A 144,179-nucleotide genomic window follows, 5' to 3' on the forward strand; every position below is an offset into this window, starting at 1 on the left:
TGCATTACCATTTGTCTAACTGATGGGTGACATACCATCTTTAAAACATGAAAGCATGAGTGAGAAGAGAGAGAAAACAACAACAGCAAAAAAAACAAAAACAAAGAGAGAGAACAATTTATATGCATGTGTATATTACTTAAATCAACAATAGCCATCAATAGGAAAAGAGAAAAAAAAACATTTTTCAAACATTTTAAAACATTGTCAGATCATCAGGCTGTCATATCTACATGTCTAATGGTTTCCTTGCGCAGTCCCTCCCCCCAGCACCATACTCCACTTTCTGTATCTGGCCAGGATACATTGATGCGGATAGGTCATGCTGGGGTTTGGTAGACTTCAGCAAAGACCAAGTATATATGCAATGTTTGAATCCTACCAATATTCGTCAGAGATGGGGAGAGAGAAAAAGAAACATTTCACAGATACATTTACAACGTTTCACCTGGTCATTCCTGTGTCTTCAGGGAATGACCTCCCAATTTATTAACCGTTACCTCAGGCTTACCATCAGTTCTAATGATCACCTTTCCTGACCACATATCATGGGTGTGGCCCAAAATTCTTCCTATATGGTCCCTGTTTATAATTGTGTGTGTTTTAATTTTGCTCATTTCTGGGTCATGGGGGTCTGACTTTATGTGGGTTATTACAGCTGCTGGCATAATGCCCTTCTCCTTTACAAAGATAACAAACCCGGGGCTTCTTCCAAGTGTCAGTGACCTGAGGTTTTGGTTGATTTGATGCCTCCTCAAACGCTCGGATGCTCATCACCATCAACCGCTTTCCCTGTGCTTCCCTGCTTCCTTGGATATCATGGTTATGTTGTTGTCTAGGGGATTGATATGACTTTTGTATTCCTCTTGATCTACAATCTCTCGCAAAGTGTCCTTTTTTTTTATGACAATTGTAACAGACTTCCACATTTAAATTTCTCGCAGGGGTTTGGGGCTTATGCTGGAGTGGTCTTGTGGTTAGGGCCTGTATACTTGCGGCCATTAATTTATCACTTTGTGACTCTCTGTATCTGGTGATATTTTGATCAATATCAATAGCGGCCTCTCTTAATGCGGCCACCGAGATATTTCTCCAGTTTGGGTTGGTGGTCTGTACCCTTGTACTCAATACCTCCTTTAAACCATTCATTAATACCTTAACCGCTATTTCTCTATGCTGTGCGCATGTTTTGATGTCTGTGATCCCAGTGTTCCTAGCCATTACTTGCAGTGCTCGATTGAAATAACTGGAGATACTTTCCCTTTCGTTTTGTCTTATGGAGAAGATTTAATTCCACTTGACAACGGCAGGGAAATATACTTCCAACTGTTGGTTTATCTGCTTAATACATTCCTGATTGTGTTCCTCCGTTTGAGGTACTTCTGTGTCTAATTGACAATCAGTAATAAATGTCGCAGAGTCAACACCGGAGGGCAAACATGCCCTCAGCACTGTCCGCCAATCTTTGTTGGTGGGTTCTGTTGAGTTTCCTAGTTCTTTAATGAACCTTTGACATGCGACTAGATTTTTCCGTGGATCGGGAAATTCGGACATAATTGATCTCAATTCGGTCCGGGACCAGGGACAGCGCATTGCACTGTCCTGGACGGGAATGGTTCCCTGATCGTCAGTCTTCCCATTGGGGACTGTGATCACCCTGACAGGACTAAACTCAATTACATCACCTTGTTTTGGTCTTACAATATGGGGTACATTTGTTTGTGCGTGATATAAAACATTGTACGTACTTGTGGACACGACCTCACCTGACCCTCCGTTAGGGGGTTTGATTATTGCCTTTACCAATTTGGTCGCGTCCACCTGGATGTCTTGTAGGATGGCTGCTGGAAGTGGTGCCGACATCGTGTTGAGTTCACTTTCTTGCTCGTATTCCTGAGGGAAGTTTGACATGGGGTGCAACTTGCACGGGTTAATAGTTGTACATTTAACAGCATTACAATTATCATTGTTATGTTTATTACACTTATTCTTATCATCTATACTACAGTTGCTAAGTGCGTTTTTATTGTTCAACATTGTGCCTTTTCTCTGCAACCATAATCCTCTCCATTGCCATGTCTCTCCTCTCAAGATGAAAGTTAGGTATGTAAGTTACATTTCTTTGCATTTCACTTTCCTGTTGCCATAACTGCAAACAATCATAATGCTTGATTCGTCTCTTTGCTGATTTAATGAGACATATCCTTCTCCTTAAATTCGTTAACACTTCTGTGCTGAAGCTACCTACTCTTGGGAATTTCTCCCCGTCATGTACTGTCATTCTCTCCCATTCATCACATAAAGCTTCTGTGTGACTTCCGTATTTCTCACACATTACATACCTTGCCGACCCGACTGGTCGGTTCACTGAATCAACCCGAACCGAGGTTGATCGCCCCCTACCTGAACAAGTGGCCCCCATAGTTCGAAGGTGTTGCTTTATTCAGCCAACCCTTACGCAAACCAAAATGTTCAAAATAGGCTGACGGTGGCGGTTTACCGAGTACCCCACTCACTCGCCCACGCCGACCAATACGACCTGATCACACCAATATGGTGCTGGCGTACTCGACCCAGGGCCCCTGCGACCTGAACCTCTATTTACTGGAACCTGTGAGGGTGATCCGAAGAACACTTACTCTTTCCAGTAACTATTGGTTGTTGGATAGTTCCTGAGTGAGCAGCGAACCTCCCTTAAAATAAAAAAAATTACACAAATCACGTTAGAATGTACAAATAGCGTTTATGACCTTCGTACACAAATAGTACCGGTCAGGTTTACTAATGTACACAATTACGTGCGGTCCAATCGTTCAGCACATAAGCAACTAATCTTATGTACGGAGCGACCAGTGGAATCGAAAATTACGGCTGCGAATTCCTTCAGCCAGAGCTTGTATGGCCTATATGGGTGTTGCACCAACCCTTTCTTGGTGTTGTGCCTGTGGACTGTATAGCGGACTTCCTTGTCTGCTGTACCTAAACCTGCTGGTCTGCTATGACCTCCTGGTCTGTTACAGTATGACCTCCTGGTCTGCTACACTCTAATGCTCAAATTGTATGTTTTAACCAGGGATGCCTCCCTAGCCACCATGTACGTCACTTACACGCATGTACCTCACGAGAACTCGACTTTTCTTGTGGTTCAACCTCAAAAATTGTAAAAACAAACACTCACTCACCACATATACACTTTTGTTTCTATTTCTATTTCTGCGCAGAAATTTCTCTTTAGAACAGATGTGTTACCAATTAGGAGAAGGATCTGTTAATTTAAATTTCGAATGTTAGAATAGATTTGCGCGATTTATCGCCTTGCGTTATTTACCGCGTTGCGCTATTTATCGCGTTGAAAAAAATTAACACTTGTGATTTGAGTTACGTGGGCGTACCCGTACGCTCCGTTGCGTAATATACGCTGCGTGCGTCGGCCTTTGTGTTGCGTTCGCGAGTCTCAGTCTTTTGTTAGAGACACGTGTACGCTGGCCACAAAAATACAATTAGCACGTTTATCAATGTAGATGATCTTTAACTGTAATCATCTACCAAGCACCACACAGGTCTTTCCTTGTATCTCAGGTAAAGCTGTGCGTGTGTCTTACAATTTACCCCTTAATGTATTACTTTTACACTTGAACTATTTAAATAGCGACAAATCTCTCTTAGCACGTTTATCAATTCAAATGGCAAACAGGAAGGTGAGATATGTGAAAGTACACAGATGAAAATGCAATTCTAAATTTAATCTAATAACATACATTGATGTAAGCACACGCATATAGATTTTACATATAAGTACCAATCACTATTACTTATGATTGACTATGATATAGATTAAATAAATGCATTAAAAAACTCATTAAATGATGATTTCTTTTTGACAATGGATGGCTGATTATTTCCTGAGTCAACTGAAAATCAGCCGTTCAAAAAAAAATAAAAAATTTGACCTTCCCAAAATGGCCGCTGCTCCTCCCCCTTCCACCTCCATGAGGGTCACACAAAATGGTGGACAGACCATGCGGCCTCTCCTGCCATAAAGAAAATCACCATGCTAGCTCCCAAAGTAACTTTTAAATGTACTTTTAAACCTACTTAAACAGATAAACAATCTAATCTTAATCAAACACGATATGATCCATTTGAACCTGGTTTTGCGACAATAAAAATACATTTTAGCATCTTAAATATTATGAGAAACGCCTTGTCCCTTAAAATTTCCTATCAGCGTCTTACTGATACCACAATACATTAACGTGGATGTTTTTTTTTTTTTTTTTTCAGCATTTTGCGAGATGTCCATCATTAGCCGGTCAATTACAGCCGCGTTTGTAATGTACAGTGCATCATTAAGATCGTGATATCCCGGACCAGAGCCCCCATCTAACAAAGCTAAATATTTATCTTATTAAAAACACGTTAAAGGTTAAAGAACACAGTACGCAATTGGCGCAAAAAGTACCGCAAGGGTACTCCCTTAACTATACCTTAAGGAATGTACTTATACTGTAAACCTCTGTGTAGTGGTAGAGTGTAAATGCAACACAGAATAACCTTATTACCTTTAAAGCTGTTCGAGCGTCACCGACGCTCTGAGAATACTTAACACTATAAGGAATACACAGATACCGTGCTCAGGGTCCAACGCCTAATATATATATTATGAATGATATACTTGCAAAAGAATTAATACAAATACAAATCATACACTACAATGTAACATAGACTACCTAACCAGATAACTACACAGGAAATACAATACAATACAATACTATTTAAGGGAAAATAAGAGAGAAAGAGGGGAAGAGAGAGAGAGAGAGAAATGGCTCATAATAACAAGAAGATCAATATGATTTCAGAGAAGCTTACACATGTGAGGAACAATCGCTGCGCAGTTATTCAATGCTGAGAATCTTTGTGGAGAAAATACTTGACCTTACCCATACTGGCTGTCCCTATATACAACACAACCCTACAATACCGCATGGGACAGAAGCTAGACTCCATTTTATTAAAGCTCCCATGATTCCAAAGACTGCACCACATGGTTGAAAGGGGGAGGGGAAAATACCCGGCAGCAGCCATTTTAGATTTGCAGGTCCAAACACATGGCACTCTCTGCTACCCCACAATCACATAGCAGAAGACACAAGACTCCATTTTATTCCAAACTGTCCAAGCCTCAGAACAATGCATATGTTCTGATTTTACAATTCCAAACCATCTAAATCACCTGTCACAATTTCAATCCAACTTCCTAGAACCATCTTATTCACTTTCACATTCCAAACAACTTCAGTATCTCAATAACCAGAGCATATTCATCACAAGACCAGATCACAATGTAACCACACATCTCAGCCTGCCATTGCTACCAGCACATGTTCAAACGTAACTGCATGGTGGTATTTATGATTAACAAGATATATTATAACTAACCAGCACAATCTATTTTAAATCACCATAGGCAAACAAATACCACAAATGCTATGCTACAGGTTGTCTAATGTCCCAGCTACCATCACAGATTCCCAGATCTATCACACAAACACCCAACAATCACACAACCAAGTTACAATATCCTATTTAAACCAGAAAGCAATCTGTCTATATTTCCTTATCTAGCCATGTGAATTCAATACTTAGCCTTTGGTGCCTGGTGATGATCCAGCCATGCTTCTGGGAGCTTTGTTCTGAGTGTAGCTTCATTACATCTGTTCTCTGAGGCCACCTGCAAAAACTGACCCCCAACCCCCCCAGACAGGAACTATCCTCCTGTGTGTCTGTTCCTAGGGGAGGGGTCTCTCTCTCTCCTTTGTATATGTTAATCAGGTTCAGCCCTGAAAATCTTAGTAAAAGGTTGGCTTGATCATCCATTGTTCTCAACAAAGTGATCTCAGCTTTTATACATATAATCATATCTATCCGCTGCAATGTCCCACAACTTCACAACCAGCATCAAACTAACCCACACATCATTCTGCTTGCTTCAATACCAAACATGATGGGCGCATCTGGTTCTGTTCAGATAATACATATTCATGACATCAATTCATCAGCCAATTCTAAATCTCCATGATGTCTGGTGCTTGACATTATTATAACCATGTACTGTATGAAACAAGCGCCGAATCCATCTCCGTGCCATGTCCGAGCAAATGCGTGTGTTTCCATATATTGCTGTGCTCGCTGCGCATATTTGCAAGTATATCGACTTAAATGTGTGTGTGGTTTGTATGTTCTCTCTATGTAATATTTTTGACTTTGACACACCTCTTTTTCTTCTTTGCATCATGTGCTGTTTGGGGACTAGTTTTTTTAAGTGCCATCCTGTCTGTAACTGCAGTGCCACTCCTAGATGGGCCAGGTGTTTGTGCCGCACACTTGTGTCGCTTAGCTTAGTCATACAGCTGCCTCGGTGCAACTTTTAGGCCTAAAAACAATATTGTGAGCTGTGAGGTGTTCAGAATAGACAGGAAATGAGTGGAAATGATTGTTATTGAGGTTAATAATACAGTAGGAGCAAAATTACCCCCAAATTCTGTGATTTTAGCTGTTTTTATGTTTTTTTCCCCAAAAATCATTCCGATCCAAAACCAAAACACGAAAATAGAATTAGAACCAAAACCAAAACACAAAACACGAAGAGTGCCCGCCGCACATCTCTAATTTAATGTTATCCAAAATAATTTTAGTAAACATCGGATCATTGGTCGGGAACATCGAGACCATTGGAAACATCTGGACGTGTGTGTGTGTGGGGGGGAATCCTGCCGTGCTGACCGATCAGCAGTGATTGACAGCACGGCAATCACTGGGGGAGGATGCAGGAAGACAGAGGGACCTTCCAGTCCCTCTGAGAGCAGCAGCGGAGGGAAGTTTATCTTCCCTGACGCTGCTAACACTCTCTATCTGACTGGTTGCCGTCTAGCCCTGCCGGAAGTGCACACAAATGCTCCCATTCTAGTGAATGGTGCGCGGCGCCCCAGAGGCGCCGATAGGCGCGGCCGGGTGGGTGCGCCCAGGCACAGACAAAGCCACGATTAGCATGGCTCCATTTGTAATGTAAGGGGTAATAAATCAGAACACAAATATAGTGCTATGAATTGTTTGAGGTAGAGGAGCCCCAAATTGGTATTTCGTCCAGAGCCCCATGAGGTCTAAATCCGCCTGATTCTTGGACATTTGAAAAATCTACATGCACAGCCTATTGGACATAGACTAATTCCGATGTCTGACAGGGAGCAGCTAAACAAGGGATAAGTGAAAGAACTCAACGGGATGGTAAGCTCTTTCAGTACAATTTGGAATGTAACTAAAACATTAGGATTTGTGCAATTCATATAATTGAGTGGCTTCATTTGGGCTAATCATGTTTCCCCTATGGTATGTCCTTTATTTATAATATTTGAAATAAGCAATTTGCAGCAATCACTAATGTAATAAAGATGTATTAAATACTAAATACTCAAAGTATTTCCTTATTTCAAATTTTAAACCTAACGATTAGCTATGCAGAACTGGCTGTAAGTCAAGGAACAAAGGGGGTCATTCCGAGTTGTTCGCTCGGTAAATTTATTCGCATCGCAGCGATTTTCCGCTTAGTGCGCATGCGCAATGTTCGCACTGTGACTGCGCCAAGTAAATTTGCTATGAAGTTAGGAATTTTACTCACGGCTTTTTCATCGTTCAGGCGATCGTAATGTGATTGACAGGAAGTGGGTGCTTCTGGGCGGAAACTGGCCGTTTCATGGGTGTGTGTGAAAAAACGCTCCGTTTCTGGGAAAAACGCGGGAGTGGCTGGAGAAACGGAGGAGTGTCTGAGCGAACGCTGGGTGTGTTTGTGACGTCAAACCAGGAACGACAAGCACTGAACTGATCGCAGATGCCGAGTAAGTTTGAAGCTACTCAGAAACTGCTAAGAGGTGTGTAATCGCAATTTTGAGAATCTTTCGTTCGCAATTTTAAGATGCTAAGATTCACTCCCAGTAGGCAGCGGCTTAGCGTGTGTAAAGCTGCTAAAAACAGCTTGCGAGCGAACAACTCGGAATGACTCCCAAAGTAATACACACATGCGCACACACATTAATGGCCCTCATTCCGAGTTGTTCGCTCGCAAGCTGCTTTTAGCAGCTTTACACACGCTAAGCCGCCGCCTACTGGGAGTGAATCTTAGCTTCTTAAAATTGCGAACGAAAGATTCGCAATATAGCGAAAATACATCTCTGTGCAGTTTCTGAGTAGCTCGAGACTTACTCGGCATCTGCGATCAGTTCAGTGCTTGTCGTTCTTGGTTTGACGTCATAAACACACCCAGCGTTCGCCCAGACACTCCTCCGTTTCTCCAGCCACTCCCGCGTTTTTCACAGAAACGGTAGCGTTTTTTCGCACACACCGATAAAACGGCCAGTTTCCGCCCAGAAACACCCACTTCCTGTCAATCACATTACGATCACCAGAACGACGAAAAAACCGTGAATAAAAAACCTAACTACATAGCAAATTTACTTGGCGCAGTCGCACTGCGGACATTGCGCATGCGCACTAAGCGGAAAATCGCTGCGATGCGAAAAAATTTACCGAGCGAACAACTCGGAATGACCCCCAATGTCTGAGCATGAATAATAAATCTGAATATTATATACATTAGTTCAAGCCAAGAAACTATCTTCACAGTCACCACATTTTTATTTTACTTTAATACACTGGTTATTTGTATGCACAGCACTGATGAGTAGACACAAGAATTACTGGGAAACCTAAAGGGAACATAAAAGCAGACTAATGGCCTATTTCTTGTTTGTGCATAATTACCGATGTTCACACAAGTGAGCGATTAGCTGCAGACCGTGCATTTGCATCGATCGCATTGCGCATGTGTCAAGGTGCTTTTACACTTGCGCTCGCACTGAGATTTTTATCATAGAGTGATTGATAGGAAGGGACTGTTTGGGATTGGTAATGGGGAGTGGCAGCAACAACATAGTTGTGTCATGGCCGTTTTCTTGGTGTGTATCTGCCATCAAATGTGATCATAAGAAACATGGCACCAGTGTCGCTACTTCCGTGGCCAGTCTGCATGACCATTAGGCAACCCTAGCAGTTGATCTTCTGTGTTCTTGCATATAGTCTGCATATGTGTACGCAGTTGCGAATGAGTTTGCGATGGCTCTGGTGGGCATCTATCCTCTTTTCTGGTTGGCAGCTTTACTTGCTAAGATTAGCAGTTCTGAAGCCTAATAACTCGCAATTGCAGATACAGTTGCATACAAACGTGTTAGACCAGGGGTGGGGAACCTTTGGCCTTCCAGCTGTTGTTGAACTACACATTCCAGCATGCCTTGCTACATTTTTGCTATTTGGCCATGCTAAAACTGTTGCAGGGCATGCTGGGATGTGTAGTTCAACCACAGCTGGAGAGCCGGAGGTTCCCTATCCCTGTGTTAGAACCTAAATACAATGTATTTCACAAAATAAATGTGGACCCCGGTTTTGCTTAATAATAGTGACACTGGATGTAAGATCACTAGCACATATTGGTGCTTTTGAAAAAGTAATGGTATTGTCATTTTTTAAATTAAGTAAAATGTACAACCCAAGACTGATGAAAAAATAAGTAATGCAGTAAGACTAGTAGATCAATACCGCAAAATCAAATTGCATATAATTTGACCCCAGGACAAGTCTCATACATTTGGATACGCCAATATGAATTAAGCCTGCAGCATATTCAGGAGTAATGGCCAACATGTCATACTGAATTAAGGCTCTATTGATTTAAATGATGTTAAACATCTTTTGCTTTATTTTAGAGATTTTTGGCTAAACAGGAATATGAGCTAATGCAAGTTGCCTAATAATAATTGCATACATTTTGCTGAACATTGATCCTGAACACTTTATTGCAGGTAACCAGGTAACACATGATATCTACATATCCTGGCTGGTTAAGGGGTATACTTATCTAGCATCACTGACTCAGCTGAGCATTTTTTTAGCTGCCCAGACAATATAATTTGTAGTAATGAGATTTTTTTCCATCACCTGTAGAAATTGTTATACTCCTCATCACCAAGAAAGGGGTGCTGTGCGATGCCTGCTGCCCTGCAGGTGTAGACTGGCTTCTTACCTCGCGTTACACCCTCGCACCTTTAAGCTGCAAAATGAACCAATGGTTCTGGTACTCCGAATGAACCCAGACACAATGTTCAAGGAGGAAGGAGATGATGAGAGTGCTGTTCTTCCTGACTACAGACCGAAAATCCTACCGAACCAAGCTATCTTCCGAATCAGGAGTGTCAGGCTTAGGTGAAGGTTATCCTCTGAACTCTTGGCCTCAGAGTCCAAATTTCACCTATTAGTGTACCAGAGTTCAAGGTCCAATGTCCATCCAGAAGGAAGACGGATAGATCGTGACAACCTCACACCAATGGACACACACAGATAATTCTCACCGTGGCCAATCTTGCATTTTGCCTGTTTCTCTACTTACAGGTCCCTGCAAGGAGACAAAAACACCACCACCGTGCAGGGCCTAAGCCTAGCCTGGTGTAACACCACTACACTAACTGCAACAACAGAGCCCTCAAACTCTGTGTGCTGCAACAAGCTCTAAACACAAACTGTTCTAAGTAACCTTGCCCTGCACGGAAACAACAACAACACAGTACAGTACAAGAATGAAATATGGCTCTGTCCCTTTAAATCCCTGCCTTCAGCTGTTTCATAGACCCCTACCTATCCAGAGTTGGCCAGCCTTTCCCTATCCCTGGCTGCTATTGTTAAGTGTGTGGAGCTGCACCGCTCCTCCACACAGGGAAAATTAATGACTGGGGAGTGGGTGCAGCAACGCCTGCCAACCTCCCCACAGTGTTCAGTTGGGCCTACTGCCCAAAGCAATGCAGGAGCTCAGACCTAAATGAGGGGCACACTATTGATCTGGTCCTAATGCCCAGATCACCTTACTGAATACACGGCTCAGGCCCTTTTGGCCTGCCTAGCTGAGGGTTCACCTGTAATCTGGGTCTATTACCCAGATCATGTTTTTACTGGTGGGCACAGGCGCACTGCCCGCCTATAATGGGGCAGGTTGGGTTGATCTGGGCCTAATTCCCAGACCAGCCTTGTTGTTATTGGGCTCAGGCTTAAAGCCTGCCTACTAGGGCTACTTATTAGTGACCTGGGCCTAGAAGGCACACTTAAACTAACAGGGCCTAGTGCCCTCTAATGTGCCCACAGGACTAATGCCTGAAATTATCCCACGGGCCTTGTATCCGACTACAGCGCCACAGGCCTTAGTCTGATTGTGCCCATGGGCCTAGGACCTGACTGCCCTGATCGTCTAGGGAGGAAGGGGTGACAGGAAGGCCTCACAGAGGGCCTACCTGTACTGTTGGGAGAGGCACCAGGGGGGAGCTTCGTTAGCATTTTCACTTTTCTCTAACGTCCTAGTGGATGCTGGGAACTCCGAAAGGACCATGGGGAATAGCGGCTCCGCAGGAGTCTGGGCACAACTAAAAGAAAGCTTTTAGACTACCTGGTGTGCACTGGCTCCTCCCACTATGACCCTCCTCCAAGCCTCAGTTAGATTTTTGTGCCCGGCCGAGCTGGATGCACACTAGGGGCTCTCCTGAGCTCTTAGAAGAAAGTATATTTTAGGTTTTTTATTTTACAGTGAGACCTGCTGGCAACAGGCTCACTGCAACGAGGGACTAAGGGGAGAAGAAGCGAACCTACCTGCTTGCAGCTAGCTTGGGCTTCTTAGGCTACTGGACACCATTAGCTCCAGAGGGACCGACCGCATGGAACTGGCCTTGGTGTTCGGTCCCGGAGCCACGCCGCCGTCCCCCTTACAGAGCCAGAAGCAAGAAGAAGTCCGGAAAATCGGCGGCATGAAGACTTCTGTCTTCTCCAAGGTAGCGCACAGCACTGCAGCTGTGCGCCATTGCTTCTCATACACACTTCACACTCCGGTCACTGAGGGTGCAGGGCGCTGGGAAGGGGCGCCCTGAGCAGCAATAAAAACACCTTGGCTGGCAAAACAATCACAATATATAGCCCCAGAGGCTATATATGTGATAATTACCCCTGCCAGAATCCTTAAAAAAGCGGGAGAAAAGTCCGCGAAAAAGGGGCGGAGCTATCCCCCTCAGCACACTGGCGCCATTTTTCCCTCACAGTTCCGCTGGAAGGAAGCTCCCTGGCTCTCCCCTGCAGTCTACACTACAGAAAAAGGGTAAAAAAGAGAGGGGGGGCACTAAATTTAGGCGCAGTAAATATTAGAGCAGCTATAGGGGACATAATTCAGTTAGTCCCTGCAGTATATAGCGCTCTGGTGTGTGCTGGCATACTCTCTCTCTGTCTCCCCAAAGGGCTTCTGTGGGGTCCTGTCCTCTGTTTAGAGCATTCCCGGTGTGTGTGCGGTATGTCGGTACGGCTATGTCGACATGTTTGAGGAGGAAATTTATGTGGAGGCGGAGCAGATGCCTGTAGAAGTGATGTCACCCCCTGCGGGGCAGACACCTGAGTGGATGGTTTAATGGAAGGAATTACGTGCAAGTGTCGACTCCTTACACAAAAAATTTGACGACATGCCAAATGCGGGACAGCCGGCTTCTCAGCTTGTGCCTGCCCAGGTGTCTCAAAGGCCATCAGGGGCTCTAAAACGCCCGCTACCTCAGATGGCAGACCCAGATGTCGACACGGATACTGATACCAGTGTCGACGACGATGAGTCTAATCTAATGTCCACTAAGGCCATTCGCTGCATGATTGAGGCAATGAAAGAGGTGTTACACATTTCAGATTTAAACCCAGGTACCACAAAAAAGGGTATTATGTTTGGGGAGAAAAAACTACCCGTAGTTTTTCCCCCATCTGAAGAATTAAAAGAAGTGTGTGAAGAAGCGTGGGCTTTCCTTGATAAAAGATTGATAATCTCAAAAAAATTACTAATGGCGTTCCCTTTCCCGCCAGAGGATAGGGCACGTTGGGAAACACCTCCTAGGGTGGATAAAGCGCTCACACGTTTGTCTAAAAAGGTGGCACTTCCGTCTCCGGATACGGCCGCCCTGAAGGAGCCTGCGGATAGAAAACAGGAGGCGATCCTGAAGTCTATATATACACACACAGGCATTATACTTAGGCCAGCTATTGCGTCAGCATGGATGTGCAGTGCTGCCGCTGCGTGGTCAGATTCCCTGTCAGAAAATATTGACACCCTTGACAGGGACACTATTCTGCTAACCATAGAGCAAATAAAAGACTCAGTCTTATACATGAGAGATGCACAGAGGGAGATCTGCCGGCTGGCATCTAAAATAAGTCCATTGTCCATTTCTGCTAGGAGAGGCTTATGGACCCGGCAGTGGACAGGGGATGCAGATTCCAAAAGGCACATGGAAGTTTTGCCTTATAAGGGTGAGGAGTTATTCGGGGATGGTCTCTCGGACCTCGTTTCCACAGCGACAGCTGGGAAGTCAGCATTTTTACCCCATGTTCCCTCACAGCCTAAAAAAGCGCCGTTTTATCAGGTACAGTCCTTTCGGACCCAGAAAAACAGGCGAGGAAAAGGCGGGTCCTTTCTGTCCAGAGGCAGAGGTAGGGGAAAAAGGCTGCAACAAACAGCTAGTTCCCAGGAGCAAAAGTCCTCCCCCGCTTCTTCCAAGTCCGCCGCATGACGGTGGGGCTCCACAGGCGGAGCCAGGTACGGTGGGGGGCCGCCTCCAAAATTTCAGCGATCAGTGGGCTCGCTCACAGGTGGATCCCGGGATCTTTCAAGTAGTATCTCAGGGGTACAAGCTGGAATTCGAGGCGTCTCCCCCCCGCCGTTTCCTCAAATCAGCCTTGCCAGCAACTCCCTCGGACAGGGAGTCTGTGCTAGAGGCAATTCACAAGCTGTATTCCCAGCGCGTGATAGTCAAGGTGCCCCTACTTCAACAAGGACGGGGTTACTATTCCACACTGTTTGTGGTACCGAAACCGGACGGTTCGGTGAGACCCATTTTAAATTTGAAATCCTTGAACACATACATAAAAAATTCAAGTTCAAGATGGAATCGCTCAGGGCGGTTATTGCAAGTCTAGACGAGGGGGATTATATGGTATCCCTGGACATCAAGGATGCTTACCTGCATGTCCCCATTTACCATCCTCACCAGGAGTACCTCAGATTAGCGGTACAGAATTGCCATTACCAATTCCAGACGCTGCCGTTTGGACTGTCCACGGCACCGAGGGTGTTTACCAAGGTAATGGCGGAAATGATGATACTCCTTCGAAAAAAGGGAGTTTTAATTATCCCATACTTGGACGATCTCCTAATAAAGGCGAGATCCAAGGAGCAGTTGTTGGTAGGAGTAGCACTATCTCAGGAGGTGCTACACCAGCACGGTTAGATTCTAAATATTCCAAAGTCACAGCTGGTTCCGACGACACGTCTACTGTTCCTGGGAATGATTCTGGACACAGTCCAGAAAAAAGTGTTTCTCCCAGAGGAAAAAGCCATGGAGCTGTCGTCTCTAGTCAGAAACCTCCTGAAACCAAAACAGGTGTCGGTGCATCACTGCACGGGAGTCCTGGGAAAGATGGTGGCTTCTTACGAAGCAATTCCTTTCGGCAGGTTCCATGCCAGAATCTTTCAGTGGGACCTGTTGGACCAATGGTCCGGATCGCATCTTCAGATGCATCGGCTAATAACCCTGTCTCCAAGAACCAGGGTGTCTCTGCTGTGGTGGCTGCAGAGTGCTCATCTTCTAGAGGACCGCAGATTCGGCATACAGGACTGGGTCCTGGTGACCACGGATGCCAGCCTTCGAGGCTGGGGGGCAGTCACACAGGGAAGAAACTTCCAAGGATTATGGTCGAGTCAGGAGACTTCCCTACACATAAATATTCTAGAACTGAGGGCCATTTACAATGCCCTAAGTCAGGCAAAACCCCTGCTTCTACACCAGCCGGTACTGATCCAGTCAGACAACATCACGGCGGTCGCCCATGTAAACCGACAGGGCGGCACAAGAAGCAGGACGGCAATGGCAGAAGCCACAAGGATTCTCCGATGGGCGGAAAATCATGTGCTAGCACTGTCAGCAGTGTTCATTCCGGGAGTGGACAACTGGGAAGCAGACTTCCTCAGCAGGCACGACCTCCACCTGGGAGAGTGGGGACTTCATCCAGAAGTCTTTCAAATGATTGTAAACCAGTGGGAAAAACCACAGGTGGACATGATGGCGTCCCGCCTAAAGAAAAAACTAGAGAGATATTGCGCCAGGTCAAGGGACCCTCAGGCGATAGCGGTGGACGCTCTAGTGACACCGTGGGTGTACCAGTCGGTTTATGTGTTCCCTCCTCTGCCTCTCATACCAAAGGTACTGAGAATAATAAGAAAATGAGGAGTAAGGACAATACTCGTGGTTCCGGATTGGCCAAGAAGAGCGTGGTACCCGGAACTTCAAGAGATGATCTCAGAGGACCCATGGCCTCTGCCGCTCAGACAGGACCTGCTGCAGCAGGGGCCCTGTCTGTTCCAAGACTTACCGCGGCTGCGTTTGACAGCATGGCGGTTGAACACCGGATCCTAAAGGAAAAGGGCATTCCAGAGGATGTCATTCCTACGCTGATTAAAGCCAGGAAAGATGTAACTGTAAAGCATTATCACCGCATATGGCGGAAATATGTTGCTTGGTGTGAGGCCAATAAGGCCCCAACAGAGGAATTTCAGCTGGGTCGATTTCTGCACTTCCTACAGGCAGGAGTGACTATGGGCCTAAAATTAGGCTCCATTAAGGTGCAGATATCGGCTCTGTCGATTTTCTTCCAAAAAGAACTAGCTTCACTACCTGAAGTTCAGACATTTGTAAAAGGAGTGCTGCATATTCAGCCCCCTTTTGTGCCTCCAGTGGCACCCTGGGATCTCAACGTGGTGTTGAATTTCCTAAAATCACATTGGGTTGAGCCACTAAAAACCGTGGATCTAAAATATCTCAAGTGGAAAGTGGTCATGTTATTGGCCTTGGCTTCGGCCAGGCGTGTATCAGAATTGGCGGCTTTGTCATTTAAAAGCCCTTATCTGATTTTCCATATGGATAGGGCAGAATTGAGGACTCGTCCCCAGTTTCTCCCTAAGGTGGTATCAGCTTTTCACTTGAACCAACCTATTGTAGTGCCTGCGGCTACTAGCGACTTGGAGGATTCCAAGTTGCTGGACGTAGTCAGGGCCTTGAAAATTTATGTTTCCAGGACGGCTGGAGTCAGGAAAACTGACTCGCTATTTATCCTGTATGCACCCAACAAACTGGGTGCTCCTGCTTCTAAGCAGACTATTGCTCGCTGGATTTGTAGCACAATTCAGCTGGCGCATTATGCGGCTGGACTGCCGCATCCTAAATCAGTTAAAGCCCATTCTACAAGGAAGGTGGGCTCATCTTGGACGGCTGCCCGAGGGGTCTCGGCTTTACAACTTTGCCGAGCTGCTACTTGGTCAAGGGCAAACACGTTTGCAAAATTCTACAAATTTGATACCCTGGCTGAGGAGGACCTTGAGTTCTCTCATTCGGTGCTGCAGAGTCATCCGCACTCTCCCGCCCGTTTGGGAGCTTTGGTATAATCCCCATGGTCCTTTCGGAGTTCCCAGCATCCACTAGGACGTTAGAGAAAATAAGATTTTACTCACCGGTAAATCTATTTCTCGTAGTCCGTAGTGGATGCTGGGCGCCCGTCCCAAGTGCGGATTGTCTGCAATAATTGTACATAGTTATTGTTCACTAACGGGTTATTGTTATGAGCCATCTGTTGAGAGGCTCAGTTATGTTTCATACTGTTAACTGGATATGGTATCACGTGTTATACGGTGTGATTGGTGTGGCTGGTATGAGTCTTACCCGGGATTCAAAATCCTTCCTTATTGTGTCAGCTCTCCGGGCACAGTATCCTAACTGAGGCTTGGGGGAGGGTCATAGTGGGAGGAGCCAGTGCACACCAGGTAGTCTAAAAGCTTTCTTTTAGTTGTGCCAGGCTCCTGCGGAGCCGCTATTCCCCATGGTCCTTTCGGAGTTCCCAGCATCCACTACGGACTACGAGAAATAGATTTACCGGTGAGTAAAATCTTATTTTCGCCCCTGGTAGCCTCTCCGGTCCTCAGCTGTGCTCTTCTGCCACTGACCCGTCCTGGCCAGCAGCGCCTCCTCCTCTTCTCCACATCCAGCTGCCGACGCCTGTCTTCTTTGTTGGTCCCTGCATCTTCTGGCCTCTTCCGTGGCCACTGGAGCTCTTTGTCCGACATCTTCTGTCTTCTGGCGATGCCCAATGACTTCTTTGTATCAGATGACGGGGACAGGATCAGCTACGGCAAAATCTCACCAATTCCCGCAACTGTGAGTCCGGTGCAGGGAGCCCATACCGGATCCCAGCACCTGACACCCGCCGCTGCTGCAGTACTAACAGCGCTGGGGACAGACAAACTGCCACAGCGCTGTCTGCCACTGTTTTCCCCTGGGGACACAGATCCCCTGCATTCTGCTGCTTGCCCGACACTTGGAGTGCCGGAGCAAGCCAGAGCACATTTCCACAATTAAAACACTAACTTAAAGTGAAAAAAAATGCTACGCAATACCAAAAATGAAGTTTTCTATATGGTCAAAGAGTTAACAAAACCCAAACATGTACTTACCTACAAGCTGGGATGGTATCATTGAATTTCCCTGTCTACTGCTCCAGGTCAAGCACAATACCACAGCTCCCTTTTCACTTGGTGACATGTACTGGTCTCCTCAACATTATTACTACTAGTATTAACATTTATTTATAAGGAGCAACAAAGCTCAGCAGTGCAATACAGAACCATGACACAAACAGTGTAGACATTGGAGGTAATTCAGACCTGATCGCTAGGCTGCTTTTTCTCACAACAGACAGATAGGAAGGGGGGGGGGGGGTTGCAACTGCCATTGTTTGTCTGCTTGTATGTGAAAGGCATTGAATGGGAGCAGTATTTGGAAGTCATGCTGTTCCTTGTAGTGCCAATGGGAGATCCTGGGGGTGGCTCCTGGGTAAGTTAGCTCTCTGTCTGGATGTGTTTTAGTAATAGCCTTTATCATGAGGCCTACTGTGACAAATTACATGGCCCTATGTGGGCACTGCTATTATGTAGTGTTAGGACTGCTGATATCAGAGAAGCCGTGAAGTGGCTCAGCAGCTTAAACATGCATTTGCAAACATGTGTGACTAATTCTCTGAAATTCTATTACCAGTTAGGTTCAGGTATGGTTACAGGTAATTTTTAATGTGCTGGGGGAAATTTAGGGGTGGGGATTTGCAACCCCCCCCCTTTCTGTCTGTTGTTTGTGACCCCTCCCCCTTTCTAGCACCTGATATATAATTATCTCCAGGAATGACCGAGCAACTGCCATTGTTTGTCTGCTTTTTCTCACAGTCTGCAATCAGGTCCGAACTGTGCATGCGTATGCACGGCAATGCACAGGAGCATTACACGGGTACAAAGCAGATTGCCGCTCAGCAATGGGCTTGTGCGACTGGTGATCGCAAGGAGATTGACAGGAAGAAGGCATTTCTGGGTGGCAACGTTTTCAGGGAGGGGTTGGAAAAACGCAGGCATGTCCATGCATTTGCAGGGAGGGTGTCTGACGTCAATGCCGGTCCCGGATGAAGTAATCGCAGCAGCTAAGTCTTGGGCTGCGCAGAGACTGCACAAAATCAGTTTGTGCAGATCTGCTGCACATGCGTTCGCACACTTGCACAGCTAAAATACATCCCCCTGTAGGCGGCGACTATCTGATCGCAGCAGTGCAAAAATCGCTTGCTAGTGGTCAGGTCTGAACTAGCCCCATAGTTACGATATTACATATACATTATAACAAGCGTATACATGTTGGCTGAGTTGTGTGAGCTTAAAGGGTGGAAGGATGAAACAAAGAGGCAGGGCCCTGCTTATGAGAGCTTAAATACTAAAGAGCACAGACCTGCTATCTTGATACTACCAACTACTGTATAAGATGCATTGTATAGACCATATCTAGTAGTAAACAGCCAGTAGCAACAATTATGTCAGGTCTGTCCAAATAACACCAAGAATGAGGCTAGAGTTTACGCACACTTAGAGCTTGATATGCTTATTGGTACTTGGTTGCCCCAGGATTTCTGCAGAAGTTCAAGTCTTCTACTAATAATTACGATAACATGAGTGGCAATCCCAGTTGCAATGCACAATTACATATGCTGGCACTATTTAAATAAATGTTAATGATAGAGTACAGTATGTTCATGAGTTAAAAGTAAGGCCTAAAATCACTATCTAAAGTCCTATGTTAGAGATCAGTTATAATAGGCAGACGGTGAACTACAAAATCAGCATTTAAAGAGGTAATAATACTCAAAATCCAAGGGTCAAACCAAAAGAAAAGAGATGTTAACTAGCAGGCTCCAAGCACAGAAATTCAGCATTAGAAACCGTATCCAGATATCCCAAACCCGGACAAGATATTATGGACAAGATTAATCAGCAGGTCTGGTCTTATATTAGTGCATTGTTTCTCATGTAGCATACCATTTAAACATATTGTGCACCAATTCTGTGTGATCTATTACAGGTTAATGTTGTCCAAATAAAGTTCTTCAATAAATATGTAAAAATGGAACTTAAATATCGCACTTTTAGAAATAGGACTAGTACTCAAAAATCATAGAGTTTAGCTACAGATACGTTGATACATATATAGGTCGTCAGTGACCTGTCCCAACTTAAGCCACAATTGTGGTATTGCTCTATGACTCTAAAAGTATTTTCACTAAATAGATTATTCCCTACATCTCTATGATGAGGTGAGTGCTGGAAAAGCCACGGTAAAATATCATCTATCAAACACATCAGTAACACAAGTGTAAATCCCAAGTGGAAACCAAACACCATCCTCATGCTAAAGTGATAATAATTGATTAAATTGCACCTTCAAAAGTATAGAATTTCAAACATACCTTTTGCTATTCTAGAACTTCTGCCCTAGCTAATGCTGCCTGCCATCTAATTGCCAGCCTTTTAAGTTTAACGTTAACGTTTATGTTATTTTACCACTGTTTACACAGTGAGTTAATGTAATGAGTGCATGTAATTTAAAATGGCACAAGGTATGGTTAGAATTATTCTAAATCAAAGCCCAGGGAATGACAACTAAAATGGAAAAAAAAAATGCAATAGAGAAAATGACATATAAAAGTGCCACAGAGGCAAATGAGAACAAATTAGAGTAAATTTATATGAAATTGACAAGAAGAGCACAGAACACAAAGAAATTTGTGTGACAGTAATATACTGTAAAATAATTTGACAGATATCAGTGAAAGAATTCTATTTGTAAACTTTCGGTGTAGTTAAAAAAATTGTATATGCTTCAAATGTTTATTTAGATATTTTGTATACCTACACTATTAACCTTGTTAAAATAAAGTAGGACATTTGTTTCCTCCAAAACATACACAATAAGAAAGACACACTCAGTTTAGTAAAACTCGATTGTAAATGTGAATTTTCTGTAATCCCTGGTTTAATGTCTGTGTACTCTTGCTGCATTATTTTATATATTTATGTATTTGAGCGCTGATAGTGGGCTAGCTGTTATAGAAAAATTGCATGCAATATTGTATTAGGGTAGCATAGAAGATTGCTTGTTTAGCATACAGAGCAATTAGAAAGGATATGGAGAGAATTATTTGAAAGCCAAAGGAATGGACAGTAGGTAAGGCATGTGGCCTGTAAAATAGCACTTTCAGGTATGTTGAGAATTATGACATTTTGCAGTGGCCCTCGGCACAAAGTTCTGTAGGACCCCGGCAGTGATGGATCAGGGGCTTCCTGAAGATCATAATGGGCCTATTATGACAGTTAGACTGGTTTAACGTAATTCATGTACACTATAACTTTATGTATTATTTATTTACAGTGTCTTATATAGCGCACCATATTCCGTTGCACTTTGCAATTGGAAAAAACAGTGATAAGACAAACTGGATAATTACCGACAGATGTAGAGGTAGGAGGGCCCTGCTCACAAGTTTACAATCTATAGGGAAAGGGGAAAGATACACAAGGCTAGGTGTTATGTATATGGCATTGTAATCTCACCAGATTGCAAAACCAGCCCTGATGGGATATAATTAGATATGAATGCTTCTGAAGCTTATGTGGGCGGTTTCGGCATTTGATAGGCTGCCTGAAGAGGTGAGTTTTCAGGGAATGCTTGACAGTATGGAGTCTAGAGGAGAGCCTTATTGTGTATGGGAGTGTATTCCAATTGGTGGGTGCTGCCCGAAGAAAGTCCTGCAATTGTGAATGGTAGCGCGCAATCCGGGTAGGAAGAGAATGCAGACCTTGTGCAGAATGGAGAGCTACAGTTGGGAGATATTTTGAGATAAGCGAAGAGATAAGTGTTGGTGTAGTTTGGTTACACAGTAACATAGTAACATAGTTTCTGAGGTTGAAAAAAGACAATTTGTCCATCGAGTTCAACCTGTTAGTGATCTCCTACACTGTAATATTTTAAAAACTAATTTTAATTGAGGTGATCATTTAGCAGTTTTGTTTATTCCTTTTTTTTTGTTTCTTTAACTATAATGTCAGATTTACCCACCATAACCCTGTATATTAGGAATTTATCTAGCCCATTATTAACAGTAGTGACCAAGTTCGCCATTACTACTCTCTCTGGCAGAGAGTTCCAAATTCGTATTGTCCTTACTGTGAAGAAACCTTTCCGTCCCTGTGTACGAAATCTGTTCTCCTCTAACCTAAGCGGATGCCCACTTGTCCTTTGTGTTGATCTTACCAAGAAAAAGTCCCCTGCTAGCTGTGTGACTTGTCCCCTTATATATTTGTAAATGTTAATCACGTTCCCTCTTAATCTCTTTTTTTTCCAGTGTAAACATGTCTAGCCTAGCAAGCCTTTCATCATATTCTAGCATCTCCATCCCCTTAATCAATTTGGTTGCCCTACTCTGAACCTTTTCTAGTTCCAGGATATCCTTTTTGTAGTATGGTGCCATAATTGTGCACAATATTCGAGATGTGGCCTCACTAGTGATTTATATAATGGGAGTAAATCACTCTAATCCCTTACATCAATTCCCCGTTTTATGCATGCTAATACCTTGTTTGCCTATTTGCTGCATTCCTACTTTGGGTACTACTGCTAAGTTTGTTATCTTTGTAAACACCTAAATCTTTTATCAGTACAGAATCCCCTAGTTTTTCCCCATTTAGTATGTAGTTAGTATGTTTGTTCTTGCTACCATATTAATAGCTTTATATGTGAGTAGAAGTATTTTAGATTGAATACAGTAAAATATGGGAAACCAATGGAGGGACTGACAGAGTGGATCAGCAGATAATGAATGTCTTGTGTTGGAGATAAACACCTTCTCCTATATCAAGTTCCTTCGGTTGTCTGTTTAAATACCTGTAATGAGTGTAACCAATCGATTGGGAGACTCAATCAGACGACATCATGCTTGGTTATGTTGATAAGAATGAGCCCAAATCAGTTTATTGTCTATGGGTTCTTATAGGCATATACAGGAATTTGTTACACATCACAAAACAAAAGCATAAGCATCATTTCTCTTACGTCCTAGAGGATGCTGAGGTCCACATTAGTACCATGGGGTATAGACGGGTCCACCAGGAGCAATTGGCACTTTAATAGTTTGAGAGTGTGTGCTGGCTCCTCCCTCTATGCCCCTCCTACCAAACTCAGTTTAAGTGTGAAAAAAGAAAGAGTGGGAGCGCAGAATGAATCCAATATATTATTTTATTTAAAATATTAATATGTCATCCACATAAAAATGCAATACATGAACTAGCCTAAGAATAAACAATTGATATTATATAAATGTAAACGAGACTGCCATATCTCCTGAACAAATATGAATAAAAAACCTTTAATAAACCCTAGTTAGGGCTGCATTAATGCTTCATGAAAATCAGCCGTGCGTCCACGAGCTGAAATGATTGTAAAAAGGAGACTGATAAAAAGTGCCTCTGTTATAAGTCACTGTCCTCCTTATACACAATAGAATCTCATTGGTAGAGAGTGTCCCAGTACTGTACTTGCGGACAACCGTGCTGTAGTATTATGTGGCAAATGGATAGTGATGGTCAAATTCACTTTGTGGTATATCACCTGATGTAGAAGCCTCTCCGTCAAAGGCGCTGTACTGAGCCGGGTTTGCAGCGGCTCTGTGCAGTGAACGTACAGCTGGTCTCGTCACCGGTGAACCATCCAGATGAACACGGTTGTTTAATTCTGCTGAAGGATGCTGTACCAGTCTGGATATGCAACAGTGTAAAAAGACTGGAGCAGCAGATTCTCCGGCCGCTGGTGGAAGAATCCGTATTAATTGCGGCTACGGTCCACTCGATGCATGCGGCTCACAGGGTGTCAGGAGAATATAGCAGTCCAAATGAGGTCCTTCAAAGGAGTACCTTAACGCGTTTCTCGGCCCACAACGCTGGCCGTTTCATCAGCAGAATTAAACAACCGTGTTCATCTGCATGGCTCACCGGTGACGAGACCAGCTGTACGTTCACTGCACAGAGCCGCTGCAAACCCGGCTCAGTACAGCGCCTTTGACGGAGAGGCTTCTACATCAGGTGATATACCACAAAGTGAATTTGACCATCACTATCCATTTGCCACATAATACTACAGCACGGTTGTCCGCAAGTCCAGTACTGGGACACTCTCTACCAATGAGATTCTATTGTGTATAAGGCGGACAGTGACTTATAACAGAGGCACTTTTTATCAGTCTCCTTTTTACAATCATTTCAGCTCGTGGACGCACGGCTGATTTTCATGAAGCATTAATGCAGCCCTAACTAGGGTTTATTAAAGGTTTTTTATTCATATTTGTTCAGGAGATATGGCAGTCTCGTTTACATTTATATAATATCAATTGTTTATTCTTAGGCTAGTTCATGTATTGCATTTTTATGTGGATGACATATTAATATTTTAAATAAAATAATATATTGGATTCATTCTGCGCTCCCACTCTTTCTTTTTTCACACTTACTTTGATCCATTGTTGGGGCAGCCCGCCCACAACTGGTGAGCAGCCGTCTGAATCCAACCACATATAGTGTGTGTATTGTAGAGCGCCAATCTTTTGTGTATATTTTTGGTTTATTCAAACTCAGTTTAGAAAATGTGCCCGGAGGAGCTGGTCACAGCTAGAGGAGCTATACAGAGCTTCTTTAGAAAAAGGTTTTTTTAGAATTTATTATTTTACAGGGAGGCTTCTGGCAACAGCCTACCTGCTTTGTGGGACTAAGGGGGGGAGTAGTGTCTGCCCTGCGGGGTCTGAGCCTCTATCTCCACTGACAGGACACTGAGCTCCTGAGGAGATCGATCATTCCCCGCCACAGGGGATTGCTCACCCCAGCAGCATGCCGCCACCCACTTACAGAGCCAGAAGACTGGTAACGAGTTAGTCACCGGCCCCCCTAGCAAGCAGGGGGCAGGTGTGAAGATGGCAGCAACAGGGTATGGAGTGCAGTACTAACCGCTCTGCTCAGCGGTACATAGTGCGGCACTGTGATGGGCGCTCTGAGCCAGCGCCTACGCCCTACACTGACCTTCCAGCCTGTCAGAGTCCCTGGATCGCTGCCAGCATAATTCCTCAGGCCAGTATAATATTCTGAGAGCGGGAAGACAGCGCAATTTTGGGGGCGGAGCTTCTCCGCAGAGCGGACCCAGCAACGTTCAGCGCCATTTTCCTGCCTGCACAACGCTGTCAGTGAAGAGCAAGTCCCTCCAGAACAACTCCAGCTATCTCTCACGATACCAGGGGGTTGTAGAAGGGGGGGGAGGCTATATACAGGCTGTGTAACCTACGAAGGTGAACAGTCAGCGCTGGTTGGGGGTCTACCTAAAAAGCACTGTGTGTGGGTTGGCTCCAATCTCTGTGTCTCGCTTGCCATTCTTGAGGGTGAAACTCTGGGGGTAATGCTGAGTTGATCTCAGCAGGAACTTTGTTAGCAGTTGGGCAAAACCATGTGCACTGCAGGGGAGGCAGATATAACATGTGCAGAGAAAGTTAGATTTGGGTGGGGTGTGTTCAATCTGCAATCTAAATTGCAGTGTAAAAATAAAGCAGCCAGTATTTACCCTGCACAGAAACAAAAAAATAATCAACCCAAATCTAACACTCTCTGCAAATGTTATATCTGCCCCCCCTGCAGTGCACATGGTTTTGCCCAACTGCTAACAAAGTTCCTGCTGCGATCAACTCGGAATTACCACCTCTGTCTGTCCTCCCCTGTGTATGTGTGGAGTGTCTTTGGTCTCCATTAAGCTATGTCCAGGGACTGTGTGTCATATGCTGCAGAGTATATGTCCTCTCAGGATGATCCCATTCCATGTAATCAGGATTGCACTGTTTTTGCACAGATACCAGCAAGGGAGCCTGAGTGGTTATTCACTATCAAATCTATGATTTCTCAGATTTCTACTAGGGTTGCACAGAATGAGTCTGCAACTCAGGCTTTACAGAACTCTGTGGCAGTCTGGCCAAGTTCACTCAGTTACCTCAGGGCTGTATATTCCCAAAAACGTGCTCTTGCACAGATTATGTAAGATGACACGGATACCGATTCTGACACTGAGGACGGTGATGGGGATGTGTTGAGGGGGGCAGCATCTCTTGAAAAAGGGGTGCAGTTGATGATAGAGGCCATTAGGGATGTGTTGAATATTACTGATACAACACCTGAGCAGGTTGAGGAGGCTTACTTCACTGAAAATAAGAAAGCCTCGCTAACCTTCCCTGAGTCAAAAGAATTAAATGCTATTTTTGAAAAAGCTTGGGAAAACCCTAAAAAAAATTCCAGATCCCTAAAATGGTCCATGTGGCGTTTCCTTTCCCTGTGGAGGATAGGATAAAATTGGAAAACCCGGCCATTGTTGATGCGTTTGTAGCCAGACTCTCAAAAAAGGTGGTTTTACCTGTTCCAGGATCCACTGCCTTGAAAGAGCTGGCTGATCGTAAAATTGATAATATGCTTAAATCCATGTACACGGCTTCAGGGGCTATACTACGTCCCACTATTGCCAGTGCTTGGATTGCCAAAGCTGTAGTAAAGTGGTCAGGCACATTACTTGAGGAGTTGGATACTGTGGATAAATCTGATGTTGAATTGTTTTTGTGTTACATTCAGGATTCGGCAGGATTTTTGGTAGAATCCATGAAAGACCTGGGTTCCATGGCTGCAGGAATTTCTTCCATGTCTGTGTCAGCTTGTCGAGGACTGTGGCTGTGACAGTGGTCTGCTGACGCGGAACCCAGGAGAAGTGTGGAGACCCTACCCTACACAGGTCAGGCTCTCTTTGGGAAAGTATTAGATGCGTGGATCTCCACAGCTACAGCGGTTAATGCACCGTTTCTTCCTTCAGCTGCACCTGCTATACAAAGAAACCCTTTTCTTCAACTGCATCACAACCCTTTCAGGCTGCAATGCCACGAAAGGCCAGACTGTCCAACACCTTCTTTAGGGGATGTCGGCCCAAATCCAAGAAACCTGCTGGTGCTGGTTCCCAGGAACAGAAACCTGCTTCAGGTACGCCGAAGTCCTCCAGATGATGGTGTACTGCATGCCCCGGAGGTGGGGCTGGTGGGAGCTAGACTCTGGCATTTCTGTCACGTCTGGGTGTCGTCTGGCTTGGATCCCTGGGTGCAAGATATCGTGTCCCAGGGGTACAGGCTGGAATTTCAAGATCTCCCTCCTCACTGATTCTTCAAATCAGGCTTGCCAGCTTTGCTGGCAGACAGGGCTGTCCTGCAGGCAGCCGTCCAGAAGTTGATGGAGGCACAGGTTACTGTACTGGTCCCTCCTCATATGCAAAACAAAGGTTACTATTCAAACCTTTTTCGTGGTACCGAAACTGGATGGTTTGGTCAGCCCATTCTGAACCTAAAATCGTTAAATCCCTTTCTGAAGGAGTTCAAGTTCAAAATGGAGTATCTAAGGGTGGTGATATCAGGTCTGGAAGAGGGGGAATTCCTGGTATCCCTGGATATCAAGGATGCATACCTCCACATTCCAATTTGGCCGCCGCATCAGGCTTATCTTCGATTCGCACTGTTGGACTGTCACTATCAGTTCCAGGCTCTGCCATTTGGCCTCTCCACAGCACCGAGGGTATTCACCAAGGTGATGGCAGAAATGATGGTTCTCCTCCGCAGACAGGGGGTGAACATAATTCCATATCTGGACGATCTGCTGATAAAGGCATCGTCCAAGGAGAAGCTGTTACAGTCCATCCTTCTCACGACCAACCTGCTCAGGGAACACGGTTGGATCCCGAATCTTCCAAAATCAAATTCGGAACCAACCAGGAGGTTGTCCTTTCTGGGAATGATCCTCGACAAGGAAGTGCAGAGGGTGTTTCTTCCAGAGGAAGAAGCGTTGGTGATACAAACAATGGTCCGGGATATCCTGAAGCCAGCCCGGGTGTCGGTTCCTCAGTGCATTTGCCTTCTGGGAAAGATGGTGGCTTCTTACAAGGCTCTACAGTACGGGAGGTTTTATGCTCGGTCCTTCCAACTGGATCTCCTGGACAAGTGGTCAGGATCCCATCTACATATGAACCTGAGGATACGTCTGTCACCAAAGGCCAGGATTTCACTCCTCTGGTGGTTGCAACTACCTCACCTTCTGGAGTGTTGCAGATTCGGTATTCAGGACTGGATCCTTCTAACCACGGATGCAAGTCTCCGGGGCTGGGGCGCAGTCACTCAAGGGGAGACCTTCCAAGGAAGGTGGTCAAGTCTGGAAGCCGGCCTGCCAATAAATATTCTAGAACTAAGAGCCGCCAATAACAGTCTTCTCCTAGCAGGCCATCTTCTGAGAAATAGGGCCATTCAAGTGCAGTCGGACAATGTAACGACAGTGGCTTACATAAACCGACAGGGCGGAACGAAGCGCAGAGCTGCAATGTCAGAGGTAACAAGAATCGTCCTCTGTGCAGAAAAACACGAGTTGGCGCTGTCAACAATCTTCATTCCAGGAGTAGACAACTGGGAAGTGGACTTCCTCAGCAGACACGATATCCATCCAGGAGAGTGGGGTCTCCATCCGGAGGTGTTCAAGGAGGTAACAGATCTTTGGGGTGTACCTCAAATAGACATGATGGCCTCTCATCTCAACAAGAAGCTTCGGCGATATTGTTCCAGGTCGAGGGAGCAGCAAGCATTGGCGGTGGACGCCCTAGTGACTCTGTGGGTTTTCCAGTCGGTGTACATGTTTCCTCCACTCCCACTCATTCCAAAAGTGTTAAAGCTCATGAGGAGAACAGGGGTTCAAGCGATCCCTATTGCTCCAGACTGGCCAAGAAGGTCTTGGTACGTGGATCTTCTGGATCTACTGCTAGAAAAGCCAAGGCCTCTTCCTCTTTGGGAGGACCTGCTGCAGCAGTGGCCATTTGCCTATCAAGACTTACCGCGGCTGCATTTGACGGCATGGAGGTTGAACGCCAGATACTAGCTCGGAAGGGCATTCCGAACAAGGTTATTCCTACCCTGATACAGGCTAGGAAAGGAGTAACATCTAAACATTACCATCGTATTTGGAAAAAATATGAATCTTGGTGTGAGTCCAAGAAATTTCCTACGGTGGAGTTTCAACTGGGATGGTTTCTCCTCTTCCTGCAAGCAGGTGTGGATATGGGCCTGAGGTTGGGATCCAGAAATAGTTGGCTGCCCTCCCAGAGGTTCAGACTTTTTTGAAGGGAGTTCTGCAAATCCAACCTCCCTTTGTCCTGCCTACGGCGCCCTGGGATCTTAACGTGGTGTTGCAGTTCCTCCAGTCGGACTGGTTTGAACCTCTACAGGAGGTTGAGGTCAAGTTTATCACATGGACGGCTGTTACTTTGTTGAACTTAGCTTCTGCTAGACGTGTGTCGGAGTTGGGGGCTTTGTCATGTAGAAGCCCATACTTGATCTTCCATGAAGATAGAGCTGAGCTTCGGACACATCAGCAGTTTCTTCTGAAGGTTGTGTCGGCATTTAATATCAACCAACCTATTGTGGTGCCAGTTGTGACTGACTCCTCAATTTCATCAAAGTCCTTAAATGTTGTAAGGGCTCTAAAAATCTATGTGAGGAGGACTGCTCGCCACAGAAAATCAGACTCGCTGTTTGTCCTGTATGATCCCAAGAAAATGGGGTGTCCTGCTTCTAAGCAGACGATCTCTCGCTGGATCACGTACACTATCCAGCATGCGTATTCTCTGGTGGGATTGCCGTATTCTACATCTGTTAAGGCCCACTCTACTCGTAAGGTGGGGTCTTTCTGGGCAGCTGCCCGGGGTGTCTCGTTGTTACAACTTTGCCGAGCAGCAACTTGGTCTGGGTCGAACACATTTGCAAAGTTCTACAAGTTCGATACTTTGGCCTCTAAGGACCTGAAGTTTGGTCAATCTGTTCTGCAGGAGCCTCCACGCTATCCCTCCCATTCTGGGAGCTTTGGTATATCCCCATGGTACTAATGTGGACCCCAGGATCCTCCAGGATGTAAGAGAAAATAGGATTTTGGTTACCTACCGGTAAATCCTTTTCTTGTAGTCCGTAGAGGATGCTAGGTGCCCACCCAGTGCTTCGTTTTCCTGCTATCGTTATTTGGTTCAGTACAACTTCGTTTTAGTTGAGTACTGCATTGTTACTTGGTAAGTAATTTTTCAGCGGTTGCTGAGTTTCAAGCTAGTTAGCTTGATGTGCCTTGTATGTGAGCTGGTGTGAATCTCGCCATTATCTGTGTAAAATCCTTGTCTTGAAGATGTCCGTCTCCTCGGGCACAGTTTCTAGACTGAGTCTGGTAGGAGGGGCATAGAGGGAGGAGCCATCCCACACTCTCAAACTCTTAAAGTGCCAATGGCTCCTGGTGGACCTGTCTATACCCCATGGTACTAATGTGGACCCCAGCATCCTCTACAGACTACGAGAAAAGGATTTACCGGTAGGTAACCAAAATCCTATTTTCTCACACATAGAAATTATGAGACATTACATTCCTTGAGAGTCAGTCTATAGACACTGTTCCCAAAACATTACTGTTCTCAAAACATGTTCCAGGAGATAAGTGATTAGCTTAACCTTGATTCTCAGAGGAACTTCTCTCTAACTAATAAAATGTCAGCATTACTTAGAACCTTAAGGCAAAAGCATTTCTCTATATTCAGACAAAATGGCTACTGTGATACAAGATGGCTGAAAACCACTTTAACATAATGCTGTCTTTCTCAGTCCCTCCTTTTAATAATAATCTGACATTATAGTTGAGCTATGAGGCATTACAAAATCTCTACCTAACGAGTCTAAGCAAACAGTCTAGCTCTGATGGTGCTAATGGCTATATCCCCGAGAGATGGTGCTTTTCACTTTATCCAACAGAGGGTTGATGGCCGTTCACTCATATCCATCAAGGTAGACTGCTCACGGCTCTTTCTTGCCAAGCTCTTCTGTAACTTCTTAAACTTGGAGGTTTCAAATCTTGAGTTTATAGACTTTTTTCAAGCTGAAAGGAAATAAAAATAGTATCTTAAAACACAGATATATGCACATTGCTAAGCCAACAATTTTTTATAAAACCATCAAAATTTCCAACAATCCATCCTTTGATTTCACTAAACCACTTAGTAGGATTTAGCCAAGATAGGAAAACCATCCTCCCTTTCCCCCAAGTCCCCTCCAGGGAGTCAGAGGTATTAGGATTGTTGGCATATGCTTGTTTTTCATTTTCTATTTCTTGGACATATCTCTGAACCACTTCTTGTGCATTATCTGTTTCATTAGTAATAAATGTACAACACATTCTTGGAGTTATTTTTATACATATCTAAAAGTATCATACTCTACTCTATAGCATGTATTTGCTCCAAAGAAATCTAGAAAAGCCCATGCGCTTGTATGTAATGGGGACAAAAGTCCATTCCCTTCCTTTTCCATATGTGGGCACATATAAGCCCAGCATTTCTTAACTAACGGGTATCTTTGAAATCCTGGAGATTTCATGATTTTTACTTTAACTTGAATGGACACAAGATCTAGTGGCTTTGATACCACACTTCTTACATACTAAACACTGGTATGTAACTTTGGATTGGCGGACATGCCAGTCCCTGTCCTCACCTATGAGGGATATAGAGTATATTATGACTACAATGAGTACTGAAGTTCCCAATATAATGACCCATAGTGGCCTGTCTAGTTTAGGCCCAATTCGCCTCTGCATGTTTGTGTATTTCATTGTTCAAACTTAACTTGGGCAAGTTTGCAGTTGGACCCAAGTCTCTCTTTCCTTAATTTTCACAGAAGTGGGCGTGGTCAGCATCACTTGATATGGACCATGAAATCTGGGCTCAAGTGACTTTCTCATGTGTCTTTCCAGATACACCCGATCTCCTGGTTAAAGCTTGTGGGGATTCAGATCTGCTACTGAATCTGGGAGAGAGGCAAAAACTAGAGAATACAGAGGTATCAGCATATGCAGTCAAATTACTATATTTACGCTATAACTCTTGTGGGTAATAACAACCTATCTTATGTATGCTATCAAACAATATTTCATAAGGTAAATAACCTGTGGTTTTACTGAATATGGTTCTACTATTAAACAGTACTAAAAATAAACACTTTAGCATCCCTTTCTGGTTTCTGTGACACACCCACTAGCCTGTGGGTGATACAACACATGGAATACCTGTTGTATTCCTAAATCATACATTATGTACAACATTATTTCTTCAATGAAATGAATAGCGCTATCTGATGCTATAACTTCTGGTACTCCATATCTACAAATAACTTCTGAAATTAATTTTCAAGCTATTGATTTTGCTGTAGCTTTTGCCATTGCCCAATAACTGAAAATGTCTATGACTACCAATACATCTTTGGCAGCTAAATATAGTCAATTTGTAGTTTTTGAAATGGAAAAAAACTTTTGGGGGATTGCTCCAAGGGTTGTCTTGGCCTTCTGTCCTGAATTGGACATTTCCTCATATCCAGCAGGCTTGTACAAACTTGGTAGCATCTGGACAAAATTCTGGAGCTATCCATCTTTTGTTAACTAAATTTACCATTTGATCCTTTCCCAGGTGTGTGAGTCCATGGCTGACTTGACACATAAGTGGATATAAGCTTTTGGGTAAGCATAACTTCTCTTCTAATTTCCATAAGCCAGTTTTTTCTTTTTGTCTGGCTCCTCTTCTCTGCCATGCTGCCTCCTCTTCAGGACCTGCTTGTTCCTGAAATTTCTTCAAATCCTGTAGAAGAAGTACTTCTTCTATTTCTTCTGTCTGTGTAGTGTAGATTGCTACCTTCCCCTGTTGTTTAGTTGCTTTCTTTTTTCCTACAGGCTACTTTCTCATTCTCTCCAGCCTGGTTCTGAAGTTCAATCAGTGTAGCATAATCGGGCATTTGGTCTGGCACTGGAATGGTTACTTTACTGTATAGGCTTGCCTTTTCTGCTGGGGGCATTTTGCTGCCCTCTTGGCTTCAGCATCTTGCAAGATTGTTGCTTCTTGTTTCAGGAGTGTCATTTCTTGCGTGTGCCTGGATCTTCATTACTGCAACTTTTTTTGTGGCCCTTGCAGAGCTCTGAACCGGTGTCTGATCAGTGAAGCATGTTGTATGTTTTCGCCACTTGCCGTTTTGAAGCCTCTGCTTTTCCATATCTGGCCCACAATCTTGTACCTGGATGGTAAGGACCCTGAATCCACAACTTCATGTCCAGTGGTTACTGCATATCCTGTATAAGGAATCCCATCCTCATAGTACCTTGAGCTATCCACATATAGCTCACGCTGAGCATTAGGTAGGGCTGTATCTGTAACATGTGGCAAAGGTTGAATGTTCTTGTTCCAGTAAAGCCACACAATCATGGAAAAACATTTTTTGATTAGAACTATCATCTTGCTCTGGACCATCCCTTTGGTCCTGCGTCCATGGTGATCTGTCTGTATCTTCCTCTTCTGGACCACCTTCCTGGTCCTCATCATCATCTTCTTGCTTTCTCCCTCCTTTTGAATCTTGAGATTCGACACCTTTATTTATTAATGCCGGAAAAAGGGTTGCTGGGTTGAGGTTAGTACATCTTCTGATGGTTACAGTGTTGCACTTAGCAGTGCTACTTTATACTTGGTCAGCCTTGCTGCTGACAGGTGTTTGATTCTTGCTTGTTGAAGCTTCTCTGTACCTGCATGTTGTACCTGGATGATAAGCTCATGATTCAGCACTCTTGTCCTCTTCTAGGACTGCTGCTGTGGCCACTGCTCTGGTGCAAGTGGGTGCTCCTTGAGTAATGTTGTCAAGCTTGCTTGAGTGGTAGGTAACTGGTCTTTGCCTCAGTCCATATTTTTGCGTGAGGACTCCCATGCATGGCCTCCTTCTTCTATAGTCAGGTAGTCCTAGGGCCGGAGATGAGGCAATTGCTGCTTTTAATTGTTCAATTGCTTCATTCATCTGTTGCTGTGTAGGATGTGGGTCCTCCCTCCCTTTCAGTGTTGTCATACAATGCTTGCATGTAGACTGGTGCTAGAGGTATCCATTCTCTGTAGTATCCCACTATGCCCAGGAATGATCATCTGACTTGCTTGACACTAGTTGGCATCTTAGCTTGCATTATGAATTTCTTTTTCTCTTCTGTTAGATGTTGGGTACCTTGAGTGTCCTAGCAAGATTATCTTTTGCTTTGCTAGCTGCAATTTCTCCTTTCAAGGCTCTGCAGTCTTGTTCTTCCAGAAACTTCAATAAGGACACTGTCTCTTCTTGGTACTTCTTTCAGTTGTGGTGGCAATGAGCAGGTCATTCACATACTGTATTAGCTGTGTGTCTTCTGGGTAGAGGGGTCTCCATGCTTGTAATATCGTATACATGGCTTCAGTGAAATCACTTGGTGATGTGGCCCCTCCCTGGGGCAGTCTCGTCTAGCAGTATTGCTTACCTTCTTCCACAACTGATACTGCGGGAACGAGCCAATACTGAACTTCTGTTCCAACTTGCTTCTAAATGGTTCTGCACCTCCTTTGATAAGTTGCTGGAAAACTCAACTTCTGCTGGGGTGTACTGTATTCTCGCTTGGATAAGCTTCAGTACATTGTGTCCCAGCAAAGTCACTGGACATGTACTTAAGGTCAAGAACTGAACTGGTATTGGTGACTGTAGTTCTTGCATCTCCTGTCCCTTCAAGTGTTTCTGATGTCATTAGTTCTTTTGGTACCTCCTTCTGCTGTCTTCTGCATCTGCTGGCTCCAATATTTATTAGACAGAAACGACCTTCTCCAGTGGGCAAGGTGACTGGACCATACCTTCTGTTGTTTCTTCTGGAGACATTATGTTCACTGGGAGGTACCTGAAGAAGCCTGTACTTCATATTGGCAGAAGAAGCATCATTTATTTGCCTTCTGGTTCTTCTGTCTTGTTCCTTAGTTCTTGCTTTAACTCTGGAGCTGCTGGTGCTCCAAATCTTGTGATCATGGCATCACCTCTGTAATCTTGCCATGTAATACTGACCACTGTCAGATGCCTTTTGTTTGTCTTTCTTAAAACAGACTTTCTTTTAGTCTTCAACCTTTCATGCGACCTTCATATTGATTCTCAACTTTTCTTTTTCCAATCACCTCTCTTTATGATCCATCTATTATCCTACATACGTTTTCCTTTCTTCACTTGCCCTACATACTTTTCCCTTTCTTCACTTGCATATCTTTAAAAAAAAAAAACGCACTGGAATATGCGCCATGCAGCTATTGATAGTAACAATGGTGGTCATTCCGAGTTGTTCGCTCTGTAAATTTCTTCGCATCGCAGCGATTTTCCACTTTGTGCGCATGTGCAATGTCCGCACTGCGACTGCGCCAAGTAAATTTGCTATGCAGTTAGGAATTTTACTCACGGCATTACGAGGTTTTTTCTTCGTTCTGGTGATCGGAGTGTGATTGACAGGAAGTGGGTGGTTCTGGGCGAAAACAGGCCGTTTTATGGGTGTGTGCGGAAAAACGCTACAGTTTCTGGGAAAAACGCGGGAGTGGCTGAAGAAACGGAGGAGTGTCTGGGCGAACGCTGGGTGTGTTTGTGACATCAAACCAGGAACGACAAGCACTGAACTGATCGCAGATGCCGAGTAAGTCTGGAGCTACTCAGAAACTGCTAAGAGGTGTGTATTCGCAATTTTGAGAATCGTTCGTTCACAATTTTGATAAGCTAAGATTCACTCCCAGTAGGCGGCGGCTTAGCTTGTGCAAAGCTGCTAAAAGCAGCTTGCGAGCGAACAACTCGGAATGACCACCAATATCTTTGCCTATAACAAATATATTCTACTCTTAGTCTTTTCCCTTTGTGACAACCTTGTCACAAAACAAAAATTGTTTGTTATATGGGCAAATAACCTTTAGGTAACTACAGGATCATAAAATAAAGGCCATAAAAGTTTAAAACCAATGCCGTTGGTTGGAATGTCTGATTAATTTCCCCCTGCATCAAAACTGCATTACAAAACTTTTAGTATTTCAAATAATAGCAAAGTACCGTAATAATGAGTACTATGCTACTGTCTTCAGCTACCTAACAGCTGAGAATTCCTTTCTTCTAAACCAAAACTAAAATACACATTGCACACATGCAAAACGACCCATAAGAACATACAAATCTGCATAATTATGCGTGATCACCTCTTAATATAATTTGCCGTAGCATTTTCTATGTAGTTAAACTTACTACTTCTTCTTTATCTTTAAAACCTTACAAGGCATTTAGAAATAAAGTGCCAATTGTTTTTTTAATGCAACTTTTGCTTACTATCATATCATACATATTTTGCAGTCAAAAACATTTTACATCCATGTGTATGTACCTATTACAGTATGCTCTTTCACGTAGAAGCATTTATCTATACATACTGTTCCTGTTTTTTTTACAACAAAGGATGAAATATTGTTCTTTTGGCCAAGTTTTTACAGTGTCAGAACCCCCCCCCCCCCTCTCTTTTTTTTATTTTTTTTTATTAATCCAGTGTTTGTTGTTTGCTTCAAATCTCCTTCATTTGTCAGCCATTTCCTTCCTCTGGGAAGTTTGCCCCTTAAGAAAAATTGCACCAATACCATGAGGTGCCTGTTTCTCCCTAGCACTGATCTTCAGGGGCTCACTATTATGCAGTCCCTTCACGTGATTGATCAGTTCACTTTTGCTAAATCCTTCTGGGCCGCACCTTTACTTCTACTGCGCAGTATCAAAAACCAAAAGTCAGTGCTTCTCAGTTTAAAAGACCTGCTCTTTCAAACATTACTCTTAAGTGTTTATTTACAGGGAGATTCTATACCAACAATCAAAGGGTCAAATGAAGCAAACACTCTGGATCTTAATCTCTGACACAGCAAACCAAAATACTGACATGACTCTACCTAGTCCACAAAGACCTCTTTAACCACTGAGCCATAAGTTTTTTTTTATATATGAATCATATTACCTTTGTCAATAATAGCTTTAACGTCTTCCAACAATGTTAATGTCTTTGAATCAGCCAGGAATACATTTTAAGTGACAAAAAGATTTAGTATACTTTTCTATGAAAAACTGATACCGCTATTACCAAACCTTGTATGTTAAATCTCAACTGCAGTTTCCTTATATTAAAAGAGACACACAGTCCCTGGCTGTATGTGTCCCGTACACCCTGGACCGTCATATCTGAGCCTTCTTTCTATTGACTGTGACTTGCACTTAGGGCAAAGATACCCGAACTCCCTTTCCATTGAGTCCATATTACCCTTATATCATGAAACTCTTAATTTGACCTCAGAAGGTTACCTTATTTGTCTACAAAATATACTGGATTAAAAAAGGCTTAGTATGTGAGTGTTCAATGTTTTAACCTAATTTTATGCCATCTGGTTAAACGCTATTTATAATCAGTAGAATTTCCTTCACTAACTATAACTCTGGGACCAAGGGGTGAGGATGACAAAGACTTAGAACAAACCACTTGATAGGTTCCTGGTATATAATTAACAGGTAATTTATCTAGACAATACAGAAATTTATCACCAACAAATGTTTCTATTATTTCTTTATCGATATGTCAACCCACAATTGCAGCAAAACCTGTTTCAATGGTACCAACAATACTAAAATCACTCTTTTGTAATGTACCTTTAAATTCACAATAATCAGACTCTATAATAGGATTATACCACAGAAATATTGAGCATTTGCAATTCTGACATGTCATTTAAAAATAAAACCACATTTTCCTTGCAAGTGAAACTGAAACTTGTGTACGTATGTTATCAGAAAAAACACAGAACAGAAACATAACAAAAATGTGCACCTTTTAAACAGACAAAACGGGTTAAAAAAATAATCACGTATAGCTTACCTGCCTATGGATAAACAGTCTGACGGGCAGTATACACAGACTGAGAGAGTAATCAAGATGAAGTTCAAGCTTTTAGATTAATCACCCCAGGGATTTTGTCAGTGTCTGCATATGGCCATCAGTCGTGTTGTCATCCACCAGCGGCAGCTGTCCGTGATCGGGGACAATAGCCCCCAAGTATTGTTGGAGACAGTGGCGGAACTAGCGAGCGGTGGGCCCAGGTGCGACAAAATGCTTTGGGCTCCCCCCCCCCCCCCACATCCCATCCAAGTCCACCCCCTCACCCCTGGAGAGGATCTGGTGAGGGGGACCTGCTCAGGGAAGTGGATACCTAGCAACAGTGCTGTAACTAGACATTTTAGCACTGTGTGCAAGAAACGGCATCAGAGCCCCACCGCTGCATGCAAAACAGGGGCAGTGCGCGCCATAGGCGCGCGCAAAAATACATAGTGGCGTGGCTTCGTGGGGAAGGGGTGTGGTCACAAAATAATACCAATTCATAAAACGGTGCACAGTAGTCTCCATTATTCAAATTACGCTGCACAGTAGCACCACTACACCAGGTAGAGACCCTTTTACACCTTACAGCGGACAGATTCCTCTTTTTACACATTACGGCAGACAGCGTCCCCTTTTTACACATTACGGCAGACAGCGTCCCCCTTTTTACACATTACGGCAGACACCGTGCACTTTTTACACATAACGGCAGACAGCGTTCCCTTTTTACACATAACGGCAGACAGCATGCCCTTGTTACACATAGCGGCAGACAGCGTACACTTTTTACACATAACGGCAGACAGCGTGCCCTTGTTAAACATAGCGGCAGACAGCGTACGCTTTTTACACATAACGGCAGACAGCGTCCCCCTTTTTACACATTACAGCAGGCAGATTCCCCCTTTTTACACATAGCGGCAGGCAGATTCCCCATTTTTACACATAGCGACAGGCAGTCCTCCATCTTTACACATTGCGGCAGGCAGATTCCCCCTTTTTACACATTGCGGCAGGCAGATTCCCCATTTTTACACATTGCGGCAGGCAGATTCCCCCTTTTTACACATAGCGGCAGGCAGTCCCCCATTTTTACACATAGTGGCAAGCAGATTCCACCTTTTTACACATTGCGGCAGGCAGATTCCCCCTTTTTACACATTGCGGCAGGCAGATTCCCCCTTTTTACACATAACGGCAGGCAGTCCCCCATTTTTACACATAGCGGCAAGCAGATTCCCCCTTTTTACACATTGTGGCAGGCAGTCCCCCATTTTTACACACTGCAGCAGACAGTCCCAAGAAAGAAAGAAAGAAAGAAAGAAAGAAAGAAAGAAAGAAAGAAAGAAAGAAAGAAAGAAAGAAAGAAAGAAAGATGAATTATACATACCCTCTCCGCTGGCTCAGGCTCCTCGGTGCAGCTTGACGATTCAGGAGAGAAGGAGGAGGAGGGAGGTGGAGGAGGGAGCCGCAGCAGCGCTGTGTTATTGGTGGAGGTGCTGCTGCTGCTGCCCCTCTGCTTCACTATAGGTTGTTCTCGGAAGACAGCCTATAGTGAAGCAGAGGGGCATCAGCGCCTCCAGCAGTAACAAAGCGCTTCTGCGGCTACCTCCTCCTCCTTCCCCCATACCGCTGCTCCTCTCCTCTCCGGGCAGCTGTGCGCTGCGGGCAGAAGTTGCCCGCAGCGCACAGCGGCATGTAATGAGTCAGTTTGACTCATTACATGATTTGGGCCCCTGGACAGAGGCGGGCCCCAGTGCAACGCACTGGTTGCACTGGCGGTAGTTCCGCCTCTGGTTGGAGATAAAAATCTTCTCCTATATTAGGTTCCTTTGGTTGTCTGTTTAAATACCTGTAACCAATCGATTGGGAGACTCAATCAGACGACATCACGCTTGCTTATGTTGATAAGAATGAGCCCGAAGCAGTTTATTTTCTAGGGGTTCTTATAGGCATACACAGGAATTTGTTACACATCACAAAACATAAGCATAAGCGTCATTTCTCACACATAGAAATTATGAGACATTACAATCCTTGAGAGTCAGTCTATAGACACTGTTCCCAAAACATTACTGTCCTCAAAACATCACTGTTCTCAAAACATGTTCCAGGAGATAAGTGATTAGCTTAACCTTGATTCTCAGAGGATTTTCTCTCTAACTAATAAAATGTCAGCATTACTTAGAACCTTAAAGCAAAAGTGTTTCTTTATATTCAGACAAAATGGCTACTGTGATACAAGATGGCTGAAAACTACTTTAACATAATGCTGTCTTTCTCACTTGCTTGGAAGGTCAGCATAATTCATAAAAACTATTATTAACTAATGATTGTCTTCAACAAAACTATTAAATATTTCTCTTCCTAACAGCTAGTTATCTTACCCGACATTCTATAATTTATATAATGATAATACTATATCACTGTGTTTCTTTAAATAATTTGCCATTTTATTTCAAATTTTACTAGGTGCTTTTATCATTGTTGCTTGTTTGTTACTTTCAGCCAAACACAAATTTCAATTCCCCCTTTTGGCAATTTGGACACATGAAACCAATCCACTAAAACCATACTGTCATCCATCTGGTCAATTCAAAACTTCTCAATAACATTCACCAAAGGCAGCAGTCGATGCTCATAGTATATAGAGAAGTGTGCTTCTGAAAAAAGGAAGTGCTAGAAATGACAGCTTTGAACTGCTGCAGCAGCGTATGACCTTCAATCCTACATTATCTGCTACCAAATTTTTGGATGAGTTATGTTGCAGTGTTTCTCTCAAAGTGCTGTCTTAGGTCCAGTAACATAGGGCCCAGTGGCGGAAATACCGCCGGTGCATTGCACCGAGGCCAATGGTAATGAAGGGGCCCACCGCCGATGATATTAGCTGTACTATTAATGAGTCTGTGACTCATTATAGTAGGCTGGCCATCCAGATACTCCAGTCACGTACCCAATGAGGCGGCAGCCGGATCGTAGGAGAGAAGGTGACGGTCCCTTACCTTATGGAGCAGCTATTGCAGGACCAGGCATGCCGCCATCTTCCCCAGCCCACCCCCTTCTTCCCAGCTCCTTTGCTTCTATAGAGCCTGGCCTGCTCCTTTATGTCCCCTCAGCCCACCCCCTAAGTGATGATGGGGCCCTGCAGTGACAGGAGAAGATCCAATGTGCACACCCCTGGCACTCACTAGGCAAAAGGGACTGCTGGCTACAAAGAGAAGGGATGCAATGCAACCTGGATAGAGCACTGTTTCCTGGGGATCTTCCTGTCTCTGTAGAACCAGCTGCTGCTCATCCTCCCCAGTTCTCCCATTTTCCATGTCCGTCTTGCTCCATGGGTCACACGGCGCAGCGACAGCCGGCCCTCCACATCCTGGGGACAACACAACTGTATGCATAGGGCAAAGCCCACCCCATCATCCTCCTCAGCCTGCCCCCTTCTTCCCCTGTACCCTGCTCCCTCACTTCCATAGGATCAAGCCCACCCATTCATCCCTCAGCCCACCCCCTTCTTCCCCTCATCCTGCCTCCTTCTTTCCCTCTGCCCTGCTCTTTCTCGACCTGAGGACCAGGTGTGCCCCTACTTCCACTTCGCCCTGCTGCCCTTGTTCTACTTTGGCACTCCATTTGACAGAGGAGGACCTTATGGTAAGTTCATGTGGAGGGGGAAACTGGAATGTTTTAATGTTGTTGTTAGGAATGTAGTTCAGTACAATTATGTAGTGTGGCATGTAGGGGGGGTGCAGCATAGTGATGTAGTGTGGTGTGTAGGGGGTATAGCATAGTGCGGTGTGTAGGTGGTGTAGCATAGTGATGTAATGTGGTGTGTAGGAGGGTGTAGCATAGTGCGGTGTGTAAGGGGTGGAGCATAGTATGGTGTGTAGTGGGGTGTAGAGTAGTGCGGTGTGTAGGGGGGGTGCAGCATAGTGATGTAGTGTGGTGTGTAGAGGGTATAGCATAGTGCGGTGTGTAGGTGGTGTAGCATAGTGATGTAATGTGGTGTGTAGGAGGGTGTAGCATAGTGCGGTGTGTAAGGGGTGGAGCATAGTATGGTGTGTAGTGGGGTGTAGAGTAGTGCGGTGTGTAGGGGGGTGGTGTAGCATAGTGATGTAGTGTGGTGTGTAGGGGGGTGTAGCACAGTGCGGTGTGTAGGGGGTGTAGCGTAGTAATGTAATGCGGTGTGTAGGAGGGTGTAGCGTAGTGCGGTGTGTAAGGGGTGGAGCATAGTATGGTGTGTAGTGGGGTGTAGAGTAGTGCGGGGTGTAGGGGGGTGGTGTAGCATAGTGATGTAGTGTGGTGTGTAGGGGGTATAGCATAGTGCGGTGTGTAGGTGGTGTAGCATAGTGATGTAATGTGGTGTGTAGGAGGGTGTAGCGTAGTGAGGTGTGTAAGGGGTGGAGCATAGTATGGTGTGTAGTGGGGTGTAGAGTAGTGCGGTGTGTAGGGGGGTGGTGTAGCATAGTGATGTAGTGTGGTGTGTAGGGGGGTGTAGCATAGTGCGGTGTGTAGGGGGTGTAGCGTAGTAATGTAATGCGGTGTGTAGGAGGGTGTAGCATAGTGCGGTGTGTGAGGAGTGTAGCATAGTATGATGTGTAGGGGGGTGTCAAGTAGTGCGGTGTGTTGGGGGTGTAGCGTAGTGATGTAGTGCAACGTATGGGGGAATATAGCACAGTGATGTAGTGTTTGTTATGATTCCCGTACTCCAGACCAGAGGAGATCTTATGGCAGAGGTCTGAGTACTGGAACGATATACTGGTTGTGGGAGCAGGAGAGCCTAGTAACCCCTGGCGCCCTAACTCCGTTGTCTCGCCCGTGTTATCAGAAATCCCCTGCGAGACTATGGTTGCTTGAGCCCATGGCAGCCGCGTTCGAAGGGCGGATTATGTCTGCCCAACCCCGATGCCCCCTCAGGTCTTAATGGGAGACAAAGGGAAATCCGAGACAGGGTGATAACAAGGGGCCCTCTGACTAAGCAACCAGGCCAGGGGTTACAAGCTAACTAACTAAACCAAAAAGTATGTGCGGACTAGCCGCCAGGGAAAAGGACAACCAAAGATCCACTGATCCGTAACTCCTATCCAGCACCGCTGGATACCAGAGTGGATCAGGGGGAGCGGAATCCTCCGCAAAAGCTCCAGAACACAAAGATACAAAATAATAACAGTAAGCGGTCAAGCCGCAACACACGGCTACGCCGCGACTCACGGACACCACAGGATGTTAAAGGTGCTCGGTCAGACTCCAGGAACAGATGACAATTTCCGAGTACAAGATCACTGAGGACAGGAACAACCGGATTGAGCAGGACTGGAAACTCTCTGTAACCAACACAGGCAAACAGGAAGCTATCACCGGCGTCTGTGAGAAGTCCAAAGGGTGCTTATAACTGTGAGCTCCCCAATCAGGAGCCAGACTGGGTAATCACAAGTAATGCCGTGCAGCTTGCATGCTGCACGGCCAGCACACCATTATACAATTAGAAAAGACCCAGCAACGGGGAACGCGGCCCGAACGTGGCGTCCCCGTTGCTAGGGTCTGAGCGGCTCCGTGCGCCCGGCGTCCAGCGTTGCCAGGGAGCCGGCGGCTGTACGCGCACGGCGTCCCTGGTTGCTAGGCGCCGGGCCGCACCGACGAGCGGACCCCGGCGCCTAACAGTACCCCCCCCCTTGAGGAGGGGTCAAGGAACCCCTAAAGCCCGGTTTCCGAGGAAATTCTCGAAAAAATGCCCTCTTGAGCCTCGGGGCATGGAGATCCTTATCCAGGACCCAAGACCTTTCTTCTGGACCATAACCTCTCCAATGCACCAAAAAATAAAGCCGACCCCGGGACAACTTGGAATCGAGAACCTTCTCCACCAAGAACTCCTGCTGACCCTGTACAACTATTGGTGATCTCCCCTGAGATATCTTACGAGGAAATCTACTGGACGAAACATATGGTTTCAGCAATGAGCAATGGAAAGTATTTCCGATCCGTAAAGTTTTTGGTAAACGTAACCGGAAGGCAACTGGATTGACTTTTTTGATAATGTGAAATGGTCCAATAAATTTAGGACCCAATCTGGCTGAGGTTTGTCGAAGTTTAATGTTGCGAGTCGACAACCACACCCTATCTCCTACTTTAAAAGTGCACGGCCGCCGGAGCCTGTCAGAAAATCTCTTTTCCTGAAATGCCGCTTTTCTGAGAGCCAGGTGCACTTTTCTACAAATGAGCCTAAGATGAGAGGTCAAGGTCAGTGAGGAGACAGAGGAATGTTGAAAAAAGGAATTAGCTCTGGGGTGAAAACCAAAAACTGCAAAAAATGGAGACACATTGGTGGAGGAATGACAGGCATTATTGTAAGCGAACTCCGCCAATGGAAGAAACTCAGACCAGTCATTTTGGAGTTTGGCCGAGTACAACCGCAAATATTGTTTTAGTGATTGATTAACTCGCTCAGTCTGCCCGTTGGATTGAGGATGGTAGCCTGACGTTAAAGATAATTTCATCTTCAATGAGACACAAAAAGATTTCCAAAACTGTGCAATGAATTGTGGACCCCGATCGGAAACAATATCAGTGGGTAACCCATGGAGTCTGAAAACATGGCGGAGGAACAAGACTGCCAATCCCTGGGCAGATGGCAATCGGGGAAGAGCAATGAAATGGGCCATTTTACTAAAACGGTCCACTACCACCCATATGACTCGGCATCCGGCTGACAGAGGGAGGTCCACCACAAAATCCATGGAGATATGAGACCATGGCCTAAGAGGAACATTCAAGGGCATAAGCTGACCGATAGGCAAAGAACGGGGAACTTTATGCTGTGCACAGACCTGACACGAAAAAACAAACTCCTTAATGTCTTTGGAAAGACCAGGCCACCATACTGAGCGGGAGACTAATTCCAAAGTCTTAGCGATTCCCGGATGCCCGGCAACTTTGCTATCATGAAACTCCGTCAAAACAGTTGCTCTCAAAAACTCAGGGACAAAAAGACGACCAGCAGGAGTATTTCCAGGAGCCTGATGTTGAAGCAGCTTTAACTGGGTAAATAAATCCTGTGTGAGGCCTGCCCGAATGACTGAAGACGGAAGTATGGGAGTAACAGGACTGTTGTCTTGAACTGGAAGAAAACTGCGTGACAGGGCATCTGCCTTGGTATTCTTGGAACCTGGCCTGAAGGTGATAATGAATTTGAAACGAGTAAAAAATAAAGCCCAACGAGCCTGCCGGGCATTCAGTCGTTTAGCTGATTCAATGTATTGAAGATTTTTGTGATCAGTCAAAACTGAAATGATATGAGTCGCTCCCTCAAGCCAATGCCTCCACTCCTCGAAAGCCCATTTAATAGCCAGCAATTCCCGGTTACCAACATCGTAGTTGGATTCAGCAGAAGAGAATTTCCTGGACATAAAGGCACAAGGGTGTAATTCAAGGGAATCCGGATCCTTCTGAGATAGGATAGCCCCTACTCCAACCTCTGAGGCATCAACCTCAACAATGAAAGGCAATTCTGGGTTGGGGTGTCTGAGGACAGGGGCTGAGACAAAGGCTCGTTTCAAGGCCTGAAAAGATAGCTCGGCTTCACGTGACCAATTGGTAGGATCCGCTCCCTTCTTAGTCAGTGCCACAATGGGAGCAACTAGGTCAGAGAAGGAGTGAATAAATCTTCTATAGTAGTTCGCAAACCCTAAAAAGCGCTGAATTGCTTTTAAGTTGGTGGGTTGCGCCCAACTAAGGATGGCTTGGAGCTTTTTTGGTTCCATACGGAATCCCCGAGGGGAAATAATGTATCCTAAAAAGGATACCTCCGTGACATGAAATTCACACTTCTCCAGCTTGGCATATAGGTGATTTTCACGTAATTTTTTTAGAACCTGACGCACCTGGGTAACATGTTGTTCTACAGAGTCAGAATAAATCAAAATATCGTCTAAGTAGACTACAACGAATTTTCCAAGAAATTCACGGAGCACATCGTTAATGAGATCCTGGAAAACTGCCGGAGCGTTAGACAGGCCGAATGGCATAACCAGATACTCATAGTGGCCTGACTGAGTACTGAATGCCGTTTTCCACTCATCCCCTGACTTGATTCTGATGAGGTTATATGCTCCTCTCAGGTCAATCTTAGAAAAAATCACAGCCGAACGTAGCTGATCAAAGAGGACAGAGATCAGTGGCAGAGGGTAAGTATTTTTTACTGAGATTTTATTCAAGGCTCTAAAGTCAATGCAGGGTCTGAGTGAACCATCCTTCTTCTCTACGAAGAAGAAGCCTGCACTTAAAGGGGATTTAGATGGCCTGATAAATCCTTTCCCTAGGCTTTCTTTAACATACTCATTCATGGCCACAGTTTCAGGTCCGGACAATGCATATAACCTTCCCTTAGGCAAAGTGGCACCAGGAATTAGCTCAATAGCACAATCATAAGGCCTATGGGGAGGCAGAATATCCGCATTGCCCTTGGAAAAAACATCAACAAAATCCTGGTATTCCACAGGAATGGGTGCGGGAATGGCAGCAGCTATTCTGATGGGAAGCGTAATACATTCCTTATTACAGATGGTACCCCATTGTGAGATCTCCCCCGACTGCCAATCAATGATGGGATTATGAAAGGCCAGCCAAGGGTGACCCAGAACCACTGGAACTGCTGGGCAATGGGTGAGGAAAAACTCAATTTTTTCAGAATGCAGAGCTCCTACCGAGAGTAGAACAGGAGGTGTACAGAGAGAAATAACCCCATTGGACAAGGGACTCCCATCTAAACCATGCATGGTGATACACCTACCCAAGGCTAACTGAGGAATACCTAAGGTCTTGGCCCATGTCAAATCCATAAAGTTCCCTGCAGCTCCACTGTCCACAAAAACAGAGACCGAGGAACAGAGGCTGCCAAAGGAAACTTTAGCTGGGACTAACAGTGAATTATTTGAGGAGATAAGCTGCAGACCAAAGTGAACCCCCTCACAATTCACTTGGTCGAGACGTTTCCCGACTTGTTCGGACAACTACGGGCAAAATGTCCCTTACCTCCACAGTATAAACAAAGACCAGAATTTTGCCTTCTGGTTCTTTCTTCAGGAGACAGTTTGGAGAGACCTATCTGCATAGGCTCCTCTAAGTCCACAGGGATGGAAAAAACACAAGGAGTTGACCCGACAGATGCTCCTTTTTCAGCCCTCCGCTCTCTGAGCCGACGATCAATCTTAATAGAGAGCTCCATGAGTTTATCGAGAGTCTCAGGAGCGGGATACTGAAGGAGACTGTCTTTTATAGACTCAGATAAGCCGAGGCGAAACTGACTGCGCAGGGCTGGGTCATTCCATCCACAGTCGTTCGACCAACGGCGAAACTCCGTACAATAAATCTCTGCGGGATTCCTACCCTGTCTGAGAGCACGCAACTGACTCTCGGCGGATGCCTTTCTATCAGGGTCGTCATACAATAGCCCTAAAGACTTTAGAAAGGCATCTACAGAAAATAAAGCCGGATCGTCTGTCTTTAAACCAAAAGCCCAGGTCTGAGGATCCCCCTGAAGCAGAGAAATAATAATTCCAACCCGCTGAGCCTCCGTACCTGAGGAGACTGGTCTCAAACGAAAATAAAGTTTACAAGACTCTTTAAAATTAAAAAACTGTTTTCTATCCCCAGAAAAACGGTCAGGCAGATGCATTTTTGGTTCAGGAATGACCCTCGGGGAAGTCCGTAACAGATCTTCCTGTGACCTCACCCGAAGGGACAGATCCTGAACCATCTGAGTAAGCTCTTGAATCTGGCTAACTAGAAGCTGGCCAGGATTTGGCCCGACACCGGTGGGATTCATGAGGCCGACAAATCTCCCAACAGAACAAGGGAAAAATTAACTCCTGTTTAATTTTAAATTTAGTCTGGCCGGTGATAATGTTATGATTCCCGTACTCCAGACCAGAGGAGATCTTATGGCAGAGGTCTGAGTACTGGAAAGATATACTGGTTGTGGGAGCAGGAGAGCCTAGTAACCCCTGGCGCCCTAACTCCGTTGTCTCGCCCGTGTTATCAGAAATCCCCTGCGAGACTATGGTTGCTTGAGCCCATGGCAGCCGCGTTCGAAGGGCGGATTATGTCTGCCCAACCCCGATGCCCCCTCAGGTCTTAATGGGAGACAAAGGGAAATCCGAGACAGGGTGATAACAAGGGGCCCTCTGACTAAGCAACCAGGCCAGGGGTTACAAGCTAACTAACTAAACCAAAAAGTATGTGCGGACTAGCCGCCAGGGAAAAGGACAACCAAAGATCCACTGATCCGTAACTCCTATCCAGGAGTTGGAGCAGGAGCACCGCTGGATACCAGAGTGGATCAGGGGGAGCGGAATCCGCAAAAGCTCCAGAACACAAAGATACAAAATAATAACAGTAAGCGGTCAAGCCGCAACACACGGCTACGCCGCGACTCACGAACACCACAGGATGTTAAAGGTGCTCGGTCAGACTCCAGGAACAGATGACAATTTCCGAGTACAAGATCACTGAGGACAGGAACAACCGGATTGAGCAGGACTGGAAACTCTCTGTAACCAACACAGGCAAACAGGAAGCTATCACCGGCGTCTGTGAGAAGTCCAAAGGGTGCTTATAACTGTGAGCTCCCCAATCAGGAGCCAGACTGGGTAATCACAAGTAATGCCGTGCAGCTTGCATGCTGCACGGCCAGCACACCATTATACAATTAGAAAAGACCCAGCAACGGGGAACGCGGCCCGAACGTGGCGTCCCCGTTGCTAGGGTCTGAGCGGCTCCGTGTGCCCGGCGTCCAGCGTTGCCAGGGAGCCGGCGGCTGTACGCGCACGGCGTCCCTGGTTGCTAGGCGCCTAACAGTGTTGTTACGTAGTATAGCATATGCGGGGATGTAGCGTAGTGATGTAATGTCTAGTGGGGATGTGGGGAACATGCTGCTGTGGTGGTGGGGGGGGTTAGGGAGCAACTGGCGGCGTTTGGGGAACACAAAGAAGCATGTTGGGGAAACACTGCTGTGGAGAGAGCACAGGCACTAATAGCAACTTGTTACTAACTGCTTCTTTTTTCTTTAGCGGGGGGGTGTTAGAGTGTGTGTGTGTGTGTGTGTGTGTCTGGGGGGGGGGGGGGGCGCAAAGCATATTTCTGCACCAGGGTTTACCACTCGCTAGTTCCACCACTGTCCAGTAACATTGACAGACTTCAAACCTTTCCTAACATCCCCAGGGCATACCGCCTTACCCATTATCTCTATAGCCTACCTATGTTTTACTCTTAGAAGCCAGCAGCACAGTGAATCACAGATTATTCACTGTTGAAGTGAGAGGATCTATTGTGTACACCAGTGGTTTCCAAACTGTTATGAATCGCAGCGCCCTATAGTATCAACATTTTTCCCACGGCAACCCTAGGTCATAAGTTTGTTATTGAGAAACTCAGCAAAAATTATTGAATTAAGTAAATTGTAATTAGCTGTCATCCTTGCATTCAGTTATGTGGTGGTAGACTGGGTTGAGCGTCTCTTTGTTCATGTATTTTATGATTGGCAGCCACCATCACTGGTTTTGCTTATCACAATGTTCAAAAACAATTTGATTTGGTACAGGACCACCAACCAGTGGCACCTCTGCAAGTGACCTGCAGGCACGACAAGCACTGGTGTATGCTAAATCAATATGGACCCAATTATCATAAAAATATTATTACCACATTACACAATTTAATTATAATAATGGTCTCTTAATATTTATTTAGTATTATAATGACCTCTTAACAGGTTAATGGTGCCCCCCGAGTATTTAAATTATTATCACTGAAACCTTAATTCATGATTAATGTGCATACCTATTATGTCCTGGTGGGACAGATAGCTCAAAATGTATATGATTGTTTAGCAGGAGTTTTTAGACAAATTGCTGTTAAGTTCGGTCATTCAAAACTGTGGCAAATCACCACACATCACCAGCGATAACAGTTTTAAGCCTCCAAACCTCCTGATAATTGACAGTTGATTTCAAACCAGTTTCATATTGCAGGAACAATCAGTCTTTGATTAATCTCCCCCTTTATGTTATATCCTTATATTGTACTGACTTACTATGGAACTCTTGAATGTGTAAATATTGGAGCAATATATCAATAGCATTATAATTATTATACCTTACATTTATAGTGTCTATGTTACTTCAATATGACAGTGTTGCATGTCTTGTAGCAATCTATAGTGACAGGTCTTATAAATTAATAGAGCATAATCCATGTGCATCAAAACGTTAGTACATTCCACTACATCTCTTGCTTCAGGAGAAACATCTTTTATCATCTTTCACACACTCATACAAATTACCATTTTAATCCTTAAAGCTAAAACCGCACTGAGATAAAAGTGTATCAAATGTTCTGCAACAATGGGGCCTTGTGGAATGCAAGAAATTGGCTTATCAACCGAGCCACAGAGTTATTTCAATGCATTCACAAAGTAACGGTTACATCTCTTGCACAGTTTTAAATCAGTTTCCTGATATAATCTCAACTAGGCGTTTTTGACATCTCTACTTTATTTTACAGAGAAGCTAGTTAAAACCAGATAACAGCCTTTCACTCTTCTACACATTGCATTTTTTCTTCTACGTTGTAAGTACCATTAATTATTTCCTGTTCAAATCCTAATCCCTTCAAGGAAAATGCTAATAAATGGGGTTTCCTGCTGACCTAGATCCCAATTCTAACAGATTCCTTTTTTTGTATTAGTGGCACCATGCTGAAATGATATCCTCTCAGTTAATACATAAAGTATGTTCAATTGTGTAATCGTTTAGTAGTGAAGGTATTACAGATCTAGAATGAATAAAGCAAAACCTTGCATGTACCATGACTTCTTCTGATCTCGACATACACTCCATGCCTTGTGTAGTTTGAATGCAAACATTGGTGACATTTTAATAGAGCATAGTATAGCTTATTACCCCTGACAATTTATCACAGATCCAACAGGTAATTTTTTTGTCTTTACTTCTAATTTCCACAAGGAATTTCTGGTTGGCTTTTTTTTTTTTTTACATTTTTACTTATTTTACTTTAGTCCTTTTTACACTTTTTAGTCTTTAAATTAATGTATATTTATTTAGAAAGTTTGTTAATATATCATTCATTACATGAGTTATTATTGCTTTTAAAGGATTTTTTTTTTAAGTAAGAAAGCCATATTACAAGAATAATTATATATTTTGAAATGTTACAAGGAACAACCAAAATATATAGGCCCGCATCGCAATGAAAATCCGCTTAGTACGCATGCGCAATATTCGCACTGCGACTGCGCCAAGTAATTTAACAATGAAGATAGTATTTTTACTCACGGCTTTTTCATCGCTCCGGCGATCGTAATGTGATTGACAGGAAATGGGTGTTACTGGGAGGAAACACAGCGTTTTATGGGCGTGTGGATGAAAACGCTACCGTTTCCGGAAAAAACGCAGGAGTGGCTGGAGAAACGGGGGAGTGTCTGAGCGAACGCTGGGTGTGTTTGTGACGTCAAACCAGGAACGACAAGCACTGAACTGATCGCACAGGCAGAGTAAGGTTGAAGTTACTCAGAAACTGCAAAGTAGTGTGTAATCGCAATATTGCGAATACATCGGTCGCAATTTTAAGAAGCTAAGATACACTCCCAGTAGGCGTAGGCTTAGCGTGTGTAACTCTGCTAAATTCGCCTTGCGACCGATCAACTCGGAATGAGGGCCATAGTTCCTTTACCACAGGTGTGTGTTTCCCCATATGACCTAAATCAGTTTTTATATTTCTGTAAGTTTATTTTTATTCTATATTTCATAGTCTGCTGTACCTATGTGATTTTTTTCTTGTGACCAACTAATGTTAGCATATTGGATAAAAGCTTTTACTTTGTGAATGATACAGGGAAAATAACGTACACAATTGTGGTTATGCCTTTTACCTGTTTGTAAAAAAACCCTAAACATATAAAACAATTATTGTACAACTTGTGATGTTTATAGGGATGCCAAGTAGGTGTCACTTAGATGACTGAATATTATGATCCTGATACTGGGTTGACTTTACCGCAGTTTACAGTATGCAAAATACACAAAATTGTTTTGAGTATGCCCACAAAGCAGGCTGCGTGAATCTGACAGTTGGGCATAATTTGAATTGAGAAATGATCAACTTATATACTATTAAGAATGTTATATCAGGCCATCAATTTATTACATGTAAAATTGTGTTAAACCATTGATTAAAAACATTCCTGTTCAATAAATATTCCTACCAAGTTACTCAAATGAATCAATAAAAAAAAAAATACCATTGGTATCAACATACAGTATAAGCATTGCACCATAGAGCACTCTCATCAATATCAGTATTGATACAATCTTACTTACACTGGGTACACATTAGATGATATATAGTCTGTTATATCGCTCCGATGCGGGTCATAACGATACATCACCATATCATCTAGCGTGTACCACCAAGCGTGCACTCCCATGGTTCATTTGGTGGAACATCCCTTCGGATGTGCTGCAATCCCGATGCAACGATGGCATGCAGGTGAATGCGGCTGCAAACAGTGTATTACGCAATGACGTGATATAGTGTTCAGTGTGTACGGCACAAAGATATATTGTTATATCAGTCGTGCCGTCGGCTAGAGTACACATCGTCTAATGTGAACCCAGCTTTAGTTCAATCATGTTTGTTTATAGATTGTATTAGGGAATTCCACATGTTTGCACTTGAGGGGCTGGATGGAAAGTGTGCTGAATACTGTAAGGTAGTGGTTCCCAAACTGGGTGCTGTGGCCCCCTGGGGTACTTGCCCTGGTGGTCCAGGACCAACTCAATTTATTTATGGTCAATGTAATAGTCAAAACCAGTGCTTCTGGCTTCCAGTTATAAAATGTGTGGACTAAATGAGCAAATCCTGTCCCTCCCCCCATAACTGAACCTTAGGTTAACATACGGTATAAACACAGTTTACTTAATTTAATATTTTTTTTTACAATATGAAACTTTTGGCCTAGAGGTGCCGTGAAAACCAATTCTGAGATTCTAGGGTACTGTGATTCCAAAAAGTTGAACCACTGCTGTAATATCATGTTTGTATTACTTTGAACAGATATAGACAGGAGATACATTTAGGGTTTCCTAAGCTGTATCATTATCAGGTGCCCAAGGACAGGTGCAAATACATGCCGCAGATGATCACAGTCTCCAGGACTTTCTAATGTCTTCTGACTGGATGAAAGAAAATTCATCTCTGAAGCTGATAGGTATGTGTGTGTGTGTGTGTGTGTGTGTGTGTGTGTGTGTGTGTGTGTGTGTGTTGGCATTGTTTTCTGTACATGAAATGTAATCTGCAGTTCTTTCTGCTGCATAAGAGAGGATTTTTTAAGTTTTATTGAAAATTACTGTAATAACAAATGGTCATTAAACAGACACAACAGATTGTTAAAAGTATGGGCGTCAGTGATGTGACATATGCTTGATGTAAATTGGGTGTATGTGCTACTAGAGCTAATCTGCACCTGTCTTGCGGTGTGTACACCTCAGCATAAAGAAATAACATCCAATATACCTGCAGCTCAGCAACAGGCCCTATCTTATATATAAGATTATTTGATCTGTTTGTTTGTCGGTTCGGTTATGCATTCAGACATCCCTGCACTGATTGAGATGAAACCAATGCGAGGTGGTCCAGTTAGATACTGGCCACGTTTTAGGTGGGTTAGGGTCCCAGTCGGACCTCTCGTTGGTGTACGCTGGAAGAACTTTGACCTGGAGAGCCTATTCTGAGCCTTCCACTGGATGGATTTGGACGAAAACTTCATAGAGTGGTGACATTGGATCCCACAAGACGTACTAGGGGGTTGAGGTCCCAGTCGGACCTCCCGTTGGTGTATGCTGGGCAGAACTGTGACCCAGGGAGCCTGTTCTGGACCTTCCCCTTTATGATGGATTTGGATGAAAACTTTCAGTGTGGTAATATTGGAACCCAGAAGACATATTAGGGAGTTGGGGTACTGGTTGGCACTCCTGTTGTCTTTGACCTGGAAAGCCAGTTCTGGGCCTTCCACAGGATGGGTTTGGATGAAAACTTCACAGAGCGATAGCATTGAGTCCAAGAATACATACTAAAGGGTTGAGGTCCTGGTTGGACCTTCTGTTGCTGTACATTAGGCAGAACTTTGATACAGGAACTATTCTAGCCCTTCCACTGGATGGATTGGGATGAAACCTGTAATAACTGACAGCAATGACCATAATTCAATGCATTGAAATAACTGACTGAAATTACCATAAATCAATGAACTAACAGAGAGAAATGGAGGTAGGAAGACAAAATATATTGTGTACCCAAAAGCCTTGGAATAGCAACATTGATAACAGAAGGAAAACTTTAAACCCATCTCGCAATGTAAAGTGATTATAAAACTGAACATAAAGGAAAGCTGGGGATTAGGGGTACTGGCAACACACCTGTTAGGCGCCGGGGTCCGCGATGTCCTCGCGGCCCGGCGCCTAGCTACTAGGGACGCCGGGCGTGCTAGCCGCCGGGTCCCTAGCAACGCTGGGACGCCGTGCGCGCGTAGCCGCCGGCTCCCTAGCAACGCAGGGACGCCAGGTGTGCTGAGCCGCTCGGACCCTAGCAACGGGGACGCCACGGGCGGACCGCGTTCCCCGTTGCAGGGTCAATCTAAATCAATCACACACACACTTGTCTCTGCTCGTGCAGCCTGGCAGCTGCACGACATGTTGATAATCTGGCTTGGAAAACATCTGATTGGAGGACTCCTTGTTAAATACTTTCTCAGTGCTTCACACAGACGCCGGTAATAGCTTCCTGCATGCTGCTTAGGTTTGCTGAACGTCTGTTCCAGTCCTGCTGTCTCCGGTCATTCCTGTCTTCTGAGTTCCTGAATCTTGGAGTTGTCATCTCATCCCAAGAAGTCTCTGGTCCTCTATTGTCCGCCACGGTCGCCAGAGAATCTCGTGTGGTGTTCGTGAGTTGCAGCTCTGCCGTGTGCTGCGGCTCAGCCCGCTTTATTTTTGTATTCTGTTTCGGAGCATTTGCGGAGGGTTCCGCTTCCACAAGTCCTCTCTGGAACTCGGCGGTGCCGGGTAGGAGAGTGGACAAGTGGGTATTTTGGTTGTCCTTTTCCCTGGCGGTTTTTCCGCACATATTCTAGTTTAAGTTAGCTTGTAGCCCCTGGCCTTGTTGCTGAGTTAGAGGGCCCCTTGTTATCACCCTGTCTCGGATTTCCCTTTGTCCCCCATTAAGACCTGAGGGGGCATCGGAGTTGGGCAGACGTAATCCGCCCTTCAAACGCGGCTGCCATGGGCTCAAGCAACCATAGTCTCGCAAGGGATTTCTGACAGCACGGGCGAGACAACGGAGTTAGGGGGCCAGGGGCTATTTTCCATTCCCGCTTCCTTTCCCAGCATTACGTTCCAGTGCTCAGGTCCTTGTTATAAAATCTCCTCAGACCAGAGTGCTGGAATCATAACATTATTACCGGCCCAAAACCAAAACTTAAAATTAAACGGGGTTTAATTTTTTCTCATTCAGTTTTTGTGAGAGTTTATCGGCCTCATGAATCCGTCAGGTTTAGGGCCTAATCCCGGTCAGCTCTTAGTAAACCAGATTCAAGAACTTACTCAGATGGTTCAGGATCTTTCTCTTCGGGTGAGATCGCAGGAAGATCTTTTGCGAGCCTCCCCGAAGGTAGTCCCTGAACCAAAGATGCATTTGCCCGACCGTTTTTCCGGTGATAGAAAATAATTTTTTAATTTTAAAGAATCCTGTAAACTTTATTTTCGTTTAAGACCAACATCCTCTGGTAATGAATCTCAGCGGGTTGGGATTATTATTTCTTTACTCCAGGGGGATCCTCAGACCTGGGCATTTGGTTTAAGAGCAGAGGATCCTGCGTTGTTATCTGTAGACGCCTTTTTTAAGTCTTTAGGGCTCTTGTATGATGACCCAGATAGAGAGGCGTCCGCTGAGAGTCAGCTGCGCGCTCTCAAACAAGGAAGAAATCCTGCGGAGGTTTATTGTACCGAATTTCGCCGTTGGTTGAACGACTGTGGCTGGAATGACCCTGTCTGCGCAGTCAGTTTCGCCTCGGTTTATCTGAATCTATAAAAGACAGCCTCCTCCAGTACCCCGCTCCTGAGGCTCTCGATAAACGCATGGAGCTTGCTATAAAGATTGATCATCGTCTCCGAGAGCGGAGGGCTGAAAGAGGAGCATTTGTAAGGTCTAGTCCTTGTGTATATTCCATTCCAGAGGACGTTGAGGAGCCCATGCAGATGGGTCTCTCCCGGCTGTCTCCTGAAGAAAAAACCAGAAGACAAAATTCCGGTCTTTGTTTATACTGTGGTTGTAAGGGACATTTTGCTCGTAATTGCCCGAACAAGTCGGGAAACGCTTTGACCAAGTGAATTGTGAGGGGGTTCACTTTGGTCTGCAGCTTATCTCCTCGAGCAACTCTCTCTTAGTCCCTGTTAAAGTTTCCTTTGGCTGCCTCAGTTCTTTGGTGTCGGCTTTTGTCGACAGTGGAGCTGCAGGAAACTTTATGGATTTAACTTGGGCTAAGGCCTTAGGCATTCCGCAGTTACCATTAGATAGATGTATCACCATGCACGGCTTAGATGGGGGTCCGCTTTCTAATGGGATAATTACTCACCGTACACCTCCAGTAGTACTTACCGTAGGAGCCTTACATTCCAAAAATATTGAATTTTACCTTACACATTGCCCGGCAGTTCCTGTTGTTCTGGGTCACCCTTGGCTGGCCTTTCATAATCCCACCATTGATTGGCGGTCCGGGGAGATTTCCCAATGGGGTACATTTTGTGCTAAGGAATGTATTTCGTATCCAGTCAGAGTTGCAGCAATCATTCCAGAGCTCATTCCTGTGGAATACAAAGATTTTGCCGATGTCTTCTCTAAAGGCAATGCGGACATTCTGCCTCCCCATCGGCCTTATGATTGTACAATTGAGCTAGTTCCAGGTGCCACTTTGCCAAAGGGGAGATTATATGCTTTGTCTGGGCCAGAAACAACGGCCATGAATAATTATATTCAGGAAAGCTTAAAGAAGGGATTTATTAGACCATCAAAATCTCCTTTAAGTGCAGGTTTTTTCTTTGTGGAGAAAAAAGATGGCTCGCTTAGACCATGCATTGATTTTAGAGCCCTGAATAAGATCTCCGTTAAAAACACCTATCCTTTGCCGTTGATTTCTGTACTTTTTGATCAGTTACGTTCTGCTGTGATTTTTTCTAAAATTGACCTTAGAGGAGCTTACAACCTCATCCGATTTAAATCTGGGGATGAGTGGAAGACGGCTTTCAGCACTCAGTCGGGTCACTACGAATACCTGGTGATGCCGTTCGGCCTGTCTAACGCTCCGGCAGTTTTTCAAGACCTTATTAACGATGTGCTCCGTGACTTCCTAGGGAAATTCGTGGTCGTTTATTTAGACGACATCTTGATTTTTTCTGAATCGATGGAACAACATGTTACCCAGGTGCGTCTGGTTCTTCAAAAGTTACGTGAGAATCATTTATATGCCAAGCTCGAGAAGTGTGATTTTCACGTCACGGAAGTATCTTTTTTAGGGTACATAATTTTTCCTCAGGGATTTTCCATGGAACCAAAGAAGCTCCAGGCCATCCTTAATTGGGCGCAACCCACTAATTTAAAAGCAATTCAGCGCTTTTTAGGGTTTGCAAATTATTATAGAAGGTTCATTCATTCTTTTTCTGACCTGGTTGCTCCCATAGTAGCTCTGACAAAGAAAGGGGCGGATCCTACCAACTGGTCGCATGAAGCCGAATTGTCCTTCCAGGCCTTGAAACAAGCCTTTGTCTCGGCTCCAGTCCTCAGACATCCTAATCCGGAATTGCCTTTTGTTGTGGAGGTTGATGCCTCAGAGGTTGGACTGGGGGCTGTCCTTTCTCCAGAGGATCCGGAGACTCTGGAGTTACATCCTTGTGCCTTTATGTCCAGGAAATTTTCCTCCGCTGAATCCAACTTTGACGTTGGTAATCGGGAGTTACTGGCGGTGAAATGGGCTTTCGAGGAGTGGAGGCATTGGCTGGAGGGAGCCAAACATACTATTTCGGTTTTGACTGACCATAAGAACCTGCAATATATTGAGTCAGCTAAACGGCTTAATGCTCGGCAGGCACGTTGGGCATTATTTTTTACTCGTTTCAGGTTTATAATTACTTTCAGGCCTGGTTCCAAGAATACTAAAGCTGATGCCCTGTCACGTAGCTTTCTCCCGGTTCATAATAGCAATCCTGTTGTTACCTCCATACTTCCATCTTCGGTCATCCGGGCAGGCCTCACACAGGATTTATTTACCCAGTTAAACCAGCTTCAACACCAAGCTCCTAGACTTACTCCTGCTGGTCGTCTTTATGTCCCTGAATTTTTGAGAGCCACTGTTTTAACTGAATTTCATGACAGCAAAGTCTCAGGGCATCCGGGAATCACTAAGACATTGGAGTATGTCTCTCGCTCAGTGTGGTTGCCTAGTCTTTCTAAAGACGTTAAGGAATTTGTTCATTCATGTTAGGTTTGTGCACAGCATAAGGTTCATCGTTCGTTGCCTATCGGGCAACTCATGCCTTTAGCTGTTCCTCTCAGGCCATGGTCTCATATTTCCATGGATTTTGTGGTTGACCTTCCCCTTTCAGCCGGATTCCGAGTCATTTGGGTGGTAGTGGACCGTTTTAGTAAAATTGCTCTTCCCCGATTGCCTTCTGCTCAAGGGTTGGCAGTTTTGTTCCTCCGCCATGTGTTCAGGCTTCATGGGTTGCCCACTGATATTGTTTCTGATCGGGGTCCACAATTCATCGCACAATTCTGGAAATGTTTTTGTGCTTCATTGAAGATGACACTGTCTTTAACATCTGGTTACCACCCACAGTCTAACGGGCAAACCGAACGAGTCAACCAGTCATTGAAACAATATTTGCGTCTGTATTCAGCCAAACTCCAGAATGATTGGTCTGAGTTTCTCCCTTTGGCTGAATTTGCTTACAATAACTCTTGTCATTCCTCCACCAAAGAGTCTCCGTTCTTTTCAGTTTTTGGTTTTCACCCCAGAGCCAATTCTTTTTTTCATCATTCTCCAGTCTCCTCGCTAACCTTGACCTCCCGTCTCAGAACAATTTGGAAAAAAAGTGCACCTTGCTCTCAGAAAAGCGGCCTTCTGAGAGAATACATTTTCTGACAGGCTCCGACGTCCTTGCACTTTTAAGGTGGGAGATAAGGTGTGGTTGTCGACTCGCAACATCAGGCTTCGACAATCCTCGGCTAGACTGGGACCCAAATTTATTGGACCGTTTCTTATTATTAAGAAGGTCAACCCAGTTGCCTTTCGGCTACGATTACCAAGATCTCTTAAAATTGGAAATACTTTTCATTGTTCCCTGTTGAAACAATACGTTCCTTCCAGTAGATTTCCTCGGAGGATCTCTCAGGGTAGATCTCCAGTGGATGTACGGGGACAACAGGAATTCTTGGTAGAGAAAGTTCTTGACTCTAAATTGTCCCGGGGTCGACTTTATTTTTTAGTTCACTGGAAAGGCTATGGTCCGGAGGAAAGGTCTTGGGTCCTGGATAAGGATCTTCATGCCCCTAGGCTCAAGAGGGCATTTTTTCGAGAATTTCCTCAGAAACCTGGCTTTAGGGGTTCCTTGACCCCTCCTCAAGGGGGGGTACTGTTAGGCGCCGGGGTCCGCAATGTCCTCACGGCCCGGCGCCTAGGTACTAGGGATGCCGGGCGTGCTAGCCGCCGGCTCCCTAGCAACGCAGGGACGCCAGGCGTGCTGAGCCGCTCGGACCCTAGCAACGGGGACGCCATGGGCGGACCGCGTTCCCCGTTGCAGGGTCAATCTAAATCAATCACACACACACTTGTCTCTGCTCGTGCAGCCTGGAAGCTGCATGGCATGTTGATAATCTGGCTTGGAAAACATCTGATTGGAGGACTCCTTGTTAAGTACTTTCTCAGTGCTTCACACAGACGCCGGTAATAGCTTCCTGCATGCTGCTTAGGTTTGCTGAACGTCTGTTCCAGTCCTGCTGTCTCCAGTCATTCCTGTCTTCTGAGTTCCTGAATCTTGGAGTTGTCATCTCATCCCAAGAAGTCTCTGGTCCTCTATTGTCCGCCACGGTCGCCAGAGAATCTCGTGTGGTGTTCGTGAGTTGCGGCTCTGCCGTGTGCTGCGGCTCAGCCCGCTTTATTTTTGTATTCTGTTTCGGAGCATTTGCGGAGGGTTTCCGCTTCCACAAGTCCTCTCTGGAACTCGGTGGTGCCGGGTAGGAGAGTGGACAAGTGGGTATTTTGGTTGTCCTTTTCCCTGGAGGTTTTTCCGCACATATTCTAGTTTAAGTTAGCTTGCAGCCCCTGGCCTTGTTGCTGAGTTAGAGGGCCCCTTGTTATCACCCTGTCTCGGATTTCCCTTTGTCTCCCATTAAGACCTGAGGGGGCATCGGAGTTGGGCAGACGTAATCCGCCCTTCAAACGCGGCTGCCATGGGCTCAAGCAACCATAGTCTCGCAAGGGATTTCTGACAGCACGGGCGAGACAACGGAGTTAGGGCGCAAGGGGCTATTTTCCATTCCCGCTTCCTTTCCCAGCATTACGTTCCAGTGCTCAGGTCCTTGTTATAAAATCTCCTCAGACCAGAGTGCTGGAATCATAACAACACCCCCCTCTAAAAAAGAAAAAAAAAAAAGACACTGGACAGTCACCCCATGGGTGTGTTGGTAGAGCTGTTAAGATGCTAATTATTTTTAAAATGTTGACAGTTACCTGCAACTCATTGATAACTTAATAACTTTAAGATTTTAACCCGGTCAACGCCGGGTACTTCAGCTAGTGTACTAATAAATGTTATTAAAAAAAGTTACACATTGTTCTTTTTTACTAATTTATACAGATTATTTTTATCTCAATAACATTTTTTATCACCTCTCTGTTTTCTCTTTTTAAGAAGTATGCAGCATGTCAGTTACTGCGCCATTCATGCCTGATCGCACATGCTCCTAATGTGGCAAATTGTCAATTCCACTAAAGAAGCCTTGGTGACATAATAATACGCAGAGGAAGGGAACAACTAACAGAATTTCAGCTGCACATGCTGCAGCTGCATGGGGCCTGGAAATGACAGCCCTCCACCCCTAGGTCTATGCTTTACATTTCTGGGCATGCACATTGCCCAGTGTAAGCCCAAACTACATTAATAAATCCTCGCTATATGAGTGTATCTTTACTGGATTGGATACACACTAAAACGACATTAAAATCCCATTTGTCTTGCCTGACATCAGTACAATATTTCCCTCTTATCCAAAAAAAAAGTCCCCAGGCTCCTTCTAGGTCATCTTACAGCTTTAACCCCGCTGTCATATTTGATGTAATTGTAATATATGTTGTAAGGTCATAGTGAAAAGCCTAAAACATTTTAGAACTTTACTACAGCATTACAAATACCACAATACCTCAGTCCATCACATGTGACTCCAGATTTTGTAATGCAACAGTGAGAGGACAGGAAAGAGAACCATGCTGGTTTAAAGTAGTAGTGACATGTAAAATGTAAAAACAAATATTTACCCCTTGATGAAGTCCTAGAAAACCAAAAGGACAAAACGCATTGGGTAGATGATCCACTCCTCTAAAAGGATTACAGATAAACTTTTATAATTTTTTAGATTGTACGGGTCCAATTCTTATGTTTTTTATGTGTTTTATATGTTTTTGTCTATATTAAATTTTCAAAAGTACTACACTATGGGCTCTTCTTCCCGATTTTGGGAGACTCTATTTTATTTCTAAGGGTCCCAAACAAGAACCACAGGAGAAGAACCATATAAAGTTACTCCTACATGCAAGTTTTACAAGTCCTGAGGGTACTTATATATATTACTACAGGCGGTGGGCACTTTCTTACAGTCATTTCATTATGACACTGGGTGCACTGTTTATTTAAAGGCACCATTACTAATCACATCAGAAAATTTACTTATGCACACCTGTATATATGCTGGCAATATTACACTATTTTGTGGTATTCTTCTAATTTTCATACGGACCATCCACGAAGTTAGTGGGAAAGCTACAGGACCGACATCAGGAGAACTACGATTTATATCACATGCTTGATATCCACATGGGATGCGGTACGCATATAATTATTTAAGTTGCACTTGGAGTTTGCATAACACAGAAGGCGCTGGGTTCTACCATTCTGTACATTTTATCTATTTGGACTGTTGAAATAGAGTTCATACAAGATGACCCTTTTAGCAGCCCCCCTGAATAGGGGAAGTGTTTTTGACTGTTTTAATTATTAATGATACTAGTCTTGTAATTTAGGTAGCAGCGCTATTTTGCACTATTGTTTTTTCATATATATATATATATATATATATACTGCATACAGAAACCCTCCTCAGTAAATCCTGCGTTTGCCCCTGACTCATGGATGCATGTAAACTCCACAGTCTGCACCCCAAGGATGAAACTATAGTGGGTGCAGGGAGTGCTATTGCTGTGTGGTGCCCTAAGGTTTAGGGAACTTGCCTTCCCTGCACCAAGCTAATATTGGCATTAGTCCCAAACACTGTGATAAGAACAGATGATATAGCATTGAATATATGTATTGAATATAGAAGGGGACAGTCTAAAAATTATGATACTAGTGCAGTGGTTCCCAAATTTTTTTGCAATCATTGCACCCTGGAGTATCCGAATTTTTTCCACTGCACCCCTAGGCCAAATGTTTCTTTTTGAGAAATTTGGGAAAAAATATAAAATTTAAGTAAAGTGTGTTTACTGTACATGTCATCCTTAGGTTTCGTTATGTCGTGAGGGACAAGATTCACTTCTGTTTGTCCATATATTTTATAATTGGCAGCCACCGGCACTAGTTTTGCCTATCACATTGACCATAAATAATTTGAATTGCTCCTGGACCACTAAGCCAAGGCTCCCCTGCAAGTGTCCTGAGGCACCCCAGGGTGCCACGGCACACAGTTTGAGAACCACTGTACTAGCGTATTGAATACCCTAGATTGTGGCAAGTACAATAGCTTGTAGACAGCTTCTCTCTATCAGCCCACCATCTGTTACTGTATCGATGTAAAAGAATCTGGTGTGCACAACAAAAAGGGAAAAAACAAATGGCAGAGTTCGATGAGCACAGTATGCGGGAGCCCGCAAATGTGAACTTGGTTTACTCTGGCATGATGTTAACTGAGGGCACTGTGTGGCATAATGCGATCATTGGCACTGTGTGGTATAATGTGATCTGGAGGCACTGTGTGGCATAATACTATCCGGGGGCACTGTGTGGCATAATATGATCTATGGCACTGTGTGGTATAATGTGATCTGGGGGCAATGTGTGGCATAATGCGATCCAGGGCATTGTGTGGCATTGTGTGATCTGAGGGCACTGTGTGCCATAATGTTATCTGGGGGCACTATGTGACATAATGTGATCCGGGCACTGTGTGGCATAATGTGAATTGGGAGCACTGTGCCATAATGTTAACTAGGGCATTACTACGGGGCTTAACATGAACAACCACTGTGGAGTGGAGTGTCTCTGTAGTGTCTCTGGCACATGAACACAACTTGTGATGGGACCACGCATGTGCAAAACACCAGCTTCTATGGACTACATCCGCTGCACTGGAAGCCCTCACTGTTAATCTAGTGGTAAAGGACACCTCCACCTGTGGCTGCCTGCTGTGTGGCACTTCAATTGGGAAGTCATTGCCAGTCACAGTGAAGCCAGTGCCATTACCGACGGCAACTGGCTCACTAAAGTGGCGGATTTGGGTGTGGGCTATTGGGTCAACCATAATTAGGTTGACAGACAATAGGTCAACCCCATATTGTCGATATGCAATAAGTCGACTGTCAAAATAGGTCGACATGTAAAAGATAGACACCTAAAAAGGTCAACAGGTAAAAAATGTCAACATGGGAATGTTCAACACAGAAATGGTCAGATTTTTTTTTTTTTTTTTGGGGGGGGGGGGGCATTTTCTTTGTTAAACACCAATTAGTGTACCAAATCCCCTCATGTAGCTCGCTTTGTTTGCCAAGCTTTACTGTAATCCACGTGGTTGGTAAAAGTTGAAGAAAATAAAATATAAAAAAAAAACATCTTTTTGACCATGTATGTGTTTACTGTTGTCATGTTGAGCATTTGAATCTATCGAGCTTTTGTTCCTGTTGACATAAGCACTGTCAACCTTTTACATGTCGGCCTTTTGACCATGTCCAACTTTAGTATCTATTGACCAAATGCATGTTGAGCTATCATCTGGAACCCACAGCTTTTACTAGGATGGGCTGCAGCCCTGCAGCCCATAGGTAAAATCCGCCGCTGATTATAGTATAGTTAAGTAATTTCTTCCAAATTCACCTAGAATGAAATGTGCATTATTTTTCAATTCTTTATTTTGTGAGGAAACAAAAACAATTAGAATGAGCAATACAAGTGAGTAGAGATGTGCTAGCTTAGATCTCCGAAATCCAAGCCCACCCGAACTTTGCCGATCCGAGGGAATCCGAGCAGCGGCTCGGGTCTACCGCCTTGCTCGAATTCCAAAATGAGACAAAACATGTGGGTTTTGGATTCTATATCATGCCATTTCTCACTGTCCATGCTGCTGTGCTGGCTGTTGGGTTGTCCTTTGTCCTTTGTACTGTTTCCATCCATTCACTCCAGTCAGTGGCTGCTGGGCTGTGCTGCCTCCATTGTATTGTGTTCATCCAGTGTTAATTACGTCGACGAAAATTTAGACTAAAACTAATCGTTGAAGTCCTGACGAATAATGATGAGACATCATTGAAGTCCTGACAAATAACGACAAGACAAAAAAGCTGTGTCTATTTCGTTTGGATGCTGCCGGCCCCGCCCGCAGGTCTTGTGATAGTATGTAACTACCCAGGAAGCACTGCAGGATGATAAATGTGGGATACGGGACTCATGGCATGGTGTGGTGTGACTGGGGTGGAGTCTAGATTTGGAGTGGGGAAAAGTGAGTTACTGTGACCGAATGGACAGACGAGAGGCTGAGGCTGCTTTCACAATTTCAAGCAGCACAGGCGCCAGAGCACTGACCGGTAGTCAGACTCAGGAGTAGGGCATTATTTTTAAGTTTAACACCATTTCAGGCCATGTAAGAAACGAAAGAAGGACTCAGAGGAGATGCTTTTACATATACATGTATTACAGTGTGTTGGGGTGGCATAATGTATAATGTGAACTGAGGCGGTGCGGGGGGGGGGCACGATGCACATACAGTGTGCGGCATATAATATGGTGCGGGGCATGCACAGGCAGTGTTGCATATATATATATATATATATATAAAACAAGAATTGGGAAAACAAGCGCCCAAGAGTGTGATTATTAGGGTCAGGGAAAATGAAGGTATAGAAAAACGGATGATAAGGATCGATTTAAAACACTTATCTGGTAGGTAGAGACTTGACTCAAGTAGTAGTCTTTTTGTGGATTAAGAACATGCGGATAAACCAGAAGAAAACTAACATAGTGTGTACCGTTTATGTTACGTATTATGTTACTGTTTGGTTTTACAGGCCTTATTAGGGAACTAGCTTATTCCCACAGAGTATAAATTTATAGCCTGAGTAGTATGTATATTACAAATACAAAAAATTTAATAACATAGTCACATAAAAACACACATAAAAATAGCTGTATAGCATGCGTACAGAATAAAAATTATATCAGGCTTATCTGTCCATGAAAATGACTGAAATGCATGCGTACAGGATTTAAAATAGTTTTAGGCTTATCTGTCCATCAAGAGGAGGTGTCTGCAGGTACTCCCAACGCGTTTCGTCCGTCAGCAACAGGACTTCATCAAGGGGATAACCACACTGAGCAAGGTTTGCTCTATTTATGCCCAGAAGGAGGAAGTTGACAATGACATCACTTCCTGTGATTGTCATTAATTTTTGGAAAATCATATAACTACAATCTAATATGCACTCAAAGCAGTGGAATATGCTTAGATATATAGTAGGATAAAGAAGAACCAAATTTTTATGAAAAGCATGGATAAAAGAGTGAAGGAATGTCTAATGCCGCCGGAAATGGTGGTGAAACGCATGTGGAACGCATGCGTCATTTCCGGCCGGCGTGATATTCTTTTAAATAGTGAATTTTATTTGTGTAAACAGAGCGGGGATGGACCGGTGAAGTGTTGGGGCAAGTGGAGAAGAAGAGTATTAGATTATCGGTGGCGTGCACCGCCACTGCACTCACCTCACGTCCGTGAAAAACACGGAAGTGAGCGCATTAGGGCGGTGGAACGCACCGCCATTGAAGTGGAGAGGAATAGGACATAGCGGTGGAACGCACCGCTATGCTACTGACATCACTTCCGTGAGAGATGCGGAAGTGATGTACAGTGGAACGCACCGTGGTTCAATAGCGCTATTAAGTGCATAGCCAATTTTACTAAGTGCACTTAGCTTGTGAATCGCCAGTGTGCAGGGTGTAATAGATTATATGTATGTATATATACACATACATGTAACTATATGTATATATATAAATACATAAATACCCATAGGTGATGAAGGTTGAAAGTGACAGTGCCCTGGGATGTATCATTTAAATTTTTAAATTATTGGTGCTATATTAATAATTTATTTTGAGTGCAAATGGATATTTTTTAAAAAATTGTTAATAATTATATATATATATATATATGTAAAAACTGGACTTCTTTTATTTTAATAAAATTCTTTATCCGGTACAATCATATGGATTCATTCTTCCTTAGTCTTTTTAGAAGGTGTCCATAGTTTTTGATGTGTCCGTAAGTTCAATCTTATGCATCGCTTGTGGACGTCTTGCGGTACTTCTTATATTTATTAATGGTATCGTCCATTGACAATTTTAGCTGGGAAAGACCATAAAATTGGCTTATGACTTAGAGCCTTAACTTAATATATATATATAGGAAACCAATTTTATACATCAAGGATAGTAATGAATTAAAAAGGAGATAAAAGATAATAAAAGGTGTTTAAGAAATTGTGATAAAAGATTGTTATAAAAAATATTATAAAAGAATACGTGAAGAATGAAGCATCAGAGGAAAGGGGCAATTTCAAACGCCTCATTCAGTCCTAGTGGGGATAAGGTCTTGAGTTCATATATCCAAAACATTTCCCGTCTCGACAACTTGTTTAGGACATCACCTCCTCTTTCCCCAAGTTTTACCAGTTCAATTGCTTTAAATGAGATATCTTCCGGGTTCGATTTGTGTTTTTCTGTAAAATGTTTGGAAACGGTATGGTTGTCTACCTTATTTTTGATATTCCTAATATGCTCTTGGATTCGTAACTTAAGGACTCGTTTCGTCTTTCCGACGTATTTTAGTCCACATGTACACTCCAGCAGGTATATTACCATAGTCGAGTTACAATTTAGGAAATCCTTAATGTTGTAGTCTTTGGTACTGTCGTGGTTACTGAATTTTTTCCTATTTGGGTGAAGATATTTGCAGATGTTGCAGTTACCACATTTGTAGCATCCTTTGCAATTAATAAATGTGCTATTCCCGGGTTTATTCTTGTTTTGTAAATGACTTGGAGCCAAAATCTCTTTCAGGCTACTGGTTTTTCGAAATACAATGTCTGGTTTTGGTGGGAGAATGTCTTTTAGTATTGGATCCATTAATAGGATGTTCCAGTGTTTATTAATGGATTTTTTGATAATGCGTTCTTGGTTGCTGAATGTAGTAATGAACGGAGTAAAGTTGTCAGATTTCTTTTGTGTTTGTTTGTTGAATAGATCCGTTCTTTGTGCTTTGGCCGTCTTCTCTAATGCTTCATTTATTACACGTTCCGGATATCTCCTTTCCTTGAATCTTGTGGCATAGGTTGCTAGTTGGTTGTTGCAATCCTGTTCGTTACTGCAATTACGTTTAATGCGATGAAACTGAGAGTATGGAATGTTTGTTTTCCAATTCCGAGCATGACAACTTTTAAAATGTAGGTAGCTGTTAGTGTCTACTTCTTTTATATGATTGCTGGTTATGACTTTTGAATCAGCACTCGAGAGGGTAAGATCCAGGTAGTGCACACTGTCTTTACTGATCTCATAAGTAAACTTCAAGTTATATTGGTTTGCAGTGACTATCTCAAAGAAGCTTTTGAATGTTTCCTCGTCTCCTTCCCAGATGATCAAGATATCATCTATATAACGTTTGTAGATGATTAGATTTTTCAAGAATGGGTTGTTGTTATATATGCACTCATCTTCCCATGAGCCCATTAGTAGATTTGCGAAGCTGGGAGCGAATGATGTGCCCATGGCTGTTCCACATATTTGTAAATAGAAGGTCCGCTGGAATGTGAAATAGTTGCGACTTAAAATAAATTTTATAAAGTCACAGATTGCGTTCTTATGGTATGTTGATAGTTCAAGATCTTTATCCAGGTATCTTCTGCAGGCTTCTATTCCTTTTTCATGGATAATGGAAGTATATAGGCTTTGCACATCAATCGTAATCCAGAGGTAGGAATCTTTCCATTCCACTGTGGACAGTATATTAATTGCACTGTTGGTGTCCTTCAAAAATGATGGTAGGTTGATCACATATTTACACAAAAATATGTCTACGTATTCCGATAAGTGGCTGGTAAGGGAATCAATCCCTGCGATGATAGGTCTGCCAGGAGGTTTGGAGAGATTCTTGTGTATCTTTGGAAGATGGTAAAAGTTTTTACATATATATATATATAATTATTAACAATTTTTAAAAAAATATCCATTTGCACTCAAAATAAATTATTAATATAGCACCAATAATTTAAAAATTTAAATGATACATCCCAGGGCACTGTCACTTTCAACCTTCATCACCTATGGGTATTTATGTATTTATATATATACATATAGTTACATGTATGTGTATATATACATACATATAATCTATTACACCCTGCACACTGGCGATTCACAAGCTAAGTGCACTTAGTAAAATTGGCTATGCACTTAATAGCGCTATTGAACCACGGTGCGTTCCACTGTACATCACTTCCGCATCTCTCACGGAAGTGATGTCAGTAGCATAGCGGTGCGTTCCACCGCTATGTCCTATTCCTCTCCACTTCAATGGCGGTGCGTTCCACCGCCCTAATGCGCTCACTTCCGTGTTTTTCACGGACGTGAGGTGAGTGCAGTGGCGGTGCACGCCACCGATAATCTAATACTCTTCTTCTCCACTTGCCCCAACACTTCACCGGTCCATCCCCGCTCTGTTTACACAAATAAAATTCACTATTTAAAAGAATATCACGCCGGCCGGAAATGACGCATGCGTTCCACATGCGTTTCACCACCATTTCCGGCGGCATTAGACATTCCTTCACTCTTTTATCCATGCTTTTCATAAAAATTTGGTTCTTCTTTATCCTACTATATATCTAAGCATATTCCACTGCTTTGAGTGCATATTAGATTGTAGTTATATGATTTTCCAAAAATTAATGACAATCACAGGAAGTGATGTCATTGTCAACTTCCTCCTTCTGGGCATAAATAGAGCAAACCTTGCTCAGTGTGGTTATCCCCTTGATGAAGTCCTGTTGCTGACGGACGAAACGCGTTGGGAGTACCTGCAGACACCTCCTCTTGATGGACAGATAAGCCTAAAACTATTTTAAATCCTGTACGCATGCATTTCAGTCATTTTCATGGACAGATAAGCCTGATATAATTTTTATTCTGTACGCATGCTATACAGCTATTTTTATGTGTGTTTTTATGTGACTATGTTATTAAATTTTTTGTATTTGTAATATACATACTACTCAGGCTATAAATTTATACTCTGTGGGAATAAGCTAGTTCCCTAATAAGGCCTGTAAAACCAAACAGTAACATAATACGTAACATAAACGGTACACACTATGTTAGTTTTCTTCTGTTTTATCCGCATGTTCTTTATCCACAAAAAGACTACTACTTGAGTCAAGTCTCTACCTACCAGATAAGTGTTTTAAATCGATCCTTATCATCCGTTTTTCTATACCTTCATTTTCCCTGACCCTAATAATCACACTCTTGGGCGCTTGTTTTCCCAATTCTTGTAACAAATTTTATATGCACGCCAAGCATATCTATATGTATTACAAGCTGCCGCTCTGATAATTTATTGAGAAGTGCTTTTATATGAAATAGGGATTTCTTTTACCTCACATACCTTCTTTACTATATTCACTACGTTTTATCATATTTTTAAAAAACAATACTTTTACTATATATTCTGTGCACAATTACCACATAAATTGCACCCGAGCGCCGTGGTCTCCAATTCTATATATATATATATATATAATGTAACATATATATATATATATATATATATATATATATACGTAGTTGAAAAGAGGGCACTCACCATATCCAAAAAGAAGATTTTAACAGGTCATTTTAATAGAATACAGCATATAAATCCATCAACGTTTCGATCATCCATGTGATCTTTGGCAAGACATCATAGAAAGTAAGTCAAAAGACCCAGGACAGCATGAACAGCATGTGCAGCCACTGAGATATTTATACCCATTTCACTTATTGACACCAAACACTCCCTCTGACCTCACTTCCGGCCAACTCATGTGGACTGGATGGCACAGTCCTAAGCTGGTTCATATAATTTCTCACAGGCAGGTCACAGAGAGTATCATCTGGATTATACTCATCACCACCAGTGCCATTGCCATGTGGTGTCCCACAAGGTATACTATCTACTATACTATACTATCCCCCATGATTTTTGCAGTATACATGCTCCCGCTGGGTGAAATAATCAGGCGCCATGGGCTAGTCTACCACTGCTATGCAGATGATACACAACTGTACTTGTCCTTTGTTTCGGGCACTGATAACCCATTAGCAACCCTAAATGGCTGTCTATCTGAACTCCAGGAGTGGATGAGTGCTAGTTGGCTGTGACTGAACCCGGATAAAACAGAGGTCCTTATGATAGGACCGCAACATCAAAAGACAAGACTGCAGCACAGCCAACCAACTGGACTTACACTCGGGGATTCAGAATTACAAACCAATGATCATGTGTGGAATCTTGGCGTTGTCCTGGATGGTGGCTTGACACTTAAACATCAGATATCAGCCACAATCAAATCCTAATTCTTTCACCTGAGGAACATAGCCAGAATCAAGCACTTAATTCCCTCAGATGATCTGCCAAAAGTCATCCATGCATTTGTATCATCTCGATTAGACTACTGTAATGCCCTCTACCTTGGTCTCCCAACAAAAGAATTGCACTGCTTACAGCTGGTGCAAAACACAGCTGCCAACCTGTTAACCGACCAGCCCCGTTCTAGTCACATAACACCCATACTTTACTCCCTTCACTGGCTGCCTGTAAGATGGCGAATCATCTTCAAGATTGGCTTACTGAGTTTCAAAGCATTACATGACCAAGGCCCAAGGTACCTGAAGCAGCTACTGACCCCATACTGCCCCACTCGATTTCTGCGATCTGTAGATGAAGGACTTTTAGCAGTACCCAGAATCTCCCGTAATTCATCTGGGGGTCGAGCTTTTAGTCATGCGGCTCCGACTCTATGGAACTCACTTCCCTGCACTGTGCGAGAGGCCCCAACTATAGAATCCTTCAAAAGTAGACTCAAGACTTTCCTGTTTATGCAAGCATTTCCATAATGTTCTTTTAGTATCTCCATGCTTCTGTATTTTATGAAAAGCTGTTCTGTACTTCATTATTTTCTGTACTGTATTATGCTATGTATCTATTAAGCACCCTGAGTCCTATTGGAGAAAGAGCACTATATAAATACAATTATTATTATTATTATTATAGATATATACAGTATATATATATATATATATATATATACATATAGTGTGTTGCAGTGGCATGTATAATGTGAACTGGGGCGAGAGGGCATGCGCATACAGTGTGTGGCACTGGCATATAATGTGTGGGCATGCACAGGCAGTGTGTCATATATACCCTTATCCCCCCACTATATATCTCTTAGGCAGCACTGTACTAGTGTTGCAACCTTAAGGGGTGGCAGACACCTCTAACAAGGTGGTTGTGTTTTTAATATTTTTTTAATAATTTTTTATACAAATTTCACCACTGAGATCATACCCCACAAGTGGCGCTGTATCATCCTTTGCAATATATATATGTGTGTGTATATATATATATATATATATATATATATATATATATACAGTTACACACATATATACATATACAGTGTGTTGCGGTTGCAGTGGCATGTATAATGTGAACTGGTGCAGGGGGGCATGCACATACAATGTGTGTCACTGGCATATAATATGGGGGCATGAACAGGCAGTGTGCCATATAATGTGGGGGCATGCATTGCACAGGTGGTGTGACTGTGGCATATATATAATATATATGTATATAAATATAAAAATAATAATTAAGATGGCTGGAAAAAACACTACAAATTTGAAGAGACACTTGAAGACACGCCATCCTTCAGTGTTTTCTAAGGTTTATATGACTTGTTGTATGGCTGTGTAGGCTGGGTATGTAATTAGATCAGGGACGTGAAGTCAGGGGAGGCAGGGGAGGCAGTGCCTCCCCTGTCATAATGATTAAGATAATACTAAGAAGATGCATATGACACATATTCTTTGTCATATGTATCTTCTTTATATTATTCTTAACATTTCTCCCCTCTCTATGTATTTGGGAGGCACCGATCGTGGTGCCTCCCGTTGTCACTGCGGAAAGTATGGGGAGCGGGGGGCGGGCACGGGCGGGGACTAGCCTTGGGCTGTAAAAGCCCATTGAAAATATATGGGAAAGCGGCACCATTAGTGGTGCCGCTTTCCTACAGGGACGTGCTTTCAACCTATGAAAGCACGTCCCTGTCAGTGAGGCCACAGTGATTGGCCAGCGGATCCGTCCCTGGATCCGCTGTCAATCACTGTGTGGGCGACGCGGGGGAGGAGGTGCGGGCGGCTGGATGCGGCGATGGTGCGGGCGGCGGGATGCGGCGGTGGAGCGGGCGGCGGCGGTGCGGGTTGCGGCGGTGGTGCGGCGGCGGAAATTACCTTTATTCTGCAGAGTTTGGCAGCGGAGCGGTTCCAGTTTCAAAAATGGCGCCTCAGCGTCATTTTTAAAATTCAAGATGGCCGCCGCGAGCCAATCACGGCTCGCCGCGTCATCTCCCCGCCCCCGCCGGCTGACTTATATAAGTCAGCGCGAGGCGGAGGAGAGTCAGTCCGACGGCGGAGGAGGAGCAGTGAAGAGCTCCTGAAGAATGAAGACGCCGGAAGTCCTGGCTGGGCGGCGGCTATGCAAAAGAGCTTAGCAGCCGCCGCCCACCAGGTGAAGACGCTGGAAGCCCTGGGGGGGTGGCGCCCCCCCAGGTGAAGATGCCGGAAGCCCTGGGAAGGCGGCGGCCACGCAAAAGAGCTTAAAGGCCGCCGCCCCCAGGTGAAGACCCAGTTGAATAAAGCTTATTTTCAAGATAGTGTGGTGTTTTTATTTTAATATTTTCTTTACAGGTGGACTACAGGTGCCAGCAGGCACTTTATGTCCGGGCATGCTGGCACTTGTGGTTCTCCAAGTGCCAGCATGCTGGGGCAGGCTTGCTGGGACCTGTAGGCTACCTGTAAAGAACAATATTACTATTCTTTGCAGGTGGACTACAGGTGCCAGCAGGCCCTTTGTGTCCGGGCATGCTGGCACTTGTGGTTCTCCAAGTGCCAGCATGCTGGGGCAGGCTTGCTGGGACCTGTAGGCCACCTGTAAAGAACAGTATTAACACACAATGAACCCCGCACCCACCGCCACCAGGGGTGCGGGGCATAGCACTGGGCTATCAGCCCAGTGCTGGTTACTGCTCGGGAGGGGGGACCCCATTTTTATTTTTTGGGGTTCCCACTTTCCGAGTAATTCCAACCCTGGGCTGACTGGCTGGGGGGCAGATTAATGTAATGGCAGGGGGACCCCACACTGAGTGTCTCCCCTGCTATGGCATTACTCCCCCTGGCTGGTTCTACCTAGTGCTGGTTTTACTGGTGTGTTGGGGGACCACACTTTTTTTTTTTTTTCAGGGGGGTGGGGGGGGCTTGTTAGCTGCCAGTGCCTCCCCAACCAGTGACCTCACCGCACGTCACTGAATTAGATAGCTTGTGAACATACAGTATGTCAGTGGTTCTGGAATTTGATAAACTGCCCTGAAGAGGCGAGTTTTCAGGAAATGCTTAAACTTGAAGGTTTGGAGTTGAGAAATAGTAGGAGGGTCTAATTTTGTGTGTGGATGAATGGATGTAATCTGTAACAGAATGTAACATGATTTTGAGTCAAAACATTTTGAATGTGGGGAACAAAAGGACAATTCAGAGAATCAATGATGACACCACCTAGGCAGTGAGCTTGTGGTGTTTATTGTATAGAGTTAACAACAGTTCAGTTCAGGGCAGCATTCAGTGACATGGACCAATACAGATAGTGATAATAAATCTGGGGAGGAACATTGCCCACATAGACTGATTATGCAGTAATTCAATGGGCTCGGCTGTATCAATAATATAAAACACTTTTTTAATCCTCCAGATTCCGTAGACCATCGCTGTACAGAAACCAGGCTGGGAAAAAGATAAAGATAAACAACAGACAACTATTCCGAATGTGAGTGCTTTGGCTTCAAAGTACCATCCAGATGCAAAAGAATAAAAAACTTAAGAGAGAGCTGTAGCCTTGTGGATAGGTCATAGTGGTCTGCCAGCCTGGACAGTGGAGGACAAAGACTTCATTCGCATGATGGAGGTGGTTGACAGGAGACTGACCATACCTAATAAAACCAAAATTAACTACCTCATCAATAGCATTAATAATGATGAAAGAAAGAATTTAAACATAAATTAGCCAATGCAGGGAAAATAACAATTGGTCTAGACATTTGGACAACCAAGGGACTTACTGCTTTCTACCTTGCTATAAGTGCATGTTACTTTTGCACTGTGCAGAACCAACCTGAACACATATTACTCAGTCTTGAAGAGATCTCCCATCCACATACTGCTCATTCCATCAAAGCTTGTATTGACCAATGCACTGAAATGTGGGGAATACCAGAAAACAATATTCTTACAGTCATCACAGATAATGGGAGCAAAATGGTTGCTGCATTCAGACTGGAAGAAGAGGAAAGAAGCTCTGCAGATTCTAAAGAGGATGAGAGTGAGGGAGAACATGAAAGTGAGGAGTCAAGGTAAGATTATTAGATTTATTACGTTTGAAATAAAAGTACATTTACAAAAAAATTGAATTTAAATAATAATGAAGTACTTTGTTTGTCCCTTGGTCTGTTCCTCAAGTATGGAGGCATTATGGAGCGGACACCCTGTTTTGTTCACACATTGCAGGTAGTTGTCAACATGGTCCACAAAGAAGTCTCTGTTGCATGTCTCTTGGAAAAGGTGAAAGCAGTTGTCAAGCAGTTTCGCATGTCTCCAGTTGCAATGGAAAAACTTTGCCAGCTCTGTAGACTTACTCTAATTAAAGATTGCATGACAAGATGGTCCAGCACATTTCAGATGGTTTCATGCCTTCTTCAGGTACAAGATTCTGTGGTCTATGTTGCAGATGAGATGGGTTAGGATTGTCTCTTGCCAAGTGAGTGGATGAAGCTAACTGCTGTATGAGATCCCTTGCTGCCCTTTGCTGACCATAAAAAAACCACTTCAAAGTGATACAATGTCTCTGTCTTTGATAGTACCAGCCTTACAGGACTTGATAACTCACCTCTCCCAGTTCTCTCTGGTATCAGCTCACAGAGACCTGTGTGGACTGGCAGATAAAATGAAAGTAAACCTGGAACAATGCTTCAGTTGCTTACTATTTCCCAGTGAGCCAAAGTTCTCTCCACTTGCAGCTGCTGCTTGTTTTGTTGACCCAACAGTTGCTGGAGATGTACTCATTGAAAACACAGATGATGGAATCAATGGACTTTTGGAAGAAGCAGAAACATTTTTCCTCAGTGAATCAGCAACATCCACAACACAGGTGGAGGATGGGTTGAAGACAGATGATGGGGATACATCAATGAAGGATGATGATGCAGATGTTGAAGAGGTGTCCTCAGGAGTAAAGCGACCGTGATTTAGGTTTTTGTCCACCAAGTCGGCATCTTCACTGTAAAAACCACCCAAGCCCAGTGTTCAACAGGATATAAGGAGATCAGAAGATCTCCAATGTGGAACGTGGGATGGACTTTTGGTTGACACAGAACCGTGGCATATGTGAATTTGAAGCTTCTGGCCCTAGATTTACTTGCAAGGCCTGCATCACAGGCTTTTGCAGAGCGGGTGTTTAGTGTAACATGGGACCTGACAAGGGCCTGTCACAACAGGGCAAAGGTCATCTTAGAGAGAAGTGCCTTCCTGAAATTAAACCGAGATGAGTAACGTCAACTGTATGTAAGTCATGAAAATAACTCAGTCTAGCTAAATAGCGATATATTATCATATGATTATATGCATCCTTACGGCTTAATTTTTTTTTGTAGTAGTATTAATAGTACTACTGTACTACTACTAGTACTACTTACTTGTATCTGGATCAACCAGGTTGTATTTTTCTAGTGATTGATTTTTGTATTCTTTAATTAATAAAACTGTATTTTTATACAGTTTTATCCATCCTCTCTGGCCCTAGATTTACTTGCGTGCACAACAACTCTTTGTCATGAAAATCACTCAGTTGAGCTAAATAGCGGTATATTATCATATGATGATATGCATCCTTGCGGCTTAATTTTTTGCAGAAGTACTGTACTACTACTTGTATCAGCCAGGTTGTATTTTTCTAGTGCTTTATTGTATTCTTTAATTAATACTGTATTTTTGATACATTTTTATCAAGCCTCTCTGGCCCTAGAGTAGTTGCAATGCCTGCTGCTGCGTCACAGGCTTTTGCCTGCCAAGCAGGTACATTTCTGTTGTCATGTTACAAGGCACTCGGTAGCAACGTGAGTGATCTGGACCCATCGCAACAGGGGGAGTTAGGCTGGGACATAAGAAAGAAGAATAGTTTTATTTTATCAGTATGTACTACTAGTATGTATATGTACATTACTTTTTACATCTTGTGTGAAGTGAATGTCAAATACTACTTACAGCACTTAAGTAGGGTAAGGTTTTAACATTTTTAATTAAAGAACAATTGTATTCTTGAATTGATATTTGTAGAAAATAAATTACCTGCTGTGAAGGAAATATTGTGTTGCATTTGTTTGTTGTTACCTAGATTACTAAACATAAAGTGAAAGGTATACAAAGTACACAAGGGAATAATAAAGAAATGTTCTTCTTTAAACTGCAAAGTTATGACTAAAACATTGACTAAAATTAGACAAATATGTTAACTGAGATCCACTAAATCTTGACTAAGGCGAAAAGAAAAAAAAAAGACTAAAATGTGACTTTTAATTTAGTCAAATTTTAAAAAAGTGACTAGACTAAAACTAAATTGAAAATCCTTGACCAAATTAACGCTGGTCCATCCATGTACTCCAGTCATTGGCTGCTGTCTCATTGTGGTGTGTCCATCCACTCCAGTCAGTGGCTGCTAGGCTGCACCGTATCCACTGTCCATCCACTCCAGTTAGTGCCTGCTAGGCTGCGCTGTATCCACTGTCCATCCACTCCAGTTAGTGGCTGCTAGGCTGCGCAGTATCCACTGTCCATCCACTCCAGTTAGGGGCTGCTAGGCTGCGCTGTATCCACTGTCCATCCACTCCAGTTAGTGGCTGCTAGGCTGCGCAGTATCCACTGTCCATCCACTCCAGTTAGGGGCTGCTAGACTGCGCTGTATCCACTATCCATCCACTCCAGTCAGTGAGACTCCACAGTCTCATTTGCGAGAAAAGTTAATAAAAAGTTAAAAACATTGGTGGTCATCCCGAGTTGATCGCAGCCAGCAACTTTTTGCTGCTGCTGCGATCAATAGTCCACGCCTATAGGGGAGTGTATTTTAGCTTAGCAGGGCTGCGATCGCTTGTGCAGCCCTGATAAGCAAAAACAATTGGATCCAGCCGATGATGGGCTCGGCTTTGACGTCACTCCTCCACCTTCCGTTCACCTGGGCACGCCTTCGTTTTACTTACCACCCTCCAAAAATGGCTCCAAACGGTCCGGATCTGCCCTGCACCGCCCTCTTCCTGTCAATCTTCTTTGTGGTCCGGCCTGCGACTGCTTTCTTCTTTAGCCGCGACGTAACACGGCGACCCCTGTTGCTGTGCAATGTTGCGCACTGCGGCCGCCGCACATGCGCATTCCGCACCCGTTCGCAACACAGCGATAAACTGCTGCGTGCGAACGGGTCGGAATGACCCCCCTTGTTTTTTTGTACAAATTGTTCTGTGTGCTGTACTCCACTGTGTTTGTTCACAAACATGTACAGTAAGTGCTGTGATACCCTACAGTGTGAGCTGTCATTTGCGAAAAAAAGTAGTACAAAATATATTGTTTGCAATACTACTGTGTAATGTACCCATTTGTTCGCATACATATAAGCGCTGTGATATCCCGCAGTGTGAGCTGTCATTTGCAAAAATCTATATAAAAAAAAATTGTTTAATTGTTTGCAATACTTCTGTGTTTTGTATCCATTTGTTTGCATACATATAAGTGCTGTGATACCCTGCAGTGTGAGCTGTCATTTGTGAAAAACTATGAAAAATATATATATTGTTCTATTGTTTGCACTACATCTTCTGTGTATTGTACCTATTTGTTTGCATACATATAAACACAGTGATACGCCGCACCCTGAGCTGTCATTTGCAAAAAACGATTTAAAAAATATATTGTTCCATTGCTTGCACTACTTCTTCTGTGTATTATACCCATTTGTTCACATACATATGAGCACTGTGATTCCCCACAGTATGAGCTGTCATTTGTGAAAAACTATTAAAAAACAAAAAATATTGTTTGTACTGTACTACTTCTGTGTGTTCGTCGATATGGATAATCAGTAAAGAATAGAGCAGGATCAGCAATCAAAAACAGCTGCTGCCAGTTCCATCAGTCATGACAATACTAGTCCTTCAATGTCATCTACTAAGGCCTATGCCCAAGGGCGTAGAGGTTTAAGTCAGGGTATCTAAAATACAATAACAACAATATTTTACAGTGGTATAGTTTGGCGCAGAAAAACATAACATTGCCAACATGTCATTCACCACACAAAGTGGCAATGAAAGGCTCAGGCCTTGGCATTTATTTATGAGTGGTGGTTCTGTGTTTGTCAGTGAGGCATCTTCTCTCATCTTCTCACAGTTAGTCCTATGAAAAAATAGGTTTGTGAGGGTCCAAACAAACCAAGCACTTCTGCTACAAAAGTGGCAGTCCCTGTCTTTGAAGTGCTTGACTTGTTAAACTGTTTATGTCCTTCATAAAAGTGGGTAGGAGGGCCCAAGGACAATTCCATCTTGCACCACTTTACTTTTCATAATGCCCTGTATTTTGGGGGAGCATTGGGGATGGTGTTTGCATTACTAATTAGCAACACATTTTTAAACAGATATACATGCTGTGTGTTTGTGTCGCTGCTTTGTTGCTTAGCCAATATTGGTGAACAATATTGTGAGCTGTGTCATGGTCAAAATTGAGTGGAAATAACTGGAAATTAATGTTATTGAGGTTAACAATACTGTAGGAACAAAAAACGCACAAATTATGCGATTTTAGCACTTTGTATTAATTTTTGAAAACCAAACAAAAACCAAACAGATCCAAAACAAAAACACATGAGGGTAGTTTTGTCAAACCCAAACCAAAACACAAAGTTAATACAGATCCAAAACCAAAACACAAGGGTTGTTGCACATCTCCACAAATGAACCATGTTTGCAGGTAGATTGAATGCAATAGTAGACAATAATGTATGTACAGTATAGGATTGAACAGTAAATAGTACATAACTAGGAGATTGGGGAGAGGGCAGGGGTACAAGGAGAACAGGACTACAAGAAAAGGATAAGTACCAATGTGAACACTAGATTTTGGAAAGAAAATGTAGAGAAAAGAGTTGTCACATGTGATAGAGTAGATGGGTGAAGACAAGAAAGATGAAAACAATCAATGAAGAAACATCTGACAATTTAGTGAGAAAAGTGCATTTAGTGAGAAAATTTTGTGAGAAAATTGCATTTCATTGTAGTTAAAGAAGACTCATGCAATATGTATACAGTATATTTCTTAATATGCAAAATATGCTTTGTAACCAGGGGCATAACTATAGCAGGTGCTGGGGGTGTCACTGCTACGGCTTTGGGGACTTCCTCTGGGGCCCACTTCCCTACAACCAAGATGTATTTACCATGCAGCTCTCCTGCTGATGTTACCCAGCAGCGCCATTTGCTATGTGATATATTTGTTAAATGGCACATAAACCAGAGATAGAAAAGGCTATGAATCAAGCACATGAAAGATGGCACTGTGACGCTAGTACCCACTACAGGCACACTATGGGGTGTTTTTGGAGCAGGGTGTGTACAGCACACACCATCTAGATTTTGGGGGTAAATAAATATTTTAGATATCTTTAGATTTTAGGATGAATTCATATACTGATTGGGCTATAATCATAACCAACCAAAATAATTATTAGGTTACAGACTATGGAGGAGATGTATCAAGCCAAATATAGGGTACAAGTGGAGAATTTGCCCACAGCAGATACTAGCTAGCATTTTAAACAATGTAGCTATTATCTGATTTACTGCTATGTGCAATTTCTCCACTTGTCCTTTTTTGAAGGTTTGATGTATCTCCCCCTCACTTACATGGTAATTAAAACCCAGTATATGATGTACAGTAGTTATCGTTAAATATAAATATACCAAATTGATACATTAATTTCAATGTCTATTCATGTCTATTCAATGTCTATTTATAAAATATATATATATATATATATATATATATAGCAAGAATAGTTACACGGCACACTCACTATGTCCTAAGTATCAGTGTAGAAATCTGTACAGCCGGTGCCTCCCAGTGGTACTAGCGTACGCTATGACCAATAATAGATGCAGCAGACAGGCGGCACTCACGGCATGAAAGAACAACAGACAACGGTCTGGGTATATCAACGTTTCAATGTCTTATTCACATTTTCGTCAGGTGACGAAAATGTGACTAAGACATTAAAACGTTGATATTCCCAGACCGTTGTCTGTTGTTCTTTCATGCCGTGAGTGCCGCCTGTCTGCTGCATCTATATATATATACTGATCGCATTGTAGTAATATTTCATCACTGGCAAACTCCCAAACAGCCGTTTTCGGTAAGTAACCTTCCTCAGGGGAATAACAAGGCAAAATGACAAACTGCCATGTCAGAAAGTGCTTGCGTGCCGTGCAACCTTTGCAACACCTGTGAGCACATTATATGTGCTCACCGTGCCATACTCACCACCAGCACCTGGAGTCCATCACCGCCCACAGAGACAGGTCCCGCCACTGCACATACACCGGGAAGCACACGCCGTGGAACGCACGCCGCTCCACGCGAATCCGGAAGTTCCGGTACGTGGAATGCAGGCTGCGTGTCACTCGGCGGAAGTCCTCCCATCAGTGCTGCGCTAGCGGGCACAGTGTCCCGGGGCAACAGGTGTATGTGTCCCATGGTTCTGGTAGTGGTATTGGCAACAATACAGTAACAAACATAACTAATGAAAAACTATACAGAAAAAATGTCACCCACAGGACTAACAAATAAACTGTAAGGGTCATAAAAGAGATCAAGATTTCAATAGTAGGGCACCTAAATGCCATCATGGCAGTTTGACATTTTGCCTGGTTATTACCCTGAGGAAGGTTACTTACCGAAAACGGCTGTTTGGGAGTTTGCCAGTGATGAAATATTACTACAATGCGATGAGTATATGCTGTTGTCGATACAGGCTGATGTCGATGTAATTGTTCCATGAGAGAAGTTCAACTTGGAGTAAAGAATTGTTTTGAAAATCACGCAGAGTGCTGGAACTGTCTCTAACCTAATTGGGACAGAACCATGGGACACATACACCTGTTGCCCCGGGACACTGTGATGTAGTTGATCTAAACATTGTCTCTTATTCTACACTTACCAGTTTTTCATTTTATTTTTAAACAACTATTACTATATGTAAATAACATTACGTATATGTTGCATAAGTAAAGGTGCATAAACAATTTGAACTACTGGTAAGGACTATATAGTCCATGTCGGTATAAAACATATCACACTGTGTGTATACAGCTTGCGATGCTGATGCGCGCTCCTGCGGGGTCGGTAACACAAGAAAAAATAGACTGTGCAGGCAGGTGAATTTTGACTAGAAAGTGTACAATCTAGTTTCTAGCATAGTCAAAATTGCACATAGACATAATTGCACCATGTGTATAGTCAATATCGGTGGTTCTGGGCTCCAGGGAGTTCAAGACAAATCGTGAAGTCAAAATCAGCCTGCTGGCATAATCGCACCGTGTGTATGCACCTTAACTTACAAGACAGCTGAGAGCACTGTAGAGATGCCAAATGTGAAAGTGACTGTTTGGCCACACAGAGAGTCCTTAACCAGAAAGCTGGGTTTATTGGGAAACAGCAGGCAGAGCCGGCCATAGGCATAGGCAAACTAGGCAATTGCCTAGGGCATTTGATATGCCTAGGGGCATCAGCAGCTTCTGCTGATTAAAATGATATGCAGCATGCCTATATTCTGTGTAGCATTTCATATGCAGATACAGCCACAGTCTCCCACAGTATATAGGCATGCTGCATATCATTTTAATCAGCAGAAGCAGCTTGTGCATCCTAGCCACATAGCAATGAAAATAAGATGCATTTTCATAAAAAAGGTGCCCGACGTTAGCATTGAGGCAAGATTTATGAGGACACATCTGTGTCCAAGCAGAGGCAGAGGTCACAGTGTTAGTGGCAGTGTGCATGTGAGTGGGTTGGTTGTGCAGTAGAGTTCGGAATATGCGTAAGGAGCATTATGTGTGTCATGTAAAAATGCATTAATAATGTGCAACATATGTGTAAGGGGCACTATGTGTGTCATTATGTGTATAAGGGCATTAATAATGTGCAGCATATGTGTAACAGGGTACTACTGTATGTGTGTCATTATGTGTATAGGGGCACTAATAATGTGCAGCAAATGTGTAGGGGGCACTATGTGTGTCATTATGTGTATAAGGGCATTAATAATGTGTGGCATATGTGTAAGGGACATTATGTGTAAAAGGACATTAATAAAGGTTGTCATAATGTGTAAGGCACATTATGTTTATAAGGACATTAATAATGTGTCTCATATGTGTAAGGGGCATTACTGTGTGGAATTATGTGTTTAAATGCATTACTAATGTGTGGCATTATGTGTATAAGGTGCTCTACTATGTGGCGTTGCATATAGAAAGGGCACTACTGTGTTGTCTAATGTGAATAAAGAGCAATAGTGTGTGGTGTATTGTGAATAAGGAGCAATTCAGTGTGATGTAATGTGAATAAGGGGCTCTACTGTGAGGAGTAACGTTTAAGGTAAAGTGATACTACTGTGGAATGTAATATGAATTATGGACACTATCGCATGATCAAATGTGAATAAAGTTGCAGTACTGTGTGGCGTAATTGGAATTGGGGTTACTATTGTGGGGCCATGCCCCTAGCCAGCAAAAACACACCCCGAACTGTTCCTATTTAAAATATAGGGGGTACAAACCCCAAAATAAGGACTGCTATGGGTGAGGGGTGATGGTGCTGGGAAAGAGGTGCAAAGTCAGAGGCGGAACCAGGGGTTGTGCTAGGGGGCACCAGCCAAAATCTTGCCTAGGGCATCATATTGGTTAGGGCCGGCTCTGACAGCAGGTACAAAGTAATGCAGGAACACAGTGATGATACAGGGATTAACAGCAGTGGTATCAAACACAGGGTGTTGCAGCTGAGCTAATATGTTTCTCGTGTGTGCAGTACTTTGACACTGTTACATAGTAAAGATGGTTGCAGTCTGCACATGTGCAGTAATACATCAGGTTGGAGGTTGCACCTCCCTGCAGATTCTGGGTCTAAAGGTGCATACACATTGGGCAAGCGTGTATGCTGGGCGATGATGTGAACATAACTGGCAGGAAAATAGCTCAGTGCCTACACACCGAGCGATTTTCCTTGTGCCCAGCAATGTTCATGGGGGAGTGAAGCACGCACCATAGTAGGAGATCATGGAAAGTGCTTCACTCGGCTGTTCAAACAACCCAACGGACGGTGGTGGCCAGCGATGATGTGGGAGCGTGCATCAGCGCTCACTGCTCGTCGCCCGGCCATACACACTGGCTGAGTTTGAGCTCAAAGTATCTCAAAACACCAAAATTGAGCTACTTTGAGCTGAAAGGGGGTAATTCAGATTTGATTGCAGCAGCAAATTTGTTAGTTAATGGGCAAAACCATGTGCACTGCAGGTGTGGCAGATGTAACACTTGCAGAGAGAGTTAGATTTGGGTGGATTTTGTTTCTGTGCAGGGTAAATACTAACAGCTTTATTTTTACAGTGCAATTTATATTTAAGTTTGAACACACCCCACCCAAATCTAACTATCTCTGCACATGTTATATTGGCATCCAGAGCCGGCCTTAGGCATAGGCAAACTAGGCAATTGTCTAGGGCATTTGATATGCCTAGGGGCATCAGCAGCTTCTGCTGATTAAAATGATATGCGGCATGCCTATATTCTGTATGCAGCATTTAATATGCAGATACAGACACAGTCTCACACAGTATATAGGCATGCTGCATATCATTTTAATCAGCAGAAGCTGCTTGTGCATCCTAGCCACATAGCAATGCAAATAAGATGCATTTTCATTAAAAAAAGGTGCCAGATGTTAGCATTGAGGCAATAATTATGAGGACACATCTGTATCCAAGCAGAGGCAGAGGTCACAGTGTTAGTGGCAGTGTGAGTGTTGTGTGCATGTTAGTGGGTTGGCTGTGCAGTAGTGTTCAGAATATGTGTAAGGAGCATTATGTGTGTCAGGTAAAAATGCATTAATAATGTGCAACATATGTGTAAGGGGCACTATGTGTGTCATTATGTGTATAAGGGCATTAATAATGTGCGGCATATGTGTAAAAGGGTACTAATGTATGTGTGTCATTATGTGTATAGAGGCACTAACAATGTGCAGCAAATGTGTAGGGGGCACTATGTGTGTCATTATGTGTATAAGGGCATTAATAATGTGCAGCATATGTGTAAGGGACATTATGTGTAAAAGGGCATTAATAAAGGTTGTCATAATGTGTAGGGCACATTATGTTTATAAGGACATTAATAATGTGTCTCATATGTGTAAGGGGCATTACTGTGTGGAATTATGTGTATAAATGCATTACTAATGTGTGGCATTATGTGTATAAGGTGCTTTACTATGTGGCGTTGCGTATAGAAAGGGCACTACTGTGTCGTCTAATGTGAATAAAGAGCAATAGGGTGTGGTGTAATGTGAATAAGGGGCTCTACTGTGAGTAGTAACGTTTATAAGGTAAAGTGATACTACTGTGGGATGTAATATGAATTATGAACACTGTCGCATGATCAAATGTGAATGAAGTTGCAGTTCTGTGTGGCGTAATTGGAATTGGAGTTACTATTGTGTGGCCATGCCCCTTGCCAGTAAAAACACACCCCTTTTTGGGATGTGCGCCAAATGTGCAAACTGTTCCTATTTAAAATATAGGGGGTACAAACACTAAAATAAGGACTTCTATGGGTGAGGGGTGATGGTGCTGGGTCAGAGGCAGAACCAGTGGTGGTGCTAGGGGGCACCAGCCAAAATCTTGCCTAGGGCATCATATTGGTTAGGGCCGGCTCTGTTGGCATCCCCCCACCCCCGCAGTGCACAGGGGGCCTAATTCAGACCTGATCGTAGATGTGCTAATTAGCACATCTACAATCAGGCACACTGATATGTGGGGGGACGCCCAGCACAGGGCTAGTCCGGCCCGCATGCCTGGGCCGAACCCCCGCACAAGTACAAAAGCATCGCACAGCGGCGATGCTTTTGTACTGGAAGATTAGCTCCCTGCCAGCGCAGCTCCTGCGCGCTGGCAGCAGCTACTCATCACTGTGAGGGTGGCAGCGGCTGCGTGTAATGTCATGCAGCTGCCGCGGCCCGCCCCCCCAACGGTCCAGGCACGCCTGCATTGCCCTGACCGTGCCCCCTAAATGGCGGCCAAATGCCGCCAAACCACCCCCTCTCGTCCAGCGACCGCCTCTGCCTGTCAATCAGGCAAAGGCGATCGCAGGGCTGAGACAGCTGTCGGCTGTCTGGCACGCACCAGCGCACTGCGGCACCTGCACAGTTCAGACCTGATCGCTGCTGTGCGTTTTCGCAGAGCAGCGATCAGGTCTGAATTAGGCCCAGGATTTTGCCCATTAGCTAACAAATTTGCAGCTGCAATCAGATATGAATTAGGTCCAAAATCGGCTAATGTGTATGGGCCTTTAGTTACTGGAGTGTATGCAGCATAGAAGACATACTTCCGACACAAGTACAAATACATTAATAGCTCTCTGAAGACAAAACCATTTAGTTACTACATTTTTGAATTTGCTTCAGCAGATTAGTACACTTTACCTATAGACTTCTCCACTTAAACATAGAAACATAGAAACAGAATTTGACGGCAGATAAGAACCACTTGGCCCATCTAGTCTGCCCCTTTTTTTTTATCCTTTAGGTAATCTCAACCCTTTTTGAACCTTAATTCTTTGTAAGGATATTCATATGCCTATCCCAAGCATGTTTAAATTGCTCTACAGTCTTAGCCTCTACCACCTCTGATGGGAGACTATTCCACTTATCCACTACCCTTTCTGTGAAGTAATTTTTCCTTAGATTCACTTTTGCTGTATTAATTCTCTCTATCGGCTTTTTTATCTAATGATCCCAGAAACTCGTCACCTTCTTTTCTTAGGACACTTTAGTGGCTTATATTAATTGTCATTGCTGTTCTTTTGGGTCTGCTCTACATGGGACTATTTACTGGGTATCTATATTATTTAAAAGTGCAAATACAGTATTTAAACAGCACAACATTATGACCATGATGACATTATGAATGAAACTGTCAACATTCAGAACTAATCGACATTACAGTGTCAAAACAATGTCAACAATATGACTACTTACTATTTAACAATCTCTACCTCTTCCCTGTACTTTGCTTTACCTTTTCTTATTACTTCTTTACTATATAGACTGCACATGTCATAGTTTTGTTTGAAAGTACAAAACTATTATAACACATATTTTATTCCATTAATGAATCTGTTTATTGCGGTTTAGATTGAATCTCTTCAGTAAAAGTTATGCTTATTTTGCTCTTCTGAAGCTAGTGTATGAATTTTAAGGTCAACATGAGTAATGATAAAATACAAGTAGTGGAGTGGTGTCTATCTACTAAGTAATTAGAATTTCACATCCTCTTCTTGAAAATGACCTTAACATGACTGTTTTGGAATGCTGATAAACAGGAGAGACACAGTATCAGCCCATGTCTCCTTGCTCAGTCTCGTGTGACTGCTTTCAATTAAGTGGTTCAAACTCGCTATTGGCAAAGACGGCATAGAGGAAAAATGTTTAAAGTGGATTTAGAGGATTCTGCACTTGGATCATAAGGCTTACCTGTATTTTGCGCTCTTAGCAATGCTGAGCTTTCCTAACCCTAATTTTAATGAAAGAAAATTGTAGTACTGTGCTCATACTGAACTAGGCCATTTGAAGAGTAACAAACTTACTGGTTTACTGTGTGCAGCAATGTAAAAGATTGCTTGGTATAGATTGAAGCATATGGGCTCTAAAAATTCCTTTAATCAAAACAGTTTGTTTATGATGATGTGCACTACAGCATGTTGTATGATTAGAAAGTATAAATCTTTCATAATTCCACCCTTGTTACTTGATAAATGCACAATGCTATGTAATCGTCATTACCAGCCAACGATGCATACACAAAGCAATTCATCTCAGTCTACATAACTGCAGTGTTTTTGAATTGGACATAAAAGGTATTTTTTTTTCATTACATTTTGTTTAGCTGAATTTTCTGCAATGTAAAAAATGTATTTGGAGAATAAACAATGCATACTTATAGAATGAAACAGATGAATCACCTGAAAAGCATGTTTATTACATGTTTGTAAGTATAAGTAATGCATTGATGCATATTAAGTCTGCTACGCTTTGTTGTGAGCAACAATGTTCAGTAGACTATGAAGAAGGACACAGGAGGTTGAGAAGGTTATAATATAGAATATCTCAAGGCTTGTGAATCTGTCTTTTAACCAAGGATAAACTACTGTTTACTTTCTGTGATGACACTTTGGGGCACAATTCTAGTCCTAAATGGTTATTGGCTTACAAACTATGGAGGAGATGAGTCAAAACCGTTAAAGAGGAAAAGCGGAGAAGCTTCCCTTATGAACCAATAATCTTTTAGCTATCATTTATCTAGTACATTCAATGAAATGATAGGTAGAATCATGGGCCATAAATAGGGGTGTGCGAGTGGTGCCGTCGCATAGAGAACTGGGCTCGGGGGGCAGCGCCATCGCTGCAGCACAGCCCTTGCTTCTGGATAGCAGGCACCCCACAACTGTAGTGCCGATAAAAACGTGCTTTAGATACTCCAGACAGGCAACATGCAGTCTGTACAGCTGCTGTACATTCTGGGCAGTATTGCAGTCCTCAGTGCTGGCAGCCTCATCCCCTCTGTGTGACATCATGATGTCATGCACTCAGGAGGCAATGCTAGTACAGGGCACTGGTAGAACCTGAGTGGTATTGACAACTTCCACGCCTGTCCTCTTTAAAAGATTTCACACATACCCCCTGTTCCCCCCCAAGAACATATTTGTTTGTCAGGAAGTCTGGAACTGTTTGTCAAGAAGTCTAGAATTGGATTCAGAATCTGGTTAACACAAAAGGGATGATTCTTAGTTGGGCACAAAGCAAAAAAACAAAACCAGTAACTTTGCACCTTGGTAAGCCATGTTTCATTGCAGGTGGGGAAGATTAAAAATGTGCAGATAGAATTTTAGGTTTGGGAGGGGTGTGTCCAAACTCAATTCTAAATTGAATAAAAATAAAGTTTTTCAGTATTTGTAGGTTACATGCAAAAGCAATCAGTACTCGCCCATACTAGCTTTCTCACCTGAAAAGGCCGGGAGGCTCCTGAAATTTGAATAGCGTTCCCGGCCACCATGAAGAGTGGGCAAATTTCCCGGATCCAGCCACCAACTTGCCTCATCCTCCCATGTATTGATGCAAGTGGGTGGAGCGGACGGAAGATGAAGCAATTTGTGCTGAAATGTATCATTTTAGCCACGTTCCCCACTGTACAATGGCCCTCATTCCGAGTCGTTCGCTCGGTATTTTTCATCGCATCGCAGTGAAATTCCGCTTAGTGCGCATGCGCAATATTTGCACTGCGACTGCGCCAAGTATCTTTGCTATGAAGATAGTATTTTTACTCACGGCTTTTTCATCGCTCCGGCGATCGTAATGTGATTGACAGGAAATGGGTGTTACTGGGCGGAAACAGGCCGTTTTATGGGAGCGCTACCGTTTCCGGAAAAAACGCAGGAGTGGCCGGAGAAACGGGGGAGTGGTTGGGCGAACGCTGGGTGTGTTTGTGACGTCAAACCAGGAACGACAAGCACTGAACTGATCGCACAGGCAGAGTAAGTCTGGAGCTACTCTAAAACTGCTAAGTAGTTTGTGAGCGCAATATTGCGAATACATCGGTCGCAATTTTAAGATGCTAAGATACACTCCCAGTAGTCGGCGGCTTAGCGTGTGTAACTCTGCTAAATTCGCCTTGCGACCGATCAACTCGGAATGAGGGCCAATGTTGGTAGTCCCGGCATTCTCTAGTGGAGGGCATGACCATGATGATGCAGACATAAAGCCACACTTCCAAACCGCCACCTGTGCCATGTCACACCCACTGTACTACCTCTGTGCTGACTTACCTGCTCCCTCCCGGAGAGGGACTTCACTATGTTGGCATTTACCCCACATGCAATTTTTTTTTATGTATATGCATTCTTTTCATGACAGCATTGTTTGTTCAGGTACAAAGTTACATACTACAGTATTTATGCTTTACTCTGAATCAACCTCAAGGAGTTCAGAAATATTCCAGGTCGGTAGAATATTTGGGCAACTGAATCTGAATAATGATTTCCTAGAGAGTTGTTGCGTCCTGTAGATAAAATGACAGCTATTGTGCAGTTCAGGCCAGTGATGTTTAGCTTCATTATGGAACCTAGAGCTCATTTTGATTTGGCGTTTGTCAGAATCTAAAAAATCCTATATGATGGATACAGTGCATCACTTGCAGCTGCAAGAAGCATTCTTATGCACCAGATGCATGACTAAATATGGCCTCTTAGTAATATTATCCAGCTCATTAGACCAAATTAAAATAGTACGGTAATTTATTTTATGGTAAATATACAGTACATCAATATTGTCAATTTAAATGTCAGAAATAAAGTATTAGATTTGTAGCCATTAAATGTTTGCATAATCTGAGGGTTGAAAAAACTCTATAGACATAAGGGGATGCCTGTAGCACCCTCATTTTCTACAAACATGGCCACTGTCACTGCAGCTTACGTCAGAAAGTCTTTAGTTGAGATAGACAAACCAATGAATCAAGTTTAGCAGTGCTACAAGTCTGAGTAATTTAGAGTTGCTGATTATATGAAGTCTGAGTAGCCCCATAGAGCAAATCTCGCAAAAAGGAAGTAATCAGAATAAAGGAATTTCTTACATAATCTTACATTTCATTAACTCCTTCCAAAGGCATTATAGATTTGTTGTATTGTGTATTGTGCTACAGCTTTCCTTGTAGTAGGAACCACTGCACAGACCACATTCAGGCTAGGTTTGATAGCTTACCACTGAGACCCAGGACAGAGGCAAGAGTATGACGAGCTGAAAGGGCTACTCTTTGCCTGCAATATACAGTATACATGGTTTTTGTTTATCTCAAGCTACCTCCACAGTATTTACAGCATGAGTTGTAAACATGAATTTATACATCCATTGAAATTTGTAACTATTTCAAGGAAATGATAATCAGTAGGTAACAATGAAATACTGTAGTTGCCATTAAATGACCATGGCCTTATAAAAGTAACATGTAGATAGTTTCATTCAGGTGTGGTATATTTTATCGACATTCTTAATGTGAACATTTGTCATGTTGACACTGATGAAATGTCAACGTAATTAGAATGTCGTTAAAATATCCCTGACGATCCAGTGGTGACTTAAACAATGGGTCTTGCTGTGTTTATTCGGGTTCAGCGGTCAGCTGATGAGGACTTCTGCCTCATCATGTGGCTTCTGGTGATATGACTACTCTTAACCACAAACCCTAACCCTACAACTAGAGCTTAAACCTATACCTCCTATCCCATAGCTTAACCCTAACCCTCTTCCTAGTGCCTAATCCTAAACCTCCCCTCCCAAAGCCTAATCCCCCCTCCCATAGCAGACCCTTACCCTCTACCTAGTGCCTAACCCTAGCCCTCCGCTTCCAAACCCCCCCCCCCCCCCCCAGCCTAACACTAACTCTCCACTGCCAGTCTGTGCAGAATGTTGCCATTTCACATATCGACAATGTGAACATGTTGACATTCTGCACATGCCAACAGGTTTCCTGTCGACATTTCAACAATATCGACTTCATAACTGTTGTCATTGTGATGTTGACATTATGACTGCATTCCATTTCATACTCATCTTACGTGATGTCTGTAAAACGGATGTCTATGTAGTGTGGCAGAGGAGCTAAAGATCTGTTCCGTTGTTGAGGAGGAAGAAGTGCAGCTTTGTGGAGGTGGATAGAGTATATTCCTGGGAGGCACAAAGAAGTCTATAATTTGAGAGGTGGTGAAGGATGAGTATTAACTAAATTACACTTACTGTATATGATCATAGAAGATCTTAGGAAAGCAAAGTAAGAGGAAAAAAAGAAAGTATAGGAAAAATTAGAGAAAAGGTAAATCAAATAGACAATTAAAACATGTTTGAAAAGAACAAAGGAAGTAAGCGCTAAATTTGATCTGAGAAACAGAGAGGTATGGAAAGTATAAGGATATATGTACAGTAGATTGTTTGTGGCATGTTTTGTAAAAAAAAATGGGGTATTAGGTGGAGGATGACAGAATAATTTGGATACAGGATAGGTTTTCATATGTGCAAAGGCGAAGGTAGATGTGTCAAACAGCAATCAAATGGAAAGAGAATATATAACTGTTATTAGTATAATTATATACGGTACAGATGAGATAATGGGTTGGAAACAGGGGACAAACAAGTGATTATTATGAGATAGAAAATAGTCCTTTTCTAATATTTCAAGACAATTCAAATGTTAATGGGATGGACATTTAAATATGTCCTCATATAACTCCTTCCAATGTTGTCCTCTTCCAGGCATGATTCAGTTCTGGTTTTGCAACTAGATTCCTGACCCACATCCTCAGAAATCTAGTTGGAAAAGAATGGGGAAGGGTTTAGCCACAAAGGTGGCCTTATAGACTCCATTTCCTGGTACCTTGTGAATGGCAGGCATGGAAAAGCTATTGCTGGGTCCAACTGCAACATTTGAGTAGGAGCCAACAGGTATTGCTTGTTCCCAGTGCAAAATTTAAGTAGGGGCCCAGCTTCATGCTCTGGGGCCCTATGTGCTGCTCCCACAGAAGCTTGCAATTTCTAGCGCAAGTATCCACTGCACATTTGCTGCATCAGAAAAGCCATTCTCTCTGTTCATTGGAGAGAGTTGATTATAAAGGGAGTCAGAAGATGCAGAGGAGAGTCAGGGAGATTTAAAGGATGCAGGGACTGATGAGGGGAGCCAGGTTCATAAACAAAATATGGCAGAAATATTAGATTTTCACATGATGAGATCTGTGTGCTCATTTGGTTTTTTCCTCTGTACATTATTGGTGTTGGTATGCTGCACCTAATTCAGCTTTACGCTTTGTTTATTTTGGTCACCTAGCAACGGCTGACGGTTCTGTTGGTGTAGATTACACACCCGTCGCAGATGATGTGATGTCACTTACCCCAGCCGCGGCCCCGGGACCACGAGTCAGCACTGTGGTTTTTGTCTATAAAGCTATGTGGTTGTTTGTATTCTTGTATCCTGACGAAAGTTTTTGGAATATAACTGAAACATTGATCACTGATAGGCCTAGTTGCCGTGATATTACCGTTTTAAATCAAGTCCTGTGAGTGCCGCAATCTCTTCTCCATGTACATATTCCACTTTTAGTGGTAAGGAGGGCACCTGGGCAATTGTTCATTTGTTTGACGGAGTGCCAGCCAGTACAGAGACTTTATATATATATATATATATATATATATATATATATATATATATAGCTGTGCTTGGCACTCACTGCTCACCCCTCCACAGGTCACTGGTACCGGGTGCCTTCCATCAAAGTTAAATAGAATCCTCACAATCGGTGGCACTCATAGGTAGTACAAACGGAAGTCAAGATAGCTTCTGCGTTTTGAATTTACTTAAAAGTGCCACGGATTGTGGGGATTATATATATATATATATACAGGTTGAGTATCCCATATCCAAATATTCCGAAATACGGAATATTCCGAAATACGGAATTTTTTGAGTAAGAGTGAGATAGTGAAACCTTTGTTTTCTGATGCCTCAGTGTACACAAACTTTGTTTAATACACAAATTTATTAAAAATATTGTATTATAAGACCTTCAGGCTGTGTATATAAGGTGTATATTAAACATAAATGAATTGTGTGAATGTAGACACACTTTGTTTAATGCACAAAGTTATTAAAAATATTGGCTAAAATGACCTTCAGGCTGTGTGTATAAGGTGTATATGTAACATAAATACATTCTGTGCTTAGATTTAGGTCCCATCACCATGATATCTCATTATGGTATGCAATTATTCCAAAATACGGAAAAATCCGATATCCAAAATACGTCTGGTCCCAAGCATTTTGGATAAGGGAGACTCAACCTGTGTATATATATATATATATATATATATATATATATATATATATATATATATATATATATATATATATAAAAATGTGACCAAAGAAAATGTCAGAATAACTAATAGACGTATTCATACATTTGTCCATGGTTCAACCAACAGTTTCTTCACAAAGACATGGAACAAAGATAACCAGAGGCGTATCTATAGTGGGTCCATGGCAGCACACCCATTTAGTATACTTATCTCTCTAAGGTCACGTGCCGAAGCTGTACAAATCACCAGGTAAATGGTGTGGCCACCATATATCCTGGAGATTTGTACATGCGCATTACAGGAAAAGTCCAGTAAAAGTACACAGGAGTGAAATCCCAGAAGAGGCAATTTATATATTAAAGAAAAAAAATATATTATTATGTTATGTATTATGTTATTGATTTTTCTTCTACATTAATAAACTACAGTATACAACAGTGTAAAAAATGATGGCAAACATTAGAAATTCATCATCATTGCATTAGGTTAATCTAAGTTATTTCATGGTGCTTGTCACTTAACTATGATTTACTCAATATGATTTTGGTTTAGGTTGAAAATAAGACCAATAATATTAATTTGGTTCTTCAGAAAATTTTCATTGCAAACATATAATTTGACTTGCAATTGTATATGATGCTCTGTTTGATTTATTTATTATCAGTTACTTGTATTGTGCACACATATTATGCAGCACTTAATAGTAAATATTTAGTCCTTTACAGTCTCTGACCCAGTAGCCCTTACAATCTACAGTATATTCTCTAACACTATTCACTACAGGTGGGTTCTAGGAAACTGAGCCCACCCGAGCTTTCTCAGGGAATATGAACCGTGTATCGGGTTCTCACACCTTGCTCAGGTTCCAAAACAAGGCAAAATGTCACCCCCCCTCCACCCCCCCCCCCCCCCCACCCCCAGTATCAGATCTTGCATCTCATGGATTTGATTAAGTTTCTCCCTCTGTAATTCAGGCACCATTTCACACAGGACTCCTGGACAGCGAGCACATCCACTAGACTGCCAGGGCATTGTAGCAATATTTATCCTTTAGGACCTTTACTGGTGCACTGCACACAGCCCAGAGCACCTCCTAAGGGCAGCATTATTTATTTTAATGCCATTATTTTCTAACCTTTAGATTAACCTTCTAATGGCGCACAGTCAGTAACCCTTTACTGGTGCACACTGGTGCTATAACTGCCTACAGTGCAGCCCAGAGCTCCTAATAGTAATACAGGGCAACAGTTACCCTTATTTGTGTACACTAGTGCTCACAAAAGTTTTTTTTACGTGTGTCACCATTTCTATAATGTAGTGCTTTGCAGCAAAATTCAGTTTATTCAGGGTGCCATCACTTTCATAATATAAGCACTATGAGAGTTGCAGTGTGAAGTTGTTGCCATTTGTCAAAATCAGAAAAACGTGTTTTCTTTTTTGTAAACCATGTGTTCAAGGAAGCCTTGCCACTGCATAATAATATAAGTGCTGTGAGTCAAGGCATTTATTTGATGACAATATAACTCACATAACACAGAATACACACATGCTTTGTTTCTTACAATATAATAAATTTATTTCAAATTAACATGCCTACAAATAACTTATACAGAACAATGCAATATCTGTTTATATAAAAAAGCGGGACTGCACCACAATAAAATACCATTTTTATTAGTGTTATTTAATACTTTTAAAAAATATATACAGGTGTTTTATGAGGACCCCTTTTTTAATTGTACCAATAAAGTTTGCTATAAAGAGCAGACCTCAGATCATGGGTACCATCCTTGACAAAGGGCTAAGAAGCCTGAAATGCTGAGTACTTGACAGTTGAGTTAGAGGTGACATCATTGCATCGCGCCAACGGGCCATAAGAAGACGGACACCAAGGGAACCAGCCGGCAGTAAAGCGGACAAGCAGTAAAGAAACGGACAAGCACTAAAAGTAGGAAGTGATAGGGAAAGCTTAGTCAGCATTCTCCCCAGCATCCACCTAAGTGCGGCAACAACCACCGACTTTTTAATATCTGAACCCCCGTTTTCATACTCACGGACTCTGCTTTAAATAAATATCTTGAAAGAACACAAACCTTTTGCTTTTAACAAACTTTTTTATTCACAGGTATTGTTTTAAATCATTACAAATAGCACTCCTATTACTATATATCATAAAATAATGATCATAATATTAGTGCAACATCTACTAAAGCTGGTGCTCAAGGCCATAGAGTGTTTAACAAAGCGCACCTAAAATCAAAACAATATTTCACAATGCAGGAAACGTTTACTGATGAAAAACATAAAATTGCCAATGAGTCATTCACTACAAGTAAAGGCTCAGGCCTTGATCTTTATTTGCAATTGGTGGTTCTAGAATTGCTGTCAGTCATCTACTTCTGTAACCTCACATGACAATGTAACACCTTCTTATTCAGATTCTAGAAGAGGTATCAAATGTAAAACAGGCAAATGAGTGTAGAAACCCCCCCCCCCCACTAAGACTGAAGAACAAACTGTATGTTCAGAAACATCACAAATCCCTAAAGAAAGACTAAGGGGAACCAAGTTAGCTATGTGTGAGTCTGACATTTCTGATACTGTACTTGTAGAGAAGCCAACTTCCACCATTTCTGCACCCACTGCAAATGTGGGGATGAGCAGCATATAGCTGGTGACAAAGGAATTGAGGATGACACTATAGAAGTACTGTACAAGAGGAAGAGGGGGATATGTGTGTAGCTGACACCATTAATGAGGATGTTGGTGATGAGGATGTTGTTTGTGTAAGTCAGACATCAGTGGCAGCAGTTCTTGTATGTAATAAAAAGTAGGCAATTGTCATGCCTGGGCATAAGATCAAAAAATCCACCTCATACAGATGCACTCATTTAGTGCAGCTTCATTGCAGACATACACTCTTGGCGGGACTAGGCAATCTGGTGCCTATCCCCGCTACAGGAGTGCACAGAGACCCTCCCATTGTAGTGACTGGGGCACGTGCGTTTCACGGACATGTGCGCGGACCAGACGCTGCGATGGGCGTGCCTAGGTGGGCGTGCCCAGGCACAGATGGAGACACTATTAGAGTAGCTCCATTTGTATGTGTGGAATTATTTTTACCCAAATCCTGACAACAATTGTCAACCCATCTGTAGTGTTTGTAAAGTTACAGTAAGTAGAGGTAGGGATGTTAACCATTTAGGAACCTTCTCCCATTTACATCATTTCAGCGAATTAATGAAAAGTTTTTGTAAAAAATCTGAAAAATCTGCTAAAATAATACCATATAGTCCAGCATCAACTAGCTTCCATCTCTCAGCTAGATCCTAGAACATTTAATCTCCACCACCAACACCTTCATCATCAATATCCTCATTAATGATTGGAAGTAGTCCTCTTGCATCCAGTTTGCTATGCCTACCTTCTCCCTTATCCAGAATTCCTTTAGAAGAGTCCTAGAGCACTAGGCCTGCTTCTGCTGTTGGGGGTGGTTCATCCCAGAAGGGGACAAAGAAGACTACTAGTAGTTTCAAACAACAATTGACTGTAAAAACAATCCTTTGCAAGAGGAAGCAAATATAAAAGCTGCCATCCATTTGCACAGCAGATCACTGAAGTCATGACAGCCATGCTAGTATTCGGTCTGCAGCCAAATAAGTGGAAAAGCAGTTCTGATCGAACTAAAGATTACATGACTGTGATAGCCACTGGGTGAGTGCATCACCTTCAGCAGTAGCAGCAGTAAGTAACACAAAATGTCAGCTCATTCACAGGCAGGTTACTCTCTGTATCACCGGCTTCACTGAGAGGCATACCAGTGTCATCCTGTTAGAAAGCTAAGGGATGTCATTGCAAAATGGCTTACCCTGCTATCACTCTCCTCAGGATTTGTAATTTCTGATAACGGAAGTAATATTGTAAGAGCATTACAACTGGGTGAATTTGAACATGTCCCATGTTATGCTCACACAATCAACTTAGTGCTACAGAATTTTTTTTAAATGACAGAGGTGTGCAGGAGATGCTGGACAAATGATAAGGAGGTCTCTACTTATCTCAAAGCAGAAGCTCTCTACCACTCCAAGATCTTCACAGCAAAAAGTAAAAGATGAAATATATTCAAACGGTGATACATGCAAAGAAAAAAAATATAGAGACAATCTACTGCAATAAGTTCACAAGGTTTGTCTTGTATAAAATAAGCTGCCACTTCAGCATATAATGAATGTCAGTCGGACAAACACATAAAACCAAGTGTCTTTTATTAGTAAAACAGTCCAACACTATAAAAGTCCATCTTATTGTGAAAAGATAATACACATCCACTTGATGTTACAATCCAAACTTATAAGGGTGGGTCCTACCAGATTCCGGATTTCAGAAGTGCACATAGGAAACTGTTTTGATGTTCTATGTCCCCGGGGAAGAGTCAGCTCCAACAATGGGTACCCCGTTCTCTCCTCGTCTGGTCAATCAGTTGCTTTTTTGAGAAGCCAAGAAAATGTTTTGTATATTTTTGGATTGTGGGAAGAAACTAGAATACATGGAGGAAGCCCAGGCAAGCACAGAATGTACATACAATTTCCTCACAGTTAAGGCCATGGTTGGAATGGAACCCATGTCCTCAGGGGTGTGGTATAGAAGTTAGTTAAAAGATAAACAGTCATTAAATCGACCCCATACAGTCAAAAGGTCGACAGGGTCTAAAGGTCAACAGTCAAAAGTTAGACAGGGTCAAAAGGTCAACAGTCAAAATATCTACTTTTTTAAAAGGTCAACACAATAAAAATACTTCTGCTTTTAAACATTTTGTACCCAAAATTGTTCAAATGTGTCTCCTCGCCAGCTCACTTCGCTCGCCGAGCTTCACTAACCACAAAGTTGCTAAAGATAATAGTTTGTGACATGGATAGCAAATGAGGTAAAACTTGTAAAAGCATGAAAAACCCTAAAATAAGTCGACATTTTGACCCTATGAACCTTTTGACTGTCGAACTTTTGACTCCTTCCACCTTTTGACCCTGTTGAATTTTTGAATGTCAACCATATGGTGTTGACCTAATGACTGTCTATCTTTTAACTGTCAATCTAAACATTGCAACCCAGCCCTCAGTATTGAGGGACAGCAAGCTATTTATTGTGCCACCATCCCACATTTAAATAGGCATTGCCTTAGTAGAGCTAGCAATCAATTTTGCCCTATAAACATACCACGACAAGGGTGGCAGAGACAAAGCAAACTCTGTTGAGGCTGTGCACATTTATCCTAAGTAAACATTTTTCAAAGTGTAATTAGATTTTAAACATAATTTCGGCATTACAGTATACCAGCATTAAACCAAAGTAAAACAGGAGAACATTCTATCAACAATCAGAACTACATAAGTAGAGATGAGAGTGTTCGGTTCCTTGAGAACCGAACCCCCCCTGAACTTCACTACCCGAGCCCGGATCCGCCTGACTCAGAAGCCAGAACGAGGCAAAACGTCATCATACCGCTGTTTGATTCTCGCGGGGTTTGGATTCCATATAAGGAGCAGCACATCGCTGCCATTTTCACTCTGGCATTGGAGAGTGTGGAGAGAGGACGTGTCTCTGTCCTCAGTGTCCTGCATAAGTTCAGTGGTGGTGTCTTGTGCTGCATCAGTCCAGTCACAGTGGTGCTGTCCTCTGCTGTCATATGTTCAGTGCTGCTGTATAAGTCCAGTCCATTGCAGTGGTGCTGTGTTGTCCTGCATCAGTCCAGTGGTGGTGTCCCTGTGCTGCTGTATATGTCCAGTGGTACTGCCATATATGTCCAATGATACTGCCGTATATGTCCAGTGATACTGCCGTATATGTCCAGCGGTACTGCCGTATAAATCCAGTGATACTGCTGTATATGTCCAGTGGTACTGCCATATAATTCCAGTGGTACTGGCGTATAAATCTAGTCCAGTGATACTGCCGTATATGTCCAGTGATACTGCTATATATGGCCAGTGGTACTGCCATATAATTCTAGCGGTACTGGCGTATAAATCCAGTGGTACTGGCATATAAATCCAGTCCAGTGATACTGCTGTATATGTCCAGTGGTACTGGCGTATAATTCCGGTGGTACTGGCGTATAATTCCAGTAATACTGCCATATAATTCCAGTGGTACTGGCGCATAATTCTAGTGGTACTGGCGTATAAATCCAGTCCAGTGATACTGCCGAATATGTCCAGTGGTACTGCCATATAATTCCTGTGATTCTGCCGTATATGTCCAGTGGTCATGCTGTATAAATCCAGTGATACTGGCATATAAATCCAGTCCAGTGATACTGCTGTATATATTTCCAGTGATACTGCCGTATATGTCTAGTAGTATTGCCGTATAAATCCAGTGGTACTGTCGTATAAATCCAGTCCAGTAATACTGCCTTATATGTCCAGTGGTACTGCCATATAATTCCAGTGATACTGCCATATATATTCAGTGGTACTGCTGTATAAATCCAGTGGTACTGGCATATAAATAAAGTCCAGTGATACTGCCATATACATCCAGTGGTACTGCTATATAATTCCAGTGTTACTGCTGTATAATTCCAGTGGTTCTGGCGTATAAATCCAGTGATACAGCCGTATAAATCCAGTCCAGTAGTACTGCCATATAAATCCAGTCCAGTTTTACTGCCGTATAAGTCCAGTGGTACTGCTGTATAAATCCAGTCCAGTGGCACTGCTGTATTCTTCCAGTGACACTGCCGTATAATTCCAGTGATACTGCTGTATAATTGTAGTATTAATGGCGTATAATTCCAGTGATACTGCCGTATAATTCCAGTGATACTGCCGTATAATTCCAGTGATACTGCCGTATAATTCCAGTGATACTGCCGTATAAGTCCAGTCCAGTGGTGCAGCTATATAAGTTCAGTGGTGCTGTCCTGTGCTGTATATTATTTACTCAAAATAAAGGGGTTATTATTATTTAATCCAAATAATTTTCACAGGGTTTGCCCTGTGTGGTGTAGAGGTACGCTTTCCTGTACTGCATATTGTTACATAACTCCAGAAAAATAATGGAGAACAACAATTTGGAGGATAAAATAGGGAAATATCAAAAACCACTTCCTCTTAGTGCTGTAGCTGCTGCCACTAGTCATGACATAGACAATGAAATGCCATTAACGTCGTCTGCCAGGCCAATGCCCAATGTGATAGTAAAGGGCAAGTAAAATCCAAAAAGCCAAAGTTCAGTAAAAAGATCCAAAGAAAAGAAATGTAAATGGACTGCGGAGAAACGTAAACTTGCCAATATGCCATTTATAACACGGAGTGGCAAGGAACAGCTAAGGCCCTGGCCTATGTTCATGACTACATGAACGACAGGGACAGCTGCAGCAGCGCCTCGACCAATTACATAGCGCTGCTGCGGCTCCCTCCTCCACCCTCTCCTCCTCCTCCTCCTCCTTCTCCCCTGCCCAGGATCTCTGCAAGAAGAAGCTGCCCGAGGAGCCTGATTGCCAGCAGAGAGAGTAAGTATAATTCTTTTTCTTTTTTCTTTCTTTCTTTCTTTCTTTCTTTCTTTCTTTCTTTCTTTCTTTCTTTCTCTTTCTTTCTTTTCTGCCATAATGTGTAAAAAATGGGATGCTGTCTGCCATAATGTGTAAAAAAGGGACGCGTCTGCCGTAATGTGGAAAAAAGGGGGAATGGCTGCCGTAATGTGTAAAAAGGGGACGCTGTCTGCTGTAAAGAGTAAAAAGGGGGACGCTATCTGCCGTAATGTGTAAAAAGAGGGACGCTGTCTGCCTTAATGTGTAAAAAGGGTGATGCTGTCTGCCGTAATGTGTAAAAAGGGGGACGCTGTCTGCCGTAATGTGTAAAAAGGGGACACTGTCTGCCGTAATGTGTAAAAAGGGGACGCTGTCTGCTGTAATGTGTAAAAAAGGGGATGCTGTCTGCCTTAATGTGTAAAAAAGGGGACGCTGTCTGCCTTAATGTGTAAAAAAGGGGACGCTGTCTGCCTTAATGTGTAAAAAGGGGACGCTGTCTGCTGTTATGTGTAAAAAGGGGGACGCTGTCTGCCGTAATGTGTAAAAAGGGGACGCTGTCTGCCGTAATGTGTAAAAAGGGGACGCTGTCTGCCGTAATGTGTTAAAAGGGGGGCGCTGTCTGCCGTAATGTGTAAAAAGGGGACGCTGTCTGTTGTAATATGTAAAAAGGGTACGCTGTCTGCCTTAATGTGTAAAAAGGGGACGCTGTCTGCCGTGATGTGTAAAAAGGGGGACGCTGTCTGCCGTAATGTGTAAAAAGGGGAATCTGTCCGCCGTAAGGTGTAAAAGGGGCTCTACCTGGTGTAGTGCTGCTACTGTGCGGCATAATTTGAATAATGGAGACTACTGTGCACCATTATATGAATTGGTATTATTTTGTGGCCATACCCCTTCTCCACAAAGCCACGCCCCAATATATTTTGCGCGCGCCTACGGCGTGCACTGCCTTGGTTTTACATGAGGGATGGGGCTCCGATGCCATTTCTTGCACACAGTGCTAAAATGTCTAGTTACGGCACTGTTGCTAGGTATCCATTTCTCTGGCCCTGAGCAAGTCTCCCTCACCAGATCCTCTCCAGGGGTGTGGGGGTGGACTTGGATGGGATGAGGGGATGAGGGGGGGCAAAGCATTTTGTCGCACCTGTGCCCACCGCTCGCTAGTTCCGCCATTGCCTCTGTCAATCTGTAATAAGTAGGGGTAAGGATACTAACCACCTAGGAACATCCTCCCTTATACGTCACCTGCTGCACAATCATCAGAAGTCAGTGTCAAGTTGTGAAACTTTGGGTAAGAGCATAAGCAGTCCACTGACACCTAAATCCCTTCTTGCTCTTGTAGCCAAGTTCCTGCAAGCCACACCACGAACCCCCTCAATGTCAACTTCCTCCTCAGTCAGGAACATCAGTAGTCCTGCAGGACATGTCACTGGCAAGACTGAGGAGTCCACTCCTAACTGGTATTCCTCCAGAGGATCCTTGAGTGGTAATCCTACTGCTGCTGTTGCTGCCGTTGCTGTTGTTGCTGCTGTGAGTCGATCGTCATCCCAGAGGGGAAGTCGGAAGACCACTTGTACTACTTCCAGTAAGCAATTGACTGTCCAACAGTCCTTTGTGAGGAAGATGAAATATGACAGTAGTCATCATGTTGCAAAGCGGATAACTGAGGCCTTGACAGCTATATTGGTGTTAGATGTGTATCCGGTATCCGCCATTCGTTCAGTGAGACTTAGAGAATTGATGGAGGTAGTGTGTCCCTGGTACCAAATCCCATCTAGGTTCCACTTCACTAGGCAGGCGATACCGAGAATGTACAGAGATGTCAGAAAGAGTGTCCTCAGTGTCCTACGAAATGCAGTTGTACCCACTGCCCACTTAACCACGGACATGTGAACAAGTGTAACAGGGCAGACTAAGGACTATATGACTGTGACAGTACACTGGGTAGATGTATTGCCTCCCGCAGCAACAACAGCAGCGGCACCAGTAGCAGCATCTCGCAAACGCCAGCTCATTCCTAGGCAGGCTACGGTATGTATCACCGCTTTCCGTAAGAGGCACACCGCTGACAACCTCTTACGGAAACTGAGGGACATCATCACACAATGGCTTACCCCAATTAGACTCTCCTGGGGATTTGTGACAACGCCACCAATATTGTGCATGTATTACATCTGGGCAAATTCCAGCATGTCCCATGTTTTGCACATACAATTAATTTGAGGGTGCAGAATTTTTTGAAAAATGACAGGGGCGTGCAGGAGATGCTGTCGGTGTCCCGGAAAATTGCGGGCCACTTTCAACATTCAGCCACCGCGTGCCGAAGACTGGAGCACCAGCAAACACTCCTAAATTTGCCCTGCCATCACCTGAAGCAAGAGGTGGTAACGAGGTGGAATTCAACACTCTATATGCTTCAGAGGATGGCGGAGCAGCAAAAGGCCATTCAAGCCTATACATCCACTTACGATATAGGCAAAGAAGGGGGAATGCACATGACTCAAGCGCAGTGGAGAATGATTTCCGTTTTGTGCAAGGTTCTCCAACACTTCGAACTTGCCACATGTGAAGTCAATTCAGACACTGCCAGCTTGAGTCAGGTCATTCCCCTCATCATGCTTTTGCAGAAGCAGCTGGAGAAATTGAAGGAGGAGCTAAGACGGAGCGATTCCGCAAAGTATGCGGGACTTGTGGATGGAGCCCTTCATTCGCTTTGCCAGGATTCAAGGGTCGTCAATCTGTTGAAATCAGAGCACTACATTTGGCCACTGTGCTCAATCCTAGGTTTAAAGCCTACGTTGTATCTCTCTTTCCGGCAGACACAAGTCTGCAGAGGTTCAAAGACCTGCTGATGAGAAACTTGTCAACTCAAGCGGAACATGACCTGTCAACAGCTCCTCCTTCATTTTCTCCCGCAACTGGGGCTGCGAGAAAAAGGGTAAGATTTCCTAGCTCACCCGCTGGCGGTGATGCAGGGCAGTCAGGAGCGAGTGCTGACATCTGGTCTGGACTGAAGGACCTGAAAACGATTACTGACATGTATACTGTCGGTGCATATTATTCTGTCACCATTGAAAGAATAGTGGAGGATTATATGAGTGACAGCATTCAAGTAGGCATGTCAGACAGTCCGTACGTATACTGGCAGGAAAAAAAGAGCAAAAACAATCCTAAGAAGTTTTTTAAATACATAAACAGTAAAAGGTTAAGAAAGGAGAACGTAGGTCCATTAAAAGATGGATTTGGTGTATTGTTAAATGATGATGAAACAAAAGCGGAAATACTGAACAAATTTTTTTCATCGGTGTTTACCAGAGAAGAAGCAATGATGGGAGTAGTGTATAACGATAGTGAAAACAAGGATTCCTGGCTAGATACTTGTTTAAGTGAGGAGGTAGTCCGGGAAAGACTAAGCAAAATTAAGATTAACAAATCACCTGGACCTGATGGACTTCACCCGAGTGTTCTTATGGAGCTTAGGCCACAACTAGCAAGACCCCTATACTTAATTTTCAATAGTTCTATTAGATCAGGCATGGTAATTATGGATTGGCGTATAGCTGAGGTAGTGCCATTATTTAAAAAGGGATCTAAAAATCATCCAGGAAATTATAGACCAGTCAGTTTGACATCTATAGTGGGGAAATTATTGGATGGAATTTTAAGGGATAGCATACAGGAGTATCTGCATGCCGCTAGGTTTATTAGCAAGAACCAGCATGGGTTTGTAAGGGACAGATCATGTCAAACTAACTTAGTTAGCTTCTATAAGGATGTGAGCATCAATCTTGACCGAGGAAAAGCAGTGGATGTGGTATACTTAGATTTTGCAAATGCCTTCGATACAGTGCCTCACAGGAGACATCATCAAATTAAAGGAGCTTGGTCTAGGAAAAACTATTTGTACATGGATAAGTAATTGGCTGGATAACAGGGTACAGCGAGTAGTGGTCAATGGGATGTCCTCCAGCTGGGCACCAGTAGTCAGCGGACTACCACAGGGGTCCGTATTTGGGCCACTACTGTTCAACATATTTATCAACGACCTGGAAACAGGCCTGGAAAGCACAGTGTCAATCTTTGCAGATGATACTAAATTGTGTAAGGTAATTAATTCGGAAATAGATGTGGAGTCTCTACAGAATGACTTATCTAAACTTGAAATCTGGGCGTCTAAATGGAAAATGGGATTCAATATAGAAAAATGCAAAGGTATGCACTTCAGGACCAAAAACAAACTTGCAACCTACATATTAAATGGGGAAAATCTAGGGGTAACAGTATTGGAAAAAGATTTGGGGGTACTGATTTATAATAGGCTAAACAACCGTACACAATGTCAAAGTGCAGCAAAGAAGGCAAGTAAGGTGCTAGCATGCATAAAACGGGGAATTGAGGCAAGGGACGAGAGATTAATCCTGCCGCTGTACAAATCATTGGTACGTCCGCACCTGGAATATTGTGTTCAATTTTGGGCACCACATTATAAAAAAGATATCTGTGAACTCGAAAGGATTCAAAGGCGTGCTACTAAATTGATTAAAGGGCTAGAGGGACTGAAGTATGAGGAAATGCTCACTAGGTTGAAACTGTATACACTAGAAAAGAGGCGTCGAAGAGGAGACATTATTAATATCTTCAAATATATAAAGGGAAATTACTAAGAGTTATCAGAGGAATTGTTTATTAAAAGAACTCTGTAGAAGACGCGAGGTCACTTGCTGAGGCTTGAGGAGAGAAAATTCCATACGCTACGTAGGAAAGGGTTCTTCACTGTTAGGGCAATAAGGATCTGGAATTCCCTGATAGTGAAGATGGTAATGGCGGACACTATATATGCATTTAAAAACGGATTGCATAAATTTCTGACTGAAAAAGATATCCAAGGTTATAACATTTAAAATATTGAAATTTTTAATCTGGTAGGAACATGATATTCAGTTGTTAACTAAACATAAAATCATTATTTCAATTAGGACACTAATGAACTCGTTTTAGGATTACAGGTTGAACCCGATGGGCATTTTGCCTCTTTTCAGACTCATTAACTATGAATAAGAAGCAATTTGGATGCCCTTGCACAAACTGGCTTTATTTTACCTAAGTTGCTCCCCCTCCAGTGTGTACTCTGAAAGAGTGTTTAGTGCAGCCGGTAACCTTGTCAGCGTTCGGCTTCGGATGTTACTTCCACAAAATGTGGAGAAGATGATGTTCATCAAAATGAATTATAAATTCCTCCGGGAAGACCTTGACCAGCAATTGCCTCCAGAAAGTACACAGGGACCTGTGATGGTGGATTGCAGTGGGGACGAATTAATACTCTGTGAGGAGGAGGGTGTACACACTGAAAGGGGTGAGGAATCAGAGGCTAAGGTCGACATCTTGCCTCTATAGTGCCAGTTTGTGCAAGGAGAGATTGATTGCTTCTTTTTTGGTGGGGGCCCAAACAAACCAGTCATTTCAGCCACAGTCGTGTGGCAGACCCTGTTGCTGAATGATTGGTTTGTTAAAGTGTGCATGTCCTGTTTATACAACATAAGGGTGGGAGGGAGGGCCCAAGGACAATTCCATCTTGCACCTCTTTTTCTTCTTTGCATCATGTGCTGTTTGGGGCCAATTTTTAAATCTGCCATCCTGTCTGACACTGCAGTGCCACTCCTAGATGGGCCAGGTGTTTGTGCCATGTACTTGTGTCGCTTATCTTAGTCATACAGCCACCTCGGTGCAAACTTTTGGCCTAAAAACAATATTGTGAGGTGTGAGGAGTTCAGAATAGACTGGAAATGAGTGGAAATGAATATTATTGAGGTTAATAATACCGTAGGATCAAAATTACCCCCAAATTCTGTCATTTTAGCTGTTTTTATGTTTTTTTCAAATATCATCCAGATCCAAAACCAAAACACGAAAGGGTGTTTTTGGCAAAACCAATCCAGATCCAAAACACGAGCATGGAACCAGAACCAAAACCACAACACAAAACGCTGTACATCTCTAGAATTTACTCAGCACATAAAAAATATAAATGTATTTGCTCCCCTGGCATGGCAACATGGTTTGTTCCAGACACAAAGTTACTTGCTTTTTTTGCTTTACTTACAAACATGAATCCTACTGTACTGTATACCCAGGTTTTCTTCAACTCCCTCACTTAGTGTCTACATATTTATTTATTCTGGCTGCTGTTTCCACCTCTTTTCTTTCCTCCTAGTTTCCTCCACCGTCTCTTCTCACTCTCTTCCTCCTCTGTCTGCTCTCCTCCCCTCTGCTTCCATACCCCTCCTCTCTTTTTTCCCTCATTCATTCACTTCTCCACCACAATAGTCCTACTACCTCATTACTAAGCTCTGCTCCCTCTCTCCTCCACCGGTCACCTCACCTTTATCCGCAGCACACTACGTTCCCTCCCTATCCACCTCCAGCAGGTTACCTTACTAGTTTAGGAGCCTGCACCATCACTACACTCTTTGTATTCCTGCCCTCCATATTAATCCCACTTCAACCCTGATAATTTCATTCCCAACTCTCCTACAAACTCTCCCTCACTGTTGTGCCCTCTGGAATGCCAGATCTGTCTGTAATAAACTGGCCAGCACCCATGACCTTTTCATCACCAACTCCCTGAATCTCCCAGCCATTTATGAAACCTGGATTCCTCCCTCTGACACAACTTCTCCTCCTGCTCTAGCCTCTGGGGGACTCACAATCTCGCACACACTCTGGTCATGGGGTCACCATAGTGGTGGTGTTGGGGTACTTCTTTCCTTCAGTTATTTCTATCAACTTATACTCTCAGAACCATCCCTTCAATTCTCTACTCTTGAGGTTCATGTTATACTGTATGCCTCTTCCTACCTGTTCACCTTCGTGTAGCTGTCACTTACTGTACCCCTGGCCATCCCTTCAAATTCCTGGATATTTTTTTTTTGGGTCCCTCATTTCCTTTTTTCAGATCTTCCCTCCATTATCTTATATGACTTCAATATCCCAATCGATATCCCCACAGATTCATCTGCCTCTAAACTACTTACCCTCACATCAACATTTGGTCTCTTCTAATGAACCTGCTCACCGTCCCCATGTGAGTAGGCACTCACTTGATCTGGTCTTTATACATTTTCGTGATATTTCTGATTACTCTAGTTCCCAATTCTCCCTCTTTGACCATCACCTGTCCGCCTTTAACTTATCCCTCTCCACTTCTCCATCTTTGCCTCTGAAGGCTTCCATCACTAAGCATAACATTGAGGCTATCAACACCATTTCCATATCCTCCTTACTTGAATCACTTCTCTCCCCTATTCCCTCTTTCCTGACCTGTACAGGCCACTGCCCTATACAATGCCCTTACTTTTGCTCTTGACTCTGTTGCCCTGGCGATCACTTCTCAGCCTCGGAGATCAACACCTCAACAATGCCATTCCAAATACACCAGATATCTGCAAAAGTGTTCACGAACCGTGATAAAGAAGAAATTATCTCTAGGGCAGACTTCCTCCATTTCGAATTTATGATCTCATCCTACAGTCTTATTTCAAGAACCTCAGCCCCACCCAGTCCTCACCTCCCTGTTGTCTCTTTGCCACTTTAAACTCCCTCCTCTGCTCACACAATGTTGAAATCGGCATACCAAGACAGTGAGAGGTGTAGTGAAATTATTTGAGAGCTACTGTACTGGAGTATTATTGTTCTCATTTTTTAATCTACTGTGTTAGCAATGCAGAATCTTTGTGGGAAGAAGAAGAAGAAGAAGAAGAAGAAGAAGAAGAAGAAGAAGAAGGAGAAGAAGGAGAAGAAGAAGAAGAAGAAGACATGTTGTAAAGGCAAGGCAATAAGACAGTTGTTAAGTTCTGTGTTACTTATAGACATCACGTGTGATATAGGCCAATTTGTGGCACTTTCAGCAATATTACCCACCAGAACCAATTCTTTTCACTAGAGATGTGCACCGGAAATTTTTCGGGTTTTGTGTTTTGGTTTTGGATTCGGTTCCGCGGCCGTGTTTTGGATTCGGACGCGTTTTGGCAAAACCTCCCTGAAATTTTTTTGTCGGATTCGGGTGTGTTTTGGATTCGGGTGTTTTTTTACAAAAAACCCTCAAAAATAGCTTAAATCATAGAATTTGGGGGTCATTTTGATCCCATAGTATTATTAACCTCAATAACCGTAATTTCCACTCATTTCCAGTCTATTCTGAACACCTCACAATATTATTTTTAGTCCTAAAATTTGCACCGAGGTCGCTGGATGACTAAGCTAAGCGACCCAAGTGGCCGACACAAACACCTGGCCCATCTAGGAGTGGCACTGCAGTGTCAGACAGGAAGGCAGATTTAAAAAATAGTCCCTAAACAGCACATGATGCAAAGAAAAAAAGAGGTGCAATGATTAGCTGTGTGACTAAGGTAAGTGACCCAAGTGGCCGACACAAACACCTGGCCCATCTAGGAGTGGCACTGCAGTGTCAGACAGGATGGCAGATAAAAAAAATAGTCCCCAAACAGCACATGATGCAAAGAAAAAAAGAGGTGCACTAAGGTCGCTGTGTGACTAAGCTAAGCGACCCAAGTGGCCGACACAAACACCTGGCCCATCTAGGAGTGGCACTGCAGTGTCAGACAGGATGGCAGATTTAAAAAATAGTACCCAAACAGCACATGATGCAAAGATAAATTAAAGAAAAAAGAGGTGCAAGATGGAATTGTCCTTGGGCCCTCCCACCCACCCTTATGTTGTATAAACAGGACATGCACACTTTAACAAACCCATAATTTCAGCGACAGGGTCTGCCACACGACTGTGACTGAAATGAATGGTTGGTTTGGGCCCCCACCACAAAAGAAGCAATCAATCTCTCCTTGCACAAACTGGCTCTACAGAGGCAAGATGTCCACCTCCTCCTCATCCTCCGATTCCTCACCCCTTTCACTGTGTACATCCTCCTCCTCACAGATTATTAATTCGTCCCCACTGTAATCCACCATCTCAGGTCCCTGTGTACTTTCTGGAGGCAATTGCTGCTGGTGAATGTCTCCACGGAGGAATTGATTATAATTCATTTTGATGAACATCATCTTCTCCACATTTTGTGGAAGTAACCTCGTATGCCGATTGCTGACAAGGTGACCGGCTGCACTAAACACTCTTTCAGAGTACACACTGGAGGGTGGGCAACTTAGGTAAAATAAAGCCAGTTTGTGCAAGGGACTCCAAATTGCTTCTTTTTCCTGCCAGTATATGTACGGACTGTCTGACGTGCCTACTTGGATGCGGTCACTCATATAATCCTCCACCATTCTTTCAATGGTGACAGAATCATATGCAGTGACAGTAGATGACATGTCAGTAATCGTTGGCAGGTCCTTCAGTCCGGACCAGATGTCAGCACTCGCTCCAGACTGCCCTGCATCACCGCCAGCGGGTGGGCTCGGAATTCTTAGCCTTTTCCTCGCAGCCCCATTTGCGGGAGAATGTGAAGAAGGAGCTGTTCACGGGTCACGTTCCGCTTGACTTGACAATTTTCTCACCAGCAGGTCTTTGAACCTCTGCAGACTTGTGTCTGCCGGAAAGAGAGATACAACGTAGGTTTTAAATCTAGGATCGAGCACGGTGGCCAAAATGTAGTGCTCTGATTTCAACAGATTGACCACCCGTGAATCCTGGTTAAGCGAATTAAGGGCTCCATCCACAAGTCCCACATGCCTAGCGGAATTGCTCCATTTTAGCTCCTCCTTCAATGTCTCCAGCTTCTTCTGCAAAAGCCTGATGAGGGGAATGACCTGACTCAGGCTGGCAGTGTCTGAACTGACTTCACGTGTGGCAAGTTCAAAGGGTTGCAGAACCTTGCACAACGTTGAAATCATTCTCCACTGCGCTTGAGTCAGGTGCATTCCGCCTCCTTTGCCTATATCGTAGATAGCTGTATAGGCTTGAATGGCCTTTTGCTGCTGCTCCATCCTCTGAAGCATATAGAGGGTTGAATTCCACCTCGTTACCACCTCTTGCTTCAGATGATGGCGGGGCAGGTTCAGGAGTGTTTGCTGGTGCTCCAGTCTTCGGCACGCGGTGGCTGAATGCTGAAAGTGGCCCGCAATTCTTCGGGCCACCGACAGCATCTCTTGCACGCCCCTGTCATTTTTTCAATAATTCTGCACCACCAAATTCAATGTATGTGCAAAACATGGGACGTGCTGGAATTTGCCCACATGTAATGCACGCACAGTATTGATGGTGTTGTCCGATGTCACAAATCCCCAGGAGAGTCCAATTGGGGTAAGCCATTCTGCGATGATGTTCCTCAGTTTCCGTAAGAGGTTATCAGCTGTGTGCCTCTTATGGAAAGCGGTGATACAAAGCGTAGCCTGCCTAGGAACGAGTTGGCGTTTGCGAGATGCTGCTACTGGTGCCGTCACTGCTGTTCTTGCTGCGGGAGGCAATACATCTACCCAGTGGGCTGTCACAGTCATATAGTCCTGAGTCTGCCCTGCTCCACTTGTCCACATGTCCGTGGTTAAGTGGACATTGGGTACAACTGCATTTTTTAGGACACTGGTGACTCTTTTTCTGACATCTGTGTACATTCTCGGTATCGCCTGCCTAGAGAAATGGAACCTAGATGGTATTTGGTACCGGGGACACACTACCTCAAGCTATTCCCTTATTCCCTGTGAATTAACGCTGGATACCGGACACACGTTTAACACCACCGAAGCTGCCAAGACCTGAGTTATCCGCTTTGCAGCAGGATGACTGCTGTGATATTTCATCTTCCACGCAAAGGACTGTTGGACAGCCAATTGCTTACTGGAAGTAGTACAAGTGGTCTTCCGACTTCCCCTCTGGGATGACGATCGACTCCCAGCAGCAACAACAGCAGCGCCAGCAGCAATAGGCGTTACACTTAAGGATGCAACAGAGGAATCCCAGGCAGGAGAGGACTCGTCAGACTTGACAGTGACATGGCCTGCAGGACTATTGGCTTTCATGTCTAAGGAGGAAATTGACACTGAGGGAGTTGGTGGTGTGGTTTGCAGGAGCTTGGTTACAAGAGGAAGGGATTTAGTTGTCAGTGGACTGCTTCCGCTGTCACCCAAAGTTTTTGGACTTGTCAATGACTTCTGATGAATGCGCTCCAGGTGACGTATAAGGGAGGATGTTCCTAGGTGGTTAACGTCCTTACCCCTACTTATTACAGCTTGACAAAGGCAACACACGGCTTGATAACTGTTGTCCGCATTTGTGTTAAAATAATTCCACACCGAAGAGGTGATTTTTTTTGTAATTTGACCAGGCATGTCAATGGCCATATTCGTCCCACGGACAACAGGTGTCTCCCCGGGTGCCTGACTTAAACAAACCACCTCACCATCAGAATCCTCCTTGTCAATTTCCTCCTCAGCACCAGCAACACCTATATCCTCATCTTGGTGTACTTCAACAGTGACATCTTCAATTTGACTATCAGGAACTGGACTGCGGGTGCTCCTTCCAGCACTTGCAGGGGGCGTGCAAATGGTGGAAGGCGCCACCTCTTCCCGTCCAGTGTTGGGAAGGTCAGGCATCGCAACCGACACAATTGGACTCTCCTTGGGGATTTGTGATTTAGAAGAACGCACAGTTCTTTGCTGTGCTTTTGCCAGCTTAAGTCTTTTCATTTTTCTAGCGAGAGGATGAGTGCTTCCATCATCATGTGAAGCTGAACCACTAGCCATGAACATAGGACAGGGCCTCAGCCGTTCCTTGCCACTCCGTGTCGTAACTGGCATATTGGCAAGTTTACGCTTCTCATCACACGCTTTTAATTTTGATTTTTGGGTCATTTTACTGAACTTTTGTTTTTTGGATTTTACATGCTCTCTACTATGACATTGGGCAACTGTCTTGGCAGACGACGTTGATGGCATTTCATCGTCTCGGCCATGACTAGTGGCAGCAGCTTCAGCACGAGGTGGAAGTGGATCTTGATCTATCCCTATTTTACCCTCCACATTTTTGTTCTCCTCTTTTTAATGTGTGGAATTATATGCCAGTAATATATCAATAGCAATGGCCTACTGTACCGTACTGCTATATATTATATACTGGTGGTCAGTAAAATTATGCACTGTCCTCCTACTATATATACTGCGCACAACTAAAATGCACCACAAGTATGGATGGATAGTATACTTGACGACACAAAGGTAGGTAGAGCAGTGGCCTACTGTACCATACTGCTATATATTATATACTGGTGGTCAGCAAAATTATGCACTTTCCTCCTACTACTGAGCACAACAACTAAAATGCACCACAGGTATAGATGGATAGTATACTTGACGACACAGAGGTAGGTAGAGCAGTGGCCTACTGTACCAAACTGCTATATATTATATACTGGTGGTCAGCAAAATTATGCACTGTACTCCTACTATATATACTGCACACAACTAAAATGCACCACAGGTATGGATGGATAGTATACTTGACGACACAGAGGTAGGTAGAGCAGTGGACTACTGTACCGTACTGCTATATATTATATACTGGTGGTCAGCAAAATTATGCACTGTCCTCCTACTATATATATACTGCGCACAACAACTAAAATGCACCACAGGTATGGATGGATAGTATACTTGATGACACAGAGGTAGGTAGAGCAGTGGACTACTGTACCGTACTGATATAATACTGGTGGTCACTGGTCAGCAAAATTCTGCACTGTCCTCCTACTATATACTACAATGCAGCACAGATATGGAGCGTTTTTCAGGCAGCCGCTGTTAAATACATTTCTTCCACAGTATATTCCCTTTTAGTATATACAGTAGTAAATAGCCCTATTACCAGCGACCTTGGGTTGATCAAGGTAATTGCTAGTAATGTTACCCCTGGGCAGGGGCTGGCTGGCAACTTTCAGCCTGGCGGGCAGACTCAAGCAAGTGGCCCAGCTTTTCACAGGGAATGCAGTGAGAAAATGGCCCTGGAACACTTAAATTGCACTGGCACGGGAGATAGATGAAACCCTGCCCCCCTATCCAGCCAGCCCCTGCCCCTGGGGTCACAGTATTATGGACAAAAGATTCTTAACACCCTTGTCCCTTACTTGTAGACAAAAGTGAAGACTGAAATAATAACAACTGGCTCGTATTGTTTTTGAATTTTCAAACTTTTATTGAGACATAGGAGTATATGCAATTACGGTCGAATTGCCGCAAATGTCGAAAAACGGGGCATTTTCAACACAAAAAAAATTAGACAATGCAATACAGTACTTTTCGACAAAAAAACGGACGTTTCAGATTCGACTTTTTGAAATTCGACAGTTGTCAAATTCGACATGTCTGCAATGGTAAAAATGTGGCTTTTCGACAAAAGTATATTCAATTGAAGAATGTCGATTCGACAAAAGTGCTTTTCGACAGTAATTTCGTCAATTTCATTCCGCCTCACTTTGCTGGCGGAATCTAATAAAAAAAATGTAAAACATGGTTTTTTTTGTGTTTTTTTATTGCTAATAGCATATCTATTTATATTAGAAGAGATTATGTACTTGGTTTGTCTATTAAAAGACACAAGTATTATTTATATAATTTTTAAAAGAATCTTTTTTTTTTTAACTGACTAAAATAATATGGAGAGATCAGAGCATGGTTTTCAGTGGGAAGGGGTGGGAATGGTTTAAAATCAAGGAAAAAAATGCGTGGGGTCCCCCTCCTAAGCATAACCAGCCTCGGGCTCTTTGAGCCGGTCCTGGTTGTAAAAATACGGGGGAAAACATGACAAGGGATCCCCCGTATTTTCACAACCAGCACCGGGCTCTGCGTCTGATCCTGGTGCCAAAAATACGGTGGACAAAAAGCATAGGGGTCCCCCGTATTTTTAACACCAGCACCGGGCTCCACTAGTCAGAGAGATAATGCCACAGCCGGGGGACACTTTTATATCGGTCCCTGCGGCCGTGGCATTAAATCACTAACTAGTCACCCCTGGCTGTCCCCCTCATCCATGGGCTGCGGATGGGAGGCTGATAGCCAAGTGACACAAAGAAAGAATATTGTTTTTTGTAGCAGAACTACCAGTCCCAGCAAGCCTCCTCACAAGCTGGTACTTGGAGAACCACAAGTACCAGCATGCGGGGGGGAAACGGGCCTGCTGGTACCTGTAGTTCTACTACAAAAAAAATACCCAAATAAAAACAGTACACGCACACCGTGAAAGTAAAAGTTTATCACATACATGCCGACACACACATACTTACCTATGTTGACACGAGGTTCGGTCCACTTCTCCAAGTAGAATCCACGGTGTACCTGAAATTAAAATTATACTCACCAAAATCCAGTGTAGATCTGTCCTCTTCTGTTTTGTAATCCACGTACTTGGCAAAAAAACAAACCGCATCATCCACCCCACCCACTGAAAGGGGTCCCATGTTTACAGTCACATGGGACCCCTTTCCCCGACTGACGGGACCCCCCCGTGACTCCTGTCAAAGAGGGTCCCTTCAGCCAATCAGGGAGCGCCATGTCGTGGCACTCTCCTGATTGGCTGTGCACTCCTGAGCTGTCAGTCAGGCTGCGCACTTAAGATACAATGTAGCGTATAGGCGCTCCATTGTATCCAATGGTGGGAACTTTGCGGTCAGCAGTTGAGGTTACTCGCGGTCAACCGCTGACCGCAAAGTTCCCACCATTGGATACAATGGAGCGCCTATGCGCTACATTGTATCTTCAGTGCACAGCCTGACTGACAGCTCAGGAGCTCACAGTCAATCAGAAGAGTGCCACGACGTGGCGCTCCCTGATTGGCTGAAGGGACCCTCTTTGACAGGAGTCACGGGGGGTCCCACCAGTCGGGGAAAGGGGTGCCATGTGTAAACATGGGACCCCTTTCAGTGCGTGGTTCGGGTTTTTTGGTTTGTTTTTTTGCCAAGTACGTGGATTACAAAGAGGACAGAAGCTACACTGGATTGTGTGAGTATAATTTTATTCACAGGTACCCCGTGGATTTTACATGGAGAAGTGGACCAAGCCTTGTGTGAACATAGGTAAGTATGTGTGTATGTATGTGTGCATGTATGTAATAAAGTTTTACTGTCACGGTGTGTGTGTTCTGTTTTTTGTTGGGTATTTTTTTTGTAGTAGTACCTCAGGTACCAGCGGCCCCGTTTTTCCACCGCATGCTGGTACTTGTGGTTTTCCAAGTACCAGCTTGCGGGGAGGCTTGCTGGGACTTGTAGTACTGCTATAAAAAACAATATTCTTATTTTTACACTTGGCTATCAGCCCCCCATCCGCCGCCCTTGGATGGGGGGGACAGCCTCGGGCTTCACCCCTGGCCCTTGGGTGGCTGGAGGGGGCGACCCTTTGATTTAAGGGGTCCCCACTCCTCCAGGGTACCCCAGCCAGGGGTGACTAGTTAGTGATTTAATGCCAGGGCTAAAAGTGTCCCCCGGCTGTGGCATTATCTCTCTAACTAGTGGAGCCCGGTGCTGGTGTTAAAAATATGGAGGACCCCTACACTTTTTGTCCCCCGTATTTTTGGCACCAGGACCAGGTGCAGAGCCCGGTGCTGGTTGTTCAAATATGGGGGATCCCCAGTCAATTTTTTCCCCTTATTTTTACAACCAGGACCGGCTCAAAGAGCCCGAGGCTGGTTATGCTTAGGAGGGAGGACCCCACGTAATTTTTTTTTCTGATTTTTAACTCTTTAAACACTGTTTTAAAGGTACACAATGAAGCCCTGCACGGATCTCACAGATCCGGGTGGGATTCATTGTGTTAAGTTCGGCAGTGTTTTACTAATCACTCACGTAAAACACTGGCCGAAAATACGAATGACATCGACATCGGAAAAAACGAAAATGCAGAATACGACAGCATAGTAAATGAGGCGTACAAAATTCAAAAAGTTGCAAATTCACACATTCGATGTCATTCGTGTTTGAACTTTAACCTCATTCAGAAAAATACGAATTTTAGTAAATATACCCCCTGGTACTTATTGCAGTGTCTTCTGCTGATGCAGCTATGCACTTGTCCTATATTGTATTCAACTGTAAGTCACTATCTTCCTGTTTTGATTATTTGTTTATGTACTCTGTTATTGGGCGCTGCGGAACCCTTGTGGCACCATATAAATAAAGGATAATAATAATACTAATACTAATAATAATGTATTATAGAAAAAAGTACTGTAATAGCAGCAGATTTTAGATGGATATAAAGCAAAAACCTGTGCTGCTTATCAAGAATGTTGCTGTTTAACAGGACTCAGCATTTGCTGGAACATACAGTACTGCAAAACAGTCCTGCCACTTTATTTACCCATAGAAAGAAATATAATGAACTTGGGTTTGGCAAAAGTACCGCTTTTGGGGATTTTTGAAGTGGGATTTAAATCAGTGGGGTTTTTTATGGGACAAACCAGCCTCTTCAAATCTAGAGGCAAATATCCTCAAAAATGAGTTATTATGGAGGAACCATAGTTCATTACATTACCAGTGGTGCACCCAGGGGGGGTTTCCGAGTACCCGGAAACCCCCCTCCACTAAAAAAAAAAAAAAAAAAATTTTTTTTTTTTTTTTTAGCTGCATGAGTATTATTAATGACTGTCTAGCGTCCTCTGCAGCCTGCTGTCTTCCTGGTGGCACTTGTAAGTGCAATAAAAGTTTACTTTATTTTAATTATAGTACATATATATCCATGTGCATACATAAATACACATGTATATACATACATACATACATACATATACACACACACACACACACACACACACACACGATAGATATATATATATATATATATATACATGTGTATATATATGTGTACTGTATGTGTGTGTACATATATATATATATATGTATGCATGTTTAATATGCTATGTATATGTGTATATGTATGTGTGTGTATGTATATATATATGTGTAGATATATGTATATACATATATATATATATATATATATATATATATATATATATATATATATATATATATATATATATATATATATATATATATACACACACACACACACACACACACACACAGACACACTAGTTTTACGGACCCAGCATATACTGGGTCACCTCAGTCCCCACCCCCGTGATTGGCTCCGCCCAGTTCTGGAAACCCCCCCATGCAAATCCTGCGTTTGCCACTGATTACCCCCATAGTTTTTAATATTTAAAGATAATATTTAATGCCATCCAAACATATGTCAGAAGTTTTAGAGTTCTACTTTTTTTTAATCTATGCTGGCGCCTAGGCCACATTGGAAAAGAGTATGGTAAAGGTCAAGGGCTTAGCTTTTTATTTATTTATTGCCTGGAAGCCCCAGAATGGGCGATTACTTGCTATATAGTACATATGTCATTGGGAATGAGCAAACTGCACAAGTTAGAAAATGTTTATGCTTTATTATGTATCATTTTATGCAATAGTAAGCATTTCACTGATAATAGTTCCTTAATATCAGATATAAAAAACAGACTAGATTTTCTTTCAATGTGTGCTAAACAACAAATAATCATCTTGAAGATTTCTAACAGATGAAACCAGTGCCCTTCCGCACCACTCTGCAGTATACATATCACTTCATTAGGATGAATGGGAAGCAGCTGTTTCATTCTTTTGTCTTTACAGAAAATATTAACCCTTAATGTACAATAGATGATGAACAATGTGCAGACAGTTCATGTATAGTTTGTTTAGGTTAAAAAGTCCCATCTAAAACATTTGTAGAAACTGAGCAGCTGCTTTACATTTTGTCAGATGAGGTGATCTGTGTATTACAAAACACATCAAGGGAAGATCGCAACATGTGCGTGATGCAGATTATAATGTTTTATTTCAGTAAAGAAACAAGAGAAACAAACTATCATGTAACTACTAACATATTGTTCTTGGTTAAACTACATTTGGGCTTTTGCTAGGCCCAGTTTTTGAGTCAGTGGTTGGTCAATGTAAATATTTGTATTGTAGTGTGGGAATAATACGAAGGCTCACCCATGGGGTTTTGCTTTACAAACATGAGGGATGAAAAAATAATATGAGTTGTAGACTGTGCAGAACTTTGTGTAAAGGATTGCCGCTGTAAAAATACGGGCAGACTGGCACAAAGTCCCGCTCAGACTGCAACTTGCAGACTATAAATCTCACCTGAGGTCTAACTGCCTTATGCCAAAGTGAGAATATATAATGTTGGGGTTTGTGTGTCTGCAAGCAGAAATCCGTGATTTTACACTAGCCACCGCAACAGTCATCATTAGTATGTGCACTTGGACTAGTACCATGCTAGGTGTAAAAAATACATCAAAAACTCTCTTCTTCCCTGTTTGCAAGACTCAGAATCACATGCAGCTTTTCAGGGCTGTTTCTAGCCAATTTGGCTCCCAGTGCGAGATCTAAAAATGCCCCCCCCCCCTTAGAAAAAAAAAAACACCTTGTGCGCGCCATAGACATGGGGGCGTGACCTAATTTTAATGGGTGTGGCCTCGTCTGAAAAGACTACCTCACACCCCAGTATTTGACCCTGCACCAACAGATCACGCCCACCATAGGAAAAAAATTCTACCATATTAAGCCCCACACAGTAATGCCCTTTCACCATATTATGCCACTCACCGCAATGCCCTTGATACATTAAATCCCCCCATTACGGCAGGCAGAGTCCCCATTTTATACATTACGGCAGGCAAGAGTCCCCATTTTATACATTACGGCAGGCAAGAGTTCAAATTTTACACATTACGGCAGGCAAGAGTCCCCATTTTACACATTACGGCAGGCAAGAGTCCCCATTTTACACATCACGGCAGGTAAGAGTCCCCATTTTACACAGCACGGCAGGCAAGAGTCCCCATTTTACACATTACGGCAGGCAAGAGTCCCCATTTTACACATCACGGCAGGCAAGAGTCCCCATTTTACATATCACGGCAGGCAAGTGTCCCAATTTTATACATTACGGCAGGCAAGAGTTCCCTTTTTACACATTACGGCAGGCAAAGGTCTCCTTTTTACACATTACGGTAGGCAAGAGTCCCCATTTTATACATTATGGCAGGCAAGTGTCCCCTTTTTACACATTATGGCAGGCAAGTGTCCCCCTTTTTACACATTATGGCAGGCAAGTGTCCCCCTTTTTACACATTATGGCAGGCAAGTGTCACCCTTTTTTATACATTATGGCAGGCAAGTGTCCCCTTTTTACACATTATGGCACGCAAGTATCCCCCTTTTTACACATTATGGCAGGCAAGTGTCACCCTTTTTTATACATTACGGCAGGCAAGTGTCCCCTTTTTACACATTATGGCAGGCAAGTGTCCCCCTTTTTACACATTATGGCAGGCAAGTGTTCCCCTTTTAGAGAGAGAGAGAGAGAAAAAGAAAGAATGAATACTTACAGAGGTGATTCCCGCTCTTCGGCCCGCCTCACCAGTCGCTCCTCGAGCTGGCTGCCTCTCCTTCTTCTTAGCTTGGCTCCCACTCCTCCTCAGTACTCTGGGTGGGGGCGGAGTTTCGTGGAATGACGCGGTTACGTTGTGACGTCATGACGCAACCGCATCATTCCATGAAACTCTGCCCCCGAGCTGGGTACTCGGGGAGAAGGAAGAGGGAGAAGCCAGGGAGCCACAGTCAGTGCCGCGGCGGGCGCCCTGTGTGATTGCACAGCTCACCCGCCCCAAGAAATGGCCCTGCAGCTTTTGATACACATCCAAGACACTCCCTTGACTCTCCTATGGCACTCCCACAAGTCATGACATGCCAGGTGGTGACTATTCGTAGCCAGCAATCGCTTAATCAATTCCTTTAGGAATTAATAGAGCGATCGCCGGCTGGGAATGATTGCAGCCTGTTACATCATCCAGCCAGCCATGTTGCAGCATGCTGCATCACAGCAAAGATGAGCATGGCTACATCTGTATGCACAGCAGAGACGTGTGCTGACTAGTGATGTGCACCGGGAATTTTTCGGGTTTTGTGTTTTGGTTTTGGGTTCGGTTCCGCGGCCGTGTTTTGGGTTCGAACGCGTTTTGGCAAAACCTCACCGAATTTTTTTTGTCGGATTCGGTTGTGTTTTGGATTCGGGTGTTTTTTTCAAAAAAACCCTAAAAAACAGCTTAAATCATAGAATTTGGGGGTCATTTTGATCCCATAGTATTATTAACCTCAATAACCATAATTTACACTCATTTCCAGTCTATTCTGAACACCTCACACCTCACAATATTATTTTTAGTCCTAAAATTTGCACCGAGGTCGCTGGATGGCTAAGCTAAGCGACCCTAGTGGCCGACACAAACACCTAGCCCATCTAGGAGTGGCACTGCAGTGTCACGCAGGATGGCCCTTCAAAAAAATACTCCCCAAACAGCACATGACGCAAAGAAAAAAAGAGGCGCAATGAGGTAGCTGTGTGACTAAGCTCAGCGACCCAAGTGGCCGACACAAACACCTGGCCCATCTAGGAGTGGCACTGCAGTGTCAGGCAGGATGGCCCTTCAAAAAAATACTCCCCAAACAGCACATGACGCAAAGAAAAAAAGAGGCGCAATGAGGTAGCTGTGTGACTAAGCTAACCAACCCTAGTGGCCGACACAAACACCTGGCCCATCTAGGAGTGGCACTGCAGTGTCACGCAGGATGGCCCTTCAAAAAAATACTCCCCAAACAGCACATGACGCAAAGAAAAAAAGAGGCGCAATGAGGTAGCTGTGTGACTAAGCTAAGCGACCCTAGTGGCCGACACAAACACCTGGCCCATCTAGGAGTGGCACTGCAGTGTCACGTAGGATGGCCCTTCAAAAAAATACTCCCCAAACAGCACATGACGCAAAGAAAAAAAGAGGCGCAATGAGGTAGCTGTGTGACTAAGCTAAGCGACCCTAGTGGCCGACACAAACACCTGGCCCATCTAGGAGTGGCACTGCAGTGTCACGCAGGATGGCCCTTCAAAAAAATACTCCCCAAACAGCACATGACGCAAAGAAAAATGAAAGAAAAAAGAGGTGCAAGATGGAATTGTCCTTGGGCCCTCCCACCCACCCTTATGTTGTAAAAACAGGACATGCACACTTTAACGAACCCATCATTTCAGCGACAGGGTCTGCCACACGACTGTGACTGAAATGACTGGTTGGTTTGGGCCCCCACCAAAAAAGAAGCAATCAATCTCTCCTTGCACAAACTGGCTCTACGGAGGCAAGATGTCCACCTCATCATCATCGTCCGATTCATCACCCCTTTCACTGTGTACATCCCCCTCCTCACAGATTATTAATTCGTCCCCACTGGAATCCACCATCTCAGGTCCCTGTGTACTTTCTGGAGGCAATTGCTGCTGGTGAATGTCTCCATGGAGGAATTGATTATAATTCATTTTAATGAACATCATCTTCTCCACATTTTCTGGAAGTAACCTCGTATGCCGATTGCTGACAAGGTGAGCGGCGGCACTAAACACTCTTTCGGAGTACACACTGGAGGGAGGGCAACTTAGGTAGAATAAAGCCAGTTTGTGCAATGGCCTCCAAATTGCCTCTTTTTCCTGCCAGTATACGTACGGACTGTCTGACGTGCCTACTTGGATGCGGTCACTCATATAATCCTCCACCATTCTTTCAATGGTGAGAGAATCATATGCAGTGACAGTAGACGACATGTCAGTAATCGTTGGCAGGTCCTTCAGTCCGGACCAGATGTCAGCATCAGCAGTCGCTCCAGACTGCCCTGCATCACCGCCAGCGGGTGGGCTCGGAATTTGTAGCCTTTTCCTCGCACCCCCAGTTGCGGGAGAATGTGAAGGAGGAGATGTTGACGGGTCACGTTCCGCTTGACTTGAAAATTTTCTCACCAGCAGGTCTTTGAACCTCTGCAGACTTGTGTCAGCCGGAAAGAGAGATACAACGTAGGTTTTAAATCTAGGATCGAGCACGGTGGCCAAAATGTAGTGCTCTGATTTCAACAGATTGACCACACGTGAATCCTGGTTAAGCGAATGAAGGGCTCCATCCACAAGTCCCACATGCCTAGCGGAATCGCTCTGTTTTAGCTCCTCCTTCAATGCCTCCAGCTTCTTCTGCAAAAGCCTGATGAGAAGAATGACATGACTCAGGCTGGCAGTGTCTGAACTGACTTCACGTGTGGCAAGTTCAAAAGGTTGCAGAACCTTGCACAACGTTGAAATCATTCTCCACTGCGCTTGAGACAGGTGCATTCCACCTCCTTTGCCTATATCATGGTCAGATGTATAGGCTTGAATGGCCTTTTGCTGCTCCTCCATCCTCTGAAGCATATAGAGGGTTGAATTCCACCTCATTACCACCTCTTGCTTCAGATGATGGCAGGGCAGGTTCAGGCGTTTTTGGTGGTGCTCCAGTCTTCTGTACGTGGTGCCTGTACGCCGAAAGTGGCCCGCAATTCTTCTGGCCACCGACAGCATCTCTTGCACGCCCCTGTCGTTTTTTAAATAATTCTGCACCACCAAATTCAAGGTATGTGCAAAACATGGGACGTGCTGGAATTTGCCCAGATGTAATGCACGCACAATATTGCTGGCGTTGTCCGATGCCACAAATCCCCAGGAGAGTCCAATTGGGGTAAGCCATTCTGCGATGATCTTCCTCAGTTGCCGTAAGAGGTTTTCAGCTGTGTGCGTATTCTGGAAAGCGGTGATACAAAGCGTAGCCTGCCTAGGAACGAGTTGGCGTTTGCGAGATGCTGCTACTGGTGCCGCCGCTGCTGTTCTTGCAGCTGGGGGCAATACATCTACCCAGTGGGCTGTCACAGTCATGTAGTCCTGAGTCTGCCCTGCTCCACTTGTCCACATGTCCGTGGTTAAGTGGACATTGGGTACAACTGCATTTTTTAGGACACTGGTGACTCTTTTTCTGATGTCCGTGTACATTCTCGGTATCGCCTGCCTAGAGAAGTGGAACCTAGATGGTATTTGGTAACGGGGGCACACTACCTCAAGCAATTGTCTAGTTCCCCGTGAACTAACGGTGGATACCGGACGCACGTCTAACACCAACATAGTTGTCAAGGCCTCAGTTATCCGCTTTGCAACAGGATGACTGCTGTGATATTTCATCTTCCTCGCAAAGGACTGTTGGACAGTCAATTGCTTACTGGAAGTAGTACAAGTGGTCTTCCGACTTCCCCTCTGGGATGACGATCGACTCCCAGCAGCAACAACAGCAGCGCCAGCAGCAGTAGGCGTTACACTCAAGGATGCATCGGAGGAATCCCAGGCAGGAGAGGACTCGTCAGACTTGCCAGTGACATAGCCTGCAGGACTATTGGCTTTCCTGGGTAAGGAGGAAATTGACACTGAGGGAGTTGGTGGTGTGGTTTGCGCGAGCTTGGTTACAAGAGGAAGGGATTTACTGGTCAGTGGACTGCTTCCGCTGTCGCCCAAAGTTTTTGAACTTGTCACTGACTTATTATGAATGCGCTGCAGGTGACGTATAAGGGAGGATGTTCCGAGGTGGTTAACGTCCTTACCCCTACTTATTACAGCTTGACAAAGGCAACACACGGCTTGACACCAGTTGTCCGCATTTCTGTTGAAATAATTCCACACTGAAGAGCTGATTTTTTTTGGTATTTTGACCAGGCATGTCAATGGCCATATTCCTCCCACGGACAACAGGTGTCTCCCCGGGTGCCTGACTTAAACAAACCACCTCACCATCAGAATCCTCCTTGTCAATTTCCTCCCCAGCGCCAGCAACACCCATATCCTCATCCTGGTGTACTTCAACACTGACATCTTCAATTTGACTATCAGGAACTGGAGTGCGGGTGCTCCTTCCAGCACTTGCAGGGGGCGTGCAAATGGTGGAAGGCGCAACCTCTTCCTGTCCAGTGTTGGGAAGGTCAGGCATCGCAACCGACACAATTGGACTCTCCTTTGGGATTTGTGATTTCGAAGAACGCACAGTTCTTTGCTGTGCTTTTGCCAGCTTAAGTCTTTCTTTTTTTCTAGCGAGAGGATGAGTGCTTCCATCCTCATGTGAAGCTGAACAACTAGCCATGAACATAGGCCAGGGCCTCAGCCGTTCCTTGCCACTCCGTGTCGTAAATGGCATATTGGCAAGTTTACGCTTCTCCTAAGACGCTTTTAATTTTGATTTTTGGGTCATTTTACTGATCTTTTGTGTTTTGGATTTTACATGCTCTGTACTATGACATTGGGCATCGGCCTTGGCAGACGACGTTGATGGCATTTCATCGTCTCGGCCATGACTAGTGGCAGCAGCTTCAGCACGAGGTGGAAGTGGATCTTGATCTTTCCCTATTTTTTTTAACCTCCACATTTTTGTTCTCCATATTTTAATGCGCACAACTAAAAGCCACCACAGGTATACAATGTAGATGGATGGATAGTATAGTATTATATTACTTATGGACGACGAGTGCACTGACGATACAGAGGTAGATACAGCCGTGGCCTACCGTACTGCTTATATATATAATATACTGTATAACGGACCTGGTGGACACTGTCAGCAGACTGCTAAACTAGTATGAAGAAAAAAAAAGCCACCACAGGTATACAATGTAGATGGATGGATAGTATAGTATTATATTACTTATGGACGACGAGTGCACTGACGACACAGAGGTAGGTACAGCCGTGGCCTACCGTACTGCTTATATATATAATATACTGTATAACGGACCTGGTGGACACTGTCAGCAGACTGCTAAACTAGTATGAAGAAAAAAAAACCCACCACAGGTATACAATGTAGATGGATGGATAGTATAGTATTATATTACTTATGGACGACGAGTGCACTGACGACACAGAGGTAGGTACAGCCGTGGCCTACCGTACTGCTTATATATATAATATACTGTATAACGGACCTGGTGGACACTATCAGCAGACTGCTAAACTAGTATGAAGAAAAAAAAAGCCACCACAGGTATACAATGTAGATGGATGAATAGTATAGTATTATATTACTTATGGACGACGAGTGCACTGACGACACAGAGGTAGGTACAGCCGTGGCCTACCGTACTGCTTATATATATAATATACTGTATAACGGACCTGGTGGACACTGTCAGCAGACTGCTAAACTAGTATGAAGGAAAAAAAAGCCACCACAGGTATACAATGTAGATGGATGGATAGTATAGTATTATATTACTTATGGACGACGAGTGCACTGACGACACAGAGGTAGGTACAGCCGTGGCCTACCGTACTGCTTATATATATATATAATATACTGTATAATATAATAACGGACCTGGTGGACACTGTCAGCAGACTGCTAAACTAGTATGAAGAAAAAAAAGCCACCACAGGTATACAATGTAGATGGATGGATAGTATAGTATTATATTACTTATGGACGACGAGTGCACTGATGACACAGAGGCAGGTACAGCCGTGGCCTACCGTTCTGCTTATATATATATAATATACTGTATAATATAATAACGGACCTGGTGGACACTGTCAGCAGACTGCTAAACTAGTATGAAGAAAAAAAAAGCCACCACAGGTATACAATGTAGATGGATGGATAGTATAGTATTATATTACTTATGGACGACGAGTGCACTGACGACACAGAGGTAGGTACAGCCGTGGCCTACCGTACTGCTAGATATATATAAAATAAATATAATATACTGTATAATAAATAATAACGGACCTGTGGACACTGTCAGCAGACTGCTAAACTAGTATGAAGAAAAAAAAAGCCACCACAGACAGGAGTGTTTTTCAGGCAGACAAACGTATACTGGTCTGGTGGTCACTGTCAGCAAAACTGTGCACTGTACTCCTGCTATAACTGCTCCCCAGTCCCCACAATTAGGCAGTGTGAGCAGTGCACTCAGCACAGATATATCATGCAGCAGTGCAGCACACTGAGTGAGCACAGATATGGTGGAGCGTTTTTTTCAGGCAGAGAAACAAACAAAGGATTAAACTCACTGGTGGTATAATCAAAACCCTGCACTGTACTCCCTAACAGCTGCTCCCCGTCCCCAATCCTCCCCACAATTATAAGTAAGTCACTCAGTCTTTATACTCAGTCTATTTCTACTATAACGGAGAGGACGCCAGCCACGTCCTCTCCCTATCAATCTCAATGCACGTGTGAAAATGGCGGCGACGCGCGGCTCCTTATATAGAATCCGAATCTCACGAGAATCCGACAGCGGGATGATGACGTTCGGGCGCGCTTGGGTTAACCGAGCAAGGCGGGAGGATCCGAGTCGCTCGGACCCGTGAAAAAAAAGGTGAAGTTCGGGCGGGTTCGGATCCCGAGGATCCGAACCCGCTCATCACTAGTGCTGACCCACGTGTTTTGGATCTGTATTCATTTTGTGTTGTGGTTCTAATCTGATAAACCCACCCTCTTGTGTTTTGGTTTTGACTTGCATCTGTATTTTTTTTAAAAATACAAAAACATGTTAAATTCATGTAATTTGGGAGTGTTTTTGTTCCTACAGTATTATTAACCTCAATAAAATTAATTTCCAGTCAATTGTGACCACCTCACAGTTCAAAATATTCTTCACCTATATTTGCCAAGGTCTGCACAAGCGCATGGCAAAAATGTGTTGCACATTAGTAATGTTTTAGAGCTATAACTAATAAAAATGTCTTTGCAAAAAAGATCATCCCCAATACCCCCCAAACATACAGCCCATTATGAAAAAAAAAGTGGTGGAAGATGGAATTGTGCTTGGGCCTTCCCAACCGCTGTCATGTTGGATAGAGAAACAATTTAACAAACCAAGCACTTCAGCAACAGGAACTGTCACTTTTGTGGCTGAAGTGCTTGAGTTGTTTGGGCACCCACAAACCAATTTTTTAGAAGAGCTACCTCAGATCACTAATGAGGAGGTGATGATGAGAGTATTAATTACAAATTCTTATAATCTTTTTAAAAATTATTTTCAAGAACTAGCTGCAAATGACACAACATGGAGGAGGTGCTTAACGTTCCTACCTCTACTAAAATTGTCATCGCAAATGGAGCAGATGCCTTCCCAAATGTTTGTGCATTGTCCAGGTATCACAATTGCTTTCTTTTTATCATGAGCAAGAACTTCTGCCACTGGTGGCTGACTTACACAAGCAACATCATCAACATCCTCATACTCCCCATTAGTATCTGATAGTACACAAATATTTCTCTCATCCTGTCCCACTTCCACAGTAGTACAAATGACTTCACACTGCAGACTCACAGTGATTAAATTTATTATTGCAATGGCAAGGCACCTACTGAGTTTTCTTTCACACACAAGATGTACAAAAAAATTATAAATAAACATGACAATGACAACAACTTCACCAAAAACTTTTGCAGGCACCAGCGTGCACTGTCCACCAATAAAGGGCTAATGCTACCCTGTATTAAGAGCTTTAGGGTTGCAATGTTGGTACTAGGCAGTGCCAAAAAATACCAGTGTGTGCCAAGGGTTAATGTTCCCCCTGTATTATATATTAGGAGCTCTGGGCTGCACTGTAGGCAGTGATACAAAAAAAAACCCCCACCAGTGTGCACTGTGCACCAAGGATTAATGCTGTCTTATATTAAGTGCTCTGGGCAGGCAGTGACACAAAAAAAAATACAACACCAATGTGCAGTTGCACCAAGGGTTAATGCTCAGCACCAGTGTGACACACTTGGACAATATAGATGTAACTTCCTGCACTAGAAAAACAAAAAATACAATGTTTTGCTAACGGCCTATAATTTATCTACCTCGGCCAATCTTAACACTAGGAGCCTCAGCGAGAAGTGGACAGTCACATAGGTCAGGGGTCAGCTCAGCAGTCATCAGCATACAGCTTTCCGAGGGTCCTGTGTGAAATGGCGCTCATCTCACCGTGGGAGGAACATATATCAAATTAAAAAATTTGAGATCCGACTCCCCGGAAGAAGACCTTTTGCCTAGTTTTGGAATCCGAGCAATGTATGAAAACCCAAGCCAGTGCTAGGATTCCCCCGGATCTCTGAAGTTCGCAGGGGCTTGGTTTTCAGGAAACCGAACCCGCATATCACCAATGCAAAGATGAATAAAGCTGCATCGGGACATGTACTGTATGCAGAAAGTAGCCTTTTGTACCCATGCACAGAGATCCATCTTACATGGAATCAGGCCCATGATATAGTTGTCCTGTAGTTTGAGATCATTATTTTCAATAGTGAGTGTCATATTAGTATACCCTGGCAATTAATGGGCATAAATGCTATAAGTTATATCAGGAGAAAAAAATTGCTAAATAAAATTGAGTAGAAGAAACTAAACAGCAAACCAAAGCTGTAATAATAGTGATGTAGCGTTTATGTTCTTACAATTCTAATGGTACCAGGAGCGATTCTTGGTGCGGGCAAGCAGTGCCTGTGCCCGGGGCGTTGCGGCCTGGGGGCGCGGCCGCAGTCACCTCGCAGGCACCGCCGCCTACCCGCACCTCGCTCCCGGGCTGCAGCAGACGCCTTGGGCTGTGTGGGTGTCCGCTGTAGCCGGCTCCAGTGACAGACACTAGAGGTCATTACTCATTATTGACCTCTAGTGTCTGTGTGGCGCTGCTAGGGGAGAGACCTCATGACGTCTCTCCCATAGAGAGGAGCCGCGGAAGGCCAGACGGAGCAGCAGCAGCAGCGGTCGGGAAGCAGGAGTGGGGCAGTGGTAAGTATTGTTTTTTTTATTTTTGTGTGTTTGACAGCGACAGGGGGCACAACTACTGGGGGCACATCAACAGGGGGCACAACAGCAGAGGGCACAACTACTGGGGGCACAGCGACAGGGGACACAACTACTGGGGGCAAAGCAACAGGGGGCCCATCTACTGGGGCAAATCTACTGGGGGCAAAGCAACAGGGAGCACATCAACAGAGGGCACAACTACTGGGGGCAAAGCAACAGGGGGCACAGAGACGGGGCACAACTACTGGGGGCATAGCTACAGGGTGCATAGCTACAGGGGGCACAGCTACTGGGGCACAGCTACAGGGGGCAAATCTACTGGGGGCAAATCAACTGGGGGGCACAACTACTTGGGACAAATCTGGGGGCATCACTGTGGCCACACCCCTCCACTATGAAGCCACGCCCCTCGCTGTTTTGCCACGTGGGGTGGGGGTGCCAGTGGAAACTTTCGCACTGGGCGCCTCAAGGTGTAGAACCGGTCCTGAATGGTACATGGAGCCAGAGGGAGTCCCGTGAATCCTGGCAGAAAAAAACTGCATCTGTCTGTTATGATCCACCATGTTTGGTCATATTGCTTAGCAACAGCTGACAGTACATTCAGGTGCTACCATTCTTTTGGCTTCAGAACTGAATTCTGGGAGACTGCAGACAGCATCCTTCCTTTCCCTGGTCTCCTACAGACAAAACTGCATTTCTGCACATGTACAGTTGCTCTTTGTTAAGAGGCACTTAGCGGAGTCTTGTGATTGGGATTGATACATATGACTGATGCTTGCCACTGACCTCAGCTGTTTTAAGAGGAAAGGTAAAGAGGAACTGGCTGCTAGGAGCCACATTTCCACTCTTTAAAAGGTTTTATAGATTTCTTTCTATGGGGGTAATTCCAAGTTGATCGCAGCAGGAAATTTTTTAGCAGTTGGGCAAAACCATGTGCACTGCAGGTGGGGCAGATATAACATTTGCAGAGAGAGTTAGATTTGGGTGGGTTATTTTATTTCTGTGCAGGATAAATACTGGCAGCTTTAATTTTACACTGCAATTTAGATTGCAGATTGAACTCACCACACCCAAATCTAACTCTCTCTGCACATATTATTTCTGCCCCCCCCCCCCCCCCCCCCCTCCCTGCAGTGCACATGGTTTTGCCCAACTGCTAAAAAAAAATTCCTGCTGTGATCAACTTGGAATTACCCCCTATGTTTTGATCATTGCCAACACCCAATTTCTATTATCCCTATATTCTGTGCTTTAATCATAATCTCTGGACTACCTTTGTTCCACCAAGTGATTAGTCTCCAACACAAAAGCTATGAATTTCTTTTTAGTCAGGAATAATATAAGCATACTTGCCTTCTTTATTTATGCCCCCCTGAGGGACCAACCAACCTCAATGGGAATGCATGGTGCCACATTTTTATCATTGCAGCCTGTCTACTTTTGTATATAATTGTACTACACAGTGGCCCTCATTCCGAGTTGTTCGCTCGGTAAAAATCTTCGCATCGCAGCGATTTTCCGCTTAATGCGCATGCGCAATGTCCGCACTGCGACTGCGCCAAGTAAATTTGCTATGCACTTAGTAATTTTACTCACGGCTTTTTCATCGTTCTGGCGATTGTAATGTGATTGACAGGAAATGGGTGTTACTGGGCGGAAACAGGCCGTTTTATGGGCGTGTGGGAAAAAACGCTACCGTTTCCGGAAAAAACGCAGGAGTGGCCGGAGAAACAGAGGAGTGTCTGGGCGAACGCTGGGTGTGTTGTGACGTCAAACCAGGAACGACAAGCACTGAACTGATCGCAGATGCCGAGTAAGTCTGAAGCTACTCAGAAACTGCTACGAGGTGTGTAATCGCAATATTGCGATTACTTCGTTCGCAATTTTAAGATGCTAAGATTCACTCCCAGTAGGCGGCGGCTTAGCGTGAGCAACTCTGCTAAAATCGCCTTGCGAGCGAACAACTCGGAATGACCTCCGGTATTTTACAGCAGGCGGCAGAGCTAGGATGAAGCCAATAATTGTGAGTCGGATCATCAAGCCTCCTGGCCACCCTTTACAGTCAGGAAGTTGTCAGAACCAGAACTGAACAACTCTGTTGGGAGGTTTGGAGAGTTCCCCAAAATTCGTGACTTTTCTGGACCTTCCCGTGAGAGTTGGCAAATAATAAGAATTTACTTACCGATAATTCTATTTCTCGTAGTCCGTAGTGGATGCTGGGGACTCCGTCAGGACCATGGGGTTTAGCGGCTCCGCAGGAGACAGGGCACAATAATAAAAGCTTTAGGATCAGGTGGTGTGCACTGGCTCCTCCCCCTATGACCCTCCTCCAAGCCTCAGTTAGGATACTGTGCCCGGACGAGCGTGCATAATAAGGAAGGATATTGAATCCCGGGTAAGACTCATACCAGCCACACCAATCACACCGTACAACCTGTGATCTGAACCCAGTTAACAGTATGATAACAACGAAGGAGCCTCTGAAAAGATGGCTCACAACAAGAATAACCCGATTTTTGTAACAATAACTATGTATAAGTATTGCAGACAATCCGCACTTGGGATGGGCGCCCAGCATCCACTACGGACTACGAGAAATAGAATTATCGGTAAGTAAATTCTTATTTTCTCTAACGTCCTAAGTGGATGCTGGGGACTCCGTCAGGACCATGGGGATTATACCAAAGCTCCCAAACGGGCGGGAGAGTGCGGATGACTCTGCAGCACCGAATGAGAGAACTCCAGGTCCTCCTCAGTCAGGGTGTGCCCCTGACCAAGTAGCAGCTCGGCAAAGTTGTAAAGCCGAGACCCCTCGGGCAGCCGCCCAAGATGAGCCCACTTCCTTGTGGAATGGGCTTTTACTGATTTTGGCTGTGGCAAGCCTGCCACAGAATGTGCAAGCTGAATTGTACTACAAATCCAGCGAGCAATCGTCTGCTTAGAAGCAGGAACACCCATCTTGTTGGGTGCATACAGGCTAAACAGCGAGTCAGATTTTCTGACTCCAGTCGTCCTGGAAACATATATTTTCAGGGCCCTGACAACGTCAAGTAACTTGGAGTCCTCCAAGTCCCTAGTAGCCGCAGGTACCACAATAGGTTGGTTCATGTGAAAAACAGAAAACACCTTAAGGAGAAATTGAGGACGAGTCCTCAATTCTGCCCTGTCAGAATTAAAAATTAAGTAAGGGCTTTTATATGATAAAGCCGCCCATTCTGACACACGCCTGGCTGAAGCCAGGGCTAATAGAATCTTCACCTTCCATGTGAAATATTTTAATTCCACAGTGGTGAGTGGATCAAACCAATATGACTTTAGGAAACTCAAAACAACATTGAGATCCCAAGGTGCCACTGGGGGCACAAAAGGAGGCTGTATATGCAGTACCCCTTTTACAAACGTCTGAACTTCAGGCACTGAAGCCAGTTCTTTCTGGTAGAAATTTGACAGGGTCGAAATTTGAACCTTAATGGACCCTAATTTTAGGCCCATAGACAGTCCTGTTTTCAGGAAATGTAGGAAACGACCCAGTTGGAATTCCTCTGTAGGGACCTTCTTGGCCTCACACCACGCAACATATTTTCGCCAAATGCGGTGAAAATGTTTTGCGGTTACATCCTTCCTGGCTTCGACCAGGGTAGGGATGACTACGTTCGCTCACGGCCCAGAGATCACAGGCAGGCACGCTATTGGCTGTTGACTAACGTAATGATTCGCTATGGCGTAGCGGACGCTCGAGACCACGAGGAGATCACCAGCGGCGCAGACGCTCACAACGCTATACCTTGATATCTATACCTTTAACAATGAGATACACAGTATACCTTTATGTAGAGACAATGTGTAAGTGCAACCTGGTGTAACCTGATTAACTACAAAGCTGCTTGAGCGTCACCGAAGCTCTGTGAACACTTAACACTATGAGAAAATACACAGATACTTGTTTAGGGTCCAAAGCCTATTATATGTATTATAACTAATATACTTGCAAAAAGGAATCACAGTACAAATGATACACTACAATATAACAGAGACTTCCTAACCAAATAACTATACAAGAAATACAATACAATACAATACTAATCAAGGGAAAATACGAGAGAAAGAGAAGAGAGGGGGAGAGAGAGATATGAGATGAGAGAAATGGCTCACAGTAAGACAATATGATTACGGAGAGAAACTTACGCACAAGGGGAAACGATCGCAAGCGCCTCTGGACATCCAGCTTCCCGATTATCAGCAATGATAATCGTTTGAAGAGAAGTGTAAGCTGGATGCCACAGGCCCGTCTTTTATGCTCCACACACAATGCAATCCAATGGTCCCTACAATCTTATCGTCCATTGGACACAGGAATTCGGCTTCGCATTATAACAAAAGGTCATAGGTTGATTCATACAGGTGGGCTGTCTTGTATCAGTGGCCTTGGTTATGCAACACAATGGGTGATGACTAACACATTCCTGTCTTCTGGAGAGCTATTGTTTGGCGAATACAAAACAGAACCTTGTCTCTGGGCTTTGTTCTATATTCATGATGTCCACTTTCAGTTGAGACAATGACATCTCAGCCCTCATTCTCCTGGATACAAACCCTAATCCATTCGTAATCCAAACGCAGCCGCGGTAAGTCTTGGAACAGACAAGGCCCCTGCTGGAGCAGGTCCTTTCTTAAAGGTAGAGGCCACGGTTCTTCCGTGAGCATCTCTTGAAGTTCCGGGTACCAAGTCCTTCTTGACCCATCCGGAACCACGAGTATCGTTCTTACTCATCTCCTTCTTATGATTCTCAGTACTTTTGGTATGAGATGCATAGGAGGGAACACATACCCTGACTGGTACACCCACAGTGTTACCAGAGCGTCCACCGCTATTGCCTGAGGGTCCCTTGACCTGGCGCAATATTTGTCTAGTTTTTTGTTCAGGCGGGACGCCATCATGTCCACCTTTGGTTTTTCCCAACGGTTTACAATCATGTGGAAGACTTCCCGCTGAAGTCCCCACTCTCCCGGGTGGAGGTTATGCCTGCTGAGGAAGTTTGCTTCCCAGTTTTCCACTCCCGGAATTAACACTGCTGAGAGTGTTATCACATGATTTTTCGCCCAGCGAAGAATCCTTGCAGTTTCTGCCATTTCCCTCCTGCTTCATGTGCCGCCCTGTCTGTTTACGTGGGCGACTGCCGTGATGTTGTCCCACTGGATCAATACCGGCTGACCTTGAAGCAGAGGTCTTGCTAAGCTTAGAGCCTTGTAAATTGCCCTTAGCTCCAGTATATTTATGTGGAGAGAAGTCTCCAGACTTGATCACACTCCCTGGAAATTTTTTCCTTGTGTGACTGCTCCCCAGCCACTCAGGCTGGCATCCGTGGTCACCAGGACCCAGTCCTGAATGTCGAATCTGCGGCCCTTTCATAGATGAGCACTCTGCAGCCACCGCAGAAGAAAACACCCTTGTCCTTGGAGACAGGGTTATCCGCTGATGCATCTGAAGATGCGATCCGGACCATTTTCCCAGCAGATTCCACTGAAAGGTTCTTGCGTGAAATCTACCGAATGGGATCGCTTTGTAAGAAACCACCATTTTTCACAGGACCCTTGTGCAATGATGCACTGATACTTTTCCTGGTTTTAGGAGTTTCCTGACTAGCTCGGATAACTCCCTGGTCTTCTTCTCCGGGAGAAAACATCCTTTTCTGGACTGTGTCCAGAATCATTCCTAGGAACATTAGACGTGTCGTCGGAAAAAGCTGCGATTTTGGAATATTTAGAATCCACTCGTGCTGTCGTAGAACTACTTGAGATAGTGCTACTCCGACCGCCAACTGTTCTCTGGACCTTGCCCTTATCAGGAAAGCGTCCATATTTCTTTTAGGAAGAATCATCATTTCGGCCATTACCATGGTAAAGACCCGGGGTGCCGTGGACAATCCAAACGGCAGCGTCTGAACTGATAGTGACAGTTCTGTACCACGAACCTGAGATACCCTTGGTGAGAAGGGCAAAATTTGGACATGTAGGTAAGCGTCCCTGATATCCAGTGACACCATATCGTCCTGGTTCGCTATCACTGCTCTGAGTGACTCCATCTTGATTTGAACCCTTGTATGTAATTGTTCAAATCTTTTAGATCTCACCGAGCCGTTTGGCTTCAGTACCACAATATAGTGTGGAATAATACCCCTTCCCTTGTTGTAGGAGGGGTACTTTGATTATCACCTGCTGGGAATACAGCCTGTGAATTTTTTTCCAATACTGCCTCCCTGTCGGAGGGAGACGTTGGTAAAGCAGACTTCAGGAACTTGTGAGGGGAAGACGTCTCGAATTTCCAATGTACACCTGGGATACTACGTGTAGGATCCAGGAGTCCACTTGCGAGTGAGCCCACTGCGTGCTGAAACTCTTGAGATGACCCCCCACCGCACCTGAGTCCGCTTGTATGGCCCCAGCGTCATGCTGCGGACTTGGCAGAAGCTGTGGAGGACTTCTGTTCCTGGGAATGGGCTGCCTGCTGCAGTCTTCTTCCCTTTCCTCTAACCCTGGGCAGATATGACTGGCCTTTTGCCCTCCTGCCTTTATGGGTACGAAAGGACTGAGACTGAAAAGACTGTGTCCTTTTCTGCTGAGATGTGACTTGGGGTAACAAAAGTGGATTTTCCAGCTGTTGCCATGGCCACCAGGTCAGATGGACCGCCTCTTTATACGGCAATACTTCCATGTGCCGTCTGGAATCTGCATCACCTGACCACTGTCGTGTCTATAAACATCGTCTGGCAGATATGGACATCACATCTACTCTTGATGCCAGAATGCAAATATCCCTCTGCGCATCTCGCATATATAGAAATGCATCCTTAAAATGCTCTATAGTCAATAAAATATTGTTCCTGTCAAGGGTATCAATATTTTCAGTCAGGAAATCCGACCAAGCCCCCTCAGCGCTGCACATCCAGGCTGAGGCGATTGCTGGTCGTAGTATAACACCAGTATGTGTGTATATACTTTTTAGGATATTTTTCAGCTTCCTATCAGCTGGCTCTTTGAGGGCGGCCGTATCTGGAGACGGTAACGCCACTTGTTTTTATAAGCGTGTGAGCGCCTTATTCACCCTAAGGTGTGTTTCCCAACTCGCCCTCACTTCTGGCGGGAAAGGGTATACCTCCAATAATTTTCTATCGGAGGAAACCCACGTATCATCACACACTTTAATTTATCTGATTCAGGAAAAACTACAAGTAGATTATTCCCACCCTACATAATACCCTTATTTGTGGTACTTGTAGTATCAGAAATATGTAACACCTCCTTCATTGCCCTTAACATGTAACGTGTGGCCCTAAAGGAAAATACGTTTGTTTCTTCACCGTCGACACTGAAGTCAGTGTCCGTGTCTGTGTCTGTGTCGACCAACTGAGGTAAATGGGCGTTTTTACAAGCCCCTGACGGTGTCTGAGACGCCTGGACAGGTACTAATTTGTTTGCCGGCCGTCTCATGTCGTCAACCGACCTTGCATCGTGTTGACATTATCACGTAATTCCTAAATAAGCCATCCATTCCGGTGTCGACTCCCTAGAGAGTGACATCACCAATACAGGCAATTTGCTCCGCCTCCTCACCAACATCGTCCTCCTACATGTCGAAACACACGTACCGACACACAGCACACACACAGGGAATGCTCTGATAGAGGACAGGACCCCACTAGCCCTTTGGGGAGACAGAGGGAGAGTTTGCCAGCACACACCAAAAACGCTATAATTATACAGGGACAACCCCTTATACAAGTGTTTTCCCTTATAGCATTTTCACATATGTAATCATATCGCCAAATAAGTGCCCCCCCTCTCTGTTTTAACCCTGTTTCTGTAGTGCAGTGCAGGGGAGAGCCTGGGAGCCTTCCTCACAGCAGAGCTGAGCAGGAAAATGGCGCCGTGTGCTGAGGAGAATAGGCCCCGCCCCCTAAAACGGCGGGCTCTTCTCCCGGAGTTTGTGAGATCTGGCAGGGGTTAAATACATCCATATAGCCTCAAGGGCTATATGTGATGTATTTTAGCCATAAAAAAGGTATAATACATTGCTGCCCAGGGCGCCCCCCCCCAGCGCCCTGCACCCTCAGTGACCGCTGGTATGAAGTGTGCTGACAACAATGGCACACAGCTGCAGTGCTGTGCGCTACCTTATGAAGACTGAAAGTCTTCTGCCGCCTGTTTCTGGACCTCTGGACCTCTTCAACTTCGGCATCTGCAAGGGGGGTCGGCGGCACGGCTCCGGGACGAACCCCAGGGTGAGACCTGTGTTCCGACTCCCTCTGGAGCTAATGGTGTCCAGTAGCCTAAGAAGCAAATCCATCCTGCACGCAGGTGAGTTTACTTCTCTCCCCTAAGTCCCTCGAAGCAGTGAGCCTGTTGCCAGCAGAACTCACTGAAAATAAAAAACCTAACTTAAACTTTTATTCTAAGCAGCTCAGGAGAGCCACCTAGATTGCACCCTTCTCGGCCGGGCACAAAGATCTAACTGAGGCTTGGAGGAGGGTCATAGGGGGAGGAGCCAGTGCACACCACCTGATCCTAAAGCTTTTATTATTGTGCCCTGTCTCCTGCGGAGCCGCTAAACCCCATGGTCCTGATGGAGTCCCCAGCATCCACTTAGGACGTTAGAGAAATGAATATAGGTGTTTTACACTGCACAAAGAGACATGCTTTTGAAACTATAGGGTACTTCCATCAAATTTCTTGAATTTACCGTCACAACAAGCATTGTTCATTATCCAAGAAACAAAGAAATTCATATCCCAACATAAATATTTGGTAAAATGTAAAAAATTCAAAGTTGTATATGTCCTGGTGTTGATTTCAGTCAACGATGTATTGTCTCAGTACACATTATCACCTTAACCTTCCCACACAAAAGAACATTCATGCTTTTAAATAAGTGCTAGACCAAGACTATGACAAATGTTGTGAATGTGATGTTAACTTTTTAATGCATAGAGACCATTGATAGCAACATCAATAACATCTAAATGTGCACCTGCGTCATGTTGCCAGTGATTTGTGCACCAATGAGGCAGGACGCCGAAGAGGCAAGTATACTAAACAAAGGTACAGGTTGTACAGTGTAGTCCTCCCAGGACTGCACAACCTGCATCCATGGACATGCCCAATCTGAATACGCCACTGACCATTAGCCATTGCTAGGTGTTTTTTTTTTAAGTTTCTTTTAGTTGTATTTGCCTATGTAAATCCATTCAAAAACACTTGGAAGCATAAAGTACACAAGTCTGACGAGCTAGGGGTAGCTTGCCTGCTTTAGTAAATGTATGGTTAGGAAACACATGAGGCTGTTTTTTCTCTGTTTTTCTCTTGAGGTTATAGCACTAGTGCTAGCACCTCAGATTCCCAGCAATCACATATGTGCACTTGCACACTGAGGTGACAGTTGCTAGTAAGGCCACCTGACAAATCAGCCAATCTAAGGAAAATGCCATGGGTCTGTCTTAGCACCAGAGGCGGATTGGACATAGGGTCTACAGGGAAGATTCCCGGTGGGCCGACGCACCCGTGGGGCCTGTTTTGTTTGAGGACATGTGGTCCTATTTATAGACATTATGAATAAGATGCCAAACAATTTGCATATATGAAAATGACTTAGCCTGTGATTGCATATGATCTAGTGTATGCTCTGTCTGCCTGCTTGGCTGACATATAAGATTGAGTGAATAGTTATTGGGATACGGTTGGTGTAATAAGCAAGAAAATATATCTTTCTAAAGAATTATATAGTTTCCTAAATTCTGAAGGTGTATCATATAATGTGCTCATAATATTTAATTTTATTTCCTTTTAACTTCCCCTTGATGCTGGGCATCCCCACTATCTGGAAAGTCTTGGGGGGAGGGTGCTGCTGCCATGGCCCATGGCTAGACCTTACACCTCTGGTGCTGCCCATCTGGGGCCACTAGTACAAATTTTTCCAGGGCCACTTTTTGTTCCCAATCCGCCCCTGTTTAGCACCCATATATGTCAGCCAGATTTTGTCTGTGGGACAAGACACACAGGTAAACATAGATGGTCTGCCCTGGCCCTAGAACCCATATGTGCCTACAGACCCAGCACACAACAAGGCACACACAGAGGTTACTCACCAGGGTCACACTTGTCCTCTTAATGGATGCGTTGCTATATCTGAGTGCCTGCACAAAACAAACCAGTGGCCTTCCCTCATGACTGCTGTACACCTATCTATCGGTTTGTATGTCCCACCCACACTAATCTAACTAGTAATAACACATGTGCGGTACAACTGACCCTGTGAAAACAGCTCTCAGCAGGGACTGGCGAATCCCTACCACCAGAAACCTTTGAGGAGGGATAAGGTGGCCACAGTCTTAATGCCTGAAATTGGTGTTTCACTGGTTTAACAGGGGTGTAGTACGGTATGCTGGCGGCCGGGCTCCCGGAGACCAGCATACCGGCGCCGGGAGCCCGACTGCCGGCATACCGACAGCGTGGCGAGCGCAAATGAGCCCCTTGCGGGCTCGCTGCGCTCGCCATGCTGCGGGCACGGTGGCGCGCTATGCGGGCACGGTGGCGCGCTATGCGGGCACGGTGGCGCGCTATGCGGCCACGCTTTTTATTCTCCCTCCAGGGGGGTCGTGGACCCCCATGAGGGAGAATACCTGTCGGTATGCCGGGTGTCGGGATTCCGGCACCGGTATACTGTGTGCCGGGATTCCAACATTCGGCAACCTGAAGACCACCCGTTTAACAATACCCACAGGCCGAGCATAAGGACTAAGGGCCTAATTAAGCACATCTACAATCCATTTCACTGACATGCGGGGGGACGCCCAACACAAGGCAATTCCACCATTAATGTCAGCCACCCACCCCCGCAAACATGTGAAAGCATCGCGCGGCGGCGATGATTTGGCATATTTAGGATAGCCCTATGCAGCCTAGCTGTGAAGACAGGTGGTTACCCGCAGGGATGTGCGGTGAGCTAAATAGCTCAGGAGGCACTGACTAGCACCCGAGCCAGATTTACATGCAATATATGAGCCAAAGCGTATATCTGGGCATTATACACAGGTGCAGCAGTATAAACTCCTGGAAATTTGGTGAGTTTTGATCAGAGATGTGCGGAAAAGATAGGTGCCTCACCAGACTTTTTACTCCAGAGTTTTGGCTATAAAAATTATTAGATTAATACAAAGAAGATATTTCAAACATATTCTTTGTATTTTTCATATACTTTATACAGTCAAAACTCTGGCACAAACGTTAGTATGACAGGAAAGGCTCTGCCTCACCTATCTCACCCCACCGCATGTCACTGGTTACCTGCCATGTTTCGGTTCGCAGCGGCTGCGTGTGACATCGCGCAGTTGCTGCGAACCGCCCCACAAACCGTCCGGACACACCTGCGTTGGCCAGACCGCGCCCCCCAATGCCGCAGCGATGCCCCTTTTTTTTTAATAAAGTATTTTTATTCAGTTAACTGAAGAGAAAGGTACAGACATTGCAGACCAATAGCACAGCACACCACATCACATATATTGGTCGTATCGGAACTTCATTAATACTATCAGTCACCCTCATCGGATCAACCGCCATATCTATAAGGAGATGATCATGCATTTTTATTTTACTGTCTTTTATGGTCCGCAAGATCTGCAGCCATTATGTACACCTCAATTAATTTTTTTATTAATTTTTGCCCATAAGCTACCCAAAAAAAAAAAGAACAGGAACCAATAAACAGAACAAACATACCTAAGAGAGAACAAGGAATAGTAAACGCCTAGCTAGAAGCGTATGGAGGATCGATCATCTGATTCAGCTGCACAATATTCCCATGTATGCTAGACGAGCCCGCAGGGCTCCAGTGCCAACCATTTTAAACAAATATCTTAAGCTTTAAGTTAGTCATGTGGTATTGCTTCAGTTCGCATTGTAATTATAATTATAATTAAGGGACCAGTTGGGAATGGGGAGAGTTCAGCCATGGAGACCAGACTCTTTCGAATTTGGCTGAAGCGTTTTGCTTCATATATACATATCTTTCTTTGAATATTGTATCGTTAACCAGGATCTTAAGCGCAGATATTAAAGGGCCACCAGGGGCCATCCAGAGTCTCGCAATGCAGACCTTAGCCAAGGCACATACATTGCGAGCATAGAGACCCACCGAAACGGGCACAGAAGTAGAGCCCGCCATCCCCAAAATACAAAACTGCGGGGTAAGCAGTCCGCCAGTCACTCCCGTATTCTCCAGGATTGACCTAACTCCCGACCAGAACATCCGCAGCCTCGGGCAGTCCCACACCAGATGCCAGAATGTACCCTCCTCCACCTCGCACTTAGGACACATGCTGGTCCCACAAGCCCCAAAAGTAACCAACCTAGTTGGAGTTATATAAGTTCTATGTAGAATGAAAAATTGAATTTTCTGATATCTGAGAGACTTGGTAACTGTAGCAGGATATTCCAAAGCAAGGGTCCAGTCCTCCTCAGTTATTGGACCCAAATCGTCCTCCCACCTTCCACGGAGACGTGTCAGAGGGTCCGCATGGAGTTTAGTTAGGAGATATCCATACGCAAGGGAGACCATTTTAGCCCGACCCAGTGTAGCCACAAAGGTCTTTATGGGAAATGGGAGGATTCGTGGGGGGGACTCAGCAAATTGGGACTGGAGGGCATGACGGAGCTGAAGATATCTGAAAAAGTAGGAGTTGGGTAAATCAAACTCATCTTTCAGCTGCTGAAAGGATTTGAATACACTATCTAGGTAGAGCTGAGATATAGAAACCACCGATCTAGGGGCCCAAACCTCCCGTCCCTCAAGTGCATGTAGTTCAGGAAGCCAGTCAGAGTACCAAAGGGGGGTATCTGGGTCCAGGTCGTCGTACCCCAAGAGAACTCTCAGGGCCCGCCAAATCTTTAAGGCCTGGAAAATAATAGGGGGGAGAAAACGAGCCATGTTCCCACTTAGCAGCACCTGCAAAAGAGATAGGTGGGGGAAGTAGCAGCGAATAAATTCACAGTGTAAAGAATCAGCGTTAGAATCTTGCGCCCATATACTAATATGAGTCAGCTGAGCAGCGTAGTAATATATCTGAAAATTAGGCAGAGCCAGGCCGCCGTCAGAACGCTGCCTGGTAAGGGTATTCAACTGTATTCTGGGTCTCCTGTTGGCCCATATCAATGAGGACAAAACGCTATTCAATTTCCTAAAAAATATTGGGAAGATATAGACCGGGGACTGGAGAATAATGTATAAAAGTTTAGGTAGTATAATCATTTTTATGAGATTGACCCTGCCAGAGACCGTCAGTGGAAGCCTACACCAAGTCTTGGATTTGCTGATGACCCACTGCAGGGTTGGGTCCAGATTCAAGGGGATATCATCAGAGGGGTCATTAGTTATTTGGATTCCAAGGTATTTAAATTGTGTTGTCCAACATAGTGGCAGGGAGACTTTGGGAACAGTAGGAGGGGAGCCCAGGACTGGCATAATGTATGATTTGGACCAGTTAATTCTAAGGCCCGAATGAGCTCCAAAGCTCTCTATCACCCGCAGCAAAATGGGCATTCACTTGGTGTAGTCTTGCAAGAACAGCAACATGTCATCTGCGTAAAGAGCTATTCTATCTTCCCGTGAGCCTGTACATATTCCTGTAATATCTGGATGCGATCTTACCAAACATGCCAATGGCTCGATGGCCAAGGCGAACAGCGTGGGGGAGAGGGGGCAGCCCTGTCTAGTACCTCGGGAAAGCTGAAAGGGCTGGGATACATAGCCATTCACCAAGATCCTGGCACTGGGATGTTGGTACAGTAATTTAGTCCATCTAATAAAGTTGGGCCCGAAGCCCATACGTGCCATCACATCCCATAAATAAGCCCATTCAATGCTGTCAAAAGCCTTGGCTGCGTCTAACGAGACCACAGCCGAGTCAGAAGGGGAGTCATGTGGGAGTTGCAAAATGGTATTTAGTCTACGCAGGTTAATAGATGTGGACTTCCCTGGCATGAAGCCAGTCTGGTCCAAGTGAACGAGGGAGGTGATTACTGTATTAAGCCGTATTGCCAATATCTTTGCCAGGATCTTAGCGTCATTGGGAATCAGGGAGATCGGCCTATAGGAGTCTGGAGACCTAGGGTCCTTATCGGGTTTTGGAATCACTATTATAATTGCCTCTGACATAGAGAGGGGGAGCTCGTTACTGGCAAATATATCCAAGTATAGGGCATGAAGTCTGGGCCCAAAAAAATCAATAT

This window comes from Pseudophryne corroboree, chromosome 6 (assembly GCF_028390025.1).
Source record: "Pseudophryne corroboree isolate aPseCor3 chromosome 6, aPseCor3.hap2, whole genome shotgun sequence".
Taxonomy (NCBI): domain Eukaryota; kingdom Metazoa; phylum Chordata; class Amphibia; order Anura; family Myobatrachidae; genus Pseudophryne; species Pseudophryne corroboree.